General features: G+C 32.5%; 7 protein-coding genes and 1 long non-coding RNA gene across 11 annotated transcripts; 2 read left to right on the forward strand and 6 right to left on the reverse strand.

Annotated features, from left to right (window-relative positions):
* The first annotated feature begins 2,441 nt into the window (after positions 1-2,441).
* LOC124536808 (protein split ends-like) lies at positions 2,442-79,658 on the forward strand. Of its 3 annotated transcripts, none has more exons than XM_047113413.1 (19): positions 2,442-2,812; positions 20,269-20,583; positions 56,543-56,728; positions 59,876-60,131; positions 60,666-60,992; positions 61,152-61,442; positions 62,048-62,248; positions 62,771-62,889; positions 62,996-63,118; positions 63,403-63,541; positions 63,757-73,313; positions 73,461-73,624; positions 73,707-73,765; positions 74,034-74,140; positions 74,871-74,995; positions 75,616-75,761; positions 75,892-76,095; positions 76,263-76,424; positions 76,547-79,658. In XM_047113413.1, the coding sequence occupies exons 1-19, from the start codon at positions 2,730-2,732 to the stop codon at positions 76,679-76,681; spliced, it is 12,699 nt and encodes a 4,232-aa protein (XP_046969369.1). In that variant the 5' UTR covers positions 2,442-2,729; the 3' UTR covers positions 76,682-79,658. The 3 variants fall into 3 exon arrangements, with proteins under 3 accessions (XP_046969369.1, XP_046969370.1, XP_046969371.1); XM_047113414.1 differs by having other exon boundaries at positions 56,543-56,671; XM_047113415.1 differs by lacking the exons at positions 74,034-74,140; positions 74,871-74,995; positions 75,616-75,761; ... (1 more) ...; positions 76,263-76,424; positions 76,547-79,658 and adding an exon at positions 73,884-74,027.
* A 977-nt stretch (positions 79,659-80,635) lies between these two features.
* LOC124536809 lies at positions 80,636-85,290 on the reverse strand. 2 transcript variants are annotated; one of them, XR_006966904.1, is made up of 2 exons: positions 85,081-85,290; positions 80,636-80,680 (listed from the first exon to the last, which is right to left on the reverse strand). It is a non-coding gene; the product is annotated as an uncharacterized LOC124536809 (long non-coding RNA). The 2 variants fall into 2 exon arrangements; XR_006966905.1 differs by lacking the exon at positions 85,081-85,290 and adding an exon at positions 84,080-84,386.
* A 2,065-nt stretch (positions 85,291-87,355) lies between these two features.
* LOC124537039 lies at positions 87,356-88,192 on the forward strand. The gene has a single exon (XM_047113749.1). It carries the CDS (start codon positions 87,356-87,358, stop codon positions 88,190-88,192), a length of 837 nt encoding a protein of 278 aa, XP_046969705.1.
* Positions 88,193-97,915: 9,723 nt separating this feature from the next.
* Positions 97,916-101,163, reverse strand: LOC124536951. Its single transcript, XM_047113621.1, has 7 exons — positions 101,075-101,163; positions 100,881-100,998; positions 100,122-100,771; positions 99,936-100,056; positions 99,658-99,738; positions 99,517-99,553; positions 97,916-99,449 (listed from the first exon to the last, which is right to left on the reverse strand). Exons 1-7 carry the CDS (start codon positions 101,139-101,141, stop codon positions 98,121-98,123), a joined length of 2,403 nt encoding a protein of 800 aa, XP_046969577.1. The 5' UTR covers positions 101,142-101,163; the 3' UTR covers positions 97,916-98,120.
* Positions 101,164-101,786: 623 nt separating this feature from the next.
* Positions 101,787-103,223, reverse strand: LOC124537040. Its single transcript, XM_047113750.1, has 5 exons — positions 103,190-103,223; positions 102,773-103,118; positions 102,348-102,407; positions 102,058-102,219; positions 101,787-101,979 (listed from the first exon to the last, which is right to left on the reverse strand). The coding sequence occupies exons 1-5, from the start codon at positions 103,221-103,223 to the stop codon at positions 101,940-101,942; spliced, it is 642 nt and encodes a 213-aa protein (XP_046969706.1). The 3' UTR covers positions 101,787-101,939.
* A 473-nt stretch (positions 103,224-103,696) lies between these two features.
* LOC124537041 lies at positions 103,697-105,090 on the reverse strand. Its single transcript, XM_047113752.1, has 3 exons — positions 105,002-105,090; positions 104,092-104,275; positions 103,697-103,976 (listed from the first exon to the last, which is right to left on the reverse strand). The coding sequence occupies exons 1-3, from the start codon at positions 105,081-105,083 to the stop codon at positions 103,697-103,699; spliced, it is 546 nt and encodes a 181-aa protein (XP_046969708.1). The 5' UTR covers positions 105,084-105,090.
* Positions 105,091-113,956: 8,866 nt separating this feature from the next.
* On the reverse strand, positions 113,957-115,088 carry LOC124537119 (uncharacterized oxidoreductase TM_0325-like). Its single transcript, XM_047113852.1, has one exon. It carries the CDS (start codon positions 115,012-115,014, stop codon positions 114,238-114,240), a length of 777 nt encoding a protein of 258 aa, XP_046969808.1. The 5' UTR covers positions 115,015-115,088; the 3' UTR covers positions 113,957-114,237.
* A 5,505-nt stretch (positions 115,089-120,593) lies between these two features.
* LOC124537043 lies at positions 120,594-124,975 on the reverse strand. The gene is made up of 4 exons (XM_047113753.1): positions 124,925-124,975; positions 124,402-124,520; positions 121,971-122,064; positions 120,594-120,800 (listed from the first exon to the last, which is right to left on the reverse strand). The coding sequence occupies exons 1-4, from the start codon at positions 124,973-124,975 to the stop codon at positions 120,639-120,641; spliced, it is 426 nt and encodes a 141-aa protein (XP_046969709.1). The 3' UTR covers positions 120,594-120,638.
* Between the last annotated feature and the right edge of the window lie 19,204 nt (positions 124,976-144,179).

The following is a 144,179-nucleotide window of genomic DNA, read 5'->3' on the forward strand; positions in this document are numbered from 1 at the left end:
CCGGCACGCTCTTCGTCGTTCACATCTTCTCGGCCTTCTGAGAACATTTTGTACCACCGATAAACGTTGCTTCGGTCCAAGGTAGCTTCTCCGTATGCCACAGTCAACATTCGGAATCGCGCACTTAATTTCGTTTTTCACACAAAATTTGATACAGGTAAACAATACAAAGATATGTATATGTTAAGGTTTATGAAAGCCCTACGCCGCAGAGGTGACTGCTACATACATTCATTGATATTTATCTGTATTTATTCATATTATCCGCTAGGAGGTGATAGGGATGACTATTTGCAATAATTTTAACCCCCATATGCTTGATCCAAAAGTGAACCATTCTTGAGTTATCACGTTTTTTAGCTTTTTTCAAAATTTGTCAAATCATGTAATGTTTATGTCATTTACAATCATATAAAATATATCCTACCGAAACTAAAGTCTATATTTAAGCAGTGGGTCAAATATTTCATTTTATACGATAGGTATATAAATATTTTAACAATTATAGAAAATATTCATAAATTTCGTTTATTAAGAAAAAAAAATTAAGAGCAATTTTAGAATACTAATCAAAAACAATAAATAAATATTTGAATGATAATGCTCAGAGACGAAAGTGTGTAGACATAATCCCAATTAAAAATGTTAAGCTTTTAGTAGATTCAATTTACATTAGCTATAGTTTTCGCTTTTCTATTCTTACCTAACTTCAAAAACAGAAGGTAAATAAGAAACCAACGTTAGTCTAATAGTACCTAACGTATTCTTAGTTTCTTATTAATTAGTAGTTGTTAAGTTTTAAGGTCTATCATTGATTTAATATTTAGATATTAATAATGTACCGTATAAAAATATTTACAGTTAATTTACAGTACCATTTGTACCTTATTGCCTCTGCACAGTCAGCTTACTAATCACTCATCTGACTACTTAATACTTCTCTAACTGGCATTTTTCCATATTTACTTATTCGTGAATGTTATATTCCTATAAATAAGAGTATTTTCAATCACACGCCCATATCCCTTTTACTTAAGATGTTTTTTGAGTACCTAATAATAGTAATAAATCAATAATAACTGTAAATAAAAAACATATTAAGCAATTATATTTTCCAGAGATAAAATTTATTATATTAAAATTATCGATAAAAATAGTAAATATACGACAATGTGAACGAAACCCCAATGGCATTTATGATTAATCAGCCGTTATTTGAATTCAAATTGATTTCAATTATAATTAAGAAAGCCACGCTATTTTATTATATTTAAAAGATTTTATTTACTTAGTCTTCATAAATTTAGTAGTCTTTGACACGTTATGGCTTATATTTCGATTATAATTCTCATTTTTTAATCTATGAATGCTCCACTATTAAACAGTTTTAATTCAAAATTTTGAGTCGTCATTTTACAATTAAGTGAAGCTACCACCGGTTCGGAAAGTAGATTCTACCGAGAAGAACCGGCAAAAAACTCAGTAGTTATTCTTTTTTAACATTTAAAAATACAAAGGCATGTTAGTTTAATACAATTATTCAAATTAATATTAATATATCCTAGTACCTGTTAAATACGCTTGAAATTGTGGGCTTGATACGATTTGATTGAATTGGTTTCGACCTTGTTAAGAAAATATTGATTATTTGAAAATAATAAACATTTTATCCAACTATAAAAGCTATCGTGAAGTGAAGTGAAATATCGTGATGTGATAACCTTTTTCTCAATGCGAAAGAAGCCCTTAACTTAGCTCCAGAACAAGTAACATACATAATTAATTTTAAAAGAAATGTTGAGCAACAATTCATTTTAAATTATATTAGTGACTTACTAATAAATTTTGGGTAAATTTTGTTAAATTGTAATTATTCTAATTGAAATTGATCGTAAATATAATTATGTAAACTATTGTCTTTTCAATTCACTAGTTGTAGACTAAAAGTCACAATTTTGCTACCCTCAATATAGGTATATTTTTCTTAATACAACACTGGCGTCGATTGCTATGAGTTAAAGCGAGATAGCAATACAAGAAATAGAAAGGGATGGGTGAAATCGGGGTAAGCTGGCCAGCGGACCGCCGTGGCTGCCCATTCACTACAGTTTTAGAGTCTTTAATATTTATATGTTTGAATAGAATCATCTTACAACTAAATATTTTGGCTTAAAGTATTGATATGCAACGTATTGTAAATTACATTTAGTTTTTCGTACAGGGTTGAAGACGTAATTTTTCAAGAATTGCTATATAGATTAATTCTTTTATAAAATAACAATCAAATTTCAATCAAATGATTAATAACTAATTCTTCAAATAAAGAAATTTCGTATGATAAATTTTAAATTCGTAAGGAATTTTTAATTTCGTAGCGGGTTACCCTACTCCACTTTGCGCGGCAGCGGTCAGAAGGCGGAGCTTATCGGCAAACTCGCGTCGAGGCTGGCTTCACTGTCAATTCGAGAGCTGCGAAGAGTACGCTCGCGTCTATTACGTAGTGTGTTTATAGTGAAGTGTATATTGTGAAGAAATTTCGAATGTCGTGAGGTGAAAGATAGTGTTGTTTTTTTTATCGCGAAGTGCAACTTGTGTTATCAAAACGATGTTGTTAGTGTATTAGAAAGTGAATTCATCAAAATGTGTACAGCACGGTTGTGTGCAAAATTGATTTTTGCCACGTAGTGACGCGAACGGGTAATGATTCCTAATGTGGAGTTCGAAGCAAGATGGTTAGAGAGACTCGGCACCTGTGGGTTGGAAATTTACCCGATAACATACGTGAAGATCGAATAAGAGAACACTTTAAACGGTAGGTTTAATATATACATATACATCATGTGCCGTCTATATTTTATTTATCGTTTATCATAATTATTACCTGTATTTTCGTGTAATGATAAATAATTGTATGAGAGCAAAGCGCTCGTTTATCTTTGCCAGGATATCATAAAGTATCTCGTGTAAGTATTTCGAATTAATGAGAAACCTTTTTAGAATTTATTTGAGACGTTTGAACTGATGTGAAATCTTTTTGTAGCTTGAAACTAATTACAGGATCATTTTAAAATATTAATAACTTTCAGTACACAACAATTAAATTAAATGGTTAATATAATATAAGCAACGAAAAATTACACTGAAATCTATTCACGACCGACTGATTTTACTTCGACAATGTACTGCAGTGCGTCATAATTTGATGTAGACCGTGTGTGTTTAAATCTCATAACATACGTATACGAAACTTTTATTCGTATAAAACTGTTTAATATTTAGATTCCAGATATACATGTATGCATAAAGTAAACAATTGAATGAATTCTTCATGGTACTACGCCACTTATACCATAGCAATTTAGTATAAAGTATGTCTAATTTATGGTAATGTAAACTTGAATGCTAAATTCGTTACAACACGTATTTTAATCATTTTGGGGCATTCGAATATTTCAATGCGCCATTTAGCTATAAATATCCAGCATTGACGGTCTAACACGAAGAAAAGTATATATCCACTCTTCGTGCTAAAAGAGTGAGATATCGTTTAACAATATTTTGTTTCAAAAAGGGATAAAAAAATTCTCAGATGCACCCTTAACAACACGATTTAAATACAATGAATGTAACCATAACATACAGATTTACTAGGAATTCACTCTAAATGCATCAGATACACATCACTTACAATAATTATGATTACATATGGTACACAAAAAATAAAACAAACCTTTACGTTTAAAACAATCAGCCAAAGAATAGAATTTTGTCCTTCGGTAACCGTCATCACAACTATTATCTTATTTATTTTTTAGCACGTTTATAATAATAGGGTATTATGAAAAAAAAACATAAAAATGTTATTTGTTACATAGTGTTTAAGAAATGAAAATATAATAATAAGGCGATATGAGGTGATCAATCCAAACGCTGCCGTACATTTTGATAACCTTTTACGTGACATCCGCCATTTTAATTTACTCGTTCAATGTCTCGTAGCATGCGTGTGTTCAATGTGTCGGTTTTAGTTTCCCAACGACTTGATCGTTATAAATAGAATGAGGGCACTTGTAAGTTATCTTCTTTAAGGTTTAAGTGAACATCATGATTGAAATAAAGAAATCAATCATCATGACAATTTTATTTCTATGTGTACTCTAAGGCGTATAACTATTCAACACAAAATGTGGTCATGTTTGATGCAAGAAGTGTATATAGTATATTTTCGATATTAACCAGGCTATCTTAATATGTATATTTTATTCATGCAAATGATGCTTTTTAAATATTGCCATTTTACTTAATCTATTATGATCTCATCTATTATTTTTAACTTACTAATTTTGGATAAGGGTATTTATATGTACTTTGGTATAGATTAAAAATAATTACTATAAAATAACTTATATAATGAAATAAAATGTTTCAACAAATATTTTATTTTTTGTTTAAGATAGTTTAGTTTATTATTAAAAATATTAATTTCATTTTGGGAAGTTCTAATTTATGATATCATTCAGATATTATGTTACTGACATAATAGGTACATCAGTTAGTTTGTTCCTTTCAAAATCAACTTTTTTGTAAATATAAAATGACAAATCCAGCATTTACAACTAGGCTAGGCATCTTTTAAACATTATCATACAGACAAATCATCAGTTGTACTACACAGAGCTTACATACTTAAGATGTGTCTTTAAAGAATGGAAGGTTAGTTTTGATCATGATACTGAAAAAATAAATTATTTTGTTTTTACAACAATATCCCTTTTTATAAAAATTGAATGAATGTCACACTAACATGAGTCATATCAATATAACTTTCTAGTCAGCGAATAAAAATCTCACCCTGTTGTCTATCACTCAGAGCAGTAATGTTGTAAAAGGTGATGACAAAACTTATACCCAAAATCTAGCCTCTACTGTATTATATAATGTTAGAAAATCTTAATAATGATGAAATAAAAAAAATTAAACATATATATAAAAAATTAAAAATAAACATTATTTTTACACTCTTTAAGAGTCCATAAAAATGTTAGTCATTAAGTGTTAAATGCAAGGTAGCTTTCTAGATGTAACTTTCATTGGTTTACTTATTTTTAAAAATATACAAATGAAAATTAAATTTAATTCATACAATTTTTCTAATTTCAATCAAAAGGGTAATGGAATTATAGGAATCATCTTTAAATATGATACATTGCTATATTTTTCCACTTTTATTCATGCATGCATGCTGGTTTACATAAATGTCAACATGTTAACTACATACTCTAATGACAATGATGACTTCCTCCAAAAATTTATTCTTAAAAAATAATTTGTGAAATAAAACTTTCTTAATAACTAATATCCAAATAGACAATTTGTTTATTTATTATCGGTAGTGCATCTATAGAAACAAATTGATTGTGGCAGACTATATACTTGGTGGTTGGGCTTTGTGTAAGACTGTCCGGGTAAGTACCACCCACTTATTATGTATTCTATTGCCAAATATTTTCTTATGGCAACAGTATATTGATGTCAGTGACCACTCACTAACATGTGACATTACCAATTTTGCAATTAACAGAGACCACGGTTCATTATAAATAACCATCATATTCATGTGGTAAATTAAGCAATAATTGGTATTTGGTGAATTGTAGTATCTGCAATGCTAAAATATAATATCTCATACAAGAAAAGTTGAATATATATAAATATGTTATGGTGATGTATGTATTATTTAAATTTTATTTTAAATATTATCAATGTAGTCATTACTGAGTTTCTAATCTTCCTTAATACTTCATTTTGTTCTACAGTTCTACAGCCTCAATTTTAATAACAAATTTTCATATAGTTATCTCATATTTTTAGTGTACTGTGTGTAACTGAAACAAAAACTAAAAAAAAAAATAGTTTTTTTATTTATAAATAATTTTTTTCATCTTTTGATGACAGAGTTACAAAAAAAAAGTTAAATCCTAACAATTTTGATTAAAGAAGTACTTTTTTCAAATCATGGTCCATAATTATAAATTGAGTTTTCGGTTTCATTTAGTAGGCATTTAGAAACAACAATAAACAGTGTGTAGTAACCATTGGTGTCAATTCTCTGCCTTGGTTTGGTAGCTTCCACACAATTGGGACATGCCGAAACATTACCAAGCCTGGGCTAATGCAGTGGTGCCTCATGATGTAAATACCAGTTGTAATAGTTTACCAATAAATAGGAAAAAAAGCTGCTTCTAGGTACTTCACAAACGTCTTTGCTTTAGGTGAAGACTGGTGTGCCTCCCTTATTCCCTACATATTTGATAATTCTGATTTCCCACTTTGGCTGTTGTAGGAAAGGGAAAGATGTCGTCTCGAAGATGCTTTGGTGTACCTGATTCTTTTCCATCCTGTCCCGTTCAATTACAGTTCTATAGCCATGACCTCCTTGTTTTCCAAGGCGTCCATTATAAACTGATAGCTCTTGCGGTATGTAGAAGAACACCAGTTAATTAGTGAGCGCCAGTATGGTTTTCGTCAGGGTTGTTGCTCACTAGGTTATCTTAAAGGGGGGTACGTGACACATAATCGGAAGCCGTTGAGTCCAAGTAGGCATTAGCAGCCAGTTAGGATACAGCGAATGCCTTCGACCACAAACACAAAGCGCTTCTTTCAAGGTTCAGTAGGATTATAGTATATTTCCGGGAAATTATGCAAATAGATCTTCAGCTTATTGAAAGCTGATCGGAGAATCAAGGTCGTTGTCGACGGAGCATGCACTGAATTTTGGTATTCCACAAGGCTGCGTAATATCTATCGCTTATTCTGTTTTTTCTGCATTTCAATGATTACTTCCATATAAAGAACGAAAAAAATGTTTGTAGATGCATAGAAGTGCATACTGCAGATATAAATAATATCTGCAGTATGCACTTCTATGCGTACGGTAGTACCGTAGACACCTCAGACCTTGCTAATATTTCTCGAAAGTTGGACTAAACTTGTGTCTTAATGTCTTTTTTTCGTGTAAATCTAGTCTGTAATTCTAAAAAGACCTATATTTGAGCATTATTAACCGATGGTCGAACCTCAATGATTTGAGAAAATTCTCATTGCTGTCTCAGTTGATATTTATTAATGGACTACTTCGAGTTGATGGTAAGAACCTCATTCATTTTCTCGGTCAATTGGAAGGTAAAGCCTAATTGGCCTTAAAAAAGCTTTGTATGCTTGCTCAGCAAGGCAAGACGGTGTGGTTCACGATGGCCCATACCCTCATACTATATGTACAAGCTGCAAATGCAGCTGCTCTCAACTCTGGGTGGGGGCTTTTGGGGTGTTGTATTCAGCATAAGTTAATATTATGTTACCAACATTTAAAAAAATTAGTAATGTTTTTGATTGTATGTCATTTTCTCAATAATACTGTGTACATTTGTCATCCCATTTTTCGGTAGGTACTCATGTTTTATGGTGGGCCCACACGACACAGACTTGGCACAGACTTACAAATGTGAAAAAATCTTTAATTTTTCTATACATGTCATTCCTTTTACAATAATTTTTTTATCAATTCATTATTAATCACTGATACTTCAAATATTTTCCTCCGATACGTAGACACATACATTCAATTTTCATGAGTAGCTCAGACTTTTTCGTGTAAAGCTTAGATTATTCCAACACACCGACTTTTGTTTGCACTGCTAACTTGTACAGCCATCCGTGTCGCGTGGTCCTACCATTAGTCTTGTCAAAAACAATATATCGACTAATTCACAATCAATTTCGTCGCTTTCAATAAATTGAGTACAGTTGAATTTAACACGTTGCGTATATCGATGACTACGCCTTTTTTCGGATAATTAACATTTCGCTGAAAACGTCCCACTTTGCACTAACATAAGCCGCGGGCAGAAACTAGTCATATATAAAACACCAAGCCAATTTTTAAAATGTCTACGTCAAAAAATATACTTTATTGGTAGACTGAAAAATTGAATTGGTATGTTGAAATAAATTCCGAATGATTTTTTTTATAATAGCACCATTTTGAAGTCACTCAATAACTAACTTACTATTAATACTTATTCTAAATATTGAGTACGCCACTCGGCAGCAACAAACAGTAAAATGCTGCTCCATCACTGTTTTGCAATGTCGCGCTCCAAAAGCAACATTGGTGCGAAGGCGGGGACCGGTGTCGGGTCGTCAACCTTCTGAGCAGAAATATATTAGACAGATGTTATTATATATTTTATTTCGGATATTTTTTGTATAGTATACATTGATCATTTATATGTATTTCACATTATTATTTAGCATTGAATTTATCTTATAAGTTAATATGTTCATGAAAAACAAAATCCTTTTACAAATGTATTAGTCACATATTTTTTATAATTTGAAAATTAAATTGACTATACTATTACATTTTTAGTTCTTAATTATGGCCACTTTCAATTTATGGTCTTTATAATTCACTGCAACTATATAAAAACAGTTTTTTATCAAATTTGCAAGCCGCAGTATTAAAATTTCCAATTAAGGCCTCGCGTTGTTTTGTTGGTTGTGTCTTTGTTCACTTGACTTGCTTATAAGTTGTTATCTTAGTGTTATTATAATATGAATTAGCTATAAATAAACAAATATATATATACGGTTTTTTCTTTTTAAATAACATATTCTATAACAATTTATTGAAAAAAAAAAATAATTATTCCCATAGCTCTCATATTGTTAAGTTTGAAGATTTTTATTCTTATTTACTAAATATGTAATTTGCATAAAATTAACTGTTTTAAATAATATTCAAAATGTTTTTGCCTTCTCCAACAAACACGTTGAGTCGGTTCACTCGCATTTAACTGGCAACTAACCGTCGATCGGCACACCTTACGGCTCTGTTCGCCTTGGATAAATGTAGTGGCGCCCAGCGCGGCGAGAAGTGTGGCAACGTCGCATATTTGTACGTATCGGGCTAATTCGGAGTTACCTACCTAGATAGTCGTTATTACGCGGTTCTGAATGTATGTGTAGGCTTATATTGAACGATAATTCGTAATAAAATAATACAATTCGTTACGTAAAAAACATTTTGCTTATTGTTGTTCGATTACTTTATACTGGAATTCATATTTACGTTTTATTTTTCAGGTATGATGCTAAGAACGGACAATTTTTTAATTTAAACATTTCGAAATATAAAATACATATATATATTACGTAATCTATATTTGTACTATTCCCGTGCTGTATATTTAAATTGTCAGTCACATACTCCTATGTTTTTAAACTAAAATTAATAAATTGGTTTTAATGTACATGTGTGTACCTAGTAAACTGAAAAATACTTAGATTATGGACAAACTTACATTTGTGACACGTTGTTATATTACTGATTAAAATTTTTACTTAAATACAAACAACGTAGTAAAACACAGCGGCCGTGCAGTAAGCATAACTTACACGATTATTATTAAAATGAGGTGCTTATAATTAACGAACAATATTTTTGTAATAAATTATTACCACCCAATCATGTACTTAATGTATCTAGTTATTAATACATATATATAGGACTGGGAATTAAAACTATCAAAACCCTTATGTAATTTGTTATTTTAGTTTTTTTACAAAAAAAGTGTGTGGCCCAATATAAATCGTAACTATAAATAATACTAGTATTAAACCACATTACAGTTCATTGAATTTTTGTTATTGATGGCTAATCCAAATGTGCTAATCGTAGTATAATTGTCAATATCTTAGAATAATCTACTTCCATTTTATCATAAATTGCACTACTATTATATTTTCTTATTAAATTTGATTGTTCATGTAAAATGCATATAATCATAATAGGTTCTTGATATTTTACTAATATTTCGTTTGGTCGCATAGAACCTATAATTGAGGCACAAATATATTTGATATAATTATGAGCATGCGATGTTGTAACGTTATTATGCAACTTTCGCGTGGTGACACTGAGGGCACCACCCCGTGCAGTATGGCCCGGCCCCACCCGCGGCCCTGCTCTATCGACCTGCGCAAGCAACCCGGGCCGCCGCAGGCTTGGCGACCGACCCGACCGGATTGAACCCCTATCCCCTCACCCCTGTTGCGCACTGGCGGCGATGGCCTGTTTTATAAAATCGACTCTTGGGCGCCGCGCTATTGTACCTTTCTACGTTATAAATATACCTACAACATAAATTTAATTACATAGTTGCAGTTTTTTTCACTTCTAGTACATTTTATTAATCGTATGTATTAGGACTGGGCTGAATATTTATGACTTGTATTACAGTATTCGGATAATTGACTGCTATAAAAATGATTTTTTTTATTAAGTTACCATAAGGTTACTAACCCAAAAATAAAAAGGATCCTCTGTGGCAGAACTAAAGGAACCCCACGTAAATAAAAAAAAAGATACCGGTTTGTGATAAAATAACATTAATTCTGATCATATACATTATAATTTTTATATTTAATATGTAATTTTATTAAATTATTTGGTAGGTTAATGTTTTCGCACATTTGTTGAATATTATTACGTCCCCGTTAAAACCAACCACATTCGGTTCATCCACACTTTTGCCCATTTTGCTTGATTTTACTCCTTCAAATTAATAGAAAAAAAAATAATTATATTGGTAAATTTCAAGTTCATAATCGCAATGTGTGGGTTGACTTAGATATTGAAATATGGTTTATTTATTCCAATATTAAAATTATAATATATATTTTTATTTATTTTGTTATATGATACACATATGTCTCAATTTATCGAAAATAATAGGCGATACACTCTGGTTGATAATTACATGTTACATCGGCTTATGACTTATCGTAATCTTATGAGGTGTGATAATGTCAGGCGGTACAGAAGCTTGCTCATATTTTAGCATCAAAATTACCCGAAATAATATTTAAATATTTATAGTTACTTCTTTCATCAGTGTTAGTTAATGAAGAATAATTTTATAATGTTTTCAGATTTTGATCATAAACAAGTCTATTGCGTTAAAAAGTAGTTTTAGTTCTGAATTTTGATCTTTATAATATACCAAACACTACTAACATTTTCTTCACGATCACAATAACCTATAAATTAAAAAATATTTTTATTTTTTAAATTAAATAGGCGCGTCAGATTTATTCAATTTTAAAACTTTCAAATTCGATGAAAATGTATGGTACAACCTATGGCGCGTTATTCTTTGGTGAAAGTTAAAATACCTAGGCTTGTACTTTTTGAGGTCAATAAACTCTTTATTCCAATATGCACACAACAACAAAATTAATTAAACGGTTATATTTAACCTAATTGGTATGTTTTATGTTTACAATGCATTTTTATTTTTTAATAAATTTCTTCATTTTAATGAATACTAATATAATAACATTTTTGTAAAATTATTTTTTCATATATATATATACATATTAATAAAAATAATATACTATGATTATTTTGTTTTTGTCTTCTTAAAAGTAATTTGAGTTTAAAGTAATTGAATGTGAAGGAAATATATAAGCATTTTATGCTCGAAAGTTGTAATAAATATTTGTAGATAACCCAGATCAATTTTTTTATTACGCAATTACACATTTTTTCCTTTTTATATACTTCTTATTTTAGCCTTCTGTCATTATTGAATAAATTGAGGATCAAAAGGAGTTTTTTTACAACATTATAAACCATCTTAACAGTATTGACAATTTTTTAAAGTTAAAATATCTCTATGGTTATAGTACCAGATATATGCGTCTAATACTGTGTATATTGTTTGTGCATATACATGTATCTTCACTTGCCGAGATCATTGTAACGGTAACTCGTCCGTTTTACTTTAGCATGCGAATGAACGGTGCACTAATGATTCATTGTAAACTGTTCTTAAACGTGAACCTAAGCGCTCCAATGTATTTTATTACCCAATTAGTATATAAAAATTACAAATTGTTTAATAAAGTTTAATAAAACAAATAATAATTCTATGCAAATAATAATCTGTAGCATGTTAAGACTTTCCCTCTAAGAAGGATGTACAATTAAAAGACATGAATACGTTAATATACTGCAGTTAAGTCGTTCAAAACTAAAATAAGTTATATTTATAACGCTAATACAGGAAAATGTGTATACCAAACCAGGTTGTATGTAGTCAGCATAACAAAGTGAAGTAGTTATTCAGAAAGTAGACTGACGTCATCAAGCCGGTATCTGCCCTTCCCCCCACCCTCATACCCTCGCATCCTGCTGTTCGGTTCGCTTCGCGCTATCATCGTCGCACCACTACCAGTGCCTATGCCTTTATACACAGACGCAGCAAGTTGGTTTCACACGGAAACGGGCACAGCGGGCGCGGCCATGTTGTAAGAGTAAACTTGGCAACGTCGCACTAGACATCGACCGATTTAATCACTCGCCGCTGTTAAGTTTCTCGTTATCTATCCATATAACGTATTATTTCTATAAAATACAGTTGTAATTATTAAGCAGAGATGACATTGCTGAATAATGTAAAACAATACTTATTATCTTTTCATAGTAACTATGGTAGTTTAGATCAATTTCGTAAATTTATTCATTAAGATGTATTTTGTTATTGAATTCAAAAGCGGTAACTAATTAAAAAATCTCAAATAAAGTTTATCTGAAAGTATATTATGTTCATTCCTTATAATTTGTTCTAGTTTCGACGTTGCTTTCTACGTAGTAAGTTCTAATTTAACTGTTTATATAAAATAGTTACTGCGTAATTTAAATAAAATTCTAAAACTAAGTACATTTTCGTATCTCCTTGTGATTCACGTTCTATATTTATGCTGCCACAAACAAAGATAAAAACTTCGTTAAAAGACAAACGACGAATGACGAGCTATAAAGAAGAAATATAATGAAATATGTAGTAAAGCAAGTCTGACGAAGTGGCAACAGCGCTTGTTGTTCGATACCACATTCAAAGCGGCAACGGCGCATTTTTTTTGTAGTTTCGCCGCGTCATGACGACGCGCGTTGCCCGCTGCGGCGCGGTCGCGCTCAGCGAGGGCGCCCGGTTAGACGTGTTCATACCAATTATGTTGTCTTCTTTGCTTTATAATATTTTTACTTTTTAATTCGATAATTTATAGCTAAAACCTACGAAAAAAATCTGATTCAATGTTTGATATTATATTTCTGTATAATGATACATGTTATTTAGGAAAAATTATAATATACATATATACTATAATATAGTACATCTTTAGGATTTGTACATCTTATTACGTACGTCTAATCTGCCAATATAATAAATATTTTACGAGGCAAGTAAACAAATCGAAATATATTTAAGACTACGCAGGTCTTCCGGTTATTTAAAATATATGTACCTATATATATTCAGTTCTTAGTTATATAATTGAAACATGGAACAATATTAATAGATAACAATATTAATAAGTCATTGTTCCCGATACAAGTTTTTATGAGTTAGTTGAATATTTATTAGGTACTTTGAAGATAAATTAATAATTAAGTATAATGTCACAATCTAGCTAAAGTTTTGTTTATAATAATTTATATTTTTTTGGCTTAAAATATTTTGATGTTAATTTAATAAAGATTGGTTTGTCTATTAAATAGATTCTAATTTATTGAAAAAATACTTAATAATACTACTCAATATTCCTTTTTCTTTAAGATTATTTTGGCATCAGTTATTATCGTAATTTTATGTTTTTCTAATGACAAAGTTGCCAGTGTAATTTACTTGAATGCGCATGTCTGTTTATGCGTGGACGTTATGGACGGGTACTTTAAATACCTAAAATAGGCGTTATATAAAAATAGAAAATTATAGCAGAGACCGAACTTAAACCTAGAACTTATTGAGCGTGAATTTTCTTTTTATGACTGTAGGAGCAACCTTGTATTTTTTCTATTAAATACATTTATTATAACCTGAATAATAGATGGGTAGCTAGTATATAATATAATTTTCTAAATGTGTTTTGTTTTCCTTGCCAAATGTCAAATCAAATCCTTCTGCAATAACTTTGAAAAATGAAAGGCTTGAGTTTGTTGAGTCGACGGTCTTTTTAGGGATAACCCTTGACTCCAAACTGCAGTGGGGCACCCATTTGTATGCCCTGGCAAGAAAACTAAGTAGTGCCATTTATGCAATAAAAATAATTAGAAAACTTACGGACATAAGTACTGCTAGACTAGTTTATTTTAGTAATTTTCACAGTATTATGTCATATGGAATGTTGTTATGGGGTAATGCAGCAGAGATTGAAGTTGTTTTTATTCTACAGAAAAGAGCTATCCGATCTATTTACAATATTAGCTCCAGGACATCATTACGCGAAAAATTTAAAGAAATAGGTGTATTAACGGCTGTTTCACAATATATTTATGATAATATAATCTTTATACAAAAGAATATTAAAAATTATTCTATCAATGCTGATGTACATACTATTAATACAAGAAATAAGAATAAACTTGTAACCCCCAGTTTCCGTTTGCATACGGTAAATAGAACGTTTTTGGGCAATGGTATACGCATATATAATAAGATACCGGAAAATATAATCAATTTACCATTTTCAAAATTTAAAAATATTATTAAGACTAAATTAATAAATAAATCATACTATTCATTAAAAGAGTACTTTTTAGAAAGAAACGCCTGGAGTTAGGCTCGGGTTCCATCATAGGACGCTAATTACTGTCAATAACAGCATTGTAAATGTGTTTATTTGAAAAGAGCAACTATGCGAGTTTCTTGCCGTTTCTTCTCGCTAGAAGCTGCTTTCCGAAACGGTGGTAGTATTTGATTATTGACGATTCAAAAACGCTTCATTATGAAGTTTACTTGAATAAAATTGATTTGATTTGTGTAATACTATCCGAATTCGTACTGATAAAATCATTCACGAACCGATTTATCGGCCAGTACTGTCCTAATGTGTATGCATTGTGTACTCTATTAAAACCATAACAGGAAAAATGTTAAATAAACAACACTTGACAGTAAATTGTTGCGATATCATTGGTTGAGAGCTTGATTGTTATAAATTTTCACTATGGATGGACGTCGACGAAACCGTTATCAGGATTTTCGAAGTAATTTTAAAGTGGAAATAACAAGTAAAGAGTAGTAATGTTATATTATAAATAAATATATATAAATCATGAACTCTTAGTAGCGCACAATGTACCCGAGCTATTAACAAATCACATGAAATATGTAAATCTAAAGGTTTTTTTTATATTTTTTCCATCTTCCATTGGAATAGGCTATACAACTCGCTTGTTTTTACGTGCTTATTGACACATCTCATATGTAATATTTCTAAATACCCGAATTTGTACTGAAGCTATTCTAAGCTATCTATAAGTTGGTAATCTATTTTATAACATTTATTTATTAGTCTTCAAAAATGACGAATGTGAACAACATGACACACCATTAACTATAAACCATTAAACTATTATATTTTATCTGGACACTGATAAACTTCTGAACTATTTGTTCGATTTTAGTATTTTTTGATTTTCTACATTCTCCGGTAGAATAATCTAGTAACTCTTACTCCGTAATCTGGGGACTCTTACTCCTTTGTGCTAGATTCCCACAAAGCCACCTACCACTCATTACAATGATTTAATAGTTAATCTTACATTGCAAAAATATCAATAATTAAGTTAATAGTTTTATTAAAAACTCGTTTCAGTAAGTGTTTGTTCAGTTTTTTGGATAGCTCGGTTATAAATGACACGTGCCCTGCAAATGTTGTTTGTTTCACTCCTATTTTGGTGTAATTATAAAAATACGCAGAAGAATAATCACCTTGTAAGTTGCTTTGAGCTAACGACAAGATGGATTATTATCTCACCTGCAAACTTAAATTCGTTTATATATTTGCATAAGTTGTTGAAAAAATAAAAATAAATACGTTTAAATTTATGCAAGTAAGCAAAATTAAACTTCACAATGGTACCTCAGAAAAAAAATGTTGAAGTATTACAGTACATGTCTCAAACTTCTATTAGGTGAAAAATGTGTTCTTTGTGAGCAAGAAGCTAATAAAGCATTAGCAAAAATGAATAAAAATCTGCGAAAAATTTCATAAATCAATACTGCAACTTTGAGTGACTCCGTTATATATTATATATCCGTTATATATACCCTACAGAAAAATTACTATTATAGCGACATTCATAAAATTTCTAGCATAACAGATTTACAAACACTCAAAGTAAAATATCATGTAGATCGTTATAATTCGATTAAAATTTCTATTCACCTGATTAAAAAGAAAATTAAAGCAAGAAATGTGATAATCGATAATGTAATGGAGCAAATACCAATGAGTATAGCGAATATAATGATGACTGCCAATTAGTCGTGGAAGAGTTAAAAAAAAGTATGACTACAGATCATATTCTGGATGAAAAGCCTTTTAGATAAAGACCCGCTATCACTATGACATTGTTATTTTGATTAAATTGGATCCAATACCATATGGTTTAAAAAACTCAACCGTGATAAATTAACAGAAAATTAGTACAATTAAATATACAATAATAAAAAAGAAGCGGAATTTCACTTTTTCATTAAAAGCCAGCGAAATTATCTGAAAGAATTTACACAGCAAGTGATAAATTGATTGAATTAAACCAATTTTGATCATTCTTTTTTTATTATAAAATATATACTTCAAGGGTAATTTGGTGAAAGTTTGGTAAGGTTCTGAGTACAGGATCCATGACAAAGTAACAGAACGGAAGGGAACGGAACAATTTTGAGGAGCACGTTAGCGATACTCAGTCGAATCTTTTATTTATAGGTTATTTGGATATTTGAGTCACCTTCCGTAATGTGGTTATGTTTATGTAACTATCATAGTCGAATATTATAATCAACTAGCTACCCACCCCGGCTTCGCACGGGTGCAATACTGATACTAAATATACTACAGAATTTGTTTATTTACGACATCACATCGCAAAAATCTAAAATTATCAGTGTTTCTTTACTATATTGTTCATGTATTATATACACAAACCTTCCCCTTGAATCACACTATCTTTTAAAAAAACCGCATCAAAATCCGTTGCGTAGATTTAAAGATATAGGGACAGAGAAAGCGACTTTGTTTTATACTATGTAGTGATGGAACTCCTATACGGCTCGCAGTTAGGGTGCGATATAGGGCAGAATTTCTTACTATCTTTAATCAAATTTTGTGTATGTGATGTGATGTCATATGATGTACGAAATATAGTTGGTCTTTTTCAAAGTTTTTTTGCTGAGTTCGATTACAGCTCTTTCGAGGGATCCTTGTAGTTTACGCCGCGTGACGTATTAAAGCCGCATTTTCGAAAGTCTATTTTTGCTTTATTCGCAAGTTTCCTTTGAAATTGTCCTCGAAGTAGTTTCTGACTCATATAAACGGAACGCTTAATCTATCCATATTAAAAAAAATTAGTTAGTCAACATCAGCTTCACTTAAAATCAAAAAATAAATAAAAATTTTAACAAAAAGAAAAACCGACTTCAAACAAAACACTATTTTAAAACAAATGAATATGCACGAAAAAGTAATAAAAATAATTGCGTATTCAACATATTTTTTAGAGTCTTCCTAAGTTAAATGAAATGAAAAATATTAGACTACTTAAAAGTCGATTAACGATTATATCATGTAGTTATAATTATTGTTATATTTGGAGTCGGTGTCAGCCAATAAAACCCTACAGTATATCTATCAAAAAACAATACGAGAATACTTTAACTAATATGTATGTTTTTTACAAATTACCTTTTACACAATAATATACTGGATCAATCAAGGGGCTCGTATCGCTTCTTTCTTTTGATTGTTGGGGCAAGGGCACCGTGGCTGACACCGGCTCCAAATATACCAATAACTATAACTACATGATATAATCGTTAATCGACTTTTAAGTAGTCTAATATTTTTCATTTCATTTAACTTAGGAAGACTCTAAAAAATATGTTGGATACGCAATTATTTTTATTACTTTTTCGTGCATATTCATTTGTTTTAAAATAGTGTTTTGTTTGAAGTCGGTTTTTCTTTTTGTTAAAATTTTTATTTATTATTAAAATATTTAACTTTTCTTTTTAAAAAATGATTAACCCTGAAGTAGAATGAACTATTCATTTCTGTGACTTTATTAATGCCATAAACTATGGAATTTAACTATATTTAAGATAGAAAGGCTCGATTTCTTGATGATCAAGCCATTTTTGATCTGTTCGTTGGATTGGCTTTTCTCAAGGATGTTTGAGAACTCGCAAAATCCAGAGTGAGAGCGGCATGTTCTTTGAAATGGTTTGGATTATCCCGACCGCTGAACTTTATAATCGGCTACTACATCATAATGTACTCACTTTCAATTAGGTGCATCTCCTGCCAATATAAGCCCCATACCATCAAAAAGGGTTCTAATGATGAACATATTCCATGTTATTTGTTAATAACTCTACTACCGTGTTTACAACTTTTTTCAACTATATAAATCCTTCTTAATTTCCCTTCAAACTTTTTCGCTAAGAACTTCGCCGCTATTTAATTTTTTTTTTCTAAAAATAGATATTAAGTAGAACAGATATTCGTGAAGTGGATGATGAACGATATAAATTATATTCTTAAGAAAAAAAAAATGTTTTACACACTTTTTTATATACCTATAACATACAGTAATACCTCGAACTTACGCGATAGGTGGGACCGAGCGCGATCCGCGTAAGTCCAGGTAAAATTTTGCATTTTGCGGTCCCAATTGAACATACTTAGTATGTCTTTAACATACAAAGTATGTTCAATTGGGACCGGAGACTTAGTAGAACAAAGCAATTTAGGAAATAAATGTGTAACTAATTGTAGATAATATGTCATTATATTACTATAAACTGTATAAACATAATTCCGAGTTATTTAAATTTAGACGGTTTCATAAAATCTAAACCGTCATCTTACTAGTCAATGAGTTTTTCTTCTCTCGTAATATATCGTATATATTGTTTTGTGCCAAAATGTGCTCTTTGTTTGGAAATCTATGCTTTCTAAAATTGTTATCGCTTTTTCAATAGGACTGAGGGCTTCGGACAAGTCTCCAACTAACATTAACACAGGGTCCATAGAATAAAGGTTCTCAATGTCTTCCTTTGATTTACGCTGAGCAATGAATTACGCATTTTTATGAGCTCATAAATTGTAAGCTCCTGATAGTATGAATGCAGCAGTTCTTGAACGCCAACACTACCTACTTCTAAATCAATTTGTCTACAAAGTTCGACAACGTGTTCACAATCGCATTACTAATTTCATCAGACTCTGACACTGATTCCGCCTGAGTCTGAGTGCAGAAAAAAAATGGACAGTTTTTTTCCGAAAGACAAATAAACTCGAAAATTAAAAAACCGTGTAACTCCGAATTCGCGTAAATAGGGGTAGCGTAAGTCGGGGTCTATATAATTAAAAAAAGACTAGATATATTTTTACCTATAATTAAGGGCTAACTCGGGTCTTTAAAAGATAAAGGAAATGCCAAAACAGGTTAAAATAAAAAACCAACACAGTTTTTTAGTCTTACTCATTAGTATCGAACGTTTTCTATTAACCCAATCGATCAAACGATCTTAAAAAAATGTGATGCCTGAATATGAGAAAAACTATAATATAATAAAATTAATTATCCTTTCTGGGTCATTTATTAATCAAATGACACATACATTATATTTTTTCTTTCTAGTTTCATTCTAATGTAATGTAAATTCAAACTCGTAGTTCGTTTGAAATAGACTATAGATTATATGAGAATTTATTTTAGATTTTTATTGATTAAACTTGTAATTTTGATGTGTTTAAAGTGTTCTATAATACGTAAATACAAAAAGAAATCGTAACTTAATGAAGTTTAATTAATTTTAATTTGCTGTGTTATTTCAATACAGAAAAAGTAATTGTTTTAGTATGTATATGTAGTACAATTATTTCCTAAAACGTCTCTTCACTTTAAAATTATTAATTATTATTTTTGTAACAATAAAACGATAGATAGTTTAGCTTTATGCTTGGCATAATTATAATGTCCATATATTTCAGGATAACATTTATTTTGTATTATTAATGAACCAGGGAGGGATCAATACAATATGAAGAAAGTGGTGAAATAAGAAGTTGTAGCCTTTTATGCGATGTGTATATGAATTTTAATTGGATTATATAACTGTTTGTCTCTTACAGCTATGGCCGAGTCCAGAATGTCAAGTTGTTGGGACGAATGGAGAGCCCAAGTGCGAGTACGAACGGGGCTGCTAATAGCGGCGTTTGTGCCACTGTTGCCTTTATGGACATCAAGTCTGCATCAAAGGCTCATAACATTGAGCACGTGTTGGACGAACGAACTCTTACTACTGAGTACTACGAGCCAGCCGCTATACCATCGTCCGCGGGCGCGCCTTCAGCCGGCTCGTCGCCTGCTGGCTCTGGCTACTCAGGTTCTTCATCCTCCGTGAATTCTGCACCTGCACCTGTCACCACTTCGCGCTATCATCTCTCGTAAGTATTTGTTTCTTTAGCTGCAATGGCCATCTGTTAGTATCATGTTATAAATAGTAATGCTGTTCCGATCTTTTTAGAAACCATTTATAACATTAAGATATGAAATGTGATTTAATTCATATGACTGACGACGGATAAAGAACTTAACGCTACATTGTTTTGTTGTTTCAAACCTTGCTACATTAAATATTTTAAGATATATATTGCTGTGACTTTAGAACAATACCTAAAATATGTATTATCTAAAGCATAAGCATAATTTGTACCTGTATTTGTTGTATACTTTCTAGAATATATCTTTTTACAAATTATAAATTAAAAACACATTAATATCAATATAAGAGCAAAATTGTGTAACTAAATTATAGTTATTATATTAATTATAGTAAGATATCGAAATTAATAAATTAGTTAGTAAACCAATTCAATATTGGTTTTCATAGTAGCCAAATTTTCTATTAGACTCAATGACTACGTTCAAATTACTAATTTATACATAAATAATAATATCAGACGTCGTTTTGAAGCATCCTTTCGTTTAATTAAGTTAAAATTAATTCATATAGTAACTTAAGGCTATTCCAATCAAAGAAGAATTAAAGATTTAAAAAGATAAGATTTATGAAGTTTAGATTCACGCAATTTGCTAAAAGCTCAGTTATTTTGTGCGCTACAGATAGTTCTTGATTAATGCCTTTATTTATAAATTTTCGATGACACTTTCGTCGACTTTTAATTCCAGTATGAATGTGATAGATTGTTCAAGTTTTTCGGACTAATAAAATCACGTCAATTTGATGTTATATGTTGATAATTTGGCTGTTTTGTGAGTTCTAATGAAATTAATATTTACAGAGATAATAATATTACCGCTATTGAAAATTCACGTTTAGAAAGCGAAAAAAATCATAACTATGGAATAATATTTAAACATTTTTAAATATCTCGTGTACTTCTTATACACCTATATTAAATATATACAAATACTAAATGGCAGCAAAATCTAAGTAACTTAATGTTTTTAAGTTCAAGTCTTGTTTTGGATACTTATAATTTTACATTTTGTTCTGTTTATTTACAGTAATGTTAACTTGCTATTAACACATTAAAAATAAACTAAGAAGATACTTATTGATATTAGCAGATGGCTCATTATTCTGCTGCGACGTTCCTGTTGACGGTTTTTGTCGCTCTATTTGTGGCATTGATGTCAATTACTTATTAATAAGAGTATGTAATAATATACCGAAAAACCTCGCTTTAGCTTGTCATAATTGTGGAATTAAGTTCAAGGTATTATTAATTAATATAGTGTAAGCATGTTCGTCATTAGTCTTCGCACAAAATATGGATGCCGCCGCCGCCAGATCAGTGTATCTGCGACCTCCTCTGACGGATTGCAGTGTTTCATTTGGATTGCAGTGGGGAAAATCCCAAATCAGTGACAGTGCAGTGACAATAATTAGTGGTGGTGCGTGTTTAAATGCGTGCTATTAGAAGTGAAGTGTAATTGGATTACTTCCACGCTATTTCGAAGATCCATACATCGGGTCACTGTGGCTGGCGGCGGTTCCAACCTCGTTTTATGTATGCACTTTGTTATTAACGCTATGTTATCGATCTGTGTTTTTATTTTATTAACACATTTAATAACATGTCTGACTAAATGCTTGTTTTGGTTATATCTGTAATGAAATTTATTCAAACACTCTTTCTATGATGAGAAAGGGCTTTCTTGAAGATTCTTATTCTTCGTATTTGTTTGCCTTTATTAATACAACTTATGATTATACATAAAGTAAATTATTATGCTACTCGAACAACGCAACATATATAAGTAGCCCATTATAATACAGGTCATTGGGCTCTTCTATAAAACAGCAACATACTTATTACATATTTTAAGTCCTTCGATTATTATGAGTACTTTATCTCAAAAATTTAAGGCTCTCATTATCTACATATTACTTTACCGATACTACAAAAAATAACGAATTATATTATTAAAATTCAAACATGTACTTATTTAATTTTATGAAGATGAACTGTTAACCAAAGAATTTAACTGATAATTGAAACAATGTTTATAGAAACAATAATACAAAAACATTCATCAAAATGACATTAGATTGTTATATAAAATACATTTATACCGTTATTCTTTAAGAAATTGCAAGCTTATGACTATAATTTTGTTTATGTTTGACGCTCGCTCATGGCGACGTTTATAAACAAAATATTTGAAATATATTAAGTTTCTATGGGTTTTATCATATAATTTCAAATACAATGTATATAAAAAGTAATAAAGTTGATTTAATTATAAAATTTAAATTCTTGCTTTTTATATTTTAAATGACGGCCTCTACGATTTAACTAAAACATACTTTCGCAATGTATGGGGTTGCCTTAACTTAGCTCTTGACCGCGACACTTGTAACGATATCGAAACATCTTCCGGCAAAATAACAAAAAAAATATGGAATGTAAGTTTAGAATGATTAAGATACACATTATAAAGTTTATAAGATAAAATTATTTTAAAATAATACTGTGATAGCATCCCAACTCATATTCTATGTGCTACTCTAACATACACCGTTGGTTACCTGTAAGAGATCACTATATAGAGCTTATGGTCGCCAATTTTGGCAATGCCCACTTTTATTCGACTGTATTCTATTCATGTTTTATTTATTTATTTTCTCTTTGCTCAATAGAGTTTAAAATAGGATTTTACTTCTAATTAAACATTACTGACCTTTGTCAAATTAAATGAAATGTCTACATTCCCATGTAAATTTAAAGCCGTTTCATCTATTAAAATGAGTTAAGTTTTAAGTTATTTATGTAAAAAATTCACCAACGAGCAGATTGCTTACTCAAAAAGGTATTTATAAACAAATATATTCCTATATAATTTTTCAGAAAGAAATTAATGACAATCAGGCAAAATTTTCACATTACTAATCATTAGATTATTAACTATTTTATCAAACAACATCAAGAACCGAATAAATACTCAAAACCACATATTTTTTTCAAAATAATAATTATCAACATTGAAACGCAGTTCCTACATTGGCATACCGCCGAGCGCTCACAAAGAGGACGTATCGCTTGACGTCCCGTGTTACACTCACACATACACATACTCAATTCAAATTGATGTGATATTATTGGTCGAGAGTTTGACTAGTCTATGATATTCACTATACTTTTACGATAAAATGACGATTTGAACTCCGATGTAACTGGTGTCGAAGTTTTGGGAGTAAAATTAAAGTGAATATAATTACATGAGGTGCACAATACATAGCTGAGTTATTATCAATTGCCCGAGAAACGTGAATTTAAAATTACTGTTGTCTATGTTTTCTTTCATTGTTCGATTAGAATATGCTATAGCTATTTTCTTCGCAAACTGCCTCGCGGTACAGGTATAGCGGGATTAAAGACGTTTTGATCTGAAGTTTTTTTTTTAACTTATATTAAACTTTTTTTACTATAAAGAAATATATTTTTCCTTTGACATTTTAGACTAGATATGACTTCTATAAGTGTCTTTCTGATAGTCCATATGCTAACACTTACGTTTCGAACATCTTTAAAATTGCTTTTTATATTATTGTAGATACATAAACTACCCATTTCGTATAATTCATCAATTTCATGCTGACTTTGGTCTTCTTTTCAAAGAACCGGTTTCCTGAAACCTAGTCCATGTCCTCTGAACAGTTGAATCACTGGAACCATTCCGTTCCGACACATTACAATGAGTACACCTTTTTGAGAAGTGTCTTACCAGTGGTAATTTACTTGTTTGTTAAATTATGGTATAAAATATGTGATGAAAAACCGATTAAAAACACTTTTTATCAACATCAAATTAAAATTATAGGAACCCGTTTTTTATTTACTTTTAACACAACATATAAACACAAACCGCGAGCAAATGTTCGAATCGAAATAGTGTTTTAAATAATTTTGAGATATAGATCAGTTGAATTACTTCTAGTAATTTAATGTCTAAACAAAATACTATTATGTAGTTTTTGAGTTTTTTAAATAAGATCAAGAATATCATTTTTTTTAGTCTATACTACATTAACAGTTCCGAGCTAAAGATAACCATTCGTTAAAATTGGTTAAGAACTATTTTTATGGCAAATCATTTATTATTATATCATCTTTTAGCATTAATGGAAACTTAATCCCACGAGCATATATTGCGGTAACGATAGCGATAAAGTTTCAATATGCTTTCAAACTTTACCATTTATTCAAAAGAACACTATCGCAATTACGCATAATTATTATAAAAATATAAGAAGTGAAAACACTTTACGACTGTTCATCAATATTTTAGGGTAAAATATAATAGCATAAACGAAATAGTGTGACGGTTTTTTTCAATCATATTGCATTATCTTTAATTACGCATCAATAATTGCCGTGTTTTGAGAGCTATAGCTGATAGTAGTGTTGATTCGATAAAAAAGCCCCCAGACCGGTAAGGAATAGGTTACATAAAATTTTCATTACTCAAATCAAACATACGATAGGTCAGTATTTTCACATTTACTCCATTTATTTATTTATAGGAACACAAACAGATTTATAATTAATAATTTTGTCGGGGTAGGTCAAAGTCAAACAGATCTTCGACTTCATTAAATGTTCGCGTTCATGTTTTCGATACCCGGGAACATAATAGATGTTAGTTCATTTTATACTCTATATTATATTATTAAGGTTATGAATTTATATTTCTTTATTTTTTAATAGTCATAAATGATGTAATTTATGTCTGCAGCAGCGCACACAAAAGTCGGTATGTTGGAAAATTCCGAGAGTATGTGTGCGTATTATTCGGAGAAAAATAATTGACCAGTAATTAATTATTCATTGATGAAATTTTTATTGATAATTAATGAATTTTATCTATCTTGGTTATTTGTGATTTATTTGGACGATTTACACATTCGATAGTATAAAACTAAAACAAAACCGACTCTGTTAACTTCGTCGGTCTTACCCCTAGAGTGTTTTTTAAAACCGAAGGCGCGAAGGGGGTACAGCACTCGCCTACTGTAACGAAGCACAGGCGCAATGTGCTTTGTTACAGTAGGTGCTGCATATCCCGCGTATTTATATATAGAGCGTTGAAGAGGGCCACTGATTTTCGAAATTGTTGATAGTTTCAGGTTACGATTTTTTTTGCCAATATCTCAACAATGGAGCAAATTCGCGGTATGGGAATGGTAACCAGGGGATAGGGGAATACCCAAAGGAACACAGTTTATTGATAATGACGTTATTAATTATTTTAGTAGCCACTAGTAACTTTTTTCTCTTGCCTTATGTGTTTGTACAGTCGGGTTAATAAAAGATTTGTCACCTTAACATCTATTTTCGTGTACCCAGTATGAGCGATAATCTGCTCTACCGATCGAGATTGTAATTTTGCATCGCAATGTAAGCATAAGTCGCATCAAGTAAAGAGTAAAATAGAAAAAAACCTCATAGCCATTGTCTTGCCTCTTCTAAAAGAGAGTGAATAGTAGTCATCTTAATTCCTACTATGATTCTAGCTGATTACTGTAAAGTGTGGATAAATTTGCAATTCTTTCACGTAAAAATTACTGAACGTTTTGAAAAAATTAAAACACGGATAAAATATGTACTGCAATAACATATTTGATACTTTTTATTCTCTGATAAATAAAATAGTAATTATGGTAAAATTTAATCATGTAAACAAATCTTATTTATTTGTCTAAAAACGACTTTATCCGCTATTCGTATCAATCACAGCTTTTAGTCGCTTTCAAAAACAATTCAGTAATCTTCTACGACAGCGGCTTTGGTTCTCTCTCGTTATTGTTTATCCACTGCTGCACCATCAAACCTTGAGATAGAACCTTGAGAAACCAAAGATTTTTGATGGCTCAATATAGTCAAAGCTTTTTTAATATTATTTTACAGATTCATATATATATATATATATATATATATATATATATATATATATATATATATATATAAATATATTTTAGTGCTCTCAACAACATTTCTGTGATGATCTTTCGTTTGTGTGAATTTTATCACGAGTGTATTTTTATGCAAAGTAGCAATTCTAAACACTAAATTAGTTATAAATAAATAAATAAATAAATATAAATATGAGACAACATCACATACTCATGATCATCACATCATCACATACACATTACTCTGATCCCAATGTAAGTAGCTGAAGCACTTGTGTTATGGAAATCAGAAGTAACGATGTCTTTGTTCCTTTATGTTGTTGGCTTTTTTTTAAGAAATGGAAATTCAAAATTAATGTTCCGTCTTGTAGGACGGTAAGCAATGTTTCGATGCAAACATCATAATCTTTGCTGGCAGTATTGATAATTTTTGAAGCTCTTACAGAGCTGGAAATACACTGACTTAATAAACTTCAATGTTGTATTGATTAACCATTCAAAACACTCTCATTATATTGTTTAATTATTTAGTTACATATTATTTAATTTACAAGACTTTAGAATTGCATCTATTCTATATTCTAACATCTAGAATTCTAACACCAGTGGAGTAAAGAGCAAATTTGTTTGCTTTTCTTTATTTGTCATCATCAATAGCATAATTTAGTACTAAAATATTGTTATGTTAGTAGTGTTATGTAATTTGCTTTATTTTATATTGCTTATAATACACCGTGTATTATAAGCAACACATCCTAATTAATATATCAATAAATATAATACAACCCTATTTAGTTTAACTACTATTATTACTTCAGAGTCATAAACTTCGACTATTAAAAGCTTTCTATGAATAAGAAATGATTAATTATTTTTGACTTGAAGGTAACCGTGTTAATTTGTCTTTTTGCCATTGAAATTATTGATATAAATTGACAACGTACAAAATGTCAAACCTTAACGTTTTCTTATTAATTGAAATAGTAACACGTAAACGGAATCTCTTCATAACTTTTGTTACATTTACCAAATGCATGTTATATATTTACTATATATGGAATTTTAGGGATTCCGGTTCACAGAGTTTTATTCGGATGAATAAACTATAATAGTTATATATATTATAACTTTTATAGTTTTGTGGGCCCATTTTGTCAATATTAATTTAAGGATGACTTTGGAGGGTTTTAATTAAGAGTTAATGTGGCATATAAATGAAGGCCATCATTATAGTGCCAATGAATAAGACGTGATTCGTGTTAGCCACAAAACCGTAATGTTATTTTAACTATAAATATATCCAAAAATTTTAGATAGTTAAACGATCTCGACCTCGATCTCGATTCGACCTCACTACACCGATATATAGTAGCAGGCATAGCGTACTCAGCTCTCCCCCGTTCGGTAGGAATTCATTGGTTACCATGAGAAAGGGGCTAACCCCCCTGAAGTGGGCTTTTGCACCACGTGATATCCGAGTTTCTCCTTGGTAGTTTCAGACACCAAGTCAAATGACCGAGACCAGGTGCCCCTTACCACCGCCTCCGTTAACGGAGTCAGAGTTTTGTCGATTGACCTATACTGAACCTACGCTGCGTAACTGAAAGACCCGTTCTAACCACCTAGAAGTGCTGAACGAGAGGGGCATCGACAATTTAATCGACAAGCTAGCCGAAGGAGAATTAAGCCAAAGATTCTATTCCTTCCATAACAGACTTAACCGTCTCTTTCAATGGCTCTGCGAATAATCTGCTGGAAATAACTTGGTATTCGTAGCATAGCTCCCCAAATTGTCTTTCTAAGTATTCCAGGGCGTTGAACAGAGCACGCCTGCACTTCTGGCAGACTTAACGCGTGGTTCTACGGTGCGCGGTCTAACGGTCTGGGGACTTCATTTTCTCTCTCGCTTCGTTATGTGTAGTGCCGCATTGGGTCTGTGATGAATGGGTATATCAGTAATTTTATAAATGTCATCAAGTACATGACAAAAACAATCCTACCTATATGGATTAGAAAACAATAGAACAATCAAGTAAAGATCCAAAAACCATACGTGTATTTTGGCTTTGTCTTAGAGAGCAAAATGACATAAAGTAGATTATAGACTATCACTTGGTATCATATGGTATATCTATTGGTAGCCAATCTTTCAGCAATAAGAATCGTGAGACATTGTATGTCCAATGGTTCTTTTTAATGCCGACCAGGTAATATAATAATAATATAAATATGTAGTTCTAAAGAAAATACTTTCATAACTAGTAACTGAATTACTTACTAATCCGTATTTATCTTGAGTTTTGTGTAATAAAGGTCGAGTTCTTGAACTATAAACAAAACTGAAACTAAAAATATGAGTCATCGCTGCATTTAAAGAAATTGGTGTGATAAACACAGTGCAATACATTGAAATTTTAAAAAATACTTAAAACTTAAAACATGCAATGATGAATATTATAGTAGTTTATTATTTTACCTTAGTATAAATATTATTATTCATAATATACTTTTTATCTTTTTTTATATCTTTTTTCACTTAGGTACCTGTTTTCGTTCTAAGCTCCTATCACCAAAGGTGTCTGAGAGATGGCTATAAGCGATAAGACCCCCTTTGCGCACCATGTTTCTAATGTTTTGTATTTTCCATATCTTTCCTTGTGTTGTACAGTAAAGCATTTTAAAATAATAATTAATAAATAGTATACGTGAAATCAGAACCAAGATAAAGCTTTCACTGCAATCTCACCAATAAAGCAGTTAAAATAGCAGAGAGAATTTACTAACATGACAGTCAAAAATATAATTCTATTATTACAAAAAACTTACGAACGATATTTTAGCATTTTGCAATTCCACATAACTGCTTCGATAGCCATATGGATTGAATGCAATTGGCATTTCAATTTAAAAATATGTATCCAATAACTCGTTTGGATTAATATCATATGCACTTTTAGAATTAAAATATCAGAGCATCCTCATTTGTAGAAGCTCCCTATCCTATTGTGCTGTGACGTAAATTATATTCAATATACTAGAATAGATTTTTACATAATATCTTTCAATATAATAACTGACTGGTATACAAAGCATGGCGTGAACCTATGAGTTTTAACAGCTTTGTCGTAAATTCTTCACCCAAGAAGTATTCCGTGATATCTTATAGTTATTTTTTGCAGATTGATTTTTAAAAGCACGGTTTATATCTGGGTAAACATATAGTGTACCGTGACCATAGTGTTCTGTAAGTAAAATGAACAAACAAACAAGAAAACTAGTCGTACCACCTGGAACTGCTTTAATAAAAAAAAGTGTATGGCAGTTGTTATCTAACTTTTACTGTTTACTGACATTTATATTTCGCTTTCTGAACCACAGGTTTTGTTCGGATAGCTCGTCGTTGTTTCGATCGTGATGCGCTTCGTTATTTTATTGTTATAAGTCTTGTTTACAGATACTTAAGTGTAATATTACTTAAATTATATATTGAGACAACCCAATAGCGTTATACAATTAATGAAATAATAAACAAACATTTAAATTAAAAAGAAAACATCGCTGTATCTTTTTTAAAGGTGATCTTAGCATTATTGTTATATATACGAGGCAGGTACGGCTAATTAAAGTTACGTAACAAAATTGAAAATAGTCCATAAACGTAGAAATAAAAAATGGAGTAGTGTGTCAAAATGGAGAATGTTCACTAATTTTGATTTTTAGCGCTCTATATTGTCTGTCAAAAATAAAAAATAATAGTGAAAGAATTAATTCGATATGTCAATTAGTTTCCGAGTTATAAGTAAAACAAGTTGTTACGCACGACGCGGGTTGCCGGTGACGGTGTGACGTCATTGTACAACACGCTCAGTCTGGCTCACTCCGTGCCGTCGATATTATACAAAAATACTTTTAAAAATGTCCAATCCAAATACTAGGAAATCATGTGTTTTGCTTAAATGTACAAATACAACTACCAATTCGCCAGAAAAGTTGTATTTTATAGTTCCAAAAGATGTTAAAACGCGAAAAATTTGATAAAAGCTATGAAGCGATTAGATTGATTACAATAGCGTATTCATAATATATATACTTGTATCTCGTCGCAGAGCTCGATACCATTGAACATGTATTTCTCATCTATATCATGCACTACCTGAGGAGAGGAATAATCAAAGGACGATCTACGGTCGACAAAGTAGACGACGATGGAGGTAATTTATTCCTTTCTGAATGAAAACTCCAACTAATGTCAATTTTCTATTAGCGAGTTAATGAAAAAGACGAAAAACGTGTCACAAAAATAACCACGTGTAATCATTATTTTTGTAATTATTACGAATTTGTAGGTCGGGACACACTCTATAATTTTCATTACAGTAATTTTTCGATACCTTTCACGAGAAAAAAGGAAACTTTACCATTCCATAAATTCAAATCGTTTATAAAAAATACTTTGGTAAAAAAGACATACTATACGATACAAGATTTTGTAGATGATAAAAAAGCTTGGAATTAATACCTATTTCCAGGCAGGATACATTACATACATATATTGTATTTAGCTAATATGATTGTATTTTTTAAATGTTGAAAAAGAGTAACTACTGAGTTTCTTGCCGTTTCTTCTCGGTAGAATCTACTTTCCGAACCAGTGGTAGATTCAATTAATTATTAAATGACGATTCAAAAGTGCTTGTAAAAACCTACTTGAATATAGTTTATATTGATTTTAATAGCGAAAATCTATTTTTTTCTGCCAAAATTCGTGTATTTTTTATCGAAATCTCGATAACGATGATCGATCTATACATGAAAAATGTATAGGACCTTTATTGTAGATCGTACAAAAAGCAAAAAAAGTATTCCATAAAAAATTGGTATCTCGATAGAGGGAACCGAGTTATGATAAAAAGTGATACTAAGCGGTCCGCTTACCGCGCGGCGTGTTGTGAAATGACGTCACAGCACTCGCGCGGCTCGATATTTTTCGAAACTTTGAATGCCTATAAAATCAAAACTACTAGGTATTTTTGACTAAAACAAAAACTAGTGTATTTCTATGCATACAGGCTTTACTGAGAAAAAATTCAAGTGATTTGGCATACCTAGTAACATTCTCCATTAAGTTATTATATTGTGATTTAATTTTTGAAATTTGAGAGTTTATTGAGAAATATAAATATAATTCTAAGTAATGAGTTCTAAGGTAAAGGCAGACATAATCTGTGAAGACACTATATTTCAGAATTTCGTTGAAATCATCCTGTTTATCAAACGACTTCAAAAAGGAGGAGGTTATCAATTCGTCTGTTTTTTATGTCTGTTACTTCATAACTTTTCACTGGGTATACCGATTTTGGATTTTTTTTTTGTTTGAAAGCTTGTGCTTCCCATGTGGTCTCATTTTACTTTGGTCCAGTTCTGTCGATGTTATCCATATGATAACCATATAAGTCTTATATTTGCATTATGCATGTGCGCGATAATTAGGTAAATAACTCAAAATATCGCCAAACAATTTGATGATCCTTTTTTTACTATAAAGAATATACTTCAAGGGTAGTTCAGTGTAAGTTAGGTTAGGTTCTGAGCATGGGATCTATGATAAGGTAATGGAATGGACAATTCTAAGGAGCACGTAAGCGATACTCCACCTATTTATAGGTTATTTGGATATTTGAGTCACCTTCCGTAATATTTGGAGTCGGTGTCAGCCAAGAAAACCCTACAATATATCTAGCGAAAAATTATATAAGAATACTTTAAAAAATGTGTATAACAATAATTGTAACTGATATTATACAATTGTAAGTCGACTTTTAAGTAGTCTATATATTTTCCATTTCATTTTATTTAGGAGAAATATTTTAAATAAGTATTTTTTTATTCTTACTTCTTAGTGCATATTATTTTGTTTTGAAATAGTGTTTTGTTTGAAGTCGGTTTTTCTTTTCTTTTTTTTAAAAGGCTTCCAAATAGTGGCAGCATACTTTAAATAACTACGTGTTTAGGTATTTAAGAGGATCACGTGTGTCTGCTAGAATTTAATATAATTCTAATACATCACGAAATAATGGAGTTATCGTCCTCTTGTCTTAACTACCTTATCACTTCTTATCACTTTTTACAATTTTAGGTTGTCAGTGTAAAGATTTGATGTATTTTATATGTTTTGCAATATATTTAATATGAAATGTAAAGCAAGGACCATAGGTTAAATCATCATTTAATAATTATATTTCCATATAGAGTCATTGCTAGGTGACTTTGTTTGAAATATGACTCAAATAATTTATGTTTTAATACAATAAACCAATATGTTTTAATGCATTAAAAAAAATAACAGGATACCATAAACACTTAATCAAAAGCGTTCCCCCTCTAAAGACTTAAGTCCAGTCCATCACTTAAAAACGGCCGTCGTTAACCTAATGCAGGCCCTGAGCATATAAGAATCTATGACTTTGATAGAACACTATTTGTTAAAACAGACAAAAAAAAAGATAAACAAGGTTTTAGGTTTTTATTAACATCACATTAAAAAAAAGTAGATAACACGAATAGATAAATGTAATTAGTAACCATCATGCTAAAAACTTTCACAATTATTAAAAGAAAATGTTATGCTAGCTGTCGCCTGCGGCTTGTACGCGTTTGAGGGTTGGCTGTCCTGTGTTAGGCAAAAAAAGCAGCATATGTCTTTCCTTGGACTTCAAGTTTGTTTCATACCAAATTTCATAAAATTCGCTTCATAGGTGTGGTCGTGACAGAGTTACTTAAACATTTATAATATAAGTATGTAAAATATACGTAAGTAACACAAGTCTTCATTTATAAAAAAAAAAATTCGAATGTAAACAGAAGATGTGGAAAAAAATGCCTATCGTATCACAAATTCCATTGTTTTATTAAAAATCATTGTTAATGAATAGAATATGTACCTATTCTAAGTTTTTATTTACCTAAATAAGGTGGCACAAATTATTCTTGATACCGACTTTTAAATCAGGGGCCATACTCATCTTTAAAATCAATGTAGCTTGGTTTCAATGTTCTATGAACTTTCTCAATAAAAATAATTAGTTAATTCAAACTTGGCTTCCTGCGTAGCTTAATTTAAATGGTGATAGTCACACTGATGAGCGTACTGATGTTTTTTTTAAAATGTGTACACATTTAGTATATCATTAAATTGTATTGTAGTCAGTAATTAAGATTTGATTTCTTCGAATTATATAAGGTTTTTTAGTTATAAATATTGGTTATAGCTTGGTGATCTGGCAGGATTTAAGGACTTCATTTTTGATCCGAGAGCGCCCTCTCGGTTGGTCCCTGTTCAACTTTCCTCGAGTGAGAGTAAAAGAGGGGTCTGCACCTTTTACAAGGATATCCTAGGATTCATTATATGTTTTAATGAAGTTTGATTATACAAGACAGTTAACTTTTTGGTCTTACATAAGTTATACTTTATAATGTTAACTATGAATTAATTGCTTTTTTTTTTATTAAAACGAATTACCAATTTGGCTTGTTTCCAAACCAAAGGAAAAGTACCGGTTTATCAAGGCAAACAGTCGTCAGACCACGCACTTTGATTGCTAATGGTAGCAATCAATAACTAGTTTTAAAACTAGCCACAGGTTAAAACTAGTAAATATACAATATAAAATTACACGATTTAAACACGTATTATTGAAATCGGACGATCGTATGTAAATATTTCTACATTTTGTTTTCCAGTCAAAATCGTCCGACTTTAATAAAACGTGTTTAATTCAAATTATTTTATTACTTTTTAGTTATCACTTTGAAGTCGGTGTTATTTTTTAGAAAAAATATTTTATTTTACTCTTTTTAGTGTTATTTTCTCAAAATAGAAATTAAACGTCCTTATATAACAAATGGTTATTTATTGATTTTTTCAAAAAGCGATGAACCTATTTCAAAAAAAGCTTATATGGGGCCACTTCTGGAGCATGATGTACCAAACAATAACATAACAAAATAAATGTTTAGTGAACCTTCATAAGAGCTACGAAGAGGAGTATAAATCCATATATTAATGTTAAAAGAACTATTTCCTAACTCCTAGTAATTGAGGACTTACACCTTCCATCATCAGCTCAGCAGTATAACATTATGATTGCCAGAAGGATATGCCAAAATAACTTCAGAAAATATGTTAAATAAAGGTACATGTGCCTATAAAATTTGAGGGTTCCCCTCGATTTCTCCAGGACTACATCATCAGAATCTGATATCCTTATCATGGTATCATTCCAGGAGTATCTTCTTTCTAACTAAAAAAAAATCATCAAAATCGGTCCATAAATGGCGAAGCAATCGGCGAACAAACAAAAAAAAATACCGGTCGAATTGAGAACACTCCTTTTTTTGAAGTCGCTTAAAAAGTAATGTTCATCAAGAAATTATATTGCTCGAAGAAACTACCTGATAGAATCGATTCCAAGTCCAGAGTCCAAATAAATGGACCAGACCAGCTTGTGTATTTTTGTCTGTGGCTTCAAATCGGGAATTTCCATAAATCTAATAATAATTTACAAAAGTTAAAAAAAGGTGTAATATTCTGAGTTTTAATGAATAATTATCATGATTATCGTTAAAAAAAACCTCAAATGACCCGAAAACAAAAATTGCAACAGCTGGAAGTGTAAAAATAATTAAAAATATTTACTTAGTAGTACACGATGGTGGTTTCATATACACGTTTGTAGTACACGCGATCCTATTATTTATGAGTCCTGTCAGGGATATTTTGTGATAAAAAGGACTATAAGAATATCTAATAATAACATTTTTTATACACGTTTGACACATGCCAAAATGAAACATAATTAGCCATTTTAATGTATGCGTTGTGGATACTAACTATTGCTTACATACTCACTAATTTGGTGGCGTTCTTTGTGCAAGCCCGCCTGGTAGGTAAGTGGGTAACTAATGAGTTACTCCACGGCTACACAGCAAAACTAAGTATTGTTGTGTTCCGGTTAAAAGGGTGAGTGATCCAGTGTGACTACAAGCCCAAAAGACATGAAATCTTACCTACTAAGGTAGGCGTTTGTTCGATACAAGGATTGGTTAACATTTCTTACATAACAAATAGCCTAAGAGCCAATGAACTCGGTCTAAAATGTTATGTATATAGGTGTCGATTACCACTTACCGTCAGTCTCATTTGCCCGTTACCTACTGCCAACCTATAGTCTATTCCGATAAAACAAACAAACTTTAGATTTACTCATTTAGCCTCGCGATTTGCTATTAGTTCTATTTTTGTGCACTCTAGCGGTTCCGCAATATATATATATATATATATATACATACATACATACATACATACATACATACATACATACATACATACATACATACATATTAAACACTTCCACGTAATATGGATTATTACACAGATTATTCAAACTCTCAATTCCAACGAATGATATCGTTTCAATTCATTGTCGAATTTTTTTTCTCTCTTTCTTTTTCTTCTTTTGGTTAGATTTACAAAATGATAGTAGTTATTAAAACCTTAAAGCATAAATAAAAAATAGCAACGTTATCAATTTCAATACACCTCTGTCTTAAAGAAGTCAGAACCAATTTATCACAGGCTTAAAACTTGAAAAACAACTGTTTTATACATGACTAGAGACCTTTCCATCATTTAATCACGTTACAAAACTCTCTCCTATTTAAATGGGAAAAACAGTAAAATGTATCACTGAATAATAACACAATCGTATTTTTTTTTCTTCATTATATTTACATACATTTAAATATACACAATACGTCTTACGTATGAAATGCAAATATGCTTACTTTATTATGTTTGTATCGTTTAATTCGTGTCATTCGCTTGGCAATAATAAAGTTTGTATCGTGAATAAAATTATCAAGCGATAGGTCTATGAAGATAGGTATATATTATTTTAGTTGATGATGATATTAGTCTTCGACTGATAAAACTAATCCTCAACTGTTAACACAATAAAAATATGTATTAATCATAATTTAAATTATTTATAATGTAAAATATACTGATTTAATATCAAGTAGTTTAGTAGAAATTTCATTTAGTTTCATGTCTAACAAATGAGTTCTATTTTATAATATGTAACTTTTTTGTTTTTGTAAATTGCAGAGAGGGGCTACTTGTGTTTGGGATTGTAAAAAAAAGATTCTCCAAGATTAAAATAAATAACTGACCGGGATTATATACTATATTATTATATAACATATAGATTCATTTTTTTAAATATAAATTCATTTAATTGGTAAATATGGAATATGAAATATTTGTGATAAAATGTGAAAGGGTTACCTAATAGTCGATAGAAATGTTATTGTTTATATGAAAATAAAAAATCTATTAAAAAAAGTAGTAAAGTAACGGCCTGTAAATTTCCCATTGCTAGGATAAGGCCTCCTCTTCCTTTCAGAGGAGGTTTTGGTTAGCTTAAGTTAGATAATAACATATTCACAGAACATATTCCACCGCGCTCTTCCAATAGGGTTGGTGGAATGCACATGTGGCAGAATTTCGATGAAATTAGACACATGCAGTTTTCCTCACGATGTTTTCCTTCACCACCGAGCACGAGATGAATTATAAACACAAATAAAGCAAATATATGTAGTGGTGCTTGCCTGGGTTTGAACCCGCAATCATCAGTTAAGATGCACGCGTTCTAATCACTGGGACATCTCAGCTCTTTTTTATTAATATAAATAATATTATGAATAAGTTTCTTTGACTTATCACTGAAAATAACTATCTATTTATAAGTTAATATAAGGATATTTGCGAATAAAGACCGAATCAAAACCGCAGACCAATTTTTATATCAAACAAAAAAGGTTCTTCCTGAAAAAAAAAATATAAGGCAAATTGTGTTCTGCAACTTATATAGAATTTATTTAAAAAATGTCATAAAATCTTTTAAAACCAAAAAAATATTTCGTTCCCTAACATTCATTATTCAGTCACTCAATAAATTCTCCACATTGGTGTAACTTAAATGTCATGTGTACACAAGGTCAAAGTTGTTTATCTATCTTTTCTCCTATTCCCATTGGCATGGAGTATACGTATAACATGGTAATTAACCTTTTATTAAAGGAGATGCGAAACGTACGATATTTAAACAACCAAATGTAGTCCAGGAATTTTAGCACCAAAAATCGGTCCGCTCTGCATAAAATCCTTCTACGTGATTTTTCGATTAGATTATGTCAGAGGGTGCCTCCTAAGTATAAAACCGAGTTTCTGTTGCCCGAAACCGCGAGCGTTAGCCGCCATCTTGGAAACAATCTTTTTGCATATATCTCGGAAACATATTATTGACAACATATTATAACCATTTTATTGACAACACCGTATGATTATTGCAACCTATACTGGAACTTAGTACACTAAATATACTGAATTAATTTTTATATATTTAATCTTCTAGATATCAAGGTCACAAGGACTGAAATAAAACAATCATTTTGGTAACGTCAATTTTTAATAAATTAATTACGACACAACTTAGATGTCGCATCGGCTAAAATCGTAAAACCGATCACATCCGAAATAAGTACGTTATCCCAAATTATCAATATTTATTTCTCATGCGAATATGATCTTTACACAAACGTAATAACTTTTAATATCATATGACCTAATATATTCGCCAATTTGACGCGTCGATTTTCATGCACTTGCTTTCGCTGACGCGTGAATCTATAGCGACGAATAGCGTCGAATGGCGCGATAGGGAGCTATTTCTATTGGTTGTGTAAATCGGCAGTAATCGGTTTTATTTTCATTCCCTTGCATTTTCCGATGCTACATCTAATTTGTGTCGTACTATACGCTAGACATTACACCTACTACACTAATGTGGCTATATTTACTCATGCTATATTGAGAATCGATAGTAATGAATTCGACTCTTAACGTCTATATTGTTAAAGTTATCGTATAGAAGATTAAATGTATTGTTTTCTTAATAAAAATTAACTTTGGATAGAATCTAATTGTAAGTGATTGATTTCTGTAGACGGAATATATTTGAAAAAATAATAGTTCCGGGGGTATTTGTTTTCTATGGATCACAATATGATTTTTACATTTTTTGTGTCCTGTGAGTTTGTTACCGCTACTCTCTTAAACAGCTTAATGTTGACTTTTTTTCTTGATATGCAACTTTTATTACTACATGCTCGTGCCTCCGTATTAATTATAAAATAACAATAACAAAAAAAATAATAATCAAACCTATACCGGTATAAAAAAAAAAACGCAAAATAATGAGACTAATTCATCATAAGAAACTGAAGAAGATGCGGCACTTGCTGCATCTCGATGGCCGACGACTAGGCTTGATGCTTGATTCCGTACTACAGATATAGAAACCGACATCTCTGAACCGATTCTCACAATGAGTTGTGTTTGAATCACTATATAGGTGCTCTCTTACTCAAGGTAACAGTTTCAACAGCGTGAAGCTTTCTATTCTGCAGACATAATACTAAACTCTTTGACTCGCGTATAGTCCAAGAGTTTAAGTGGTAAAGAATTTCGGTTAAGTTTTCAGGTGGTTTCCGGAAACACTTAAGAACGTAGAGTGAATTTGACTGTCGATCGCAAAGCTCATCTTTAGTCTGAATCCCTTATATACTGAAACTCGTCTTTGGACAAGGTAGTAGCTTGAATTAGCTTACATTGAGAAGCACTATTAATAGCTGTTCGTGACCGACACAACGACTTTTGAACTTACAGGGAAATACGAACATCGGAATATTTGCAAATGGTTAGAGAGATAACAATGAACTAATCCGTCAGAGTGAGGAAAATTATGAATATGCTGAGAGAGAGTAAGCAGTATATATAAGTATACAATATATATAATACAGTATCTAGAAACTACTATGAATGATTTGAATGCCATCAATTCCGACAAACTTTAAATAGAAGATCATCAGGTTCATCAGAAGATTCTGAAAGAAAGTAGCTTTCCATGATTTATGGAAACTATTCAGTTGCTTGGACAAGCCTTACACATATAATACTCTCTATATCCTGTCTCTTATAACTGGATAGGACGGTAAATCAACCGGTAAGAGTTAAGGTGCAAGAGTGCATATACTGTTATCTGTAGATTTTTCAAATACTTTGAATATCATACTCCAATGGTAATCCTGTCTATTCCAATGACACATACGCGGAAATTTTATACATGAATAACAAATAATTCCTGTAATTACTATTATTATATATATTTTTATTCAAATACTCAATACTAAATATGTTAGAAATTGTAAATGAATGAAATGTGTTTACAAAATTTCATTTCTTTGTTGTTAACGATTGTGCAGTTCTTAGCAGACCTAAGACCTATACTATAAAAATGCATTGGAACTGAATTAGCTTGTGAAATTTTAATTTTGTATTCGAGGAAGTCTTCTAAGATTTATCCTTACTAAATATAGTTAAATAAAAAAAAATCTTTACAAAAAGTGATGTATATGTATGTAATTATAATACATACTTCATGTAAAGTTACTTTACTAGATGATAGTCTGTACCATCCATTCGTTATATATTCTTCAGCATTAGAAATGCATAGTGTTGTTTTTCAGTTTGAATGAGTGATATTTTCTAAAAATTGTTTAAATTTTCTTATTGTGCTGTGGGCAACATTGACCAATTATCACGGTTATCGGGGATATGTTTAGTTACTTCGCAGTTATCGAATTAGTTACATATAATACTATCCCATCAAAAACATAAATGTAAAATGAGAGCCAAGTTCCGTATTATGAAATTTACCTTTGACTTCAACGACAAAAGAAGTGAGATCTAAATGGGTGCCAAGTTTCATTATCCTTCCTGAAATTCATTTAATACTACATAAAATAACATTTCTCCTCATAACTTAGAATAATGTATTGTAGACTAAGTTCTGACTTGGCTAGTTCTTATATGTTTATGAATACCGTCACTTTTTATAGTAATTCTGATGGATGTGTTTTATTATCGAATAATACACAATTAAATAACTATTCTATGTAGAGTGCGTGCAAATAGAGTGTTGTTATTATCAATTTCAGTCATCTATTAATATTATTCCTTTATTATATAAATTAAAGTTCATTCAAATCTGTTATATTAAGAATAACATAATATGAATTTTTAGTAATATAACATTGAGTATATAAATATTTTAAATTCCATTTGATATATTATTATAAAAAAATATAAGAATTGCTGTTATTATTTTGCATTTAATATTTATGATGTTGTTATTATGATATTGTTTATTTTCCTTTCTTTTTGGTCATAAGTAGTATTTTAAAATGTAAAATCGATAAAATTATGAAATTATATCCCAGATGGGCATACAAAAAAGAGTTAAACCATAAAAAAAAAAAACATGTAGTATGAAAATTTTAAATCTCAATGTAATGTGCATTCGATTAAGGCTTAACGAACATACATATCATCCGAAACCGATAAATTTGCGTTGTGAACATGTCGACTGACCTAGATCGCGTGATACGTCGACAATCGGTCTTTGGACTGTTTTCTTTGGGGTTACTTGAAGTCAACGGTTGATATGCTAGTTATGATTCGGGCCTTGAAAGTCAACGTTATAAGCTCAATGAGGCAGATACCGGTCAAAATGCTTCCAGCATGAGTGATCCAATAATGGACCTTCCGAATTGATCAACAAACAATGGATAAGTTTGTGATAAAAATAGCTCAAACAAAAATGTAAATTGTGCAATTATCTGCGAACTTTCTAAGGTTTACCATACATATAAATCGTCAGGAGAACGATGATTCATTGATTTTGAATCCACGTTTGTAAATTTACTAACATAAAATTCCATGGATTACATTGGTAGTCTGTAGTTAAGTGTATTGCTTGTTGCTTATTATTTCTAAAGAGCATCCTTGAATGAAGAATATTTTTTATTTGGAAGTAGTTCTTTAACGTAGACACACTATGTTGTACACTAAAAAATTAACAAACTTGAAGTTAGATTACATAACATTAACTTAATGATACTCCAGAATAATACCGTAGTGTATGATAAAGCAGAGTTATTATCATATTGTTTATTTCTTACTCCTGCTGGCAATGAAATACTAAATAAAGTGATACTCGTCTATAGACTTGGGTTTTTTGGTATATATTTGGTTATACGTGTTGATTCAACAAATTATAAAATGTATATTGAAGTCCGTATGTCAAATATCTGTCAGTATTCTGATATTATTTTCTAATAATAGTTGTTTTAAATTTATTTTTATCTAATTTGAGTAAATACTACCAGTAAAATTAGGTTGTCATAGAAGGTGTTTTAAACACATTTATAATTTAAGAAAGTAAATTGTTGTGCACCTGCTTATTGTACAGATGGTAAAACCTTGACATGTTTGCAATGAAAGGAACTTGTTTGTTTAAAGTATAGGTATTCGTACGTGATAGTAGCACCGCCGCTTAGCCTCCGTAATTATTCATAGCATGTTTAATTATTTACTTGTTCTGTTATAATGTAAAACAAAAATGAAATAAACGGTATTAAATGTCTGAATTAAAAGCGGGTATATTTAAATATACATAAAAGGTTTTTTCAGGGTTATTGGTAATTCGAAGTATAACCGTTAGGAGGTGATAAGGTTACAAATAGTTACATTTGCAATAATTTTAACTCCCATATGCATAGTGCAAAAGTTAACCATTTTTAAGTAATCACGTTATTTAGCTATTTTCAAAATTTGTCAAAAATGCAGCTTCAAAAATTTAAATCTATTTTTTTCTTCTGTTCTATAAAAAAGATTAAATATTTGTCAATATTTAAACATTAATTATCTGTCCAAATTGAAAAATGCGAGACGGAAAAAGTAATTATTTTAATACATTTTCCTCAAAAAGGCCTTTAAAACAAAAAAAAATACATTATGAAACTTGTTCTGCAGACTATTTTAAAAACATAAGCGTTTTCTAAGATTTCCAAAAATGTATAAAAAGTAGGAATTAATTCCAAAAACAACCGAAATAAAATGACCAGAAAGGACGCTGGTGGAAATTCATATTCGAACTAGAACGAATTCGTACTAAAGGTAGCTCTTAAAATTTCCCAAAAATTAACGTCAAGTAATATCCAATTAAAATAAACCTTCTTACTTCCTTAACTGAATACTTAATACAAATTTAAAATAAACATTCAAATAAACATTTAAAATAAACAGAAACTGTTCAATGGCACACACACACACACATGTTCTAAAGCGCTGTACCCTGTATAATACATGGACAATATAATAAAGTAACACATGTATCAAAAGTTTTAAATTTGTTGTCATAAATAAACAAATTTTTGCGCTTAAATTAAACGCTAGCTGAACCCTGAAAATAATGTACTACAGCATTGAACACCTTGAAAAGGCCTTTAAAAAAGTCCAGGATGGTATACGTCTATCTCTTAAGGGGTAACACTTAATAACCATTATTAACCTTACTTTTTTACTAGAATAATGGCTTATTTTCGAAGCGATTATGAGCAATACAACATTAATTTTTATCCAATGCCTACCTCAAATACATTTAACATATACATATGGTACATGGTATGTAATTTAAATGAATATTTTCGAAGTTGGATCACTAGCATCTTCTACCAAATTTTTCACGTGGAATGTTCCGAGGAATTGTTCGGATTAATCCCGGCTGCGGAAAAATTTCGAATTTCAAAATTTGAAATTTGACCTGTACCCTTTTGATATCCGAAAATCCACAACAGCACGATTTTTGAGACATTTTCTACCTCGCAAGGCGGTTTTTCCGAACTGCTACGGGAACCTTTAAGATAACACTTTTCTTAAAGGCCGGCAACACACCTGCAAGCCCCCTGGTGTTGATGTCCGTGGGCAGTGGTAATCACTTTCCATCAGGTGATTCTCCTGTGAATCTGCTCTTATTTATTTTTTATTTATTTATTTAATACTTTATTGCACACACAATGAAAGGATATACAAATAAAGAGAACAATTACAACAAAGAAAAGAAAATAAGAGCGTGCAAAGGCGGTCTTATTGCTAAAGCAATCTCTAACAGACAACCTTTGGTGAAAGGATTTGCAGAAGCAGAAGCAGGATAGTGCAAAAAATAAAAATAAAATAATATTCATGATAAACGAAAATAATGACTTATAATATACATACTAATATAAAATATATATAACCTACATATGTTACATATAAATATATGTATATGTATATACTTACATATATAGATACATAAAAAATAAATATAAATACACACATATAACATTTTTATATATAATACATATTCAATAAACGTACATACATTACTTATTGTAAGGAAAGATAGTGAGTTTTCACACGACGACTTTTTGCTCTTATATGGATTTTATGCACAAGAGACAAGGTGTTCGCTATTATGGTTTAAAGTTTAGAGGTTCACATTAATGTTAAATACTCCGTCAAATCGATCAAGTAGGTACATACGGAAATATGTAAACAACGGCATCGATATGATTTTTTTTATATGTGGGTCAATGCCACTGGCACTAGGCAGTTAAACGCATCATTTCATTTGCGATACACGAAATGCACTGCAGTAGTACATTTGGCAGTACATCCAGACAACTTTAACGGAGAGACTATATATACTTTGCTATGAGATGAAATGCCGCGGTAATAAGGCAAATAACTTGAAGCGCACACTTATATATATGTCGAAGCATCAAAAAGTCTAATAAGTTTTTATTTATAATTTAGACTCTGGTTCTCATATACACAGTATAAATATAAATTGTAGAGTACGCGAAGCTCATCTAACTTCTAAGTAATCTAAAATAATAAAAAGTATAAAAAAATCGCTTTCCGCTCCTGTCTGTATTTTTGCAATCATATCCTTAACTTCCTAACGAATTTATAATAAAATTTTGAGTAAATTTTGACTAAACCAACGATGCCGGTATCCAAAAAACATTTCGTTCGCTTACATGTGCTAGCAACGCTGGCATAATGTATTAAAAAGTTAGCTAGGCAGTCAGTCCACGATATCATTTATTAATTTCTATAATATACTCATAGTAAATTTTTATGCAATATAAATTAAAGTGATGTAAAAAACATACGTAGGTACATAAAGGTTAGATAATAAATACAAATTTTAATTCATAAGCTGTATATTGTGTTCATTTTTTTTTGACACAAGTCCTGACTGACTGATTCTTTGTCTTTTTCTTATTCTGACATAGGTTGATTTGGAAGTCATCATCTTTGAAGTTAGAAACATGAAACTGTAATTTTTGGATACTGGTTAGAATTTGAGTAGATATAGTTTTTAAGCATTTTTGGAAGTAAGTCTTGAAGTCATTTTTTAAGTTAGAAGATTGTTGTGCCACTAATAGTACTGAGAGGGATTTAAGACATCCAAAATTATGCAACGATAACAGAATAATATTTACGGCACTCCATCGTCTCATAGAGTACACTACATCACTTATCACTGGATAATAGAAAGATGGATGAAAAACAGTGTAAATCCAACGAATATCTTTGATATCTTCAGAATAAAAATCTTTAAAATGGCCGGAGTAAAACTAAAAGAAGAGTAGTTTTCGCCTGGAAATTAGCCTGGAAAATAGCCTGGTAGAGAATGAGCTTTACGACTATTGGTGGGTACAACCCACCAAAGTTGAACCACAAATGTTCTTTACAGAGGAGTATTAAATTGACGAAACATTTAAATTAGTCTGTTGAGTTATTTATATAATTTCAACGCAAACAAAGCCGCGGACTGCAGCTAGTTATTTATATTTCTCGTTGAACCTGGTCCGCCATGACGTGTAAATAATAGGCTATTTGACAATGCGATAAATAAATTGTGAATTATTGTAATCAGTGTATATTATAAGTTTAAAAATGGTTATTTACCAACGAAACTTGAAAATAATATTTAATTTATTCAAAAATCAATAAATAATAATACATTTTTTCAAACGTTTGTCACGTGACATAAAACGATCCTGATTGGCCGGGCTTATGATGAAGTCACTTTCTTGTAAACCTTGCTTTTCTACTATATGTACCACAGATTAAAATACAGCAAAGTGACGTCACCGACCCCATTGCAGCGCCATATTGTCCAAGTAGCGTTTTCGCGCGTTATTTAAATATGGAATTTTTAATATAATATTTTTCGACAAGTATGTACTAAAAATAAAAAAAATAACTTTTAATGGGTTCCTCAACCGCTACTAAATAATAGAAAATAGATTTTTAAAACCAGTCAAATAGCCTATTACGTGAACGACGATATCGGTTCATTATAGTTTCGATAATTTTTAAGAAAAATTAAACCAATTTCAAATTTTGTTTAATTTTCTTATGAAATTGCTATTATCGTCATTACGATAAAATTATAGAAAAATCATATTCGTAAGTGTTAAATACAAAAATAGTATTGTAAATAATCCGCTCTTTTCTGATTAAAATTAAAAAAACTAATAGAAAACCTTAATTTTATTTAAAAATAAAGGGGTCACTCAAAGTTCTTACCATATTAGTAAAAAAACCTTTCGTTTCACCATTCATTTAATTTATTTTTGAGATATTATTAAAGGTTAAATAATGTTACTGTCGACATTTGAGTTTTATTTCGTCGCTGATCTTGCAAAAGTCGCTATGTGTTTTTTTCATATTTTTCAACTTCTGTGCCGTTTCAATTGTTATTTAAACTCTTGCAGAAGCAGTGACGATTTGTGAAATGGAATGAGTAGAAAAAATATATTATAATCTAAAAGTCAAAGTTTACAGTGTACTATATATGTACACTTGCACACTACTTGTACACTTTCTAAATGTAAAGAAAGACAAAAACACATATTATTAATAAGACGTGGAGTTTAGGAGACTACGTTGACCCATAAACATTCCAATAATGGAAACATGCTAATTTTATTAAATAATCTATATTTGTACATATAATAAATTGTTACTAAAATTGTAATGATTAGACACTCCCATTTCCTGTCTGTCTGTTTGATTGTTTCGACTAATCTCTGGAACGGCTCGACCCATTTTGACGGGATTTTCACTGAGATATAGCTGATGTATATCTATAATAATATACTGTCCATTACCGCATAAATAAAATTGCATAAAGAAATCTCGCACAGCTGTTAAATTTTCTTAAGATAGTTTAATATGTCCTTATAGCTTATTTGTATCAAAGTCTGTTAAACTGCTCCTGAGGATATATATTATTAATAAATTTCGACAACGTATGCTCGGACGGCCATCGAGTCTATTCTAAATCTGCAGTTGACTTGTATAAGAAAATGAAATCACGGTATTTCAATGATACAATGAATAGTACCCTTATATCCCCATATTTATTCTTTTGATCCCCTTGTTGAAAAGTTATTTTATAATAATTTATGTATATAATTTCTTTATATTATATATAAATTATTCGGTTCGGTCAAAACTTCTTGTTTTAATAGTATTTGTGTTTTGTTGCACAACGGGTGCTATAAAAATTATAACGAATCTTCTAACTTTAATTATATATGTAAAGATTCTCATGTAACTACTATAATATATTTAAATGACTTACCAATAATTATTATTTTACTTTTTAGTGTACAAATTAAAAAACATATTTAATAATTCATTAGAAATTTCATATTTTGTAACTACTATACTACTACTATACTTTTTAAAAATGGGTTTAAAAGGCAGTTTTGAAACTTTAGTACATATTTCCTTTTTGTCAGTCAGAGACTGTAAGTGTACAACCAAGAAGAAAGATCGCGTAGAATGATTTAAATTAAAATATTTGTTTTTGTCTTATGTTAAGTATAAGATTCTTTTTTTTTTTTGTATATTTTTAACGTACACAAACCGACCGAAACAACCGACTCGAATTGTTGTTCCCTATTGATTATATATAGAAACTAGTTTCAGTTTGCGTTTGTAAGGATAAACAGTAAGTTCGGTTAGCCAAGAGACAGTAATTTTTAACGTTATCAAAACGTGATTCGCTTTTTCCTGTTTCGAAATTTTGATTTATTTGGCAAATTGTATACATAAATTCGTTAATTGTTACCATAGCGCCATTTACTGGTTTGAAATTTAAAAATATGGAGATACTATAGTAATTAATTTCCGGATATATACCATGTTTTTTATTTTTATTCGGTGGAGCTCGATATTTCGACATTATCTACGAATGTCTTGTTCACGAGACTAATCTAATATCTTATATCTTTAGTAATAAAAATAACCATGTTAGTTTAAAATCTTAAAATATGGAATGTTTAAAATTTGATTTCTTAAAGTGAAAATCAAGCTTTTTTTATTGTACTTATTTAACATAGATAGATAGATGACATAGGTGTTCCAAAATTTAAATGACCAAACTAGCTCTAATAATTTATTTGAAACGAAACTATATAACCGTTAAACGCGTATAAAACATACAGGGTTATTGGTTATACGATGTATTCCCGTTATAGGGTGATAGGGGTGACAAATATCAATAATTTTGACCCCCCCACATGTATGCAAAAGTGAACCATTTTTGAGTTATTGAGTATTTTTAGTTTTTTTTATTCAAAATTGCAAGTTAAAATAATTGTTAAAAAAAGGTATCAATAAAAACTTCATTATATATATATTTCTGATTATTAAAAACGATTAAACACAGGATAATTTGTCAATATTTAAACAATAATTATCGGTCCAAATTTAAAACTGCAAGACGGAAAACGATATCATTTCAATATCATTTTGATTTTTTTTCATCAACAATACCTTAAAACTTGACCTGCACATTATTTTAAAAACAACCATTTTCTTAGCTTTCCAAAAATGTATAAAAACTAGTAATTTCTATCAAAGCAACCGAAATAAAATGATCAGAGAGGACGCTGGTGGAAATTCTCATTCGAACAGGAACAAATTCGTACAAAAGTAGTTCTTTAAAATTGCCCCAAAATTATTCAAAAATAATATCCAATGTAGATAACTTACAGACTATATATTTAAGACAAATTTTAAATAAATTTTAAAAACAAAAACAGTTTTATCTCGATTAAATTATATCTCTGAATCACGAAATCTCAAAAACTACAAACTTGAAATTTGGTAGGAACTTGCTATCTTGATATCTTTTAGACATCTGCTAATCATTTAGCGAAAGTAAGGAGGATAAAACAGGGTTTACAAGTTTGTGTTCAATAGATCTTACTGGGTTAAAGCCGTAAGTAGACATAATTTTTATTCACTATCGCTATCAATATTTCGTAACGTATCTAAATAATATTTGTTTCTCGAAGAAGTTAGCACAAGCTTTTTTGCTCTTGTCAATTGAACTATTGCCATTTATTTTCTTATCGACGTGGTCTAGTCTAAGTGCTGAAATCTTTGGATCAGACGACAACAGAAAACTATTTAAAGTATCTTCAATTGTCGCTGACCTACTTAATTTCCTGGTATTACTTTTTGAGTTTGAGTTTGAGTTTACCACGGGTACAATTTAAAATACAACTCCGCAGTCACTTTGCAAAATTAAGAAAATTTAGAAAGATCGGCGACATGTTCTGGCGCAATGGGTCTCTTAACTGTTTATTAATATCAATGAGGCAGGCTGTATCATCTACCACTCTAAAATCCTCGCTGTGTTACCATAATTAGTAGCGCCTTCACCTTGTTTTGACTACATCAATTAGCGAATCGCATCCCTTTTTGAAAATTTCCTGTATTTATGGATTTCATCAAACTTTATTTATCCTTGTCAAGAAATGGAGTACCAGGGGTGACGCCAAGCATTCTTTTCTTAAACTTCAAACGACAAGCTACAAAAGAAAATATTAAATTAGTATTGAAAACTACTCGAATTGTAAAATTCAAATATAGATTTATAAAATTAATTATATAAAAATAAATTAATATATTTACAAATGGGAAGTACACAACACACTGAGATGATTTTCAAATAATTCTAGATGATTCATTTCTGATGGCCTAGTCTTGACACATGTCGATGTTTATGATATAAATATATTATGTTATTTTACCGGTAATCATTGTCATCAATAACTGCTGTTTTACTTCAATCGGTTTGAATTTTAATGGCGCAAGGATTTCTATTTCGCCTTTTATGCTAGCTGTTAATGTTGCCACTGTTGATTGGGTTTCTGTTGTAAATTTAAAATAAATTTGACAACAATAGAACGCCGAGAATGTTTGGTAATTTTACCAAACGATAGTTCCATCAGATTTTTGACGCTTTATTAGTACTAGACTATCTATAAAAACACTAGAATCAACAAAGTCTTCATTAGATTTTAGTTTGTAGTTACTTAAAAGTAAATACATCGATACCCCCTTTACTAATGAATTATTATTCTTCATTAAAGCCGAAGTCAAAAGAAATTACAACCAAAAGTCTTGATACCGTCAATTTTAGTAGGCCTTGTTGGAAGCTTTTTCATCAGATGTGGTCACGTCTTCTTTGTCAGGGTAACACTGCTTTTGACTTAAATCTTAAAATGTGATGAATACAGCTCGGAACCAGATTCACTTACTGCTTGTCTGAGATTAATTAAAAATAAAAAAGGATTAACGCACTTGCTTTTCCGGTGATTGTGTGGTAGTTTTCTACAGTCATTTATTTACTCCTTACTTTATCGTAAATGGTTCATTATAATTTTTGATTAATCGTTGTTCCCGGTGCTTTTCCAGTCTTTCATGATAACAGAAGTAACTTCAACACACGTCTCCGGTTTTGTGTACATCCACAATCTTGGAGTAAATGTGGATGTCTAAGCTTCCGATGTAGCTAATGTTCGATTTTCAATATTCTCCGAATCATTATTTCTTATATAGTGGGGTAAAGAACGGTTATATTTTTCCCACCTAGTACTAACATTAGTACAAAATCGCACGTAAAATTTTAGATTCTTTGTCGTAATTCAATAAAAAGCTTTCAAAACACGTTTTATGGCACCATTATAACTCAAATGATTATATAACAAAATATCATAGATGAAATACCATTGGTGATTCGTATCACTTGCATTCATTTACATTTACCTGTTACTGCGACAATTAAAATAAATGAATATTTTCGAATTCCCTTATATACTTATAGAACTAAATAAAAATTACAAACCAAACTAATAATAAGGACCCCTATTATAGTAACAGTTGAACACCTTGCAAAGACGGGTCGTGAAAATCTAAACTACTTATGTACATTTTAATTGGAGTACGTAAGTATACTTTACAAGGTTTTTGACCCATAGGTGAAACTAATGCGAACCGATAGAGTAGTATAGTCTTTTTTTTGTTTTACGAGGAGGAAATGCGTTTACGCATGCCGCCCCATCGGAGGACCGGGACGGGTATGTCTGACTCAACCCGGCCATGGGGGCTCGATGCCAGGGCCTAATGCTCTGTTCTACCCACTAAACTATTCTTGGGTTTCCACCGCCCCGCCGAGTGGTGAGGTAAAGGGGTTTCCTAGGGCGTGCAACCTCGACCCCACCAACTGCGGCCCCGTTGCCCAGAGTGCACCACGAGGAGGTGATTGACATGCACCCCAGAGTAGTAAAGCCTATGTTAGATACTAAAGTGAAAAAATAGGACGTCTTGTTTTTTAAATATTTGTTATGTGTGTTTTTAACATGCTTTTATGTGTGATCTACAAAAAAAATCGAAACAGTAATCACAGATAACTTTTTCTTTTGTACTGATTAGTATCACGCATATTGTTATACTACATATCTTGGTACCTCTTTTCATAAATATTCAAATCTTGATGAAAACGTTCACCGTGTTCACCGCTTACGCTTCCAAGGTTCTCAGGGAAAAATCCAGCTGCGAATGGACAATCATTTTCAATGACATATTCACTTCCATCTAATGGTGATACTTCAACATATTGGAAACAATTTCTTCATATTATCTCTATTGCCAAAGATTTTATTACTACTGCTTTAAATCAATACCAAGTAATATATATGAATACCAATAGATGATCATCAAAAATGTTCATCTTTTATTATCTTTCTTATTTGGGGCCCATGAAGATTCCTTTGACTTTGACATCAGAAATATTGGGAAAAATAGTTTTTAAGTATCTCAGTAGTTGTGCTTGACACAAAAAAATCATCATTCCTAGTTTGATATGAAGCATTTTCCTTAATTAAAGTACTGAGTAATGATGGGATAAGGCACTCCTTCAAGGTCCAGCAAATCGGGCGAAATCTCTTCCTGCGAGCAGTCGTGTCGGCGATGCTACGCAGGGAATCGGCGTGGGAGGCCGTAGTCAACTTCTGTGAGACCGTCATGGTCCAGAAGGACACTGCGGGGCGGGCTCGGGGGAGGGCCGATCCTGCCCGGCGGAGGCGACCTGCGGGTCGCCTTCACGGCCTCCAAGTAGGGCAATCCCTCCGGCCGTGGGTGCGTGAGATGGGGGTCTCACGCATCCGTTTTCATACGGCCGAGAGGAGGACCGCAGTCCGGTATGGCCCCAGACTGCCGGTGTACGCACCAGCGAGGGGTGCGGGGAGGGCGAGACCATCTTCGCCCTCCTGAGAAGGGCTCCGCCAGCCACGAGCGGAGCAACGCACGGGAGAGGCCGCGGACGTGCTGCAAAGGATCCCGTAGCCTCTCCGTTTTCCGTGCTGTGGCGGCCATCGCAGGGGGTTTTAGTGAGTACAATCTCACATAACCCGGCCTCCCCCCCAGAAGTTCGGGTATCTATGAAGATTTACCCTGCGTCAAAAAAAAAAAAGGCACTCCTTCAAAATGAAATATAGTTTTTTTTAACTAAGAAATATCAGGTTACTGTATATGTCAACGTAAGATTATAAAATTCGTTAGATTACAATCTGACGAGAGCGTAATCTGTCGTATTATTTTTCGCTATATTGTAATGTATCGATGGGAAACGGTCAAAGTGACGTAGAACGGATGCATGTCGCAAGCTGATTGGTTGAACGTCATGTAACCCCCGCCGTCTCGGCATCCGCCGTATTATTTCACCGTAAAATTGAAATTGTGAACGTTTATTCAATTTGCAAAAAATATAAACAATTTCTATAGTTCATAATATTTCAGTTAGTTTAGGTTAGAATATTTATAATTTAACAGAATTTGCTTCGTTAGAATGTAAGCTACCGATAACATGATTGGTCACTCTTACAATAAGACCGGCCAATCAGGAAGAGCTTTCGACAGTTGAAAATTTGATGCGGGCGAGATAATCCTACAGTTTAACTTCTAAAAAGAAAGATTACAATATGGCAAAAATACCCAACGTATTATACGTTAAATTGTAATCAATTCACGGTTCACAATATTTCGACAGATTGTAATGTAACGAATTTTATAATCTTACATATATACTACTTGCTTTTGTTTTTATATTTTGGTATGTTGGTGCCATCCATAATATTGGGACACCAAGTTGCAAATATTTTCTTTTTCCCTCCGACCAGTTTATAAATATACTTCTACAATTTTTACATACCCAATGAAACATCATCACGTGCAAATATAATATTTATGAAAAGTTTGCTATTATGCAAGGTTAATATTTGATATAATTTTGTTTTCAACAATAATTACGAATTCAAGTAACTTGAATCGGAACGTATTTAAAAACACTAATATAGCGTTCAGTGACGTCACTCCTGTTATGACTACTTATTTGAGGTTATAATTGTAAAAAATTGAACATTAAAACGAAAATTAATTGCGCTTTTCGAATTAATATGGAAGTTGGGTTTGTCAAAGCAGACTGCAGATTCCTCTTTTCACCTTGAAACCACTTTTATCTCAATTTTGTGTCTGAAAGGTCCAATCAAAAACTAAATATTAGAAAACAAGTACGATCAGTGGGCCAGTGACGGACAGCAGTGACGCGACATATAGATCCGTCTTGGCTCGAAAATTGAAATTGACATTTTGTAACCGCATTATTTGCAGTAAATTATAGTGTTTTAGATTTTTAATATACTTGTGGTCTATTTTATATGGAGTTCTTTAAAATAAACATGAAAAAAAAAACATCGCATCTCATCCCTATTTTTATCAACATTTGTTGCCGATGTTTGGAACTATTGGAAATAGGTTCGTTTTACTGCTTCAGTAATATATCTCTTGATTTATTTACATGATCATTTGACCCAAATATAGCAAAACTTATTTGGATTTAATTAACACTTGTCTTAGGCCATTTTAAAACAAATTAAAATGTTTAATTATAAGATTAATACAACAAAAGCGAAAGCGACTCAGCACCAAAAGTTAGTCAAATAACTTAATGTAAGTTTATTAAAAAAACTAGATGTGATAATAAAATTAGTCTTTTATTTTTGTAATAAAAGGGTACAGTATTGATTGTCTTTGGGTGAAGAAGTTTAATTAGTAGATACTTGGCCTTGACATCAGCTTTGAAAGAATTGCTTTTATTATAGCCATTGTTTAATTGCTTTAATGTACATACATATTTTTATATTTCTTGTAAAACATTCGAATGAGCATTTATTTGAAATTAAATCCAAATTTAAAAAAATCGTAGTTTCCTTAAAGTATTAAAAATATGGGCAAGGCTTATTATTATCATTTATCATAAAACATAGGCATCGCACATGATTTTCATTAAATGTCTTGTAATCGGTTATTATATGAGACCGTGTGATTCTCGGTGATTAAATTTCTAAACATAAAGATAAATGTCAAAGTTCGTTAAGTCTCAGTCTCATATTACGTGGGCTGAAAAGTCCCAGGCCTTACAATTTTATGACGCTAGCTTTTTTTGCATTTACCTCTATTTCAGGTAATAATAAACCTTGACACAAGACAGTTGTTAAAATTTAATAACATTCTATTCATTAGTTTATGAGTTATCGTGCTAAGAGTAAGATAAGATACTTAACGTTAAGATACTTTTGTTATTTTCAAAGCAAAGGGATTGAAAACAATTTCGTGTTTTAATTTGACGCTGCTGAAAAATTTAATGGAGACTGCTTCTTCAGAAACAATAATAAAACATTGGTTTGCTGACTCCAAAGGTGGTTACAGAGCCACCGATGATACAGAACGTAGTTGTCTTCCAAATGCGGCGCTAAGACCAGAAAATTACAAAAAAATCCACATACTCGCAATCGTATCGAATGATCGAAAACTGAAGTGGCGTAAGTTAGCTGACATTGTAAATATATCAAATGAACGTGTTGGCTTTATATTGCATGAGCATTTGACTATGAGAAAGCTCTGTTTAAAAAGGGTGCCTAATATTTATCGACTATCCTGATGACGGAAAAACATCAATACTGAATATTAAATAGCGTCATTGGACCATCAGAAGGCCGAAATTGGTAGGAATTGTCCGCATATTGCGAAGAAATAAAATAATTGTTTCATCAAGACAACACACCGTTGCAAAACTGACATGAATTTCTGAACTTCGAATTGCTCTTATATTTACCATATTCGTCAGATAAGTCTCTCAAGGACTACTGGCTGTTTGCAGACCTAAAAAGATGAGGTTATTGCTGAAACTGAGGTCTATTTTGAGGAAAAAGATAAATCGTTTTACCAAAGTGGTATCGGAATATTGGAGCGGCTGGAATTATTGCGTTCTTCTTGATGGAAAATACGTCGATAAATGTAGCTAATTTTAAACCAAAAAAAAACTTTCATTTGTCAGGCCCGTGATATTTTAAATGACAAATTATTTGTTAGCGAGTCTTAAGATTCCTTGACGATAGGCTATTTGACAATGCGAAAAATAAATTGTGAATTATTGTAATCAGTGTATTATAAGTTTAAAAATGGTTATTTACTAACGAAACTTAAAAATAATACTTAATTTATTCAAAAATCAATAAATAAAAATGCATTTTTTCAAACGTGACACAAAACACTCCTGATTGGCCGAGTTTATGATGAAGTCATTTTCTTGTAAACCTTGCTTTTCTACTATATGTACCACAGATTAAAATACAGCAAAGTGACGTCACCGTCCAAGTAGCGTTTTCGCGCGTTATTTAAATATGGAATTTTTAATATGATATTTTTCGGCAAATATGTACTAGAACTAAAAAAAATAGTCAAATAGCCTATTGTGGTCAAATTATTTTAAGGTGAAAATTTTATGATAAAAATGTTATGACGATTTTTGTAATTAAACTAAATCTTTCATTTTGTAACTAAACTAAATGTTTAATTTATTCATAATATATAAATACTATGACTTGGTTACTACCAAGTTTAGTTACGTTAAACTAAGTAATTTAACTTAATCAGGTTTATTAGCACGGAATGGTTCAAAACTGGAATTAATACGATGAAATACACAAAATAATTTGGAGTGATAGTGCAAAAACTTTCATTAACATTTGGTATCATTTCAGTGAAGATTGGAGGATTGGTTAATTTGTTTCCTAGGTGATCGGGATTGCGACTCAACGGGGTAATGCTGCTAGCATTTTCTCGATTGACCAATTCTGAATTATTGATATTTCATGAATATGGTGTTTATTAGTTTATTATTATTATTTTCCGAGCATAATTCAAATCAAACAGTCGAAGAATAAATCTGCTTTTTCTGAGTTATACACGACATACATGCTAATAGTGTGATATTGATGGCAGACTGTCTTATCATTAAACAACTACATATCTTTTAACATTTTATTTAATATAGAAGCGTTACATTTACTTTCTTGATTATTATTACATTTTCAGTGCCGATTAAAACTTTTAAATAATGTTTTATTTAAAAATGTTTATTATTATGGGACTACGACTTTTAACTGATCTGGTATATATGTACAAAAAATTATTTGATCGGTACACCCTCATAATGACCATAATTATTGTATTGTTTCAGAGGGGAGGAGAGTGCTGGTAACGCGTGTGCGATGGCTGCGTCGGCTGCGGCGCCGGCTACTTGGCGAGGCACCAACGACAGCGCGACTGAGTTCTGCCGTCGTGGTAACACCCCTGCGGCATACGGCAGGTACCAGAGGAACAGCTCCACAGCACCATATGCTACGCCCCCTTCAAATGTTGAAAGGTTTAATATAAAACAACGTGATCTTATATCTTCATATTCGAGCATGGCGATGGGTCAACGCGAACCTTATTGAGCTAGTATATTTTAATTTCGCTTGTCAAATATTCAAAGGTGCTTTGGTGAGTCGGGTTTAACTATATGGTAGTCTAAATATTGCATAGAATGATAGAAATAGAAAATTATGTTGCCTTTCTTTCTGATTTTGATAGATTTTTCTAGTGACTGTCACAAATCAGTAAATAGTTTTAAAAATTAAGAGTATTGTAATAAATATGAAAAAATAAAAATCTTATTCAAAACACAAACATCTAAATAATAATATATGTATATTAAAAAGCATTAGAAGTCCTACCAGATATTTAAGGAAACGAAAAACGTTTTTTTATTTCGAAATCAAATTCAAATTTATATAAAAAAGTGTTACTTGTAACTTTAAGTGTTTTTTATATTTTTTGTATTATTTATGCTATCTTTTTAAGAAATGTTTTTGACAGTAGTCGTTTACTTTTGGCATAGGTGATTAGTACTTCATTGCGATAGAGTAGAACATATTCGTTTGTGAAAATAAACTAATTTTTAGAAAAAATACATTATATGTAGAAATATACTTACTTACTGATTTTAAGTCAAAAAAATTCTAGTTTAAGGTTATAAACCATAGTCTGGTTTATAATAGTAAACTAGAAAGTCGTTAGTTTTGTCTGTATATCACATGACCTAAAACACGAACTGCTATGGTCTGACGTCATATCGATAAAAAAAGTTGTTTTAAGATCATCTGATACTTTAATAAACAACTTTTCTGAATATTTAATCCTAGTATTTGCACACCTAGACACTACACACCAATGATAGCGATTGTAATTATTTTCCCCAGAAATTCCTATATTTTATGGCTGTTAATGTTGAATGCGTGTCGGTTATACATACACAACTGTTGTTTTTATTAATATTACGTGACCAAAGTGACTTACATCGTTTTTGCGGGATTAGAAAAGGTTAAAATTTAATTTTACGGCACAGTAACGTGTTTATATTGCCGAAATCTATGTGTGCGTTGAAGTACTTTTTCAAACATAGTGGAATATAGCGATTGTAATTATTTTCCCCAGAAATTCCTATATTTTATGGCTGTTAATGTTGAATGCGTGTCGGTTATACATACACAACTGTTGTTTTTATTAATATTACGTCACCAAAGTGACTTACATCGTTTTTGCGGGATTAGAAAAGGTTAAAATTTAATTTTACGGCACAGTAACGTGTTTATATTGCCGAAATCTATGTGTGCGTTGAAGTACTTTTTCAAACATAGTGGAATACCCTATTAAGTTTGCTGTTTGCGTCGTGTTTTTTGTTCTTTCTACATGGGTCGACGGCATATTATGTGAAGTCACCCTTCTATTGAGGTCCTATATAGTTTTATACTTCAACTGACGCTTAAGATGCTAATTAACTATAACGTATAATATACAGTTAGAGTACATTCATGCATTTTTTATTAACGTGAATTTGGATTCTATATCACAATGTCATTATAATATGAAGAACAATTTTTCTATTAATAAATGGAATTAAAATAATTGTTATGATTTACGATACTTTTTATGGATCATTCTTATGTTAAAACTCAGAATTGCCAAGTTCTAATCATGAATATTACTTAAGTACTGAGGCCATCGGGTGGCCCATTTGCCAGTCCGTTTACTTATATGACAATGATGCATGCATGCACATATAGATTACCATTATATATAGAAGAATAATTCATGTTAAATAATTCTTATTGTGATGAAATATACATGCGTTTATTGTGTAATAGTATATCACCGTTGAAGAATTAAATATATTTTAACTACGTAACTGATCTAGATTCTAGTTAACAATTGTGTATAGTATTTTAGAATTTTTGGTCAAAAATAGGATTTTAGTTTACCCCTTCTGACTACTTCCTATATTTGCTTAACGTCTATGCCATGACCACGACAACCTTTCAAAAAATTCATGTATTTTACTAGTCATAAATAATAATAACAATAAGTCACCAAAACTGATCGTTGACACTCTTAACAATTCTTATGCATGTTATTTCGCGGCTAAAATGATTGAAAAGAAGGCACACCAACCACTTTCGAGTAAATATGCAATACCATAAACAAAATTAACATAAAGCCGTTATGTAGAGTCTGGTTGGCCTTATAAATTAAAGGCGAAACATATTTTATCATTATATAGATGTAATGGTGAAACAGTACTCTTAGGATTTTATAATTGAGAGCAACAATAAGTATAGATTATATACATATGCAGATGTTAGAGCCAACATTAATTAGCCTTTTATTGACAACCCAGCTTGAATGTACTCAATTCAATTTAATACAAAAGTTTTACTATTGCCAATGATTTACCATTTCAAAAGAATCGCTGCTAGAAACGCAGCGGTTGCTATTCTTACAAATATTGAAATAGGCCTTATGTTTTACATTAAGATTTAATAAAATATATTTTTATTTGAAATAGCATAAAAGACGGTCCTTTTTAAATATAAAGAGTTGTACAGCTCTAATATATATGTTATTTATTCAGGATGGTAACAGTGCCGTTAGTACATAAAATGGTATGAAGCAGGTTCACTACTTTTGATGAATACATAAGAACCTCATTAGAGTTTGTGGAAAAATACCTTTTCTCCTGTAAATTATATAATGTGAATTCAGTGAAAGAAGTACAATACTTCTACTGGTTCTACGCCCGTCACGGGAAAGGGGGAGGGCTAATAGGTATTCTATGTCCTTCTCAGTACCCGCGACTACGTGTATGAAAATAAGAAATAAACACTCATTTTTACATTTATAATATTAGTGAGAATTTAAATGAAAAATCTTGAGAAATAATTTCGATTTATTTTACTTTTTATGGTGTCATTGGGTATTGTTTGCTTACTAAAATAATTTAAAAATAATACATACACATATTTTAAACAAGCTTTTATATATTTTATTCACTAAAACCTAAAACATTTAGTATTGAAACTAGTTTAACGTTTAGTTGCAAGATTTGAGCTATATATACTAACTAACAGGTGTAATAGTTTAATAAGGGATCGTGGTAAAAACAACGTCAATTTTGTGTGATTTATGTTTTCAGGACGACACCTCATCACCGATGGTACGCAACCGGGGCCGGCGGGGCGGCGGGTGCGGGCGGGGCGGGCGGAGAGAGCACGCCCAGCACGCCCGGTGGCGGCACGGAGCGGCGACGAAGGCTCTCTGGTTCGGGCTCGTCGCGCTCCGAGTCCAGCTCGCCCGAGCCCAGCGACACGTCGCGTGCGTCCACGCCGGCCACACACCACCACCCTCAGCACCACAATGCGAGACGAACGCCTCCACCGCATCCGCATCAGGTTATTTGATATAAAACATAACCTATATCATATATAATTCAGGAAAAGCATAATTTATCTTTTAAGGATATTTGTATGCAAACCAAATTAGGTTTGCTTGGTGGTAGATTTCGAGAATATTTTGCATGTAATTGTTGTTGTGTTGTTGTCTTCCGGTTTAAAGAGTCAGGTAAGGACATAACATCTTAGTCCCAAACGTTAGTGGCGCATTGATGTTCTTAGGAATGCTTAGTATTTTATACGGCTCCAATGTTTTTGAGATCGGTAACATATAATTATCAGGTGGTAAATATGCTCGCCCGACTTTATTTAAAAAAATAGAACGAATATAGTTAAACATTCGCAAGATGTATGTTGAAAATTCAAAACAATTTTATATTTGATATACTTGGTGTCATGCACAAATATTATGTACGGTTTTTATTATTCTCGATAAATTACAAACTTGTTCCAAACATAAAGAGTAATACCAAAAATAAGCATCGATTAAAATTCATCATGTTTAATTTACTGGTGGTTTTATTTACATTGCAGTGGCCATCAACGGCGAATGGAAGACCTCTTGCAATTTGTGTAAGAAATTTGCCGACTAGATCGACCGATAGCTCACTTAAAGATGGCCTTTATCATGAATACAAAAAACATGGAAAGGTGGTGTGGGTCAAAGTGGTCGGTCAGAATGCTGATCGCTATGCGGTTGTCCGTTTTAAAAAGCCGTCCGACGTAGAAAAGGCACTAGAAGTGTCTCAAGATAAGCTTTTTTTTGGTTGCAAGATCTCAGTGGCACCTCACCAAAGTTGCGACGATGATGCGGAGTCGGCGAAACCTTATGAGACTGATATTGATGAATACCATCCGAAGGTGCGGTACATTTTTCATCATTCTTTTCATAGATTTTAAACATGCATTTGATTTTCGCTTGACCTTATATCCTCGATAGCAGCATATCTGCACAAATAGCCGATCGTGCAGAAGATACTATAAAGCACATGTCCCAATTGTATTTCGTTTTTGTTACAGGCAACAAGGACGTTATTTATCGGAAATTTAGAAAAAGATGTAACCCAGCAACAATTAAGAGATAAGTTCAAGCACTTTGGACGTATAATAGAAATCGATATAAAAAAGGGAAGCGGTGGCGGAGCGGGCTATGCGTTCTGTCAGTACGCGTCCATCTCGAGCGTCGTGGAAGCGATCCGGGCTATGGATGGCGAGTACGTGGGCAGCTCACGGGTCAAGTTAGGTTTCGGGAAACCAGTCGCCACCACCTGCGTTTGGGTCGACGGCCTTACGGAGCATACGGAAAAGCAGGTTAATAAAGCTGTTTATTTTAAAGATGCTTCATAAATTATAATCTCATTTACTCACAAGCTGTTCAAGTCTTCGAGCTTAAAGTAAGCGAGAAAGTTTGAAAAGTTATTTTGTTAGTCGGCTTCAAAAGAAGAGTTTGTAAAACACAGCCTTAGATTTTTAGTCTTCACCCCATAACCTCGCCGATTGTAAATTGACATCTATCTTTAAGTTATTAAAAACTTAAACAAATTTTACCAATATTTTATTAATTAAGAAATGGTTGTTGTTAATATTATTTTTAAGTTTTTAGTTGAAGTGTGACTAAATTGTAGTTGAAGTGTTCAGACAAGATTTGGAAATTTGCATATATAGATTATGCATACATAATGTTAGTACACCATATAATTTATCCTTTATATAGAAATATTAAACATGAAGGGCTAATTTATGGGAGTCATACTATTACTGTATCTATACTAGTATATTGTCACGAGCAACAAAGGTTTAACAAATAAATACTCGTTAGAGTCGATCCGCTGCTATAAAAAGAGCAAAGTAAGGCAGGCCTCCGAGAAATTGTTACCATCGAACGCTCGTAGTTCGAAGGTCCGCAATGGTCGCAGGTGCTGGGCGCGGTGTCGCGGTGCGGCGCGGCCACGTCGGTGTGCGTGGACCGCGCGGCGGGCGCGGCGCTCGTGCACTTCGAGCAGGCGGCGGCGGCGGGCGGCGCCGTGCGCGAGCTGCGCCGCGTGGCCGCGCAGCTCTCCGCCGCCGAGCCCGACCATCCGCGCCTCTGCGTCGACTACGCTTCCAGAGAGTGCCAGGTCACACGCTTACATGGATCTAACAACAACAGCCAGGCCTCCTCTCCCTTTGAGAAGAAGGTTTGGAACATATTCCACCACGCTGTTCCAATGCGGGTTGGTGGAATACACATGTGGCAGAATTTTTATGAAATTTGTCACATGCAGGTTTCCTCACGATGTTTTCCTTCACCGCTGAGCACGAGATGAATTATAAAGACAAATTAAGCACATGAATCAGCGGTGCTTGCCTGGGTTTGAACCCGCAATCATCGGTTAAGATGCACGCGTTCTAACCACTGGGCCATCTCGACTTCCATGGATCTATTGTTGACCAATTGTGTAGAGTTAGGAATGAGAATTACTTATATTTCATGAGAAGCTCAATAAAATAGTGACGTTAAAACATCTTCATATAATATACACAGAAATATGAAATTTTGAGACATTACTGACATAACATGAGTCAAGTTCTCCATTTTTAGTCAAATTAGTACTCCAGACAATATGATGATGACAATAATTTCCGTTTTTTTTTTATAGGAAGCTTTCTATGAACAATTAGAAAAACATGGCGGATCTGCGGCATTAGCGGGCACAGAAAGAGTAGTCAGCGATATACCTGGTCGGTTTTTGCCGGCTACGAGGCACGAGTCAATACGGTTTGTGATTGATTTTTTTTATATCGTATATCAAAAATTGTATCGAAGCTACTGCTTCGATACATACTTTATATTACTATATAAAGTATATTATTACTATTTAAAGATTCGAGGCGGGAGCACCGCGATCTCGAGCTCCGAGCTTCGGTCGTTCGTCTTCAAGAACACCCCGTTATAATGCACATGATCATTACGATCCTGCTGAATATGCTGCTGATCGAAGATACAGGTACACAAATAAAATAAACATAGCTACATATAAACGTAATACAAAAATCATATTGGGTAACATATTTACCAATCTATATAATATGTCTACTTTAAATTTGTGCTAATATTGCGTTTTTTTTTTTTTTTAAAAACGATTCAAATATCAACATCACAACTTAAACTTGCATACACAAGTTTAAGTTATATTACAGTAGTGATAAAACGTTTGCAAAGATAAATTACATTTCACAACAAAACAAGCTTGGAACGGAGGTTTATTAAGGTAGAGTTTAATTCTTCCAGGGTATATGATGAACTAGGTTCAAGTCCACAAACAGATGAAGCAACATATGAAGATAGACTCCAATCGGTTGTTGTGTCACCACATCGTGGACATAAACATCGACGTGACTCCAGTCCTGAGGAAAGAAAATTGTCAAAGGTTCGTTAGTATTGTTATTAATAATTTATCAATCATACATAAATGTATATAATTGACGTCGCTTAAAATCTTATTACACATGTCATCAACATTTCTGAAGAACATACTAGGTTTTACTAAACTTCTTTATAATGTTATGAATTTTTGTTTAATTAATTTAAATACTTGTTGCTATTTTATGGATGCGACCTTAAGAGTAAAGTTATTCGTTTTAGGAAAGACATCGCAGCGCCGGCGCTGGATCGAGGCGATCGCGATCGGGATCACGCAGTCACGTCTCTCGACGGCGACATCGACGCCGCCGTGATGAATCGGGATCTCGGGGTTCGCGAACCTCACGTGCTGGAACACCCCTACGCGATGAGCCAGACGCTCCTCCCACTGAGCCACGTCGACCTCCACGTGAACGACCACCTTTACCAATGAGTTTGCCACTACCGAAGTTCGCTGTGCAACTGCTACGTGCTGCCCCCGCACAACCACGCTCGCTTCCACCTCCCGCACCAGCTTCCCCGCCGCGACCGCCATCCGCTTCGTCCTCGAGCGGTGGTTCCGCTCCACACTCCCCTTCGCTTGAGGAGCGTATTCGCTCTCTCGATGAGAAGTATGAAAGGTGGACCGGCTCGCGCGCTCATGCTGATGCTCCTGATCGAGCTCGCCTTCGTCATCGTTTGCTCGAACTCGACGTCAACGAAGTGAAACCTTCGGAGGTAGTTCTCTCTTTACTTGCAAAGCGTTCCGTGTTTGATGAAGACTCGGAGCGGCTGGAGGGAGCTGCAAGGATTCCAAGTCCAGCAAGTAGCCCTCATTCATTACCAACGGCTGTTCCTCGTGTGCTACGATACCCATTCCCTGTGCACTCCGTAGCTGCCCCAACGGTACCCTGTTCTACAACTACAACATCTGCTGCTAGTATAATTTCGTTGGGAGAGACTGATGAAATTGAACGTTTACATCCAATACCCCTGGAAAGAATAACCAAACTAACTGATTTTGAGAGTTTACATGAGTCACGATTAAGAACAAGAACACCTTCCACTGATAGACCGGTATTAGAGTTTTCCGAGAAGAAAGCATCGCCACCCATTGAAAGAGACCGGATGGAGACAAGAGTTGAATTGGATGGTGAACATGACAAACATGAGAGCAAAAGAAGAAACTCGTCGATTTTAATCTTAGATGAGAAAAATTCTTCAGCGAGCGATAAAATCGCCTTCGACAAGGGCAATCTGGTTAGACCACTAGACCATATTTTTTTGGCTTCTCAGGAGCAAAAGTTGGATCAAAATCTACTGAAAGAAAGTCGGTGCCATGAAGAAAAAATAACAACCATTAAGAAAGAAGATAACATCGAAGACAAATCTGTTCATAAAACCAGTGATTCATTAGTAAGTAAATATGAAAGAAATTGCTTTCGCGATGAAGCTAAAATACGTAATCAAGATGGTAAAGTAATCAAACAAGAGACAATTCAATTAGACATTCAAATTAATCCAAATGAAAAATATATTTTTAAGAGCGAATATGATACGAAAACTGAGTCCATCATCCAAGAAGACATTAAACAACAGCTGGAACAAGAAAGTAAAATGCATGAATCGAGTTTTCGGTTGAAAAAAGAAACTGAACGATGTAAAGAAAAATCATTTCAAAATCATATAAGTAAAGAAACAGTGACATATAAAGTACACTCAGCCAACCATCTCAATGCTATAAATTATGTGGAGTTAATGAAAAAGAATTCAGAACCGAATCAAGATAGTAAATATAACGATAAAAATAATAAAGAAAAATGTGAACCTATTACAGCGTCTTTGCAAGAAGATAAAAGTGGAAAAGAGAACATTGACTGTATTAGATCTATAGATAAGTCAGTCGATGAATCAAAACATACTAATAACCAATTGTTTTCACCTGATCGAGCTACAACAGACAGCGACAAAATACAGGATGAAAGTAACAAAAACGACCGTGATAAAATTAGACATAGTAGAGACCGCGTTGATAAAGATATTGAAAAAGAAAGATCTAAAATTAACAAGAGTTTAAAACTTGACAGAAACGAAAAAGAACGTAAATCGAAAGAAGATCTTTTAAACATAAAATTTAATTCCGAGAAAATTGATAAGGTTAAGACTGATAAAGAGGGTGAGAAGCTTTTGGACAAAGTTGAAAAATCTAGACATGATGACAAGAGTGCCCGCCATGAGAATCATAAAAAAGATAAAGCTGAAAGGGAAAGAAAGAGAGACCTGATTGAAGTGGACATATTGACCAAAAGCTTAAAACGAGAGGAAAAACACAAACACGATCGGTCTAAAAAAGATAGTGATCTTAAACGAGATATGAAAAAGGAAACTGATAGTTCAAAAAGCAGAAAGAGTTCGAGAGATGAATCTTCAAGAGATATTTGTCGAAAAGATTCTACAGATTCCACAACATCGAGAGCGTCTCATGACTCGTTGAAATCAAAAGATTTGGATATTGCTGATATAAAAGAAGAGCCAAAATGTCGGTCTAAATGTGTTGATACAATTCATAAACTTGAAGTTGATAAAGAAATATCGAAGTCTCATGATTTTAATAAATTGGATACTAAACTTAAAATTAAAAGTGAAATTAAAGAGGAAAAAGAATATGGTGAGCAACACTTTAAACATAAACTAAAAGAAGAAAAAGAATGTAGTGATCACAATTACAAGAATAAAGTAGATAATTACATAGAAAATGCGACCAAAACTAAGGCTGATATATCCGAAAAACAACGACATTATTCAGTCGATTCACCTAACCTCGATTCTAAACGTAAAGAGCGACTTAATTCATGTTCAAGCTTACCGTCTCATATTGGACATAAACGAAGAATGTCATCGCAAGATAGCATAGACTGTCTTAATGAAGACAATAAGAAAAGTCGTCAGGTTGAACGTCGCGAATCTAAAGATTCAAGGAGCTTAGAAAGACATAAGACTACTAAGTTTAGTAAAGGTCATTTCGCTAAGATAATTGAAAGTAAAACAAAAGATGATAAGAAAAATCAGGTCAAACCTCCAGATGACATGTTTCCTAATATAAAGGATTGTGATATCAAAGAACCCGGAATTGAGAAAAATAAAACTAAGAAAAGTCCGTCACAAGACAATGAAGATAAATCGGTTGGAAGCTCAGATGCATCATCGGAATCGCTTCAAAATAATATTGATTTTCTTGCCACATTAGAACTTAGATCCAGCGAAGAAGACGAAAGGCAAAAAGCAATGCGAAAAGAAATGAAAGAAAAGAAACGTATACAGCAGTTGCAACAGATCCAGGAACTTCAAATGCAACAAGATGCTTTACAACAAGCAGAAATAAGTAATAAGATGAAAGAAGATCGAAAGGTTAAAAATGATGACAAGAAAAAAGAAACTAGGGAAAAGCGAATGTCTACTGATCGTAAAAGTAGGGATGAACGTAATGATCCAAATAAAAGACGAAATCGTAAACAAGTTCAAAGTACAGATACCTCCGATTCTGACGAACCGAAAAAACACTCAATATTTGATATAGTTGATGATGAACCAACATATATTTCCATGTATGATAAAGTTAAAGCTAGATCATGCAAGAATATGCAAAAACAGGAAGAAGAAAAACGTCAAGAAAAAATTAAAGCTAAATTTAGTCAGTTGAAGCAAAGTAGAGCAAAACGAGAAGAAAAGAAAAGATCAAGTTGGGATGAAGATAGCGATTCTGAAAATGAACGCCGTAAATGTCATAAAGTTTCTATGGATAGTTCAACGGATGATGATCATATTGTAATACATAGCAAAAAGCGTGAGAAATCGCATGGTTCTAGTCTGGAATACGATCGAAATAGACCAAACGATTATTTTGATGTAGCAAGTAATGAAGAAGATTCTCGCAATAAGCTATCTCGTAAAAATTCACGGACTCGCATTATGTCGGATACGTCCGATGAAGAGAATGCCAAACGAAATTTAAATAGAAGTCCTAATTTTATTGATAAAATAAAAAAAGAAATATTTTCAGATTCTGAATCTTCCCAAAAATTTAAAGATATGGATCTGAAAGAATCAAGTGAAGATAAGGTCAAGAAAACATCTCTTTTAAATTTATTCGGAAAAAGTGACAGTGAAGACAACCGATTAAAGTCGGGCTTAGATATTGAAATTGATTATAGAATGTCATTCGGAAAAAACTATCCTAATGATTTATCATCCGAAAATGAGTCTATTCCACCAAATCGAAATATATCTGAGATACGTAAAAAACATAAAAAGAAACAGAAGAAATATAAGTTTTCATTTTCTGACGAAGATACGAAGACAGAGACTGCACATGAAACTACCTCAGAAATAGACACTAAACACAAAAATCCTGATAAAAGTCGTCGTCACAGCAATAAAAAAGAAAAACGAAAAGAGAAAATTCGCGAAAGTCTTGACACTGATGAATTGCGAGATGAAAAAGTAAAAATTAAGAAGGAGAGACGTTCACCGCATCAGTCATACGATTTAATAGCAGAAACAGTTTCCAACAATAATAAAAAAGAAGGCAAGATGGAAGATATATTTGGTCCCCTTTCAGATGAGTCTGATAGAGATTCAGGAAACATAAGTACTAAAACAGAATCTCTTCCTCTAGAATTTGAATCGCAGGTATGTACGAGCAACGAAAAAGCTATGCCAAATAATGACGAAATAAAAATTAAAGAGAGAGATGATAGTAGACGAAAGAAAGAAAAAAAGAGGAAAGAAAAAAGATATTTCACTAAGGACGATGATAATAGCCTTGATGTTGACGCTGTTAGTAAGGCAATCGAAGCTCGTTTGTTTGCAGACAGTTCAAACATGGATGATAATCGTACCAAGCAGGAAAGCTTAACCGATTTTGCCTCTAAAAAATCAGAAAATGAGTTAAAATATCCAGATATTAATTATAAGAGAGAATCTATTACTTTTAATAAGTATAGTGATAAAAGCAAAAAAGAATCTAGAGAAAGAAAGAAAAAGAAAAAGAAAAATAGAGAAGAAAGGCAAAGTCGAAAAGAACACCATCATAGCTATCATCATGAAAAAATCTCTAAAATGGAGGGCACTTTCATGGAAAATAACGTACAACTATCTCCTAAAACGATGTTGCTTGATATACCATTGCCAAATGATATACAGAAAGTGGAATTGACTGATAAGTCGGATGATAGTAAGTCTCTATCTGAATCTCCAAGTTTACCAAGAATAACAGATAGTCCCCCATTCCTGAATCAATCAGACGAAAATAATGATATGAAAAGTAATGAATGCGATACCCCTAATCGCTTAGTAGTAGATGATGGAATTGAAATTGATTATGATTTAACAAGAAATATTGAAGTTAATGATATTCCGATGCCACCTCCAATAGATAATATTGTGCAAGATATTAGTGAAGTACCATTACCTAAAGATCCGCCACTTGATATTGAAACAGATAAACAGTCTAGTCTTTCGTCCTTTACTCTTGAAAATGAAGAAGATACGGATGTTAAAATAAGTGAAGATGCAGTACGTAGTATACCTAATGTAGAAAAAGACACCGAAAAACAATCGGAAAAAAGTATGAATGATTCACATTCTTGTAAAATTGATAAAAAAATAGAAGAAAAACCTCGTGCCATTATTTCTCAGGAAGAAACAGAAGATGCCGTCGCTGCATTATTGGGTGAGAGTTTTGGTGGAAAGGTGAATACTTTTGATGGTTATGAAGAAGTGGAGACCAATACTGTTCATCAGATAGAAATTGAGACTACACCTATTGAAAATGAATTAATTCCTGAAGAAGATGCAGAAGAAATGAGACAAGCAGTGCAAAATTTAAATGCAAGTGAAATGGAAATGAAGCCGGACACACCAGTTTCTGACAATGATTTACTCTTAATTGACACCGACACAGAAGAAACTGAGGATACAAATCAAGACCCTATTGAAAGATTACCAGTAAATATTATAACCGCTAACCAATCTCTGAACAATAATACGAAAATAAGTCTAGCGCAAACTACAGAAATATCTAATATTATTGTGACTAAGCCGAAGACAAATATAGTACAAACTATTTCTAAAGAGTCAAATGAAATACCTAAAAATTCTAATGAGAGTAAAAGTAAGCCGATTTTAACGAAACAAGAAACTGCTCAACAAATAACATCTACTGCAACTCCAGTTATTACTTCTTGGACTTTATCAAACAATAAGTTGATAGAACAACCACATCTCCTTAACATTCCTGTAAGTTCAATACCAAGTAGAGACAGCAGTGAAAACAAGCCTACTCACATTACGGCCAACATTGTTCAGATAAAAGCTCCACAAAGTCAAAATATGCAAGTAAACAATACCTTGAGGCCTATAATAAATACAAATAGAGTGAATCCACCATATCAAGTTATAAACCAAATGATTAGACCTCAAGTATCTAGTATGCAGCCACCTACAATAAAAATTCCTGAACCTCATATTATATACCAAAAACCCCAAGGTATTGTTATTTCACCTAGAATGACCAACGAACAAATATTACTAAGCCCGAAGCCTAGTCAACAAACGGAAACTATGACTTCACCTCGTTTGTCAAATATGGTATTAAATACTTCGCCACAAAACATAAATTCAGTTGGATTACCTTCCCCAAATGCTCTTCAACAACGATCTCCAGGTCAAGTAACTGTAGTTAGAATGCAACAACCACCACTAAGTCCAATTCAAACTGTGCATATTCCTCACGGTGCTAGAACTATGGTTTCCCCTAATAGACCTAATTCAGTCTTGGTACAAACCCAAGGTACCCCAATACATTTCAACAGATTACCGGTTACACCAGTTCTAGCCCCTATTTCTAAACAATTAAACGCTAATAACGTCATACAACAACCCAAAGGAACCGGAGTGAATAATCAACAGCTGATGCATCAACAAAAGATCATAGCAACAGATTGCAGGAAAACAGAAAATATTACTGATACAGCTAACATTATCTTGTCTCCAACTAGATTACCACCAAATTCAAATCATACAGTAATGACACCAAATCGTCTTATTCCAATGCAGAATGCATTACACGTTAATAATATCAATTCAGCTTTACATATTTCTAATAAAGTATTATTAAATAACAAGAATCAATTGATCGAAAAACGAGAAACACAAACAAGCAAATCTGACCATAATAACCACATACCATTTGTTTCTTCACCTATAATACACGTGGCTGGTGTTTCTCATTCAACTTCGTCTATTATACAAGGTACGGGAAAATCAAGCATTTCCAATTTTCAAGAAACTACCGTTAGTAGAGGACATGGCTCAAACGTTATACATACGATAAATTCACAAAGATTGCTTACGACAAGTCCCATGACAAATGTTGTACAGCTGGACGCAAACAGAGGATCACCTTCTGTTTTATCCATGGCCACAATAAAGCCGGCATCTTCTTTGGGTAAATCAGAACCATCTAATTCTGTCGTAGTGACTACTTCCAGTCTTGGTAATGTAGTTATGACTCCCTTACTACTAAAAAGTTCAAGTCCAAAAGGAACTATACGGTTACATTCAAGAAGTGAAAGCGATCACGTTGATAACCTTATGCCAATATCATTACTAAATCATACTCAGCGCGATCCTGATTCTCAACACAAACAAAACGACCAATGTGATAAAAATATTGAGGCGCCTTGTAAAGAATTAAATTTCGAAAATTCAGCTCCCGCACCTACTACATCACCTGTTGAAAATATAGGCAAATGTGAAACAGACTTCGAGGAATTATTAAAAGACAATACAAATGAAATTAAAATTAGTAATGATCCTGACAAAAAAGTAGAAATAAATGTTGGTAAAAATATTACACTAATCCCACAAAGTCACGATAAAAGAGAAAGTACAGATTATACCGCTAAAGATAAAGAAGAAATTCAGATACCAATGTCAAAACAGACTTTGAGCCCGGAAATACCAAAAATTAAAAACGACAATGACTTTTCAACATTTATTGAAAAATCCGAAGATTGTTCAAAGGAAAATGATTTAAAAATTACAAATCAAAACAAAGTAGATGAAAATTTACCAAATGTACAAGATAAAAATGATAAAATGAACCCTACTTATGATATCAATGATAATTCTAAAAAATCCGATTTAAGAGAAGACAAAGAACCATTTTTTGGACTAATTACTAATCATAATTTAAATGTTAATAATGATACAAAAAATATTGAAGAAAATGAGTACTGGACAGCTAAAGATGTGAATATTGAGTCTGTCATCAAGAAAGTAGATTCTTTATGTAATGAACATTTAGATGAAAAGAAAGAAGAAATTGATGAAGTGAGCGACCTTATCACAAAAGGAACAGATATTTCAAAAACGGAAACAAATTTATCAATTGAATCGGTTGAGCAACAAGAATCCAATAAAGTTGAGCCATCCAAAGTAGAATCTTTTAAACAGGTAGAGAATAAAGAAGAACCGTTTCATGAAACTAATATGAATGAAGAATCTATTATGGAAAAAACAACACCTACTGGAAAAAGGGGGGGTCGAAGTGCTCGGGGTAAAAGAACAGATAAAAATCAAGATCGAGTTCAAACTCGTCAAATAAGTAAACCATCCAGAGGGAGTTCAAAACGTGGCAGAGGCAGGCTAAAAGCGGATAAAAAAATTAAAAGTTTAGTGAGTAGTAATTTAAACAATATGCCAGGTGATGTTTATGATTTTCACGAAGACTCTGGAGATGAAACCGTGACATCACCGAATAAAACTGAAGTTAGACCCCGCTTAATTTTGACTATAAAAAGTCCTCTTTCTGGGCATTCGAATGCTATTGCAACATCAACTCTTAGTATTACACCGAAAGACCAAGTGAAAAGTATAGAGAAATCGAAAGAGGATAAAATTGAAGTTTTTGCTTCTCCCTCGGCAAATACTCGAAAATCTAGACGTCTACAGGAAAAGGATATTCAACGAAGTACTGTTGATGACGTAATCGATGATGTAATCAAAGGTTCCACCGTTCAGTTTAAAAATAATAAAGAAAGTAATAAAAAAAGATCTACAAGATTAAGTGGCGCTAAAACAAATATTGATAAAGTATCTCAAAGTGACACAAGAAAGTCTCCAAGAGGTGTAAAAAGAACTAGAGATAGAAGTCTGTCCGATGCCTCGTTAGATAGCAGTGATGAGAATGCTAAGAAGGATGACGCAGTTAAGGAAACTAAAATAGCAAAGTTAGTCGAACCAATTGCTCCTCCTAAGATTGAAACTGAAACTATGATCAAAATGACAACTACCACTTCGTCTACTCTTTCTCTTGTCTCAACCACAGTCGTTGTTCCACCATCCAACAATCCAACTCCTATAATGAAACCGCCTAAGAAAATGATATCAGAGATAAGCGCCAAACTAGCAAGTGCCTTTGAGGCAGCTGCAAATGCAACGAATCGGGTGGGAGGTGCTTCTCCGATTGTGCATGAACGGCCGCTTCCGTTATCCGAGCGACAACCGGAAATAGAACGACTCCTACCACCCGCCGCTGATCTCTCTCCTGCTGCACCCGGTGAGGTAGTCGTAGGAGACGCCGGGTACGTCCGCCGCATCGTCGACAATGTACCGTCTAATATGATGCCGGTCGGTGCGACCGAGGCCACCGACGCTCGTGTCCAATCGCCGGCCCTTCCACATCGTCCACCATCCGTACATCATCCGCCCGACCGTGTCACACCAATTCTCGTCAGGTAAATTCCGCTCACTATTAAAAATATATGTAAACTACTTTACTTTTACTTATTTAAAAGAGTGACCGTCACACCTTCGATGTAACAATTGAAAACTTAGTTTCTCGGCTAACAAACGAGATGTGACCGATATCTTTTTATTTACAGAGGCGGAGAAGGAGAGGCCGGTGCGGCGAGCGCGCTGGGCGGTGTGGCAGGTGCGTCGCGCGGGTTCCGCGGCGCCTACGCGGGGCCGGCTAGTCTGCCCCGCGGCGCACACCATCCGCCGCACTCGAAGCAGGTCGCTGTCGTCGGTCCCCAACATCACCCGGGTACGTTATAAAGACAACAAGAAAAAGAATCAAACGAAGATTAGTTTTTTACTTTTAATACTCACATTTGGTAATATTTCAGGTTCACGAGTAACCATAACGAGCGTGCCTGCAGTCAGTCCTCAAGGCCAAGTGTCAATGGTGAGTGTGATGTTATTGTTTTAGTTCATCCTCCTATTACCTAGATTACCTGATATGTATCTTACCAAACATAAAATATGTATAAAGAGGGTAATTTTGTTCATGCTATCCGGAATAGTCTGCAGATTTAGTTAGAAGTCCTCCGCCTGCACATCAACAGACTTCTCCTATCACCTCGGTATATCATAATGTAATTAATTTTTATTTTATAGACGCCGCTTTTTTATTTTTTTTAACTTTAACATGATTTTTAATTATCTTTTAACAGGGCGAAGGAATGTATCCTCATTTTTCGCATCACCATTATCAGATGTATCAACAGCATTTTCGGGCTACGCAGTACGAAAACCTGCCCACGCCCACTTCTTTTACGAGGTTTGTAATACTTTTAGTTTGTAAGCTTGAGATATTGCTTAAATAAAGATACACACAAAGAAACTATGGTTTTTACTATGCACTAGTTTAGTACAAAATATTGATATTGATAAATTCTTAACATCGAAATGACTAATTATTATATAAGGATTCATTATATAAATAGTAAACTGTACTATTTATATAATGAATCCACTCAATCAAATCACTTGTACCATTTGAAAGATATTGGGAACAGGATTTTTTAAAATCAAAGCCAGGCATAAGGGATATAACATTTGAGTTCTAAGGCCGTGGCACATTGGCGATGTTAGAAATTATTGGCTTTTATACGGATTGAATGCCATCGGGAGGTAATGGAACCACTTATTATCGGGTACATTTACCCGTCCGCCGACCATTATTATAAAAAAAAAAACTTAATAATTCTATATAACTTATTAATGAATTTGTGATAATTAATATAAATTAGTACCCGCCTTATTGACAATAAGAAAGTTGTTAGTATGTGTCTTGTTTTTAAATATCGGAATGTGAATGGGGGCAAAAAGACACCTGATGAAAAAACATAATTTAATTCCTACTACCTAGGAATTAAACTATGTTTTTTCATCAGGTGTCTTTTTGCCCCCTTGACTTCTCTGATATTTAAAAACATTTTTAAGTCTATATAATTTAAAAATTGCTGCACAACTTATTATGTGTCTAAAAATGTATGTTATATGACCAGAGGCGCGTTGGAGGCGGAGGGCTCGGAGGCGCCGACGCCGCCGCTGGAGCTGCGGCGGCCGCCGTCAGCGCGCGTGCCCCGCCCTGCGCACTCGCCCTCGCCCCTGCCGCACGACAGGCACATCAGTAAGTATTTATATCATTACGAACGTATTATCTTTTTAAAATCTTGACTGATTTCGACTACGGAGGCCATTTTTATAGAGAGAGAGATAATAGATAACTATGCATACACATAATATTTTACTGTGAAACATATTATAGCTCACGAGTGTGTGTGCAACATATAATAGAATGTATTTTTATTTTATTTATATACTCTTTATTGCACACCAATATAGACAAAAATAGTAAAGTAAAACAAAAACAAAGAAAAGAAAAATGTACAATAGGCGGCCTTATCGCTAAAACAGCGATCTCTTCCAGGCAATCTTTGGTAGAGGAGAGAGATAGGATGGTAGGGGTGTACAAATTATTTAATTAAAGAATGTAGTATGCGAAAGGAACAGAAAGAGTTCAGGAGGGTGTAAAACCGGGAATCTTCTAGGCTCTGATAAAATTCAGTAACTTTTTAGTGGCCCATGAATGTGTTTTTACATCCCACGTCACTATCCTACATTTTTAGTTCGTTTAAGTTGTTAAAGTTGTCTTTTGCCTGCAATTTATAAATTATGCGTTCGGTCTATACGCACGTATTACTCCGCACGGAGAGTGAGCGCGTCGTAACTCTTACCTTGTGGCGGCAGTGTACGGCGTGCGCTGCGGGCGCTCGCCGCCGCCGGCGCACGGCACGTCGCGGCCGCCCGCCGCGCTGCCGCCGCCCGGCCCGCCCGGCCCGCCGCACGCGTCGCAGGTGCCGCGCGAGGCCGACTCGCTGCAGATGTTGCTGCGGGTGAGTCGTTTGCACGTATATTTCGAAACCTAATTTTTTTGTCCTTTAGATCACAAGAGGTTTCGTGAGATTATTTAACCGCCTAGACTATTAATCAAAAATTTATAAAAAAAAATCTTACATTCGGCAGCGGTATCCTGTAATGTGGCAAGGATTACTGGCTTTGAAAAACGATTCAGCTGCGGTACAGATGCATTTTGTGGGTGGAAACCCCGGAGTGGCGGCAGATGCACTGTTGCGCAATTCTGACGGTACGGCTGCTTCGCTGCTTCGAATAGCGCAGCGAATGCGCCTCGAACCCGCACAGCTCGACCAGGTGCACCGTAAGATGAAGGTCAGTCGTTTACATTAATATAATCTATTCCCAATTAAATATTATTCTATATATTATAAGAAAAAGGGGCTCAAGTTTGCTGTTGAATAAATGTTGTTTATTAACTAATAATTAAAAATTTAAAAGATTACAATCGAATAATATTTTTAAATATATGTAATACTTAGTTGGAGAACGAACATTGTATGCTGCTGGCGCTGCCTTGTGGACGCGACCATATGGACGTTCTACAGCAGTCCACAAACCTTACGGCCGGCTTCATCACCTACCTGCAGCGCAAGCAGGCCGCCGGCATTGTCAATGTGGCACCTACCCCTGGTCACCAGCAGGTAATGTCACCCTCAGTTTGCATGGATTTATTGACGAACCGTTGTTTTGCAAACATTAAACAATCGCTTGGAAATAAAAGATTCGGTTAGAACAATTTCATTTTATTGTCCTTTGTCCACAGTCATTATATACAGTCCACATCTTTCCTTCGTGCGACTTTGCGAACGAAAACCTAAATCGTATTGCGCCCGATCTGATGCATCGCGTGGCCAATATCGCGCACCTTCTCATCGTCATCGCCACCGCCATCGGGTGAACGACGCAGACTCGCGAGGCGACGACCTTCGCCTCCATTGGATATTAACCTTGATCCCAGGATTTGAACTTGACGAATATAAGCATTGAACGTGACAAATATAAACATTGAACGTGACAAATATTAAACCCGAAGTGGACACTGTTAGATGAATATTTTAATAAAAATTGTAAATATATCCAGGTTGTGAAACTTCATTTTTACTATTATCGTAGCTATTCATCGACCTGGTGGAAGCCGCCGATCAAACGTTTGATACTGGACAGTAATATAGTGTTCTCGGAATTGCGTTGGATTACCTCTTCGAAAGTGAACGTTCGTTGTAGTGGACTAAAGTTAGTGTATTTATTGTTACGGCTTAGCGTCGCGGCGGCGGGCGCGCTTGTATAAAGTTTCACGTAGTCGTAAGCCGCCGTCACCTATTTAAGTGTTAGATTTAAGACATAGCTTTGTAAAATACTTTTGTTATGGTCGACTGGGCTCGGCCTTATTCGGAGTTTAAATTTATAAAAAAGGTATGATAGTGACGTGCGATGTCAGTTGATAAAGTATATTTAATTTTGGGTTCCGATTAGATAAGTGGCAATCTATCGAGCATTTTTTATTGTTAGTGTAAATTGTTATTTTGTTTTAAGCCTAGGATCTAAAGTAATTTAAATCATGTAAATACCGAATCTATCCATACTAAAATTCGATTTATTCATTTAGATCATTACGGTAGGTAATGGATAACTCTGTAACTGGGAATCGAATGATAATTTCTTTATGTAAAAATAAGATACATGAACGGTATATTAAACGATAAAATTACACATGGAAAATAAACTGTGATTCTGACTTTTTACGTAGGCTTATAGGTAGTCTTAAAAAAAGCATACTGAGCAATGCATGTGTAGCCAACGGCGCGTGCAGCGTCGCCTTTGTCATTAATAACTAATATAGGATTCATTACATAATAAGTTCACCTTCAGAAAAATCGTGGCTATTAAACTATCATTTAATATTACTCAAGTCACGAATTTTATTTTTGTATAGCTCATTTGAAATTAGGTTTCTTTAATTTTGAACACATCGCCAACCTTAAAAGTAAAAATAAATAATTTGAATATATAATTAATAGTAAATGATACTTATCGCTTATACGTTCATGATTATTACAACATTAAAATGTTTACATATTAAAACAAAGCTCGTCGATGCTTTTCGGCTACCGAAAAGACCAAAGTGTAAAGTTTACAAATTACCAGAAATATTTCCAGGGGTGTTTTAGAAAGATCGTATTTTCTTATAAATAGTCTCATAATAGAATTTCCTTCGAAACATTTTGATTCGAGCGACGTGACAATCGCCGTTGCACACTTACATTGTTTCTACAGTTAATTTCCCATTCCATGCGACCGCCTCATGCTGGTTACTTATTGCATAAATTCCTTCGACTAAAGACTATTCGTCCGAGCGGTGGCACCGCTCGCAATATTCTTTACTCTGAAACGTTTCTTGCCGCGAATGCTACAAAAATAACTATAAACAAATTGTGATGTTAGAGTCACTAACTATTGATTGTCATTATAAGTTGCACGAATTAACAATATTGTACTTCTCATAAATTATAAAAATCATTGTCTGCATCCAATTCACCTAAAGCTTCGGCGTTTGCTAATAATTATGACTCGTTATGTTTCACCTATAATTTCTGCTTAAAAATGTTTACATCGTCGTTTCGCAATGTATAATTAGATAACAGTGCGACTCTTTTGTCGTACGAGAAATAAAGTACAAAATATTTTATGTATTGTAATTTTATATGTACGATATAGGAATAACAGCACAGGTAACATATTGTATTGTATATTCTTTTTAAGGACTAATGTATAGGTGTATAAATGGTATATGTTTCGTCATGTTTCCGTCGCATACAGTTCTCAATATAGCTAGGAGGAACACTAACGAACTGTCACTTCGTCCATTAATTTTAAAACATAATTTTATTAGTAAATGGATGCCCAAATGTTCACTTATTTGATTTTCTTATAAAGGAAATCAATGTAAATAAGTCTTCAGTAAACATAGCATAACATACAGTATTTAGTCTTGATATTGAAATAAATTTATGATAGTCAACACATGAGAATTATAAAAGAAATATTTATTATGGTCAAATTGGTATTTTTACTCATTCTTTATTTATTGCAGTGGTGTGATTATTTTTTGGCAATGACATAAAGTACTATTTAATATTATAATTATCAAGTCTTTGCCAATAAGTAATGACATCCTATGTTTTTGTCAAGGTGTCAATTACTAATATTTAAATGTACACAAAGAATTCCATGTTCGAGACAAAGATCATTGTTAGTTTTTGTTTCTAATTTATAAGGTTCGGCAGACTTAAATCACCTAACTGTGAGAAGTATAATATAGTTTTGTGTAGTTATTTGTTTCAACACCTCTTGCATATACAGGTCAGGACCATGAGAGTCTCACTTCTTGGTGCCTTCAAAATTGTTTTTATTTTGAATACATCATGACGTCAGACAAATATTGTTTAGTTTTTTGCAATGTTTTCAAGCATGAAGTGGTTCCGCGGGTATGGAATGGTACTGTACGGCGGGTCGCTTGCGGTGGTGGCTGTTGTCTGTGTGCGAGTTGATAGAGTTTAAATATATGTAAAATTAACATTTGATCTCAAGTGTGCAGCAAAAGTGAAGGTGATGACTAGACTGTTATATTACAACAGCTGTGACCGGACGCGCTACCTGTCTCTTTGGTTTTAATATAGTAAAATGTAAGGATATAAAAAAATATTGTGATCATATTTCTACTTTAAGTTTAATTTGCTAGGATTTAGAAATAATTGTATATTTTGTACATATTGAAATAGTATTGTATCTTAACTTCCCTTTATCCAAAAACCCAGACTCCTGCGTGTTATGTACCTCCTACCTACCAATACTATTAAAAAAATAATACATAAAAAGTGTTTTTATTTTAATCATCCTCCCAGTTGTTGCTTAATAGTAATAGAATTAAATAATATTTTTATAAATTCGATGGGGACAATGAAGTTAACTTTTCATTAAATTATTGAAGAAAATACTAATACATTTTTGATATTCTTTATTTTCTATTTTCCATAAACATTTCTATTTGTCCTACTTAAATAACAAACAAAATATATATTTAAACGAGATACTATAACAACAGAAACCTCTAAGTGTCTATCAAATTAATAATAATTATTAAAATGTTAGGCTGAGGCGATAAATTATTGAATTACCTTAATAAACTATGTCAAACTTTAAAAAAATATATATTACGCAAATCGTACTTGTTTTAGCGAACACAGTTTTTAAAATGTTCACAATATAGTTAAGTTTTATTTTACACAATAAAATAACAAGTTTAATTTGAATAATATAAAATTTGAATTTAAACTTAGGGATTATTACTTTTTGTATATCTATGGTTTGCAATAACAACTATTATAAATCTTGATTTTGTCTTGCCTATTGCCTATTACCTAAACTTTCAACGATGAAAAGTATAGCTAAATTTTTCTACATACATTTTGACATTTTAGTTCATGCTGAAATTAATAATTTCTTATAGTTGAAATCAACATAAAAATAAATCTATAACAATAAAATATTCTTCATAAGTTAAGTACGACATCATCTAAGAATATTTTCTTATTTCTAGATGAAATTGCACTTTTGTTAAATATACTTTTTAATAATAACAACTTACTTTCTACTTAATAAACAGTGTATTTTAAATACATTGTGACTTGAAATGATTTAACATCCTTGCTTCATCATGAGGCCGGCAAGTTTAAATATTCTAAAACAGCTAAACGTGTCTGATTGCTGCCCACTGGAAGATATTGTGGTGGCTGAATTTCTGTTAGATGGTGCTTGCTCTGCGTTTTCTGAATGCGCCGGTGATTTATTTTCACTCTTTTGCTTCTCTGGTGATTTACTTATTGCCGGAGAAGTCATCCTGTAATTAATTAATAAATACATATATATACAACGTTATTCAAGTGCTGTATGATTTTTGTTGATGTTGTATTTTTTTTCTATGCTAACAGTGTTATGGTTTGCTAAAATATTATAGTAAAAGAAGTAGAACTGTTGAGTGTTAGTTGATTTTGATTTTTTTTTAAATCCTACAACATAACTTTGGTGTAACTTTACAATAAATAAATAACTAAATATGTTGACAAAAAATATGAAAAAGTAATGTACAGTCGGAGTAAAAAAACCTTCGTCAGTTTTCAAATTCATTCTTTAATCAAGTCGTAAATCTTAGTACCATTTGAAACTAAAGCACTAAACAGACCATTGCATATAAAATTAAGCTTACATAGTACTCATACTTAGACGTGACATATAATGGCATTGCGAAGTAATATGTCATTCTCAATCGGTAAAGCAGATTATCGCCCATACTGTGCACACGAAAATAGATCTTAAGATGACGAACCGTTTCTTACCCCGACTGTACATCTATTATGACATTGAATTGATTCTTACCAAATAAATGTTCGTTTTTCAAATTCAATACACTTGTCTTATATTGTAAGCAAACATTGTTTTTTAAAAAATACAAAAACAACTAGTAAAAGAAAGAGACATATCTTTCCTCAAATATGTACATTGTACAGTCAGGGTAGGAAAAGGTTCGTCACCTTAAGATCTATTTTCGTGTGCTCGGTATGAGCGATAATCTGCTTTACCGATCGAGAATGACATATTGTATCGCAATGTCATTATAAGTCGCTTCTAGCAAACAGTAAAATAGAAAAAACCTCCTGTCGGTTCTTCTGAAGTCCTCTCAAATACTTCGGCAATTTTCTACGACAGCTGCTTTGGTTATTATTTATCCACCGTTGCACCGTCAAACCGTCGGTGGGGTTTAGGCCAAGGAATTACCACAACTTTAAGGTGCCCATGGAACCACTCATCACACGTCATGTCATTTATTACATTAACCGTCACTCAGAATAACGGCTGAATAATATTACAAGCGTTTTTATTCTAAGATTGCATGATATTGCAAAAAATATATGATTCTGACAGACAGATTTTGACAATATAATAACAATAAAAATATAACACTAGACGTTGTCAAAAGATGTTACACAATTTTGAACCATGTTTCCAACCATATTATGTAAACAACAACAACAACAACAGCCTGTAAATTCCCACTGCTGGGCTAAAGGCCTCCTCTCCCTTTGAGGAGAAGGTTTTGGAACATATTCCACCACGCTGTTCCAATGCGGGTTGGTGGAATACACATGTGGCAGAATTTCTATGAAATTTGTCACATGCAGGTTTCCTCACGATGTTTTCCTTCACCGCTGAGCACGAGATGAATTATAAAGACAAATTAAGCACATGAATCAGCGGTGCTTGCCTGGGTTTGAACCCGTAATCATCGGTTAAGATGCACGCGTTCTAACCACTGGGCCATCTCGACTCATATTATATATTATGTAAGTAAGTTTAATTTTATATGCAGTTGTCTGTTTAGTGCTTTAGTTTCAAAAGTTACTAAGAGTTTAGCACTTGATAAGGGAATTAATTTGAAAACTGACGAAGGTTTTCTTACCCTGACTGTACATTGTTATTCCGATATACGAAAACTATCCTCAATCTCTGTATCTCCGTTGACATATATTTCAACATTATAAACAGTACATTTTAATTAAAATTTATTTTTAAATATCTTACAAAAATCAATAAATAACTTGCTCTCTATACTAATAATATAAATGTGAAAGTCTGTGTCTGTTTGTTTGTTACTCCTTTATGGCTAAACCATTGAACTAGGTTTGTTGAACTGAACTAATTTAGTACGAAGAAGTTTGTACCCGATGAACTAACAAAGCTCAGTTTTATATAAGGCTTGTTTTTAATTCAACCTAGTTTAATTCTAGAGGATGTATTGCGAGATTAATAGTTGCAAGTTCTTCAGGTTTGAAGAATAAAACTTAATAATACGTGTATTTTAAAACATAATTAGATACAAACGTTTTGTTATCTTCAGCCTAGAATGGCTTGGCTGTAAAGAAAAAAAGGTTTTAATTTTAAATTATTAAAGTTTATTACGGTTACGAATGATAAATAAATACATCAGCAATTCTGTAAACGAGCCTGTTATCATTTGGATTTCATTTTCCACTTTCAAGGGACTTTCCCTTGTCGTTTGAAGAAAAGAAATAACACAATTTTTTACTAATTGTGTATTTAATCTATAATTTAAATATTTATAGTTGTCGTGGAAATTGGCCGAAACTTCAAAATAGCACGATTTAAATGGATTTTACTGACAAGCTGAATTCAACGCGGGTGTAGAACCGGATTCAGCCAGTATATACATGTATTTTTGTTTCACATTTACGGTATACGGAAAGATTATTATTTATATTTTTATAGTAAAATTAATCGGTTCATTTCATTGCCCGTTAACTGCTAAATCCAGACTAATTCAGATTTGCATGGACTTCACTGGTTAATGCAGACAATTATTAACATTATTGATGCAATACTAATTTTGAAAACCTTTGGAAATTAAAACGAGTAGGTTGGTCACATTATTAATGTCCATATGATTGGACACTAACACTATCAATTGGTTAAACATTGTGTACGATACTCGGCGGCCATGGCCTACATTGCACAATTATTGTGATGTATGAATTAGATGCCACCAAACACATTTTGTTAAACCTCAAAATGTAATAAATTAATATTAAAACCAATTTCTATACAAATATCTAATGCGATTAATAACATACATACAATTACAAGTCATACCAAGAATAGGTACATATTGTTCACTACGTTATGTCACACTCGCAATTATTATTTACTATACTCGTACTCCTAAAGAGTTTGACTTTCACGTCTTGATAAAAATATCCTTACTTTAGTTTTAGTTGTACCTTTAGTACTTTATATTGAATAGGAAAACGGCTTTTTAGAAGCACATTAATAAATCCCGATATTACAGTTTACTCTTTGATTAGTAAACATTATAAAATATAAATAATTGTTAAGTAATCAGTTGTTTTATTTTTTCTAGCGGTGTTGTCATAATGTTTTAAGTAGGTCGATGACCTGACGTGGTGGGCGGGTGATATTTTTTGACCTACTTATACTTTGGTTAGTTGTAGGTAGCGGGCGTAATGTGAAGGAAAATGGGTTACGTTTTCACGCTCAGCATAGATAAAATATAACTATTATACGTATTATAATTATTCGAAATCTATTTTTAATCTTATTATTTTTATTTTGCAGCAGTGCTTTTAATGTTATTAAACAAAACTTAAATATGTTATTTAGTCTAATAATTAACATGTTACGTATTTTTAAATAAAAAATGGCTCACCTGATTTTTCTTGATATCAATTACAATTGAAAAATATAAATAATCGAAATAATATCTACGAACTATGACAATGAATTAACAATGTTGACGAGGACAATTTTTCTCTTCCGAACGTAGTTCGCAGGTGGCTGTATAGGTCCGCGCGCTTCTGCAGTTCGTTCGAGTGTCCGAGACTTTATAGTTCGAGATAGCGAGATCCATTATAACATATGATTTTATTTGATGCATGAACGTCACGGTTTGTTCATGGCATTAAGACATCTTTATATATTTTAACACAATTGAAGTTAATTTGGACGTAAGTATTTATTGAAATCTGTAACTACTATTCCTGTGTTGTCTTATTTTACTTTCTTGTTTAGTTTGAATCTCAAAGAAGGACGTTTCTTATTTATTTATGATTTTACTATTTATAATTTTTTGAACTTTATCTCGCACTTGAGACATATTATACTTATATTAACAAAATAATTGCAGTTTTCCTATGTTTATTTATACTAATATTATGAAATAACTATGTAGTATTTCAAATAACTAACGACCAATCCATTAAACACGAGACAAGTCGCGGGCGACAACTAGTTATCTATTTTCAATATAATATGTTTAAGCACTATGAATTATGATGTAGCCTGCAGGTGATAAAAATATTATCGCAGCTATTCTTTACCTATGATTGTTATGGTAGGTTGTGAATAAATGAAATGTACATATATGTTGAAAAATATATCACTTTCATCGATTGAGTTCCGTAGGTTAGCGTCCTCAATTCTTCAGAAAACCCTTCCCTGAGAAGGGAAGCCTAACGCAGTGCGGACAGCCCTTTCTTATGTAATAACTTAGGATACCCGTATAAGCAATTTCATCTAGTTTTGTTGCACAGAGATATTCTTACTATAATATAGTACATTTTATTGCTTACTACTTGAGTAAAGCTATGTTATTCTATTTATATATGTACTTATATGTATTTTAAGTATTATTTTATTTGGTTATTTTACCTTGATATGTTATCCTCTGTCTTACAAAGCAATGAGGTTTATAGATATGCTTGTATCCTGCGTCAAAACAAACACAATAATTCGGACGGAACACGCGCTTATGGTAGCAGAGGGTTAACTGTGTCACCCGCCAATATGTACCTACAACGCTACTGCGCATTCACTCTTCCTAACAATGAAGGGCAAAACCTTAAAATAAAAGACGTTAAATCCATAACCAGAGTTACACGTTTTAGATGTTTTTATACTTAGTATCTCTTTACCTTGGCTTATTTTTATGTACCTAACTAGTTCACAAGACCTACTTTTTTTGATACAACATTCTTATACACTCTATACATAAAATAATTGTTTTATATACATATATTTATAAATATTTTGTGTATTTCGAAAACGAATTTGTCTCAAATGTTATTTTGAACAGTTACATTTGATGCTATAGTGTAAAAAACTATTATTAGAGCCGAGTCTATTTAGGATGTCCAGATACTATAAACTAACCTAACAACGCCCTCTTCAGAAATATGATAAAATTGCGTTTAGGGAATGGAAAAGTGTTAACAAAATATTTATCACGAATTCACGAATAAGTACAAAATTGATATGCTCTTTGAGTATGCAGTTTCTACGTAGTTCACTAGATGGCGCTAGATACATTAAATTTTTCGTCATCGCATCCATAACAAAACCTTTAAAGTATGTGTGTAGTGATATTTTTTTACAAACAAATATACTATTAATTAATAATAACTTAACGACAAGTTATTATTAATTATTAGTATATTTGTTTTATATACTTATTAGTTATAAGTATTGGTTAGTTATAATAGAGTCGAAAGGAAAGGATTTAATAGATAGGGACGCGTGGTGGTGGAATGACGAAGTGCAAAATGTACTGATAGAGAAAAAAGTTCCATTTAAAGAATGGCAGGTTGTAAAAAATGTGAATGCAAGTTTGAAAGATGAAAAAAAGTAAGGTTATAGGGAATTTAAGAGGAGAGCAAAGAAGGCGGTAGCGGTTGTCAGAGGCACAGGAGGGGTTATACAATTAACTGACTCTACCGAATCACGAAAGAGACAGAAAGACGATCGAGAGATATTAGATATATCAAATGCATGAAAGATGAGGTTGGTAAAGTTTTATGTAAAGATGAGGAAATAATTGAACGATGGAAAGTCTATTTTGAAAAGTTTATGAATGAAGAAAATGACTGGAATGGTGTTCTTCGAGAGGCGCAAGTAAATAAGTGATTAGTAAGAGAAATAAGCATGGATGAGGTAATGACATCAGTCAAAATCATGAAAAACTGGAAGGCTTTGGTTCCAGATGATATACCATTTGAAGTATGGAAGATGTTAGAGAGTGAAGGATGTATGTGGTTGACTTTATTCTTCAATAAGTTGTTGCACGAAGAAACCATCCCACAAGAATGGTACAGTAGTTCACTAGTGCCCATCTTCAAAAATAAAGGGGATGTACAGGATTGCAACAACTATAGAGGTGTGGCGAACGCGACACTTACCAGATCCCTACAACCTATATAACTTATATAAATAAAATATTATACATATAATCATATAATATCTTATATATTTTTCATACATTAAATAATAAAGGTAACATAAATACAAATATTACTATAACATATGTACATATAACTATACTATATATGTATACTATAATACTTATATACTTATATAAATTACATAATAAATACATATTATATATACATGTTATACACAGTATAAATATCTACACTTTAAAAATCATATAAATAATTAAAATATAATATAATAATTTATGTAATGTCGGAAGGCAGTCGCCGCGCGATCGTGTAATAGAAATGTCTTTTCTAAATAAATTACCGTTACTTTGAACAAAGAAACGTATGCGCATCGGTTCGGCCGCCTTCCGTCAAGCAGTCGAATCCTAGATCTCGTACTGAACGCACGTCGCTTATCGCTTAAATTTTGCTACACGATTTTGCACCTTAAGTCTTTGTATTAAGTCATACTTCCTTCTTTCATCTAAACTTACCTTCATATTTCTTTCTTCTCATTTCTATTCTGTGCTGTGCCTGCCTATCTTCGTGTTTATTATTTCTACGAGAAATAAATTAGTAGTGGAAGAAACTTTGTTTTAATCAAACCTCATCTACAACATCATACACAACTCCGCTACATTGGTGACCCCGCTGAAAACAAAGAAGCTGAAAACGAAGAGGATTAATTAACCAACTCAAGTAAGGAACACTAGATTATTTGGTGGAATAAAATGGAACCACAAAATGAAGGTAACTCGAACTTAAATGCCGAGTCACGACGACCATTTACACCTCACGACACGACCGACATATTTCGAGTCGGAGTGCGACCACCACCGTTCTGGGCAGAAGAACCTGCAGTTTGGTTTTCACAACTGGAAGGCAATTTTGTGTTGTCGAGAATCACTGACGACGATACAAAATTTTATTACGTTACTTCGACATTAGAACACCGTTACGCAGCAGAAGTGAAGGATATAATTATTTCACCACCAAAGACAGGGAAGTACGAACGACTTAAAACTGAATTAATCAAGCGTCTGTCAGCCTCGCGCGAGAAAGAGGTAAAACAATTACTTGTTCACGAAGAGTTAGGAGATCGGAGACCATCTCAGTTTCTCCGACACCTGCAAAGATTAGCAGGTCCATCAGTTCCAGACGATTTTATTAAAACTATTTGGATAAGTCGTCTGCCTACTGCTCTTCAACCAATTATTGTGGCTCAGAAAACTTATGACCTTCAAGCTTTGGCTGACTTAGCCGACAGCTTACATGAATTGGTACCGTGCACACCTCAAGTCGCTTCAACATCTGCTCCCCAGTCAACCATTGATTCAATGGCGAAACAAATAGATGAGCTCACAAAGCAAGTAAAAGCTCTGTCTGCTCGCAGTCACAGACCAAGATCGAGATCAAGAAGACGACGTAGCCCGACAGTACAAATGAGATCACAGTCCAACTACAGAAAATTTCCATTATGTTGGTATCACAATAAACACGGAAAGAATGCCAATAAATGTGTGAAGCCATGCGATTTTAAGTCGGAAAACTACCAAGGCAATCGGTAATGGCGACATCCGATAGCCATAACGTATCTGGTCGCCTTTTCGTAACGGATCGAAAATCGAAGATGCAGTTTCTCGTTGATACAGGTAGCGATCTCTGCGTCTTCCCTCGCACAGCACTACGTGAAAGAAGATCTCCGACCAATTACCAACTCTATGCCGCGAATGGGACTTCTATTTCAACATATGGTTTTGCTCACCTCGAGCTGAATCTTGGCCTGCGTCGAGACTACACATGGCGATTTATAGTGGCAGATGTCACTAAGGCTATAATTGGCGTCGACTTCTTGTCATATTATGGTCTTATAGTCGACTGCCGTAACCAGCGTCTCATCGATAGCACCACAACCCTGACGACTTCAGCAGAATCAGTATCATCATCCAGCACGATTTCTTCAGTGAAGACATTGCTCGGTGATTCAAACTACCATATACTGCTACGTCAATTTCCGGAGATCACACGTCCTGCAGGAAACGAGAAGGTTGTTAACCATAACACGGTCCATCATATCAGGACTACACCTGGACCTCCAGTATCTTGCTCGCCACGTCGCTTGGCTCCAGATAAATTGCTCATAGCCAAGGAAGAGTTCGCAGCTATGATTAAAAATGGAACAGCTCGACCATCAGAGAGTCCATGGGCATCACCTTTGCATCTAGCCCCGAAGAAGGAAAGTGGATGGCGTCCATGCGGTGATTATCGGATGCTTAATGCAAGAACAATTCCTGACCGCTATCCGATTCGGAATATTCACGATTTCACGCATAACATATCGGGTTGTCGTGTTTTCTCCAAAATCGACCTCGTGAAAGCATTTAACCAGATTCCAGTATTTTCTGAGGACATTGCAAAGACGGCCATCACAACACCGTTTGGTCTTTATGAGTTCCCATATATGACCTTTGGACTCAGAAACGCCGGCCAGACCTTCCAGCGTTTTGTTGACGAAATGACCAGAGGCTTAGACTTTGTCTACGCATACCTAGACGATTTCCTCATATTTTCCCCTGATGAAGAAACACATCAACATCACTTACGAAGTCTGTTTCATAAGCTTCGGGAGTATGGGATGGTAATAAATGCGTCTAAATGCGTCTTTGGAGTTTCTGAAGTGTCTTTCTTGGGATATACCGTTTCATCAAATGGCATCAAACCATTGGAATCCAAAGTCGAGGCAATTAAAGAATTTCCTGTGCCTAAGACTGTGAGAGAATTAAGAAGATTCTTAGGCATGCTGAATTTTTATCGCAAATTCATCCCAGGTGCCGCGGAAATTCAAGCACCTCTACACTCTCTTCTCACTGATAAGGTCAAAGGCTCACATCCAGTAGACATCACGGGTGAAGTTTTTAAGGCATTCGAAGAATGCAAAAACAGTCTATGCAGCGCAACACTCTTAGCTCATCCAGACTTGAATGCAAAGATCGCGCTCGTAACTGATGCTTCAGACAAAGCAATAGGAGCTGCTATACACCAATACAAAAATGATGCTTGGCAACCTCTCGGTTTCTTTTCACGGAAACTAAGTCCTTCGCAAAGTAAATACTCTCCGTACGACAGGGAGCTACTTGCGATATACGAGGGAATCCGTTACTTCCGATACATGCTAGAAGCAAGGCATTTTACCGTTTTCACGGATCACAGACCTTTATGTTACGCCTTTACAACAAGAAAGGATAAATGCTCACCACGACAATTTCGCCACCTCGACTATATCGGACAATTTACTACTGATATACGGCATATATCTGGAAAGGACAATGTCGTGGCAGATACATTATCGAGGATTGAAGAACTGACAAAGCCAATAGACTTGACAGAGCTAGCACAGTCACAAGCTGACGATCTTGAGCTGAAACGACTGATAGAAGGAGAATCGTCTCTCAATCTACGTAAGACAATCATTCCTGGAACGCAAATACAGCTGTACTGCGATGACAAAAATCAGACTCTAAGACCCTTTGTCACATCACCGTTTCGCTACAGAGTATTCCAAAGCTTACATTCACTCAGCCATCCTGGCGCCAATGCCACTGCTAAACTTGTAGCTCAGCGTTTCGTATGGCCCGGCGTACGGAAAGATTGCCGTGAATGGACAAAGAAATGTCAAGCCTGTCAGCGAGCGAAGACTACTCGGAACGTTTCAACCAGTCCTGGGAATTTTCAACTTCCACGTGCCAGATTTACCACCGTCCATATCGATCTAATAGGACCACTGCCAATCTCAAACGGCTACAAATACTGTCTTACAGCCGTAGATAGATTCACGAGATGGCCAGAAGCTATTCCTATTATGGACATAACAGCAGAGACAGTAGCTAAGGCCTTGATATCCGGCTGGATAGCACGCTTTGGATGCCCTACCGCTATAATCACTGACAGAGGACGACAATTTGAATCTGCCCTTTTCAAGCACCTCTCTGAAATGGTTGGTTTTGAACACAAGAAAACTACTGCTTATCACCCTGCATGTAATGGCATGGTTGAGAGATTTCACCGCCAATTAAAAGCCGCCATTGTTTGTCATGAAAACTCACATTGGACAGAATCACTTCCATTGGTGTTGCTTGGAATCCGAAATGCAATTAAAGAAGATATTCAAGCATCTTCGGCAGAAATGGTATATGGCGAGACGCTTAGATTACCTGGAGAACTTTTTCAACCATCCACGAATAAGTCTGATGACATAACCGATTTTATGGCACGACTTCGGATTATTGCGAAGAACCTTCAACCGCAACCAGCTTCCAGGCACTGTAAGAAATCTATCTTCATATTCAAAGATCTTGCAACGACTAGTCATGTGTACCTCAGAGAAGATGCTAACAGAGGAGCACTCCAACTGGCTTATACTGGCCCACATGAAGTACTGGCGAGGAACGAAAAAGTCTTCAAAATACTTGTCCGAGGAAAACCTACCTCTGTAACAATAGAAAGACTGAAGCCTGCATACATGCTTACCGACGACGACGATCCAAGGGATATACCTCTTCCTCCTGCTACTCCACCTGAAATAAAAAATCACGATGATAAAATTAAAGATAAGGAAAATAATAACAAAAGGACACGATCGGGCAGAACAGTACACATACCTGATTATTATCGCCCGTAGGACGGTCTCTGGAGGGGAGTGGTGTGGCGAACGCGACACTTACCAGATCCCTACAACCTATATAACTTATATAAATAAAATATTATACATATAATCATATAATATCTTATATATTTTTCATACATTAAATAATAAAGGTAACATAAATACAAATATTACTATAACATATGTACATATAACTATACTATATATGTATACTATAATACTTATATACTTATATAAATTACATAATAAATACATATTATATATACATGTTATACACAGTATAAATATCTACACTTTAAAAATCATATAAATAATTAAAATATAATATAATAATTTATGTAATGTCGGAAGGCAGTCGCCGCGCGATCGTGTAATAGAAATGTCTTTTCTAAATAAATTACCGTTACTTTGAACAAAGAAACGTATGCGCATCGGTTCGGCCGCCTTCCGTCAAGCAGTCGAATCCTAGATCTCGTACTGAACGCACGTCGCTTATCGCTTAAATTTTGCTACACGATTTTGCACCTTAAGTCTTTGTATTAAGTCATACTTCCTTCTTTCATCTAAACTTACCTTCATATTTCTTTCTTCTCATTTCTATTCTGTGCTGTGCCTGCCTATCTTCGTGTTTATTATTTCTACGAGAAATAAATTAGTAGTGGAAGAAACTTTGTTTTAATCAAACCTCATCTACAACATCATACACAACTCCGCTACAGAGGGATTAAGCTCATATCACATACTATGAAAGTATGGGAGAAGGTAATAGAGAGAAGATTGCGAGAAGAGAGTGAAATTACCGAAAAGCAGTTTGGATTTATGCCAGGCCGAGGGACAATGAACGCTATCTTTGCACTAATTGTGCGAGAAGAACCGACGTGCTCACAAGAACCTGCAAATGGTGTTCATTGATCTTGAGAAAACCTATGATAGGGTGCCTCGTGAAGTGGACATTGAAAGAGAAAGGTTTACCTGGGAAGTATGTGGAGTTAGTCCGTGCTATGAACAGGGGATCTTGTACTTACGTCCGATCGTCTGCCGGTAACACCGACCATTTCAACGTGGCTTTCCCGTTTCTTAAATTCAAATCGTTTGTAAAAAATACATTGGTAGAAAAGCATATTATTCGATACAAGATTTTATTGATGAAAATAAGCGTGGAGTTAATATCTGTTGACTTCCAAGCAGGATATATTAATTTAAATAATTGTATTTAACTAACATGACTTTGTATTTTTTTAAAGTTAAAAAAGAGAATCAACTGAGTTTCTTGTCGGTTCTTTTCGGTAGAATCTACCTTCCGAACCGGTGGTAGCTTCACTTAATTGTAAAATGACGATTCAAAAGTGCTTGTAAAAGCCTACTTGAATAAAGTTTATTTTGATTTTATTTGAGTACATGTTCTGCGATTTCGGTGGTCTCTCTGGTCCTGAAGCTATAGCGCTAGATGGCGCAGCTCTTTCAGTCTGCTCCGACTTCCGGTATCTCAGTTCACTCATTCAAGGCGATGGCGAATAGATCGAACGGTGAAGCACAGGATTAACACAGGATAGATGAAATGGCGGCAGGTTACGGGAACAATTTGTCTTCCCCGTATTTCCCTTAAACTTAAGGGGAAAATCTGTAAGACCATGATCAGACCTGCAGTTCTATATGGATCAGACTGTTGGGCTACAAAAGGGATGACTGAAAGACAGTTGCATGTTGCGGAGATGAGAATGCTGAGAGGAATGTGTGGTGTTACGCGAATGGATAGAGTAAGGAATGAGTACATAAGAGGAAGTTTGAAAGTGACACCGATAGCCGAGAAGTTATATGGAAGACGGCTATCATGGTACGGCCATGTTATGCGGAGGAATGAGGAACATATTGTGAGGAAGGCCTTGAGAATGGATCTGAATGGATATAGATGTAGAGGACGACCAAGGAAACGATGGATGGAGTGGGTGAAAGACGATATGGTTAGAAAGAATGTTACTTGTGACATGACGTCTGACAGAGAAGTGTGGAAGGAGAAGACATGCTGCGCCGACCCCAAATAATATTGGGATAAGGGCAGGAGCATAAGATATAATAATACAAAAAATGTCTGATACTACTACTGAACTTGTAGACCATATAAGTATTTTTTTTACTTTTTTAGATGTAGTGATTTTCTCGTTCGATAAGCCGCAAATCCATCACGTACATTATATTTTTTAACGTTTACTATACGATAAATTTACAACGTTATGTTAGAATGTCATTGATAGAGTATTTAAATCACCATACTCATTTATTTTATAAAGACATTATACTATATAACTTCGAAAACATTGTATGAAATTGTGCAACTTAGGAAAGTGTAAGCTAGCGTTTAAATGCCATCTATAACTTAAAAGTGTGTAATCTCCATAAAATCGTATTCATTCCCATAAGTCATAAGGACCTATGATTTGAATTTTAAAATGTTTGAAACACGTTTCCAGAGAGCTTAGGTCGACTTTGCGCTTGATTTATAGTAGCAGGTAACAGCGGAAAAATTCAAATTTCCCGCTACTTACATCGAAGAAGGTATACCTACTTAAAAACATTTTGCACCAGCCTGCAATAACTGCTCCGGGTGTATGAATATTGTACTTTAACGAATAATGTATAATTATGAAATGTAATATAAAAAAGTGAATGTAGGTACTACGCAAAGTATATAATAGATTAAAAAGATAACATATTTTTTAAGTTATGTAAGTTTCTATATATAAATACATACGTAAAAATAGATAATAAATATAGATTTTTTAATAACGAAAATAAATAAGAAAGTTTAAACTTCAAATACCGCGGAACAAGAGTGTCCACAGTTATTTTGTAACACAAGTAAACTTTAATTTAAAAAAAAAAAGTTTATCATAGCCGTTTTCTTAGTGAGTGTGGAAAATACAATGTGTAACAAAACTAGAAATCGAATAAAGAAGAATGGTACATCACGAAGCAATATAACGCTTATCTAAGTAGGTATATTAATTTATGAGCGGAGTAGGAAACATCTGCTACATGCATATTCAAGCTTGTATCACAAACTTGATCTCTTATAATTTTCAGAGTGAATTTCATTTTATCACAAATATATTATGTAAGCGTGGCGGTAGCCACAATAATGTAATATGATACAGGGGTGCGATTTATTAATTATTTTTCTGTTTGTAGCAATCAGTCGTTTATTGATTGAAATATACTTGGTGAATTTATGTCTCCAATACCAAAGCTGGAAAAATACATTAGAGTTTAAATTGTCAAATAATTTATAGACTATCATAAAATCTCTTTTTATATCAGACACCCTGAAAAGTTATTAAGTTAGTCTACCATATTCAAATACTTGGTCTGATTTAGTGTAGAGCAAACTTTGGATACATTGTAAATTGTTCGTATTAAAAACAACAGGTGTGTGTAATAATAATATGCATGAGGCTGCCTCTAATAACTTAAACCTAACCTGAAACTTGCACCGTCTTGAGTATTTAATTAAAAACTAATAAAAATAATTACTACAGTTAGGAATCTGAAACTCAATTAATCTTTTTGACTTATAGGCAGGATATATTAAGATAACAGGATATATTTCCGTTGGTAGCTTTTCTTAATGTAATTTTGTAAAACGACCATTTAAAAGTGTTTGTAAAAGCGTACTCGGATGAGTATATTTTGATTTGATAAAAAATGCAAACTTCTTGCAGTTACTGAGAAGCTTTTCACAAACCCATTATGTTTCAATTGGTCCAACATAGGATTTGAGTTTAAGACCTAGATTCTAGATCTGTAGCATTTTTATCTAACCGCCAGACCAACAAGATATTACAATGAATAGGTAAACAAGGATGTGGAGATTTGAACTGATTAGTAAAGTCGTAAGTATCCATTTACATTCAAAAATTAGAAATGCTGCAGACGCGTGTAATAGGAAATGTTCAAGTACGGCTCTAATTGGGGTTGCGGCAATTTCGCCCGAGGCCTATCCCATCCTCGCAGCCGCGTTGTAATAAAATAAGCAGTTTTTCCGATTCGACGTTTCATCTTGTCTCTTCGTATTCCGGAAGCAACTTTCGTTTTCGGAGAAAATTGTCGGCGACGGCCCGAATGTCTCTTGCGGATTGTACTTTAATTTAACAAAATAAGAATAAAAGTAAGACAATGCGAGCTTAGTGTTTGTAAATATTTTAAATCTAAATAGGTTGGTTTAATAAACATTGACATCAACTTGCATCAATTTAAAAAGAACATATTATGTCAAAAGGTTTATTCAATTTTATGGTGTATTCAATTTAAAAACCATACAAGCTAATGATAAATGATAAAAAATTATAAATATTAAATATCCTTGATATGATTAAGTATTTCCTCTTTTCCTCGATTATACATAATATAAAGGTCACAAAATACGTCACAATTACTAGGTTGTCATATAATATTCAGTAAATTCATAAAAAACAGGCTGACCCAAGTAAATTTGCTTAGCCACTCCTGTAACAGGCGCGAAAATAGGGTTTTCCATTGAAATAACATTTACGATTCGACCTAAAAACACAGTAGGTCCCTCATCTAATCCTAATTTGTTGGAGGATTTGATTCGAGAGCGAATTCATTAATAGGAGCGGGCTCAGGGGGCGAATTTACTAGTTCGCCTTCCGAAAATTTTACTTGCACAGAGATACGAATTATGTGTTTAATTAACTTAATACTATATGTTATACCTAAAGAACAATTCAGCAAATAGTTACAGGACAAAATCTATTAAAAATACTACAAAGTTTTATTGAAAGAAAAAGTAGTATTAAGATCAGAAACTTTGATTACCATAATGTGAATTACAAAGAGAGGCAATGGCGTTGTCTTCCATTTTACTCTCCCTCGTATCGTTGAACGTTATGAGTTGAAGTTCGCGATGTTAAGAAAATTGTCTCGAGTTGGCATCATTGCTTGATGGCTTCACTTGAGAAAAGTTTCAAGGTAATTTTGCGGTTCCTGTTTAATACTGACATTACATTTTAATAAAATTGAGCGAGAAAAAAAAGGGATAAAGAATGATAACCTTTTTAAAAATGGATATCTTCCCATAAAGTTTTCCGCAGTAAGACCAGGTAGAAGTCAATATACAATAAATAAAGCTTATTTATGTACGTGTGCCACTTATTGTCCTTCCATGTAATTTATTATTTCCTCTGCAGTATGTGGACAGTGTAATAAAATTATATGAGCAACTTTTCAAATAAATAGTACAAATCAATTGCATAAAATAAAATAAGGTTTGAGAGATTTAGGGTCTAGATAGCAAGCGCGGCGTCCCATCGCGGGAAATATGAAAATTGGAAACGCTCTGCCGATACCGAGCCAAATAAATTTGGGCCCTATTTGTAAGCCCGTCTCAATATTACGGGCTACGTATATTGGACTTATATATAGGAGTGCCTTCATAGCTTGTCTGATTGGACCAACTCGCTCGGAAATCACTTTGCTCTTTATTTTTTATACTCATAGTAGTATTTTAATTAATAATATTTTACTTTTAATTATTTTTAAAGACGCTATAAATGCTGTCAATAAAATGTCCACGTTTATTTTTTTTAATTAAAAAAAAAAAGATACTTAAGAATATCTATAAAAAATATTTTTGTAGCCTAAAATAAATATTAAATGAAATATGATATAAAATAAACATAATATGCATTATTTTAACTTGACGCTTTGTAATAAAGAAATATATTACATACTGGCATTTTAGTAGCTATGCCTTCAAATATCGGACACATTTATCCCTGTTCCAGTCCCTGTTATTTGTAGTACATCTCTTTATGTACTTCTAAGTCGTAGTCCTCGTATTAAGTAGTTTATTTAAATAAATTATTTGTTTCGTATTATGAATTCATTCAACTCAAGGAAATTGAACTTAATATACGAGTAAGTACGTAGTTAGACGTACAACGACATCGTACTACTACTGGTGTTGCGCGCCATCGAATACGGTGGTGTGTGGTGGTGTTAACATTGAGTCTTAAAAGCTTAGCGTTAATCTCTGGCGGCTATTATAGGCTGAAGACTTCTCGCTGCAAACGTGATATACGACATGCTTGGTAATGAGAGATGCTGGAAGGACATGGTTTTTTTCTGAAAACCCATCATGTCGCTCTGCGTAAGCGTGAAAAGAGTGCTTCCGCTGACCCGCCCTATCGAAAATGTCTCGCAATAGGACGTTGGTCTTTGCGCTTCGCCATAACTTTGCAGAGGATCTCTCTACCCCGGGAAGCTTGGAGGCTCGTATAAATAGGCGGTCAAGAGTCAAGAGATGGAGTTTTCGGCGAGTAGTTTGCGGCGCACTGAACGCCATGTAGGATATCGCACTCTTCTAGTGAGGAAATAAAGACAATTTTTCAGTGAGATAAAATAATAATATACTAATACTCTTTAAACCATAACAGGGAAAAGCAAAATAAAAAATATTCGCTGGCATATTGACGGACGAGATATCATTGGTCGAGCTTGATAATTTATGATATTCATAATGGGTTTGCGAAAAAATAGCGTTTTGAACGTTGACGAAACTGTTATCAGGATTTTGGAAGTAAAATAAAAAGAAATATTTAGTTAAGTTTAATAGTGTTGTATTATATATCTATATACTTGTTATAAACTCTTAATAGAATACATAGTTATCACATAAAACTCGAAAATCTAAGGTCTGTTAATCTTCATTTATTCGTTGTATTTTAGATAAGACATGACAAATTTTTTGTTACACTTAATTACCATAACTGGTTATTTAAAAAAAAATGATATCAAATCAACGATTTCATGAAATTCTATTCAATGCGATCAAAACTACTTATTTCTCGTTGAAAATATGATTTTTGTTCACCATTGTTTGACGCCATATATGGAAAGTTTTCGTTTTGATTTAAAAGATAGTTATTATTATCAAAATACTTTCTATGTTTTAAAAAGAAAGGTTGTATATCATGATCCCATAAGGGTTGCCTTGGATTTTGACCTGAAAATGTATTTTTGACATACTTTGGATTAGCCAATGTTTGCCGAGAGCTTTGATAATATTCTGAATGGTCGCCCGGTTTAATTTTAGATTTAGTTTCAATAATCAGCGTATTGAAGTTAGACTTTCCGGCTGCCTGTGGATTTTGTTGAGCTGTAAATCTGTTTGTAATCGCCATACTGAAACCATGTAAGTGATCTGGTTTATTTTTCTGACTGATGTTCGATGTAGGGCTAGGAATTGGTAATTTTATGTGATTTTTTAAATTAGATGATATTGAATTTGTCATTAGGTTTCTTGTATTTGACAGTGATTTAGGCCATAAATTAATATTAAGATTATTTTCGGGAAGCACTACATCTTTAACAATGGTTTCCTCGCTTTGCATCTTTCTTTTAGCGGTTTCCATAACGCTGACAATATTTTCTATTTCCCTCAAAGTTAAGGTCGGCACCGTAGATGCTACTATTTCTACTTTATTTTCTATATCGAAAAGTAATTCGTTACTTCTTTTCAAATATTCATAATTTTTCTTATTTGAATTCAGAAATGTTAGAGGAGATCGAACGGATCTTTCCCAATATGATCTTGGTGAACTAACTTTTAGAAATATGTCATTTTTTGGTACATCGTGTGTTGCTTCTACTTGGATATTTAGTTCCTTATTTTGAGTATCAATACCTCGAATCATAGAGGCTATTTGTCTGCCAAGATTAGTGTAATACGATTCATCTGACTTGTGGTAATTAGGTCTCGATAATCTTCTAGTAGCAAGTGTATCAGGAGGAACAATATAATCAGCTCTTTTTTCTTTCTGAATTGGCGAATCATAAGTTTCAATACTATCTAAAGGGTTGTATTCAATGGGTGGCAATTTATTGGAATCATTATGCAGATCATCTCGATGTATAAGTTCAGATATATATTTAAAGTCGACGTTTTCTGATATGGCTGGCTCATCTCTTGTATTTTGTTTTATATCATTAATCACATACGAATCAGGTATATTTCCAAGATATGGATATTTAAGATTATCATCTTGTTTCATAAATGAATTAGATATTTTGTTTTTATTTCTCATCCAAGGATGCCTTAGTGATTTAGCAGATTGATTCTGCATCTTTTGTTTAAGACGTTGTATCTATAAAAGAAAAACTCAATTCGTTACCGTAATATATACTAAATATTTTATTAGAAATTATACTTACGAATTTTTGACGACTCGGAGACATCATTTTCATCGATCTGTAAAATATTTTCGTAAATTGATATAGAATATTTTTATAAATATTTTAACAAAAGAAGGTTTTGTAGACTATTTTTTAAATAAAGTTTTATATGAACAGTACCTTAGATTCTTTTCTGTTTTATAATTGTTTGAAGGTTTTAATTCTTTTTTTGTCATTTTATCTAGATGTCTTAATTGAACCCTGAAATAAATTTTAAGCGTTACTTATTAATTTACTAGTAAAATTATCTCATAAATATGTTTGTTTGATTTGTAATTGATTATGTTGAAGTTTAAATGTACAAATATAGTCGACATTCCTCGACAGTTAAAAAACAATACATCAACTAAATAACATAAAGAAAATATCAAATTAACAAAATATGTTTTTAGTTTTACGGTTCTGTTTGTTCGGTTAGTCCAGTTGTCTCCCCTGTTGTAGTTATTTCAGTTATTGTGGAGGCTGTTGTGGTTGTAGAGTCTGTTGTAGTTTTATCAGGTGCTGCCGTTGTTTCTATTTCTAGGAAAAAGTTTAATTATTTTATATATTTCATTTAAATAAATTAATATGTTATCGATACCAACCTTCAATATGAAAAAATGGTACCATAGGGGGTACGGGTACCATCGGATACATAGGAATGGGCGGTGGAGGTAAACCCACTGGAGGATAGAACGGTGTCTCTACATTCGGTAGGAAAATAAAGTTAGGTAAGTTCTGCCTTGGTTTCTTTTTAATCATAACGATTTTCTTATGTCCGTGTTCGTCGTCATCATCGTGACGTTTATAGTATCGTTCGTATTCTAGCGAGGAGTCGCTCGAGCTACTCGTAGATTCACTCGACTCCGAGTTGGAACTAGAAGATAAATCGAATACACTGTCATTTTCTAACTTCCCCATAAGCTTTATTTTGTGTTTGCTTTTTCTACGTTTTTTTGTCTTTTTACTTCTTTTTGGTGTTCTTTTTGATTTTGCTGCAGCACTTCCACTTCGCCTTGTCAGAGTATTTTGATCATTTGTGCTATTTATTACTTGGTTCTCTATTGTTTTAAAGAACTGGTTATAAATCCAGTCCCCTAAATCTTCAGTATCTTTGCTTATTTCATCAATTGCGCCGTCAATTTTACTTGTAGTAGCAACCGGGCTTGTTACAATATTTTGACTGGGAGTCAAAATATAGCTTCGAGTAGGTTCGACTACATAATGACGCCTATGATGCTCAATTAACTTGGAGCTGTTGTAAGTATAAATAAAATGAATGTATTAAAACGCCATAAAATAATTAAAAACAGTAGAGGTAATATCTTGATCGAATACATTTTGAAAATAGAAAAGAAACTTACTTAGGTTCACATATTTTAGTATCGCTATCGAAGTAGTATCCTGGATGACAGTGGCAGCCGATTACACATCCAGGAATTTCGTCAATACAGTATTCAAATCTGCCGTGGTCTCCGCATTCTGTTCACAAAGACGATGTTATAAATTTATGATAATTAATTATGAATTGAGAACATCGTAATACTTTCAAGTTTACCATACGTTCCATCACAAAATGCGAGATTTAAGTATTGAAGCAAAATCAAAACGCTTTGTTTCCACATTAGTGTTTACTCAAGCTAAAAACAATTATATTTTATTTACGTATTACTTGCAGTGAAAAATGAATAAATTGACAAATACTTTATTATAGTTAGTAATCTAATCAATATTTTCGCGAACGTTTACAATTAATGTTAGATTTGGCAAAACTAGTCGACACATAGTCCTGAACAATGGTACATTCTAAACAATGTTGTATTGTTCGTTGATAAGAGTGTCAAACGAGCTTCCTATTTTGTAGTGTTGAAGTAATTTATGTTTTTTTTTATTTCTTAATTATATGGTTCTACGGCATGCATCCTTCATTAAAATATTAGGAAGTATTGCTAACACCGTGCATCTTGAAATATAACAAATCTGTATACTTTAAAGGAGGCATTATAATTATAATGTACTCTCATTTTATAAGAAAAAAAAAAAAACTTTACAAAACTTTAAACTTTAAAAAAACTTTACTGGATCTCATCGACCCGTTTTATGTCTTCTAACATATGTATATGCTTTAAATACTTTATAAATACAGGCGCAGCCGCGACTGAAAGTGCTAGTTATTTTATGAATGCATTGTTAGAACCTCTAAAACTTATCAAAAGTAATTATTATTTATGTAATAAATAAAAGACATCACACAGTTATCGTATCAAAAATAAAATTATATTATATAACGAATATAGACAAATGTTCATAACAACAGAATAAGTATCACAATGTAACACTGAGGCTGTAACATGATCCTGATATTGTAACAGAGGATTCCGAAGGCTGCGTGTTTGTATATATCAATTACGTTTATTCATTCTCTAGGTGTCGTCGCCGAGGTCAGGAATTCCTTTGAGGCCTCTGTAAAGATAATGTAGTTTGCTAGGCCACTGTCCATGCTAATCGCATTTTAATTATGTTAATTATGAAAAGTAATACTTGGTGCACTCTTCAGGTAATACACATTTATGTGTCCTATCGTCCCGAACGTAGGGCTGGATACAGATACAGCCCGGCTCGCAAAAGGGGTAGCAAGGACGCAGCCGCTCGCGAGGGTTGTCGCAAGTTACCGCGGCGCAACCAGCAAAACAGGGCTCGTATCTGCTTATAAAATAAACTGATGACATTATAAACTGCAAATTTACATATTTGAAATTATATGTAACACCTGTTATTAATATCTGATATAAAAAAATGATTGTAAAATGTATATTACAACTCGACGTTACCTTTCGTGTAGTCTCTCACAGGTCATCGTAAATGGCACCTTCTTTTCGTTCTCCTTTTCTCTGGCACAATAAAATTAGAATTACTTCATGTTTATAAATTATTGAGGTCAATCCTCTACACAAAGACAAAACACTTTACAAATAAAATCTATATTTTCATTACCCCAAAACTAGTGATGTAGTCATTCTTTTCAATTGTCGAAATATGGTTGTTGTAAGGTAAAAATTGTATAAACTAAGGGCTTATTTCACTTTTACTCAGCCGTGATTAATGTTAAAACGATTATAGAACTTATTTGCGAATGTACTTTATCTATAATCCAGGATTACCATACGAACATCAAATTATACGTATATGTGTATTAAATTATTAATCATGAAAAATTATACAATAACATCAATCAAGTATTATTAAAAGTAATTACAAGTAATGAGTCGAGTGTCCCATTTCAGCGCTCCTCATTTTAGGCACCAATTTCACGTTATCTCCGTCTTCGTAACGCCTCTGTCCTCTGTATAAAGATTCTGAAGGCTCTACATCTCGTTGTCTGTCTGTTCCTACAAAATGTTTATTGTTTAAATCATCCAAATATCCTGGTATGTCGTGTTCATATTTTCTGTCGTCCCAGTCATTGTATTCCTGTTCAAAAGGTTTTGACAATGCTTTCTTCCTCCAATTTCGCCTTTCATCGGCAAAGGAATGTCTTTTCATACCTTCTGGATAATCGTAGTCGTAACCATTTTGTCTAAACGCGTACACAACGAATGCATCTAAATACGTAAAATTATTTTTATATTAAAATACAGAAACAAATATTAAAGTTTATTTGACATTCACTTACAAAGCAAAAACGATAACACCAATAAACTGCGCATTTCTTTGTTCAACAATGAGAATTATACTATGACGTTTATCAATTCCGATTTTCCGTTTTAAATTACTGCGAATTAGTAGTAGTAGTGACTAATCGAGCCAATTTAGGCTCGATTGTTTGATAAAAGAACTAGTCTGCAACAATTGTTTATGATTAACGAAAAGACATAAAACGTCGGTACTACCGTTTGCAACGTATACCTTTTTTGTATCGAATAACTTGACTTAAATATTTTCCTTTACTCATATATTCTACCGTTTGTACAAATAATAATAATAAAATACAATAAAATATAAAGTAAAATTAAATATCTGATATTTTTTAACTAATTAAAACGAAACATTACCTACTTAATTTAACAGGATCATCCAATGATTATAATTATTGATAGTTTTATCAATCAATTGTCTAGGATCGATTATTGTTTATTATACTAAATGTAAAATAAAAATCTCTTTTTTTTTAATTTGAAAATTATATTTGCTTAGCAGTTAATTTTTGTGTGTCACTGTGTAAAGTTTTTCGTGGTTGTAATGATTTTATGGGCGGTGGAGCAATGACAATGTTAAAATAATTCCCCATCCTTGAAACTTCGTCAGCACGTTTGAAATCATCAACTTGATTGGAAGGAACACCATTAAATTCGCGTACATCATCTTGTTTGTGATGAGGTTTTTGCATTCGGCCATTATTTTTCGCAACTACTGTAGATTTGCTAGATCTCCTGCTCGGGACTGGTATTCCCATCTGAGTTCTGAAAATATTATTTTTTTAATTAATACATGAAACAAAATTTTGTTATTTTATATTTTACTCCGATTGTTTTACATTTTTTTAAATTACTTCATATGCATTCGTTATGTACGTACGGAGAGCAGTCCTGTGGCAAAACACACTGGTGTGTCCGATCATCTCGCACGTAGGGCTCCTCGCATACACAGCCAGGTTCGCAGTAAGGATAGCACGGCCGAAGGTGGTTCCGTGGGTTGTCGCAAGAAATTTCAGCACAACCACCGAAACATGGTTCATAGATTTCGTTTGGCCAGTAGCATGCTGTTACAAATAATAATAATACGATAAACCTGTATTAGTCTTTGTGTTGTTATTCATATGTGAACACTTTTTTTTGGTATAGGTTGGCGGACGTGCATATGGGCCACCTGATGGTACGTGGTCACCATCATCCATAGCCAATGAAGCTGTAAGAAATATTAGCTATTCCTTACATTGTCAATGTGCCGCCAACCTTGGGAACTAAGTAGTTACACTGGCTCACTCACCCTCCAAACCCTTCAAATTACTGTTGTTTGGCGGTAGAATAATTGATGAGTGGGTGGTACCTACTCAGATGGTCTTGCCCAAATCCAAACCACCAAGTAAACTTAATAACTACACTAAACACTAAGACTTAATGTTTTAATAAATACTTATACCAGATTTTTCTTTTACCTATAGATATTAGAGAGAGGAGTCTACGAGAAATAAATCTAACAGTGGACACAAGACTTCTCAAGTTCTTTTTCAGTCGTTTCACAGATCCATTATAGCCCCCGAGGGGCTACTGATGGCCTAGACTCACCACAATTCTAACTTTATACACTTGAATTAGAAAAATACAATTTATTTAAGGAACACAGTTTTTTGTTCTCTGAATATATTTTTGTTACCTACAAAAGATCAGAACTTCGAGGCATCTAACGGACCAGGAAATTGGGTTATTAGTATTACTGTATAACATATTTATAGTAACAATAACATTTTCATCTTATACAAAATTACCTTTTGAAATTTTATCTTCGTCTCTACAGGTCGCGATGATCATACAATGACCAAATACTACTAAATATGTGTATGTATTCATCGCTAAAGCCCACTACACTGATTTTAGGTTTCTGTTACTTTAGGAAATGAGATTACAAATTATAAAATGTACACAGTAAATTAAATTGTATCTAAACGTCTAATTCTTAAGGGTCATATTCGAGTGACTGACCATCGGTAATAATTAAGATGCGAGAGATCTTATGTGGCTAGAATAAGGTCGTCATTGCAACGTCGTGTAAGAGAGTGTTTAGTAAACATGGAGAGAGGTCGGTTAAGCCACGTTTGATTGAATTATTGCTTGTGTTACTACCTGTTCCCGCAGCGCGAGGTCACGTTTCCTCCAAACTCCCTAATATTGTAAACATAATTTTCTAGCGCAAAATTTATAACTTTATACGTGACTAATAAATGTCGTGAGTATAGTTTTGAAGTGTGGATATGGGATCTTCGTGCTTGTTGTCCAATACGTTATTAATTATATTATTATACCAGCCACCTGATTAAACCTAATCCCTAAATTAAAATACATAGATATTTATACAAACATTTTTCTATATTAGTAGTCAATAGAGAGTAACGAATTCAAGCTACCTATCTGCGTTTAAATACGAGTTTATACAAGCTGTCCCCCCAGGGTTCGCTCGCGTTTTAATGTTGGTAGTCATATGTTAGCCAACAAAAGTAGCGTATGTAAGGACAACAACTTCAAGAAAGGTCCTGGAGTTGAAGTTAGCTTAGTACCACAATTCATCAAATTCGGTTCAGCGCTTTGGTCGTGAAAGAGCGACAAACAAACAGGCAGAGTTACTTCCTCATTTACAATTATAATAAAGATTTAAATGGCGACAACGAGTAAAGATACTAACTTTAGATTTACTATTTCAAGATACTGATACTAGATACTACTACTACTAGATACTTTATTACTAGATCCTACTAGATTACCTGATAATTTTGATACACACATCACAAAAAAGAGTTAATGATTAATGTAGATATAATACGTTATTCCGCGCAACTACCCATTTTAATTTTTAATTACTGGTATACTATGTATTGTAATACTATGAAATGTATTATTGTGAATCAAGGAACTTCTATTGTAATGTCCAATATTCAGTCCCAATCTGTTGACGTTTTATGATCGTATTTTTAAAACGACGTAAGTAAGTGAAATACTTTTTTAGTTTATGTGTTCTTTGATGGTTTCTTTTGTTTCGAGTTTCGTAGAAATTCTGAGTAGCAACCTAAAGTTTGGAAGATGGCAGAATTAACACTCTCTTTTTTCCACCACGAATCTCAAAAGCCGTTGATCTTGCTTCTAAACTCTTGCCGGTTATGTCAGATTGCCGTCCATCGATTTATTACGTATTACATTCTGGGTGACTAAAATCAGTCAGGAGAACAACGTAATCATATAAGATTGATTAAGATATGAAACATATACTACCTTTAAGTAACTCACTTATATGAATGACAATTATGATTTCATAAAAATGAAATGGAAAATAAATCATAGGAAAGCGCAATAACCAAATGCTGTCTCAATAAAGCCGTGTCGTCTGGAGTCTTGTTATTGTTAACACGCCGTTTTATGTAGCTAGCAGGATATGGAGGCATTTGATAAAAAGAGTATAAACTGCGGAAGTAGAGATCCGCTTGCGAAAAATAGCCCTGTCGATAAAATATGATTGCGTGCGATCTTTTTTATTACTCACCCATAAGCTGGCAAAACCTTCGAGGTTCGCACGAACTCCTGGAATAACGCACAAACATCAAACCGTAATCATTAAAATAAGCGTCGTAAAGTGTTTTACTGGAACATATTTTATTGTTCTGGTCAAAATATTTACTTGTACTTGTGTTTTGTATTTTATATAAACGGTATTCACTAAAATAATAGACTACCATCATGATTGATGTAATTATTTTGTTATGACACACATACTTTACAGGAGAAAAAATACTGTAAGACCCAAGGCCGTAGGCAGGCGGGGGTTTTGGGAGTCCAAACCCATCCCCGAAATTTTAAAAATTCAGAAAATTAAGCCGTTTGGTCTAGATACGACAATAAATCTAAACAAAATGAATCATTTTATGCAAAGAGTAGAGGCAATAATTATAATACCGTTATTTACATTATATTAAGATACTAATTTTTGATGTCGTAATGTTATGTTAGTAATTTTAGATACTGAAGTAGATAAACCTTTTACAGAGTGCCATTACAGTTTGAAATGTGTAAGAAAGATTGTAAAATTTCTGATATATATAGAATGCTATATATATTTTCAACCGACCTCAAAAAGGAGGAGGTTATTAATTCGTCTGTATTTTTTTATTGAGAATATTCATACTATATTATTAAAAAACGTATAGTCGGCGTTTTTTACTGAATAGTCGCCGACTACGATAGCAGCCGAACACCTGGAAGACTACTTGCATCCTATCCCTAAAAGAGCAACCGCCCAGCACTGTCCAATTATAGGCCAATAGCCATCACCTCTTTGTTTCGTTTCCGTCGGGGTCGTTCAGCCAGGAATCTTCTAGATTACCTTAGTCATAGATGGGCGGAAGCAGTTGAGAGCAAAGGGGAGGCATTGGCGACCAGTCAGGACATAGCGAAGGCCTTCGATAGCGTATGGCACAAAGCGCTTTAAAAAGAAAGAAAGAAATCCCTGCAATTGGATCACCAGCTTTTTGGCAGATCGGAACATTAAAGTCTTTATATACGGTGCATGCTCTGATTTAAAATTTGTTAATGCCTGTGTTGCACAAGGCTGCGTTTTACCACCCACTCTGTTTCTTCTGCATATCAATGATTTGTTGCAAATCAGTAACATTCACTGCTATGCAGACGACAGTACCGTAGACACCTTATACACCGGCCGGGCTAATATTTCTCAGAAAACCGTTGAAGAGAGCCGACTTGTGTCTGAAATCGTCCGAAAATCCACAACAGCGCGATTTCTTAGACATTTTCTGCCTCGCACAACCATAAAAAGAAGAGCGTACTCCTTCCTTGAAGGCTGGTAACGCAACTGCAAGCCCCACAGATATCCATGGGCGGTGGAAATCACTTTCCATCAGGTGAGCCTCAACTCGTTTGCCCCCTATGTCATAAAATAAGTCGTCGGTTGTCTTTTAAATAAATGTGTATAATTTTAATATATTTATGATTATTTTAAAATAAACCTGTTGCTTTTTTTTCCTGGCGAACCACCCATCCCCCCAAATTAAATTCTGGCTACGGCCCTGGGAAGACCTGTTAATTATACTCGAATATTAATTATTTATAACAGACACTAATCGTAATTAAATATATTCAGGAGTTTAATTTCTATTCAATTTTATTGTATATTAACTGATAAATGTTTCACTACTGGGCGATGGTTCTTCTCCTCTTAAGGAACAGTTTGGAACTTATTTACATAAGCGCATGGAACAGCAGTTCCACTAAGGTCGATGAATATTAAACATGTATCAAGAGTAGTGCGCGTTTCCTTACAACTTTTTTAGACATCAGGCAACATAACAAAATTCAGTGGCGCTTGCCCAAGTAGAACCCGCGATCTTCGAAAACTACTATGTATTTTCACTATGACGTTTCGGTTCGGTTATTATACCTCCGAGTAAATTTTATTGCAATCCTTTACCTACATAAAAATTCAATGTGTGATGTAGACGCAAGATAAAAATATATAGAGGTGAGCTAACATTAAGTCGGACTATTTATGGTACGACCATGTTTGCGGTGTGGCGAGATTTCGGGATATTCGTAATGATATCGGATCTGTTTGGGTTCGCTTCAAAGCTTAAATGTTTCGTATGCATTTGTGTAATTTGTTTTGTTTTCTATAATCTTGCAACAGAAATCACAAGTATAAGACTTTTTGTTTTTGTTAAAAATACAAGTATTCGTAGACATGACGTTATAAAAGACAGTCCAGTTAATCCAAACTTTATAGCCTTATCGTAAAGTTTATTTTTGTTTGTTTTTATTCGTGAAGGTGTTGAGTAAGCAGGCGCTGTCTCTAGGGTCTGGCGAGCGGGTTCAATATATATCAAAAGGGCGAACTCCTACTAGTCCCGTGATTACTGTCAGCAAATAAGAAGCTCACGTGCACGGAAAACATGTTAGAGCGCAGGTCGATTTTATTAGCTCTTGTTTTTATTGTTAACTATTAATTGTCGTTTCGTTTTAGATATTATTAAAGTAAACATGTTTGATGATTGTACATATTTTAAGAGAATAAGAGATTTAAGCTTGTCTCACTTCAACATACATACAATGTTGAAGAATATGACCAAGATTAGTTTGGGATTTTTTTTTAATTAATTATAAGAAACATTGCACCTTTTAATTTTTTTTTATTAAGTAATGTACAATTTTTTAATTAATTCTTAACGATCTGATAATTCAGAGATAAATAATATTGAATTTAGTTCAGGATTGAGCAAAGATTCAAGTAAATATTCTAACATACTTCGTTTGAAAGTAGATTATTCATTCTTTTGTTAACAAAGCTAAGAGTTTCATCAAATACGTACAAATGCTTTTTGTTCAATTGCAATTAATATAAGAGCGACTGTGATTCAAACTGTTTGGTAACGATCCTGTAATCGATATAGATGTATATAATATAATCCTATGAATTGAGATTTTAGTACAGTGTTTATGAAAAAAACATATTTGAATTTATGAGATTGTTGACTGGGTCTAAGTAGCTTACGTATCAATACATCAATACGTGTTAGTAGCAGTACCCAGTAATTGCTCAAAATCTGATTTTAATTGACTTATTATGATCGATTTAAGTTTTCTTGAATTAGCTTTAGATCCCTGAAGAAGTTTTTTAACTCGAAGTTAGGAAGAAATATATTACGGGTTTATACCATAAGAACGTTATATTTGCAGGCGACTGTACGGAACGTGTATTTCCAATAGTCACGTGATACAAAGTACTCGTAGTAAAGCGAGCTCGTATTTCCTACTCTATGGTTATCTTATTCGGTATTAACAACTGGTTGCGTTGTTTTGCATTAAAGGCTAAATTTACAATTGTAATAAAATCTTGTTTATTGCTCTCGATTGCTCAATAACAAGCATAATATACCCATATCATACGTATAATTGGTTTGATCTTAAACTATAAGAAAAAGAAGATTGTTGCTAATTTTTGGAAACCCACTTTCTAGATCATGTACCTCAAAGTAATGCCGCCAAATATTTTTCTTAAAGTTTATAAGTAATATAATATTTATAAATAATTGTTGATACTTTTGTATATATTTTAGATTTTTTTTAATAATGTTTGGTCTATAAGTTATTGTACCAAATTACTTTATTCCGACTTAGAGAATATAAAAATGTCTGCATCCTTTAACTATTTTCGAGTCGTGTATCAGAAAAATATATTATTTATTGGTAATTAGAGGAAAAATACACAAGGGAGTGATCGGCACACCGAGCAATATAATTACATTTAGAGATACAGACGAGAGGTTTAGAAGTAATAATGTACGTCTGCTGCAAGGAGTAAGGGTTGTGTTTGGCTATTGTAAAACAGGAATCAATATGAATTTATTTATTTATTCAATACCATATTTATTTAGTGTTAATAACAGTAAATTCATGGCGAATAAAACATAAGTAAAGCACTGTGTAAACTTTGCAGTCGGAGAAAAATGCACCTTTTCGGCTACATTGCTTTTAATAAATAATCTTTTAATAATTCATAAACTTTTTACAATTACGATTAAAAATACATTTATTGCGATTAGTATCGATTCTAAAATTCGTATTAAATGAAAATTAATTATGACTTTTTTAATGGTCATAGTTTATTTTTTATTTTTCTTTAGTTTTGATTATTAGTCAGATTTATTATCTAGAAGTTCAATTAAAAAAATCATTCAATTATAACACAATTAAAGATATTTTGCGACCCTAACGGTACACGACCTATTTGTAATTGAAAGACGTTCGTCGATTCAATAAACAACAAAAGCGCGAGTACGTCGCGTGTAAATTAAGGGATTATATTAATCAGGATAACATATTTAACGACATCGCTTTTGAATTAGATAATTGCTTTAATTAGAAGTTACAAGATAAATTAGTTTGTTCGAGAATTTTAGGATTAGTTTAACTGAAATTTGTAAAGGTATTTTATCAATTCTGAGATACTATTCGTTTTAAGATATAAGATTAAGCATTTCTCAAAGCCTGGGTAAGTGTAAATTTAATTGAAAAACAAAGTATTAGCTGATTATTATTATTTAATTTTTTTTTCAGAATATTGATACTTCTAATGAATTCTCATTCATAATATATATTTTCAAAATGACAGTTTCTCGATATAGCAGAGATTGGAAGCTCAGTGATTGGAACATGTGAATTTCAAACAGACATTGATTAAAAACCTACCACGGAATTTTATTTTTGTAATTGGTGTGAGCCTGTTTTCACTATTTAGATCTAAATATTTCGTTGAACGTACATCTAACGTATATCATCATCATACATCATAATCAGTATCATCAGTTAAAGCACGTTGTCAAAACGTGGTAACGCTCCACATCTTCATCGCACCTCCTCTTAGCATTTATTAGCCCAGCCGTTTTCATAAATTTTAGTTTACGTTACTGAAAATTAACAAACCCTACAAATAATACATGTACATACATAAATCATTCAGTCTCCAAGACTTGCCGCTTTCCCAAATGTAGTAATTTTACATCATATAAATCAAAAAATATCACTGACTTTATATAATATTACGAGTACTTCTAACTAAATATAACCGACTTCATCGAAAAAAATAATTTAAGTTTCGAGCAATCAAACATCATTGCATCGAAACCGGTCACGTGTGATCTGTCAGTGTGATTAATACTGTTGGTATGTACTCATGATCATCAACATCAGCCTATCTTAATCCACTATCCACTGTACTGTAGTCCTATATAATAACTATTGCTTTTATTGCATTAAAACAGTCGGTATAATGGAGAACCCATTCAAATTTTGCCTTTGAAAATATGACCATGTGTCCTAATATCGTTTAAAACCCGAGTGGCTTTTTTTATGTCTTCGCAGGAACCTGCATATTGTTTCCTTCTGAACTGTGCGCTATTTAACGTTAGTTTTCCTTACTGTTAAAAAGATACATTTGTATTTCTTAGGAACTCTTGTGCTCAAAATACTTGTGCACAAAACTAATATTTCTCAGACACTCCGTTACTGTACAGGTCTCTCATGTTATGTAATCATAAATTATAATCGATTTCTATATCTAAAATAGCTGTAAAAAATGTGACCTTACTTACGGACTTAAATTAATTCCCTTGCATTGGAAGATTTTAATATCTTAAATATATTTGTATATAATATTCATATACAAAGTATTAAATATTTAGGTATTTGTACGTAAATTTATGGCTACACCGCCTAGCCAGATTATGAAGAGATGGCTAATTAGCCATAAGTCCGCTTGTTGTACAAATATTCTGTATGTAATATATAATTCTGAAAATATATTTTGATTTTCAGAATTATATTATTTTCTCGTAATCCTAAGATTTGTTTTTTTTTTATATTTGTAGTGTAAAATAAGTATATTAAAATACTATAAACCTATAATAAATTACTCTTTGTATCTCTTTGTGTTCTTACGAAATAACCTTCAATATGTCGTTAAATCATAAAAATTTGTTGTTTATATAAAATCTGATGCGAAAAATATTAATATAATATGTATTCATTTTTGTAATCCATCAATGAATAAATTATAATTACAATTCAAATGATTGAAGGACATTTGACTCTTTATTTTAGAGGAAAATTGTGCGTGTGTGTGTGTGTGTTTGTTTGTGCATGTGTCTTTGTAGAGATTTGAAAAAAAATAGTACAAATAATATAGCAAAATTTAGCTTGGAGTTTTATACAAGTTTAAATTTATGTTAATAAATGATTTTCGAGATTATTATCAATTTTTTGTATTACTTTCAGAATAACAGTTAAATACGTTTAGATTTTTTGTGTTTGACACTGGAATCACCATATTTATATGTACTTATCGCGTATAATAAGTTAAAATTATAAGACGTAATTACGTTGTAATATCATTTAACTTCTAAGTAAATACAGTTTGAAAATTAACAAGAATAAAAACGTGAGAGGAAGCGCGTGAGAGATACGTTTGTATATCTCAATCAATTAGCGATGAGATTATACGAAGCAATGAGTGGCAGATAACGCAGAAATTGCGGCACATCGGAGGGCGATGAGGAGATAACCAAAAATATTACCACAGATACTTAAAAGGAAGAAATTTTCAGGTGAAAATACAAGAAGAACAATTCCAACGAGTCTCAACGGACCTCCAGGGTAACCGCAGTACTTTTGTTTATCTTCACCAAAAAGCTTTTGTTACGTCTCTCGATACGATACTTAACATATTTTAATATTTCTAGCTTTGTTTCTCTCGACGGAGGAACGAATTATTTGTAAAAGAACATGAAAAATGTTTTAAATTGATTTAATTCTTAGTGTTAGTTATTATTTTATAAATAAAAATCAATATTATGTAATTTAATATTATATATCGTATGAGTTATAAAGGTGTCATGTTTTGTTAATCACAGTTAGCTTTGATATGCGATTATATTTCAAAATGTTAAGCTCACATAATAAATAAAATACATTTAATCGCATTATAATCTCCCTCTTAACTGAAATCACGGTGTGATATATATTTGGATTCTGATCACATTAAAATCACTAGGCATATATATCTGTATACATTATACAGAAACAATTATCCGCTTCGGAAACTTCGGAACTTGCTATATATGTATATATTACAAATATAACTTAAATATACTCTGATAAGTAAAACGATAAACATTTTTATAATACTTTAATTAAGTTAATTACAAATAATTTACTCATAATTCACATAATACACCTCGATAACAAAATAAAGGAAAATGTTATTATAGCATGATATTTCAAGTGTCTTTGTTTACTGTCATATTTTATTTACATGTTAGTGAAAACTTCGCTGGCTTCTGTTAAAATGATCGTGTTATACCTGTGACGTGTTGCAATTGCGGTGCTTCTCATAAAATTAAAAAATATTAAAAAATATATAACGTTTAAAATTTTCAATCGCTTCATGAAGTATTTATGCACGGAGAACAGGGTCACCGAGGTGAAGGCCACAGTCCATAACGTGAAAACTACCGGTTATACAACTTGCACTATCACTAGCGAGGAAAACCACCATATTTGCGATGTCCTCACCCGTCGCTATCTTTCTCAAGGGCATCGATTCTTTCATATTATCGTATAAGCCCTTATTCAGATCGTCACTTACACCGGCCGCTATGAATAGGTTCGTAGCAACTGGTCCCGGATTCACGGAATTCACTCTCACTCCCTTAGGTGCCATTTCCAGAGCAACACATTTCGTGAACATATCAAGTGCGGCTTTAGTCATGCAGTAAGGCATCAAGGCCGGCAGGGGAACGGTTGACAGTATACTTGATACGATAACTATGTTTCCTTTAGTCTCGATCAGATGTGGTATGGCATGCTGAGTTAAAAGGTATGTACCTCTAATATTCGTCGCTGATATGCGATCGTAATTCGTAATGTCGTCCATTAATCCGGCCATGAGCACCATCCCTGCGTTGTTTACCAGTACATCGATCTTTCCGAAGAAATTTATTGTTTCTGTGACTATGCGGTTGTTGTCATCTTCAACGCTTATATCGGCAATAATTTTTAACGGTTTGTCGCCGCTTATGTTTTCACATTGGTCGATAACTTCTTTAAGTTTCTCCTCATTGCGTCCAACTAAGGCCAATTTAGCAGAAAGTTTGGCGAAATGTAGAGCACAACAAGCTCCGATGCCGCCGCTTGCACCCGTGATTAAAACGACTTTGTCTTTGAAGTCCATTCTCTATGAAATGTGGACGGTGACTGAATAATTAAAGTTCAAACTTACGTTATATAGTTGTGCTCAAACTCAGACAACTTCATGCGTCGAGTCATCAATGTATTTATGTGACGGACATTTATTACAGAGCCGTGTCTCGGACAAGTTCAAAGGCTTCATACAACTCTAAATCGTAATGTTATATTAGGCCACTAATATTATCCATTCGAATTCCTTTAATTTGATTAGAAAAAGTATTTTTAGTTAATAAATGTATGTTATTATTTTTAAAATAATTGTCTTAGGAATGATTGTTTTTTCAAAAGTTCTGAAACTTTCGGATTTAACGGATTATGAATTAATAATTATTGGTTTATTAGGGTGACGCGACTTGCGTTTCCTTATCTTATGACGACGATGATTTGCAGTAAGTGAAGGAAAATGTGTAAGAAAACAGGTTTGTAATAAATTGAATTACGTATTTCTATCTAATATTAGTCTAGTGTGAGTGGATTTTCTTGACTGAAACCGATCCGATGTTTAAATATTTTGTTGTAATCTTCATTTGTTGATTTCAGTGCATGCATTAGTGTATTATTTAAAAGAGATGACTTTTGTTGTTTATGTGTGACGTGTTTTAGCCTTAAAAGTAAAGTAATATATGTTTTTTAAATTAAGATGGTTAATTTATTATTAAAGTTATTAATTTCGGGATATTTATCATGTTTTTGTCACGAGACTTTCGTGAACAAGACATTCGTAAATAATGTCGAAATATCGAGCTCCACCGAAAAAAAATAAAAACCATGGTAAATATCCCGCAATTAATAACTTTAATAAATAATAATTTATCTAATATGTCTCTTTTCGAAAGTTGGTAATTTAATAAAAAAGGATTTATATACTTCAACAAATTAGAGATTAGCTTGCTGCTCTGGAAGCTAATCTCATATATTACTGTGCACGTGTACGACCATGTGAAATTAAATTTATTATTGTGACTCAATATATTTTATTAGCATACTCAGGAATCGAATGTGGACTACACGACCTGTATTCGAACATGACATTAACCAAATGATGCAGGTGAAATAAGACTATTGTATATAGGTGTGTTATTGTATTAATTATATTAATACTTGGTACTACATATATACTTGGTACAACTATTAATTGTATTAATACTTGGTGGTAGGGCTTTGTGCGAGCCCGTCTGGGTAGGTACCACCCACTCATCAGTTATTCTACCGCCAAATAACAGTAGTCAGTATTGTTGTGTTCCGGTTGGAAGGGTGAGTGAGCCAGTGTAACTACAGGCACAAGGGACATAACATCTTAGTTACCAAGGTTAGTGGCGCAGTGACGATGTAAGGATTAGTTAATATTTCTCACAGCGTCATTGTCTATGGGTGATGGTGACCACTTGCCATCGGGTGGCCCATATGCTCATCCGCCAACCTATACCATAAAAAAAAAAAATTAAGCACATATAACTTTCATTGGTCTTGTTACTAATACTGAAAATAAAGGAATGCCTACTGATAATATGTAAATTGCAAATAATATGAGAATACAGGTGACAGTGAAGAACTCGTATTGCCGGGACAGGATTGATTTTGGCAACACCCAGTCTATAAAAGTAAAGGAAGTTCACTTTTTCAATTTGCGGTGAGCACTGTCGTTTATTATTTCCTTCTCGTGATATTTCTTCTAGATTCAGTTATATTTTTCCTTTGTTGTTTTGTATATTTTTCCGGTTTATAAATTTTGACATTTGACTATATAGCATATTTTCCTGCGATTAAGTATATGCAGCAGATCCGAAACTCCGATTCCAAACTGTTGTGGAAATGGATCGGATATATGGGTCATAACCGAAGATTATCTGTTGAAATTCGAGCAAGCACCACAAAGTTTTAAACTGTATTATTTGTGTTCAAAATTCATTCATAGTGATCATTCATGTATCATAAGAAACTCTTAGCATAAACTGCAGTTGAGCAGTATTCTCAAATAATCTTTTTTTTTTATTTTATTTTTTTATCTCCAGACTTATTTATTATACATTTCAAAATGGATTTTATTTACAATATTTTTTCCGCATCCGTAGATACTGTTTATTACTCCGTAGTTAGTAATTGATAGGCTCCTGCGATGTGTGTATTATGTTACCTACATTATATAAATATTGTAACATTATGACGTAGATGTGTTTAGAATATCTTATTACAATACACTAATACTAAACGTACTTTTTCATACAAGATTTTTTTCAAACGTGCTTTTGATTGTTGAGGAATTCGTTTGCTTGAAGGCAATCTTGAATGTAGAATTAGGTCAAACTTACAATAAAAATCTATTAAACCGATATGTAAAATTACCTAATTTATATTTATATATTTATATCTAAATTGTGTTCCATATGGAATTGATCTATAGGGAAAACAAAAGGATACTTATCCAACTTGACCTTGCTTGCATGATTTGATCTAAAAAAATAATATAATTTAAATTATAGCTTGATAAAAATGATGTGTCTACTTACCTTACCTACTTTGTAAATGTTTCAATGTGTGCAGTGTTCAAAAGACATTTTAATCGACTTTAAAGTAGGAGGACGGCAATGCGTCCCTGTACACATATAGAATTTTTATGTATGTGGGTGTGTACTTTTCAATGTGCATTGATGACATGAGAACCGTTTAAAGGTCATATTGATTGGTTTATTTGTTTTTTATTTTATATAAAAAAAAACAAATAAAAAGTTAATTTTAAGTCGGTTCGTATTTTATTGGTCAGTAAAACACAATTTTACATTCATACAGTTTATTTAATTAATAGTAGGTATCGTAGTAAATATCAGTACGCAAGTAACGACATAAAAGAAGCGAATGTATTTACAATATCCTAATGTTATATAAGACTAATCGAGACCTACGATAAAAGCTCCCTAAGTTCTTGGCACTTGTATTACAATAACAGTACTTATTCTACCTTTTATGACACTGGTTTGAGCGGCATTCTAAATATACATACATTATAGCTGAGATCCTTTTGTTTAAAAAATAAGTAAAATATATAAAACTTATACATTTCATAATATGCTAAAAAAACTTCATTAAATATAACCTACATTATTATTAAAAAGTGTTTATTTAAAATACAAATGTATTAAAGTAAGAGTTTATATTTTTGTTTTTTATTAAAAAATAATATAAGTAAACTAGCTACTAATAATACTAATATACTAATAATACTTACTTATTTTTTTAAAAAAAATGTCACAAACAAAACAAACATAATTGTATTACAGATAACAAAAAAAAAAAAAACTCAAATTATATAATTCCATAAAATATTCATAGAGTTCATTACAAAAACAACAAAATGTACCAAATATTTATATAATTACCGCATTACATATAAAACAACAAAAACGACGTTAATTACCTCACAACCTTAGGTTACTTAAATTCTTAAGTTACATTACAAAGAAACTTATTTAAAGCCATTGATTAAGTAAAGAATTAAATTGTATTGAATACAACAAATATCAATCTTTCTAAATCGTGTAATATAAAAACTACGTCACTCGTTAAGCATGTCGATTTTTATTATCCATTAATTAAGTCACTTGTATCTAATTGTAGTAATAAGATGATTGCTCAAATTAATTAATTCCATAATTAGTGTATTACGTTTCATTCTTTGAACTAATAATACGAGCTATGTATTTTTGATAAAAATTGACTTAACATTTATTGATGGACATAAAACAATGATGCCGTTATGTTTTGATAAGAATAAGAATGGTGACGTAAATATCATATAGAGTTCATACGTCGTTGAAAAATATAATAACAATTACCAATTAGATACTAGTTGCTTAACTAAATCTTGATAATATCATACTAATACATTATACTACACGAACATTACGTCGTACAAAATTATAATATAAATGCAAAAAATAATAAGAGGCGTTAAATATTATCAATGTTTTCTGAAAATGGTCTAAGATAACTTCAATTACTAAAGATCTACCGTCTACTTTGTTTTCATTCGAATTATTTCATATAAAGCACTTCTAGTTACGCTCGAGATGGGTTTTATTTCTGGATTCTAAAAGTCGTTACTTATTTAGGAAGAATTTTTTAAATATTGATTTATTAGAATATTAAGAATTCTTAAGCTAATTGGAGCAAATTTAAAAACTCCTAGCTTTGTACAAAATGATGTGTATAAAACACTGGAGGGAGTGCGATACTGGACGTTTAACTCTTAGATTAGTTGATTTATAGACAATATCGATGACGGACACCTTACCTTATGATCTAAGTATCAAACTACTTTTTGCAATTAGTAGTTAAAAGTACTTATTAAAAGAAATATTGCGTCTCATCAAATATAATGTGGGAAGTTTTTGTAGTTGCTTAATCTCATAGCCGCTTATTTACACATGAATTATTTTTATTAGTATTCGATTTATTTAATATTGCATTAATGATTCATATTTTTTTTCGTCTTAAATAACACTGCGTATCGTAAGGTCAATCAAATCCAAGAAATATACGATATTAAAAAATATTATAAAATTAAACTTTTTTGTTTGTATTAACACCATACCATGTCATAAATCATTTATTTACCCTCGACTTACCATTTTCGTATAAAATAATAATAAATGTTATTAACAAATAACACCTAAAATAAATTAAACAAAATAAATTATTGAATTATATTTATCGAAATATTAATACTCTTAATGTCTTCTTGAAATTATGTGAAATATGGTGAAAATTCTAAATAATTCGATGACTTAAAATTAATGACCGTCTAAACGAAAAAAAAACAAGATACACCATATCCCATTCACAGCCATTTTAAAATGAATTCCATTCCTTATCAAACTTCACCTTAGTCGATCCAAACTATATACAAAGAAACACATCCTTAGAACATATGTGCATTACAACAGGTACGTTCGACTCCTGAGACGTTTAATATTTTACATTAAGTAATTAATTACTCGTAATTACAATGAACAATCCAGATTGCTACACATATTCTTCACCGTTCTTTAAACTCATACAATAGTTACCGTACAATAATTACACAGCGAATGGACTTCAAAAGACGTACCCTATCAATCTTATTTATAGTTTTACAAAAATAACTCGCGTATCTATAACATCTACTCATCTATCAAGCAAGTCCACTACTTAGTTATTTATATAAATTAAATACTTGAAAATCATGTAAATTTATTCTACTACCAGTAACTTTAGTTATAATTACATTTCCGTCGAGATTGACTCGGAAATGATTAGTTTTATCCACTATTCCAATCTTAACATCACAATATCGCTTGGCAATATACTTATACTAAATTTCTAGCAAAATCTATTTGAGATCTTCCACTTAGTCTAATTTTAAGCAGCAAATTTCAACTAAAAAACGAAACAAATTTATTGAATACTTTCAGTAGTAATAGTACCTAGTAATAACAATATCTTACCTTCTTACTCATCATACCTTGCGTAGTAAAATATGAATAATTTGCCATAAATAATAAACTAGAATTAAGCATAGATAAGATTAAATTAATTTTTGAATGAGAGAATTCACATCCGCATTTGTCCGCTCTAAGAGTTTTTCAGGTGGTGTGATTCGTGGTCGCATCGACGCAGGACGGCAAAGTGTGTGACTTGGAAGTTGTTAGTGGAGCGACTGCCACGCTCCAGAGTACCCGTCATCGTATAGCCCATATTGAAGTCAGCTTGAGTGACGTTTGTGGTCAGGTATAACTGTAAATAGATATTAATTGAAATATGTATAGTACGACTTAGATGTCGCATCGGCAAAATTCGTAAAACCGATCACATCCGAATTAAGTACGCTATCCCAAATTATCAATATTTATTTCTCACGCGAATATGATCTTTGCACAAACGTAATAACTTGTAATATCATATGACCTAATATAGTCGTTAATTTGACGCGTGGATTTACATGCACTTGCTTTCTCTGACGCATGAATCTATATCGACGATAATGGCGTCGATTGGCGCGATAGGGAGCTATTTCTATTGGTTGTGTAAATCGGCAGTAATCGGTTTTATTTTCATTCTATTGCATTTTCCGATGCTACATCTAATTTGTGTCTTACTATAGGTACTTAAAATAATTCACTTTATTTTGAGAATTTCCTAAGCAAACTATTTCTCCCTCCATATTAATATTTTTGAAAAACATATCAATACTAGTAGTCCCGCGGCTTCGCTCGCCTTTGAAGTTATTGATTATCATGTGTTAGGAAAAAAGTAGCCTATGTTCTTTATTGGAGTTCAAGTTTGCTTCATACCGAATTTAATTGATTTCGGTTCAGCACTTTGGTCATGAAAGAGTGATAGGACAGACAGACAGGCTAACAGACAGAGTTACTTTCACATTTATAATATTAATTTAGATTTTTCGTTAGACGACAGAATATCAAATTCTTGTTTAAATTATGTTTACATAATATTGGATTCAAAAATAAAGAGTTCGTGTTATGTTAAATAATACTTTTGATGTTATATAAGTGTAATCCAAACCAAGAATTACAGTTATTTTAGGGTATATAAAATTAAAGTACATTATTCGTAACAGTCAATAGATGGCCTCGTTTCTAGATAGACATTCTTTCGTGAGTTCTGGCAATTAGCTTATCCTGTGCTAGACTTGGGTAAGCCTTAATTAGAGTAATTACGTCTATTTCGTAAGAGTTATGGAGGTCGTTAATCTTCGTAAATGCTGATTAAGTGTATAGGCAGGTTGAATTAATGATTAATCATAATTATGTACATTTTTATTAATTTGCTCAAATGTAAAATCATTATCTTAATTTTTATTGAAAATGCTTGGTTTCTATAATTCGAATTTGAAAATAAATGAATTCCACAAGAATGTAAATGATCATAATATGACGATATTACCTTGAAATCGGCGTCAGTGCCAAGATGCTTGAAAGTTCCAACGATGTACACCGCATTGACCCCGCTTACCACCATTCGGGCCTGGGTGCTGTGCCTGCATAAGTTAAGAATATAAACATTTTTTTTTATTTGATAGTCATTGGTTTTAAAAGCAGTATTAATGACACAATATGTATGCTTCGACAAAATGCTAAATGTATAGATCGATCTGGTTAACGATATATACGAATGTGGTGCAACAGTTAGTACCGTCAAAGAGGACATCAAAGGTTAAACAATTATCGGCAGTTACTATCCAAATACTGTCCAAGTACCATTATTTTTATTTTATAGTACGAATATATAATGGTAGGAATATTATAATTGATAAAATACGAGTTGCTATTTCCGAATAAGTAAGTCATTCTATTTGTCGACTAACTAGGAATTTATTTTTGACAGACTTATAAAATATATCAATGTTAAGCATTGGCTTAAGGCGATTTATTTGTAATTTTAAAGAATCAGAAATTTAAGTTGCCTTGCCCACAAATAGCGTGGCGTATACCTAATGCGGATCACGTAGCTCCGTTACTAGGGCGCAGATCCAACACGTACGTCGCAGTCCTAACAGCCGATGTAATGGCAACCGACCGCTTAATAGCCCAAAACATTTCGCACAACCCTACAGCTTCCGACAGATGAATTAAAAACGTCGATGTCTTTCCTATACTTTTTTCAGTCTATTTGCGACACGAAACCTGCACGCTGCTGAAGCGGCGTTTGGAATGGGACTGTAAAATTAGGTGTCACGTCGCTACGTGTTGTGAGCCAGTCGCAAATCTGGAAACGAGTCACACTGCGAAACAAAGAAGGAACAAACTAAAATTGAAACGCTTCTAGAAACATCCGCTTCAATGCAATGCAAAGTTGTGAGCCATATTTCCTCTCTCCGAATTTTTTGAACAGTTTCTATTCGTAGGAAAATTGAAATTCGGTAAGTAATGCATTCTCAGACGTTTTAAGCATAAAATGATATGTTTACAGTAAAACTAAAACATTCGATGAATTTAAGATAAAGTTAAATTCAACTATATGTCTATTTGGGTTACCAATCCTTGGTTTATAATTTTTTAATTACACATGTACATTTTAATACCTATATTGCAATATAATTCTTGACATTCTGTAAAACAAAACATTTTACGTATGAGTGTGGAGGGCATGCCTATAAATAGTCGAAACTATAAAGATGTTAAGGGTGGTTTTATCATGAAATACGTGTCGTTTAAGCAAAATAGTCGAGCGGCAATAATCGTTAACGCTAACAGTCCCGTTGCCGTTTAATTCTCTCTATCGCAGCTAAGGAATCTCTTCTCACAACGGCTCCGTTACACTTACGAGTAGTGAATATTAATTTAAACTTTAAATTAATTTTCTCGCGATTGTATAACGCTATCGAAATACAAATCGGATCATTCAAATAAAACTGTGAATATATGACAAATATTATCAGCAATCAGTATTCCAAATTACTGTTCCAACAAATATTGCATTGTTTATTTCTCTTAATTTATTTATCGTGTTGTTCTGATAAATCCCTTCATAATAAAATATTACTAAAATCTTGATATCTCAAAACGTTGTTGAACAAGTATACGACGTAGTAAAGCGAAGGGAAATGTTCTGTGAGCCAGCGAAGGTGTGCCTAATAAATAGTATCTTATTCCTGCTAAGCCCTTTGGCGCCTGCGCCATCTTTATTTACGGCACGTTCCCGCTACTTTTCAGTTTACGTACAGATTATGTCAACGGAAATTACAGAGAAAATTTAAGGTAAATATTCAGAAGCGAGTGAAACAAATTCCCGTTGAATTCGATTTTTAACTTTTTTAAATTTGTATTCTACGAACCTTCATAATTTGCATTTATTAGTTAAGGATTATTGAGTATGCTTCATTTTAGTTAGTAATTTATATGATAATTAAAGAGGAATCTTTCATAAATCATGATTAGCAACAGAATAAACAAGCTGTCTTAGAATAAAATTTAGTTAAATTCTTAACATATTTCTTACTTAAATAATATTACAAACTTTATCAAAAATTTTCATTCATTTTAACTTTACATTAATAAACTAATAAAGCGCCTCTAGGGCTGCGATCATGAGATAGTGTCGACTCGGCGTTCTCCCGTCGTGTTCTCGCCGTTTGTCAAACCACGGCTTAGCACTTACCTGAATGTACAGTTAATTGCGAAAAGCACGTCCGATGTCCAACAATATGATAAACTGCTTCCTCACTCAGGCATAGAAACGTTAAATTTATTTTTAAATTAGGTTTTGGGTGTTTATAGCTTCCTGTGCTAAATTAAGGCCGCAGATTTAATTTTTGTGTTAATTAAACATTTTTCGCTTCAAAATACCAAGGTACAATTTTATGTCGTTATTATACCTTCTTGTGCCGGCTACTTCGACCACTTTGCACCTCGACCGCCGCCACCAGCAGGGCTGTAGTGTCCAGTACGACGAGGAGGCACTTCGAGCCCAACCTTCCTCGGGGAAAAGTAACACCTGGTAAAAATACAAATACAGCATAAGTAAAGACATTCTTAAAGTTAAAGAACAAATCATTTAACGAGAAATATGACTCGATGTATTTCCAAATTTATTCCTTCCAATAAACATTCGTAAAAGTTCGACGTGTCTTGTCTAGAGCCCTAAAGCGGGACTTCATGAAGCATCGAGAGTGAATTTGTTAAATTAGAAAACTTTACAAGCCTTTCGACGGCGGGTTGAAAAATAGCTTTTTGACTAAAACTAATATTGCCGACCAGAAACAAAACAGCGGAGTTGTAACGAAGTTGTTTCAGGCGCTCGAGTTTACAACCGCGGGCGGTAGAAGTCTAATCCGTTCGCTTCGCGTTTTCGTTTAGGGGCAAAGTATTTCCTCTCGCAGAGTCAGCGATAACGTAAACGTGGAAGCATATTGGCTGGTAAGACTTGTACGCTCGATTGCCTCTCGACATTCCGTTCTCATTTTCTTCGCCGCGAGTCGGGCAATATTTTTTTTTCTCTTAAGGAGTTTTCCTTCTTTCGACAATATTGCGCCAGTTTCAAAGAGGCGCACTCGTGGGGGATGAAATCGGTTTCACGTTGAGTGAGCACACTAATGATTGTGTTCCGGACTCGGGGACGTCTCGCACGAGGACAATGTCACTGAAACCCCGGTGGCGACTGTCGACCCTTTGACGAACATAACTATTGTCTAATGGTCTTAAAAGCCTTTCAATGTTAGGGAATTTGAAATGCAAAACGAAAAACCATATATGATATAGGATGTCACGATACAAATGGTAATTTTTATTTTCGAATTTAAAGTTAAACGAATAATCATGTGGGATGTGCAACAAGAACGGAAAGTGGTGTTTAATTCATTATTTCCCCCAAACCCAGTGCGCAAGTTCATTGCTGACAAATCTGTTACATCATTATTTTAATAAATGTATGACGTTGGTTTTTGTTAAATTATCTGTATTGCTGAGATACAAAAATCAAAAATGTAAAAATTATCTTTCATAAAGAAAAGCATCTGTGAAAACCAACTAAATGCAAAACAGATTTTTTACAGAAAAATATTTGAAATTCGTAGATATGATTCAAAGCAGACAGACCACTTGAATACCGTTTAAAATTCAAAAACCCTCCTGGTCGGCGCAGACACTTTTTACATAGACCTATCGACGCGTCACCGTTGACTGAGAGTCCAATTATGGAGCATTCTTGTAAATACTTGTCAATCAATTAACTGCTGGAAAATGGAAGTGAAGTGAATCGACGTATGAGTGTTTCAATCAAACGAATCGAAAACGATTTATTTAAGAGATTTATTATTTATTTAAAAAAAGTTTGTATATGTCAAAGTAAATATATATTATTTAGTTATTTATATAAAAGCAATACTTGTTGTTTATTTATAAAAATATATATTATTCGTCGAGTACGTGGATGTGTCCAGTGCACACCCACGTAGGTATGCGTACTCGTACGTAGAGCACGTATCTTGATACCGCCGAGCAGTAATACTTTTTATTGCTGATTTTTGTTTTTATTTTTATAAAATAAATTTCGATATAAATCAAATCCATCTTTTTTTGTAACATTATACAACTTTTTATAATATAAAAGTCCTTCGCGAGTATACATATAGTGTAAATATTATATATTGCAAGGCATAACTCCAAGTAAATATTTATTTAAAAAGAAATCGAAGACGTGTTGTTAAATTAACAGACTTAAATGTAAAACTGTTCATTCGAAATTATTTTCTGTTATTATAAAACAGTATAGTACTTAAATTAAGAGACCTTTTATGACTTAAACTTAGAACAACATATGCTTGGTCAGAACCGACAAGCTTTGACCCTAAATATACAACGGTAATCCATAAATGCATCGTTGTAATTCTAGATTTAGAATGGGAACATAATTTAATGCTTATAAAATAAGTGACTGTGGTGTTAGCAGTTGCTCAGTTTCCTTGTCAGAAACCAAACCTAAGTGCAGTGCTTGTGTCGTAACACAGGCAATTATCACAAAAAATATGCATACGTAAATTCATGCCTACCAACCTATTAACAGTCAATCTTCAGAAATTTCCAAGTCAAGAGCTAATCTTGAATGCAGCAGCTACGTCATGATGGTAAATAAAAAAATTGGAATAATAATAAAATATTTCTATACAATTTTGTATCTATACGGTTCGCTGTTGTTTCCTTCGCCTGGAGTCAAACTTGGGCGTAGAATCAGGTCATGCTTACTATAAAAATGCATTGTCATCTGAACAGAACCGCCATTCGAAATTTAACATCCATAGGATAATTTGAAGGGATTTTGTTACTAACAATACAAGTTAAAAAAAATAGAAAAGCTACTATTATATACGAAAATATGATTACATAATATTTAAATTTAATTAAAATAAAGACTAAAATAATAACATACAAGTTATGTTTGATAATATCTTGTCTCTTAAGCTTGTATGTAAATAAAAATTGACGGTAATCGTTTAATATCTACCTTTTAATATATAAATTGTTAGTTTTAAATTATTTATCATATAAAAATTCCTACATATTTTATTAGATTATAGTATACTTCCTGGCATCCTATTGTTAAATTATTTTTATCCCAAGTTTATTTATAGCTCTACAACCTAATTTAAAAGCTTGAAATTCCAATATTCGTTGGTTCCTGAAGTGTATCGTATGAGGTATATCTAAAGGCAAGCGCAGATTACGGCAGTCGATAGTCACGTCCAGGTGCTCGACGCCTCTCGACTCTTGGCGCTTGAGCTCAGCTCTACGGAATGCCTCGCTAACTAATTGCACTAGATGTGATGTTATTTTATTTAGTTACACTTAGTGCTTAAATTATATGATATTTAATGACTCGTATTGATTGTGATATCTAAGTAATAGTAACGGCTCGACGTTTCTATATTTTATTTCAGCAACAAAAATCAAATATTATTGTATACAAACTTACTTAACGTGGGATTAGATTGAATGATATTTTTATTTTAAAGGACACATTACTAGAATTGTAAATTTTTAAAGGAAAATTGAAAGTGCAATTTCAATTTAAGTAAGATGTCATTTCAAATTATTGAATGCTGTTTTCGATTCAAATAAAACCTTCGCGCCTTCATTGTCACATCCAGTGTGACAGCGGTAAGTCCCGACCGAGTGCAGTTCGGAGGCTGGAGCGTAATTGGATTATGGATTTCGTCTGGACTATGAATGCGACGTGAGGATTACCTACCGCCTGAGGGATCCCTAATGCCGCTTCTTCACTGGATCTCGTCTTGTCAAAATGTATCACTATGACCTAATTATAAAGTCATATCGAGGATACGAAATGGTACTACTTACAAAGACTACTTGACCGACTAAACCCAGTAAAAGCCTTTACAAGATATGTACTCCCAAAAACATTTACTGAACTTAGGTTGTTCGATATTTTTTTGATATTATTTGGCTATGTCTAATCAGAAAGGAAAATAAACATTATTTCGGTATATTCATTTATTATGAAAAATTGACATAAATTAATAAAATGTTTATAAATTAATTCATAATTTGATAATGTAGTTCTACACATTAATTAAATCTAAAATGAAAATAAACAAAGGCAACTACAAAATAAATAAAATACCTTTAAAAATTGTGTAGAATTACAAAAACGATCAGTCATTGCTATACCATTTTCCAGTCAAACGCGCTGCTTGTGGAGGTGAAGTGGCGAAACAGCATTCGTAAGGATTTCTTACGTTAAAGGTACATTTATACGTAAAGCCGATTCGAGTTATTTTTATAAAATTAAATCAATAGCCTTTCTACAATATAGAGGCGTAATGACGCTTACTTATTGATTGTGAAAATAGAAACTACTTAGAAAGATAAACTCTGATCTGAGAAAACACGACAATAGAAACTGTAGTTTTTATAAAAAACGATTTTTATAACAAAGAAATAGCAAGGAGACGTTCGTTTTCAAGGTGTTCTGTAATCCAAGAACACACTTCTTATTATAAAGCGGAAAATCAGTTTAAAAGCCAATTGTTTATAGAATTAGAAAGTTACTACTTACTACGAATACTTTTGTGTAAGAATGACATTTGTGTTTTTACTTTTTGTATTTATTTGATGTAATTGAATTAAATTAATAAGGAGTAAGAAACAATTACCTTATTATGTGTTTGATTTAATCAAAGATTCTCATGATATGCATAAAAACTAAATAATCGTGTATGAATTAAACGTGATATTCATAATATAATTTATTGCTTTGCATGGAATGTATTCCTTTAGAACGTACCTATGTTTTACATTATTATTAGATTCGATTCGACTACATTAAAATTTTATATTAAATTAATCACCCCCAAGATACTACCGCACTGTCTGCTGTACTTTTGTAACTTAAAAATCTTATCTATTAAGGTTGAAAGATTTTAAGTTGAATATGTAATAGCTTGATTTGAATCACACACACGTAAGTACGAAAATTTGAACGATTTTACTTTTGCTTTTATTTTTATAAGCAGTAAAAGGATGAAGATGATTGTGCGGGATCGGTTAAGTTAATATTAGGGGACAAGGAGGCGGAGAAATCGTTTGACTTGATACAGTTTTTTTTATTTTTTTTATGTTCAGTGTATAAACATATATATTTAATCTAATGTATTACAAGTTTATTAAAACTTAACCTTTATTTATTTTTTTATATTAGAGCACCAAAGAATAAAAGAGTTATCAATCATTAACTACTGATAAATAATTTACAGCTTAGGTTACAAAACATAGTTCACCATGAAACATTTCACCAGAAAGATTTTAAAAGGGTTATTGTAGATCCTCTCTACTTTGATTTCGTCCAATAGGCAAATCCCAAGTTTATTTATTTTTTCCAATTTGTGACAAATATATATAGAGTATGTCTCGACATTTACCGACAAATCATCCCAGTTTAATATATATGTATATCAATGTAGAATCCTAGTAACTACGAAAGATAAATATACACGTATAAACATCTAATAAGTACATGTTCTTTTCGAAGTGTCCGGTTCAATCTCAAACATGATGAGGGACATTTGAGGGGCTCGTGGCATTTTTATGTTTTTATATTGTTTGATCGATTAAGAGAGTTTACTTAGGGTACAGACGCTTGTTAAATTGATTTACGATATAGTCCTGACTGATTTGACGGAAAAGTCCCGTATTAAACAGAGTAAAGAATATTATTATTAATTACTATTTTGAAGATGATATTAATATCTCTATATTCATTCCTGCGTTCTCATTAAACTAAATCATATATTTATTATATTCACTAAATGTAAGACACAGCTATTATTTAAATAAAAATATAGGAGTAGACCTAGACGTATGTAAGTTGGGAAAATTACATTTAAGATATTTAAAAAACAAAATGATACCTACTAAATGATTTATGGCACATTTTTTTTTATCAGTTTATTAGTATGTGCGTAGTAGATTTACAACTATAAAATAATACGATGTTAGTATACATACTTGAAAGATTGAAACATGGATGAAATAGATCGCAGAATATCCATAACCTGGAATAAGTACTGGGCACACAAAGAAATACTCAAATCACAACAACTCACACCGTTAATAAAGAAAATATTGAAATAAAACTAGTTCAGTCTACGTCGGTACATATGTTAAAAATAATTAATATACGCGATTCAAATCCGTTATAACTAGGTTTATTTCAATGTGTAATAATCGCGAAAATTTAAGACAACATTAAATAAAGAAAATAGTTATGGATTCAGCGATTTTACCATGTCTTACCTACGGTTCTCAAACTTGGACTTTCGACGTAAAAACCAGCAACAAAATAAAAACTACACAAAGAAGAATGGAAAGAAGCTTACTGGGTATAAAATTAAGGGACAAGATTAAAAATAAGCATATTTGCGAAAAAACCAAATTGACCGATGCGTTAATTTTTTCGCTACAAATGAAATGGAGATGGGCGGGTCACATAGCCCGTTACGATGACGATAGATGGACCCTCAGAGTGGTGAAATGGCAAGGCCCTAGAGGTCATAGGGCTAGAGGCCGCCCAGGAGCTAGATGGACCGATGAACTGATTAAGGTAGCAGTAGAAAATTGGCCTTCCTAAACCTTGGCCGTCCACGAAATATATAAACAACGACAACATATGTTAATTAGTTTTTAGTTAGTCAGTTATTCGAAATAATTTTGTTTATAAGTAATCTTAGTAGTATAGCTAGAAATTAATTTTTATTTACACTAGTTTATTAAACAAATTGTGTTATGTGGAATTAAATGAAGCTTTATTATTATTATTCATACTTGTTGTATAGTTATTCTTTTTCTTTTTTATAATAAAATCAAAAACGATAACAATGATAACGAAAATAAAAAAAAATGATATTTCTTTCGTCGATTTAGTTTATCTCAGAACAAGAATAATAATTATTTAGCAAACAAACAGATAAAAGTAACTAAAAATAATATATAATATATCGAACAGGTCATGAAAGCTGGATTTCAATTGTCAGCAAGCGCGCAATCTGGCGCTTCGACGGAGTGTTACCCGATGTTTGTGCATGGTGATAAAAAGGAAAATTGCGATTGCGATTTATGAGACATCGTGTGGATTACAAGTTTCGAGAAAGAGCTCAACGTCTCTTGTTCTAGATAATCCTTTATCGATACCAGGGCTTTGTTCGTTCAAACTATATCAACATTGAACGATTAAAAAAACAATAGAAGTAGATTATATCGATATATTTTTTTAATTTATTTTATATTTCGCCTCGCGGTTTTGTTATCAAGCATAAAAGAGTAGCACATATCCAAAAAAAATTGACTGACTGACTCTGTACATTAAGTCAACACTCACTGAAGTGTTTGATTTGGCTTTTGAGATATTGAGATATTTTTTTATATTACATACTATAATATTAGCTCAAAATTCTTTTGAAAACAGACTTGTAAGGGGTAGAAGCAGAAAAATTATATCCGTGCTTAGAACATTACATTCAATTAGCAACTTTTTTTTTGCATGTGGGCTTAAAAATTCAATTGATATACTTTTAATTTAACAAAGTAATTATTTCAAAAGTTACCTACTAAATATAATATTGGTTCATAAGTAAGAGATAAAGAAAACTTTATATTAAATTATACGTATATTTCGAAAAAGAATTATGCTTGCTAGCTTAATTAATTTTTGAGATATTATATTTTGCTTCAGCAGAAAATGAACGCTATAATATCTGAAATTATAAATCAGTAATATTTAATCAATGCATTTCGATACATGCCTACGAATTGCTGAATCAGACCGACCATTACGGAAACTGAGTATGCACAGGATATATTTGCAGATTTGGTGTCAAAATTTAATTAACTCCGCTCGCTTGCACGCTATGACGGGTAGCGACTAGCTCCATTGCGTTTCATTAGCGAATGCCAGCTTTCAGCCCGCACCTTGATTGCCAGTCCGGTAAATAGTGCTTCAACGGTTTAAATTCCAATTCAATTTTGTAGATACAGTCGGAATTAAACTGAAAATATAATTTGTTTTTACTTTTATTTCGTCGAAACTTCTGCTGTATGGAATCAATAAAAGTATAATTTTATCGAAAGTCGTTTGACGATGTTTTCTGATAGCAAGTATGAAGTTTCTTTGTAGGAATAAGACGAAATTCATTAAAATGTAAAATACTTTCAATAGCAATCATCTCCTTAAGCGAGAGTCAAATTAGTGTTGCACAAACTATTATAGCTTAGGGTGGATAAAAATAATAACATTTTATCTACATTGGGTTTAAAAGTATCGTTGAAACAGAGTATAACAACATGAAGTTCCAGAGTCGTTTTTTGCAAAGTTCCGTGTTCCGTAACGATCGCCCGCAGCGCTCCGGTAGCGGCGAAACTAAACTACCAATTTGTAGTTTGATGACGCGACAAAGGGTCGCATCGGCCGCGGACGCTCTCCGTCCGGTCTAACTCAATTCCGTATCCACTAGCAATTTGCTCACAAAGACCGTATCTATTCATTTCAATGTATATTTTCTCTATGATCGCTGTGGGATTTTCTGAAGGCATATCCGTCAACGATTTCTCATGCCGAACGGTCTTCTTTGATTTGATGTTCACATTTGAATAAAGAAGTACTTCTTAAAAAACCTTTATAGGAAAATAACGGTTGACATTTTATCAAATAATTTTATGTTATTTTATATAGTTTCGTAGAATTAAGAAGCAAAATTACGTTTTAATATTTGCTATTTATGACCGTAAAGTCGGTTGTGTTTTGTTATACGAAACGACTATTATATATAACATACTTGTACCGTATACGACGAGAATTTTCTTATTGTCGGAATTAGAAAGCACAAAATTCAACACAATTAAAGCACTTGGTAAAGCGAAAATAGCATACGGATGCTCGTAAAATAGCAGAATGTATTGTAGGTAATATGAACGCGGTCCTAGCTACAGATGTTCGTTAGCACGAAACTTTTCCTGTACGTTACCGGTAACATTCTAGGAAATTAAAACTCGAAACGTTGTAGCCGAGACAATTAGATTACTAGCAATATATTAGGACAACAAATTAATTTTAGGCAACCGGAACTTAATAGGAAGGCAAGGGCGGAATAAATGGAAAGACGTAATTAAGTTTGCGGTTCGATTTTCGATTGAGTACTGGGCCCTGATTCTGTATGCCACAATTCGTAACGAGTCGAAACGAGTGACGTAATAACAAACTAAGAAACGCAAACGTCTTTTCGTGACACGCCGAGTTACGTTTTCTTAAAATGGTATTCTGTATGCCATAAGAGAATTTGTCTATGCTTTTTGAGAGATTACACAGAGTACATTCCGATTCATTTCCTTTATTTTAATATAATTTTACCGGTTTTTTTCTAAGTAAATTTATTAATTTTTATTTATCTAATGCCAAATATTTGAAAATAAAATAATACGAAAGCTTGTATATTTATAAATGCTAGCGGTAAAAATATAATTCAATCCAATTAATACAAATATTTTAAAAAATTAAATCAATATATATTTTTTTCTAAGTTGTTCGGAACGTATGGAAATGAAGACAGACGTCATTATTAACAAAAATGTCAAATTAAATGTAAACATGTCATAAAAATAATATTTTTTTAAAAATAGATTTTTTCTTAAACCTTCGTTAAATTTCTCTTAGCAAACGATTCAATTGACCAAAGTGATAAGATATATTCAAATGGAATGGATGCACAGACACATTTTTAACTTTTCGCCTTTTCGTTAACGTATTGGATATTATCAATTCGATTTCCATATTATACTGCAGTACGAACTTAAAATATTCGAGTATATGGTTTAAAGGTGGCACTATAGCAGCAGTAACATGGTTATCTATAAAGGTAAATGATATTTTACCTAGAATTGAATTTATTGAAGTACCTATTTCAAATCTAACCTTAATACATTATAACCTAACCTAAACCTTAATATATATATCGCTCATTTCTTTTAGACACTCAACATATTAATTTATGAATAAGGACTGTTATGAAAAGATTAGACGGTGCTAGCTAAGCTTCCCTTGGACACACTGATATTAGATGATGAGTTGAAGTAGGGAAGAACAACTACAGAATACTTTAAGTGTTCTGTGCCAATCTTACATATACATTACATTCTCAGTTGATTTCATACCAGAAATCAACTGAGAATGAGATCATCATCATCATGAATAAAATGGAATTAGTTACAAATTAATCATTTGTTAAATAATTATGTAACTTCTAAAGAATGGAAGGATTACTTTGTAATGTCAAAATATTACAAGCATTGTTTCTGAAATATTAGTTCCCAATCAGTTCAAAAGAGGAAATCAGATTGGAAATCTATTAGTTTAATGAATGCAAATGTACTTATGTAAAATTGCTTTAACAAATAAATATATTTTAAGTCAAATATATATTTTTCTGATTCTTTCATTAATATTTATTTTAAATATACTATACTATACTATTTACATTATACCTAAGTAAAATAAGGAAAATGGTTTTTTGGAATTATTTTATTACTTCTAGATATGTTAATAATTAGGTAAATAGGTAATGTCAAACTGCAATTAATCAATACAGTTATATAATTTAAAACAGAAATTTAATTTGTATTTTATTAAGCAAATAAAGTTATAAACTTTGTACAACACAAATATATAGAATTTTTTAAAATAACATAGGGTAACAAAAAGGATTTACTTTAAAATTTTGCATAATTATGATTCTATAAAAATGTTATTTATCTGATAAGAGACAATAAAAATAAATAATCTTATTAAAAATGCAAAATTATAAAATATATTACTAATGATAATATTTAGCAGAGTAACTTTTAATCTAAAAGAAAACACTATATTACACACTAATTGTTATTTCATAATATTAGCACGAGCTGATTTAACATTAATTTAAATTGATGGATTATTTAGAATATATTTACATATGCCTAGTTATATTTTTTATATAAATTTATGTATACAACAAACATTTAAAATATTCTTCTCAATTTAAACACATAAAAAGAAAATTATAATTGTTTAAAAAATAACAATATTGCAGTTTTAATATGACATAATTTTGCCTTATTTATTTTTTGTTTAAGGAGTTAAAGTCTACATTGATTCTCTTACATTTATTTTATTATTGAAATACAAGATCAAAACCTTATATCAACTTACTTAGTTTCATTATGATAGAAATGTAGTGGCTAAGTAAATACATATATTTTTTCTACTAAAACTAGTCACCTTTTTATGAGTTTTATGTAAAATAATTTATTCACTTTCACACAGTTGTTTTAAAGTTAGTGGTATTCCTTTTTCCTGTGGATCATCACCATCTCTTATAAAAATAGCTTTAGTTTAATACACTGCCCATTATTACGTAGAAAGTCTTCTTTACCTCGTCTTCTTTGTCTCGTCTTAACATTCTTGCGTGGATATTAAATGGTTTTGGTCTTAATGTTTTGATATTATTCTTCTATTAATCAGTCAATTTAGGTTATAAAACTGTTAGCGAGTATTGTTATATCTCGCATATTAATGCACACTTTATTTTTAAAGCATATGTTGATTTTCTAAGCCTTTTAATCGCACATACGTGTGGTAAAAATTTTTTTATCACCTTTATATTTTTGTAACATAAAATGAACATGAACACTTTTTTAACTAAATATAACCCTAAAAACTATAAATATAATTTATAAATCACATTAAAAACATATTTATTTCAATTTTTATGTCAAATGACATTCGCGTTTCGTCAAAACACGGAGATTGAAAGCGTGTAATTTTGACATTTCAAAACGAGTTAAAGACGCGATTTAAACAACCCTAGGTATAGTTTTTGATTTGACAGTGGCATTCGGAATACCGTTTTTAGCCAAAAACGCGTCGCGAGCTCGTTACAAGCGCGTTTGCGTTTTCGGTGGCATACAGAATCAGGGCCCTGGTATTTTTCTTACGGCGTTTCCATGGTAACGCGGATGCCGATATGTGATTTCTTAGTACACTCCGAGGCGAAGGGTGACGAGGCTTATCAGATAATTGACTGCCAACGCAATATTGAGGACAGTTCCGTCTAACCCTACGTGATTATTACTTTAGGGTTTTTATAAAAGGCTTGACATTTTCGTATCCTTAGATTCAATTATTTAAATGATATATCAGAGTTTAGTATATTTTCGTCCGGATCCAAATTGATGAACTAGATTTTTGTAAAAAAAATAGATTTATTGCAGAAGCAAACATATCACAGAAGTGAGTCATGTGAATCAATAATAGCAATATTGTTAACAGTAATATTGATAATAATACCAAAAAAATAATGTCAAAGATGTTATTGGTTACATTTAATCAGAGAAATTTTACCGTTTGGGATTAAGGATTATTGTTAGATATTTGTAAAGACTTAGGATTAGTGCCTAGCAATAAATTCTAGCCAAAATGAATCTGTCTGTATGGTAAATATGTTAGTTGTCTGGATTGGAAATCGAACGCGCAATCATGAACATTGAAGAGGAGATTACTGCTTCGACTTATAAAACCTACAAAACCGATTTACTAACTATATATATAATACATATAACTCATAATAGTAACTATTATTAACCGACTTCAATTGATGAGGTTATCAATTCGTCGGAATCTTTTTTTTTATGTATGTTCCCCGATTTCTAGAAGACGCGTGGACCGACTTTAAAAATTCTTTTTTTGTCTGAAAGGTGTCCAATTAGAACAGGTTCTGATGATGGAATCCTGGAGAAATCGAGTGGAACCCTCATATTTTACAGGCAACTGTACCGTGTTTTACATATTTTCTGAAGTTATATTGGCATTTGCTTCTGGCAATCATAATATTATACTGCTGAGCTGATGATGGAAGGTGTAAGTCCTCAATAACTAGTAGTTAGGAAATTGTTCTTTGAACATTAATGTATGGATTTATACTCCTCTTCGTAGCTTTTATGAAGAGAAGTACAGATTCACTAAACATTTCTTTTGTTATGTTATTGTTTGGTATATCATGCTCCAGATATAAGTTTTATTGAAATACGTTCAGCGCTATTTGAAAAAATCAAATAACCATTTGTTACATTAGGACTTTTAATTTCTATTTTGAGAAAATAACAACATACAATAAAATAACACCGATTTACATACGATCGGATTACGGACCGATTTCAATAATACGTGTTTAAATCAAATTATTTTATTACTTTTTTAGTGATTTTCAAATTATTTTATTACTTTTGTGTTTTTAATTGTTATTATTGTTTTTACTGTTTTTATCTTTTTCATTTACTTTTATAATAAGAAACAAATTTGTAACCTAACATCTGGGAAGGAACTGACTTCCAAAACACAGCGAAAGCTAGTTTGAACACAAGTCTTGTGTGTGAAATAAATAAACAAAAATATACATTAGATTTTAAAATATTCTTCGTTTAATTTATTGAGTACTTTTTCAAACATCTCTTTGAACAGTTAGTACCTACACAGTACAACTAAACCAAAAGTAACTTAATTTTGTACGCATGAATTATACATTTTATGTACGTCTCCATCGCTTTAAACTTATCAGAAAACATTTACCCAAAGGTAAGTTTGACGAAATATTTGAATAATAATTTACATTTACATTAAAGTTGCTTACGCATCAACATATCAGAGATATTGTAATGACAGTACAGAGCTAATATAGAGAGCGAGTCGCAAACTAATATCATCTCATCGCGTATGCATAAACTTGCCGAGTGGGGGATAGGTGCAAAGTCTCGCGACACAAGGCTACTCTGTATTCCGTTACAGTTTTCTTAACTAACTCAGATGAGTTTAGAGTCACATACGTGTATTTTAAAGGACATGTGAGATCAATACTTTTTGTTAAAGATTCTTTCAAGATGTTGAAATGCGATGAAGTTTTGAGTTTTTAATATCAGATAATGTAGCACTCTTTCAAAACTATATGTAAGTCAATTAAATAGATTTTAAATGTTTCTGTGGAGCATCTAATATTCTCGTTATTCTCAACAGAAGTTATTTATCGCTTTTGAGCGTTCCTAATGCTATGGATGTTTTGTGGCTTGAGGCGCGTGCCGCCCCCGAGTGCCGGCGTCGGCCCGCGGCTGCGAACACCTAATGCACAAAGGGTGCTAAATCGACGTTGGCATCGGCTCATCAATAAAACAAAAAGATAGAAAATGTACCAAACATTCCTTTTGGAAAATGAGAGAATTACAAATGAATACTTCAACAAAATATATAATACTTAATAACATAATAATTATCTTTGAATGTTTAACAATTGAGCATTGTAACATAGACATTGTATTGGGACTAATTTCAAATTATCATAATTACGTTCTAAATTTTGTTCATTATTTGGTCACGATTATCAGTCCAAAGAAGATTTTCAAATAAATATAAACAAATGACTGTAAGATAATCCTTATTAGACTAGAAATTTTTACTAAAAACCTCCAGTTTCTAAGAGCGTCAGATAGGAAGTTTAAAGTGTGGGACTATCAAATAGAAACTAAAATTTGTGTTTTATTCCATTTCGCTCCATTTAACTCACTTCCTTGTAGCCCGCATTGTCCAAAGTCTTGACGTATGGTTCGACTTAGGATAGTTAAATTGCAGCGGTCAAGCAGTGGCATAAAATAAATCGCTGCACTAACCAGCAGCGATTAGTGAAGGCATAAAGTTTACTCGGTCCGAGACGGGTTGAATTTAATAGCTGGGCATAATTCAATTGTTCCGGCCTGCCGGCCTGTGAAACTATATTCCTGTTGCGTCATGGACCACTCCCGCTCGCCCTGTTTTATTTGTAGCTTTAAATGGATTACGTCGCATATAATCTGTTGCGGAATATATTTCCACTGCCAACTGTCGCTTTCGTGAAAATGAAAAGTATAGGAATGTATTTTATTTAAAGCTCAGTTAATAAATCGAATTATTGCAATGTTTTTATTTCGAAAGGAAATCCTGTTGGAATATCCGTAGTAACTGACCAGTGTTTTTTTTATGAATTATAATTTATAACAAACCAAGTATTCAATACTTGATTTTTTCTTCTTGGATACTCTTCTACTTATTACTATCATTAATCATTACTCTTGTACAATTATTATTATCATTAATCATTACAAACAAAACAGTCGAGAAGAAAATAAAAAGTAAACTGCAAAATTAAAAATGAGTTTTATTAGTAGTCGCTATATTCTGTGTTTAAAAATATTAAATTCATTTGTTCTATATATTAAATATATTTAAAAGACGAACATAAAGTTTAAGCTATTCTGAGCTTGACTCAACACTGCCCTGAATATTTATTTACTAATAAAATTTGAATATTAAAGATAAGAAATATCGTGCGTTTAAAAAAGACATGAATATTCAAGAAAAACAAATATTGTTACCAAAGAGTATGCATATTAAAGAGGTTTATTAAAAAAAATGTAGGTTTAAATTGCAAACATTTGCACCACATTAAATGATACTACTGTATGATTTGCAGAAATATGATATTATTCCTTACATGAACGAACAATATCCTCGTTAGGGTCCCATTGGGCGCCAATTAGATCGGTATTGGTGTGATTTGCCGGGAAAATTGCTAGTCAAACGTTATTTTATACACTACAAATACGCGATATATTTAGCTCACAATTTAGTTTTCGATACATGTATTTTCAGAAAATAATATTCGACCATATTATACCGTTATTGTATGTTATATCGTTGATTAATCTAAGAGTTAATTTCTTTGAAACATTGTGATTTGAAACTCGATGAAACAAAAGTGCGAAAGAAAAAGAAAATATTAATTAAATTATTTAGTTCTATCGCTTGTTTATTGCTTCCACTTAAAGTTGAACAGTTTATCATAAAATAAAGTTTAATAAATAATAACAAAAAAGTTAGCATTTTATCTGTAACTACATTTTTAAAATTATCTTACATGTAATAAAAAAGATTAAATCAGAAAGTAAAGACTCATGCTTTTGTTATTATAAGTAATTTCAAATGTCATTTAATACTTCATTAGCAGTAAAGTATAGTAAAGTAAAGTAACAGCCAGAAAATTTCCCATTGCTGAGATAAGGCCTCCTCTTCCATTAAAGAGAGGGTTTGGAACATATTCCAACACGCTGTTCTAATGCAGGGTGGGGGAGTGCACATGTGGCAGAATTTCGATGAAATTAGACACATGCAGGTTTCCTCAAGATGTTTTCCTTCACCGCCGAGCAAGAGATGAATTATAATGCCTGTCATTAGCAGATTGCAACTCTTTTTTAAAACATGTGTATATAAAAAAATTGAGATAGACGATTAATATCAATATTTTATCAATTGTTACGAAAATAAATAAGTATTATATACGAGTATTATTGTAAATATATCCATAGAAGAATGATTTATCACAATTCACGTTACGGCATTCGGAATATTTCGACCATTTTTGTATGTAAATATTGAATATTATGCAGTATATACTGTTCTTCGTTGGCGTTAGTTGTCCATGCCCCCGGGATAGGTGTAACGAGTAATGTCCAATTTACAATTCACGCGTCGGTAATGCGATTTATCCCGCCCTTTGTGACTCGTCTCGCAACGAGCATCGTTGGTAAACGAGTGGGACATGACGCTGGGATTATGCGTTTCTCTTCGACCAGTGGCTATATCATTTTATAGGAGAGCGCACATTTATCGTATTTGTGTTTATTTAAATTATTTAACACTAACATAGTTATTAAGAAAAATTTGTAACTAATACTATGAGTCATTGATACTTGAAATAAATTATTATTATTATTTATGTTTCGTATATTTTATATAATTACTCGTTTAAGATATTCGAATCATTCAAGTTTTGTTTTGTCGCAGTCTGTTGTTGTTTGTTGTTTTTAAAGTAAAATAATTATTTTTTTAATAAATTTCGCGATATCATGTTATACTCAATTATTTTTTACGTTCGTTTTCTGCTTCAACAGCAATTACTTTATTTCATCATTATTTTATTAATTTAATTTATTAAAAAAACATAACAAGGTTATTTCGTATTTTTATAAGTTAAAAAAGTACCTATAACATAACCATATTATTTTTAATATCATCAGTCATTGATTATCCTAGAATATCATATTTTTACACTACAATTATCTCGTTTTTAAAATAATGATTATTATTACTGACCCGAACTGGTAATTTTTATTGTGTGTCCATAAGTTATGATTAATATTTTTTTTATCCATCCATTATTTCACTCATCGTCTATCCATTTATTGATCTTCCCTTCCTGCTATTTCCGTATTCGTCTTTTTTACTAAATACATCCAGTATTTCGAGCCATTGCTAATATCAGTGATGTATCACCCATCCGTCATCACAATCAGCACGTGTTGGTCGTTTTTTGAGAGCCCAAATAACGCCGCTGAATGAAATCTTCGTGTATTTTTTTGCCTGTTCTAGCGTCCTACTTTTTAACAATATTCTCTAATGCATATGTATTAATGGTATCAATTACAATAACAAATTATAAAAACTATCTTTTTTAAATTATTTATTTACGTTTGTTTATGAAGTTCACTCGTAATAACCAATCAGACGGAGATGCTGCTAGTATTTTTACAACTATTCCACCACTAACTCTATAATATAATTTGGTAGTCCAATCAAAAATTGGATTAATTTCATTGACTTAACAAACGATTTTTTTATGTAAGGTCCTTTAACGAAATATTATAAACTAAAATTTTAATAATATAAGCTAGCACTTGCAGTTTATTGCATTTGCAAAGGAAAAATAAATCTAAATTTGTTTTCTAGTATAATTTGAAAAACAGATCAAAGATAGTCATTTACTTATTTCTTGTTGATAATAAAATGTTGTAACATTGTGCTGTTCTTATTTTCAATTTCAGATAAAAGAAACGGAAAACAGAGAGTGAATCGTAATACAAAGAAATGGAATCCAGATGGGACAGCGGCATGATCCAAAATGAGCAAAATCACTCATTGTCGGCATAGAGATATAACCTTTTTTTGTTATGGATGTACTAATACTATCAACATATTTTCTAGCTAATAAATCGTAAGTAACTAAAATAAAAATATCACATGTTTTTTTTAGTATTGTTTTTGATTGGTTAAATTAACTTACTAGCGGTGTTCAATAGAAAACACTGAAAAGTTCCAAAAGAGAAGGTACTCTTTTCAGCTACGTACTATTAAAATCGATGTGAAGAAGATTGTTAAGATTACTATAAATGACAAAAGATAATTTGACTCAATGAGTGTTCGGCAAAAATGATCTTTAAATAGTTTAATTTTATCACTATTTTTTGATTTTGAAAGAACAAACACTTAAGAACTTTCTTTCTCTGGTGGGTTAGTCTAGGATCCAAATAATATTTTCAATTCATTTTATCATTATTCAATATAGACTAGATAGATACTAGATAGATAGATACTAAACAAAAAATGATTCTCTGTGAAAATAATTTTGACATTTGAAGTTCGACACGATTGTTGAAAACGGACTTTTAATAGTCCATGTCGCAGATTGCTTTCTGACATATACATTTAGGCACTATATACTTTTACATCTAGTTTCGGGTTCTTTCTCGAACAACTATACTATATTATATTTTATATCAAAATTGCTTCAAACCAATTTGACCTACATGACCTCATGTATTAATCAAAGACGTTTTAAATACTTTTATAAAAAACATAATGTCAATATCTTGTGAAAATGCATTTTTGTTGAGAGATCTTCACAAAATTTGTGTATACACATTGGCATTGTGACATTTCCGCCTTCGAAGTAGAGAAACGATGGGAATTCGATTTAGTCGCTCGCGCCTTTTGTCTTTCTTGAATGTAAATTAGGACTAAAAAAATATTTTCGACCATTTTGACAATTTCGTAGCCGAAATGATACATTAAGTAACATTTTTACGAAACTTTAAAGCTTTCAGTAGCTTTAAACTATTTTGTTTTCTCCGTGAAAATCTTTTCTTTACATATAATAAATCATAATTGAATTAATACAACAATTCGTATGTCAAAAATTTCAAAATATTGGTTAAAAAACTAAAGGTAGTTTTATAATTCAAATGTAATTTATTCTAGTTGCAAGGCTTGAATAATTTCTTGCTTATTTTTATGAAAATTATCTTTTAAGAATAGTTAAAAAGTTATAATTTTCCAATGTGAAAAAAAAGAAAATTCGTTTACATTGACACTGACATTTTTAGGTATCAACGGAAACAACGGTTACAGTATGTACGTTTCCTCATAAAGATGTTTTATTACGAAGGCAGAACTGTTCTACCTTTAGTCAATCGAATTGCATAACAATTTATATTCAAGGCAGCGACTTATAAGAAGAGGGACAAACATGTTTACCAGATATTTGTTTTGGAACAAAATTCACGTGAAATCAAATTGAGATTATTATTCGAAATTTCCATCGCTGTTCACGTCCAGTGATTTTGAATAATGTGGATAAACTCGGCTATTTATTTTACGACTGCTGAAATTTGTTTTGAGTCAATTTAAATTGGTAGGCTTGCGGTCTCCTCTATAAATGTATGTGTGTACCTTGCGCTGTACAGCTATGCAGTAGGTATACACCTCTATGTCTATGTAAAAATATATATTCCTTTTTTCTTTGTCTATTATGTAATGAGTTTTTATTAACCTCGTAGTTTCAATTCTATAATCGTTTTCCGTAACATTATAAGCATAAAATCAAATTTTAAAGTATTAAACCTTTGTGTTGTACCAAAGTAACCTTTCATCTAACAATTACAAATACTACGATTTAAGTTATCCTGCAACACATACAAAGCTAGAAAATATAGTGTATATATAATTGTAGTAACTGTTGAATACGTATGTTTGCGTTAAGACATAAAGTAATGCGCAGCCTTACAGCCAACACACACTGTGACACGATGAGATACTACGACATTGTAACATTTACCTTGAAATAAAATTACACACACCTCAATTTGATCTTCTTAATTTGGCTGAATAATTTAAACGTGCTTTTTAGAGATCTCATAATGTAAT

This window comes from Vanessa cardui, chromosome 17 (assembly GCF_905220365.1).
Source record: "Vanessa cardui chromosome 17, ilVanCard2.1, whole genome shotgun sequence".
Taxonomy (NCBI): domain Eukaryota; kingdom Metazoa; phylum Arthropoda; class Insecta; order Lepidoptera; family Nymphalidae; genus Vanessa; species Vanessa cardui.

Bases quoted from the DNA above. Each gene is read 5' to 3' on its own strand.
- LOC124537041 (XM_047113752.1), bottom strand. From the start codon at position 105,083: ATGAATACATACACATATTTAGTAGTATTTGGTCATTGTATGATCATC. The intron at 104,276-105,001 runs GTAATTTTGTAT...TATTTGTAACAG, and splicing joins CGAAGATAAAATTTCAAAAG to CATGCTACTGGCCAAACGAA. The intron at 103,977-104,091 runs GTACGTACATAA...TAATATTTTCAG, and splicing joins TTGCCACAGGACTGCTCTCC to AACTCAGATGGGAATACCAG.
- LOC124537039 (XM_047113749.1), top strand. From the start codon at position 87,356: ATGGAACCACAAAATGAAGGTAACTCGAACTTAAATGCCGAGTCACGA.
- LOC124537040 (XM_047113750.1), bottom strand. From the start codon at position 103,223: ATGCGCAGTTTATTGGTGTTATCGTTTTTGCTTT. The intron at 102,408-102,772 runs GTAATTACTTTT...TTATTGTGCCAG, and splicing joins GGACACTCGACTCATTACTT to AGAAAAGGAGAACGAAAAGA. The intron at 102,220-102,347 runs GTAACGTCGAGT...TTTTATAAGCAG, and splicing joins TGTGAGAGACTACACGAAAG to ATACGAGCCCTGTTTTGCTG.
- LOC124537119 (XM_047113852.1), bottom strand. From the start codon at position 115,014: ATGGACTTCAAAGACAAAGTCGTTTTAATCACGGGTGCAAGCGGCGGC.
- LOC124536808 (XM_047113413.1), top strand. From the start codon at position 2,730: ATGGTTAGAGAGACTCGGCACCTGTGGGTTGGAAATTTACCCGATAAC. The intron at 61,443-62,047 runs GTTAATAAAGCT...CAATGGTCGCAG, and splicing joins CGGAGCATACGGAAAAGCAG to GTGCTGGGCGCGGTGTCGCG. The intron at 63,542-63,756 runs GTTCGTTAGTAT...TATTCGTTTTAG, and splicing joins AGGAAAGAAAATTGTCAAAG to GAAAGACATCGCAGCGCCGG.
- LOC124537043 (XM_047113753.1), bottom strand. From the start codon at position 124,975: ATGTCGAGAGGCAATCGAGCGTACAAGTCTTACCAGCCAATATGCTTC. The intron at 124,521-124,924 runs GTTTACGTTATC...TATTTTTACCAG, and splicing joins ACCAGCCAATATGCTTCCAC to GTGTTACTTTTCCCCGAGGA. The intron at 120,801-121,970 runs GTAATATCGTCA...ATCTATTTACAG, and splicing joins GCACTGACGCCGATTTCAAG to TTATACCTGACCACAAACGT.
- LOC124536951 (XM_047113621.1), bottom strand. From the start codon at position 101,141: ATGTGGAAACAAAGCGTTTTGATTTTGCTTCAATACTTAAATCTCGCA. The intron at 100,999-101,074 runs GTAAACTTGAAA...CTTTGTGAACAG, and splicing joins ATTTTGTGATGGAACGTATG to AATGCGGAGACCACGGCAGA. The intron at 99,739-99,935 runs GTAAAACTAAAA...AATTTATTTCAG, and splicing joins CTAACCGAACAAACAGAACC to GGTTCAATTAAGACATCTAG.